General features: G+C 45.8%; 32 protein-coding genes across 32 annotated transcripts; 17 read left to right on the forward strand and 15 right to left on the reverse strand.

The window, feature by feature from the left end:
- Positions 1-24,969: 24,969 nt before the first annotated feature.
- Positions 24,970-26,723, reverse strand: LRP88_02065 (general substrate transporter; the record flags this gene model as incomplete). Its single annotated transcript, XM_083238736.1, has 4 exons — positions 24,970-25,368; positions 25,420-26,143; positions 26,194-26,569; positions 26,618-26,723. 4 exons carry the CDS (start codon positions 26,721-26,723, stop codon positions 24,970-24,972), a joined length of 1,605 nt encoding a protein of 534 aa, XP_083105331.1.
- Positions 26,724-29,732: 3,009 nt separating this feature from the next.
- LRP88_02066 (uncharacterized protein) lies at positions 29,733-30,852 on the forward strand (the record flags this gene model as incomplete). The annotated part of the gene is made up of 2 exons (XM_083238737.1): positions 29,733-30,059; positions 30,112-30,852. The coding sequence occupies 2 exons, from the start codon at positions 29,733-29,735 to the stop codon at positions 30,850-30,852; spliced, it is 1,068 nt and encodes a 355-aa protein (XP_083105332.1).
- A 2,404-nt stretch (positions 30,853-33,256) lies between these two features.
- On the reverse strand, positions 33,257-34,504 carry LRP88_02067 (uncharacterized protein; the record flags this gene model as incomplete). The annotated part of the gene is made up of 1 exon (XM_083238738.1): positions 33,257-34,504. The coding sequence occupies one exon, from the start codon at positions 34,502-34,504 to the stop codon at positions 33,257-33,259; it is 1,248 nt and encodes a 415-aa protein (XP_083105333.1).
- A 2,279-nt stretch (positions 34,505-36,783) lies between these two features.
- On the forward strand, positions 36,784-37,014 carry LRP88_02068 (uncharacterized protein; the record flags this gene model as incomplete). The annotated part of the gene is made up of 1 exon (XM_083238739.1): positions 36,784-37,014. One exon carries the CDS (start codon positions 36,784-36,786, stop codon positions 37,012-37,014), a length of 231 nt encoding a protein of 76 aa, XP_083105334.1.
- A 1,089-nt stretch (positions 37,015-38,103) lies between these two features.
- On the forward strand, positions 38,104-39,045 carry LRP88_02069 (uncharacterized protein; the record flags this gene model as incomplete). The annotated part of the gene is made up of 1 exon (XM_083238740.1): positions 38,104-39,045. The coding sequence occupies one exon, from the start codon at positions 38,104-38,106 to the stop codon at positions 39,043-39,045; it is 942 nt and encodes a 313-aa protein (XP_083105335.1).
- A 509-nt stretch (positions 39,046-39,554) lies between these two features.
- On the reverse strand, positions 39,555-41,522 carry LRP88_02070 (uncharacterized protein; the record flags this gene model as incomplete). The annotated part of the gene is made up of 4 exons (XM_083238741.1): positions 39,555-40,277; positions 40,336-40,503; positions 40,562-40,984; positions 41,052-41,522. 4 exons carry the CDS (start codon positions 41,520-41,522, stop codon positions 39,555-39,557), a joined length of 1,785 nt encoding a protein of 594 aa, XP_083105336.1.
- Positions 41,523-42,087: 565 nt separating this feature from the next.
- LRP88_02071 (uncharacterized protein) lies at positions 42,088-43,305 on the forward strand (the record flags this gene model as incomplete). The annotated part of the gene is made up of 5 exons (XM_083238742.1): positions 42,088-42,507; positions 42,626-42,817; positions 42,884-42,952; positions 43,037-43,130; positions 43,199-43,305. 5 exons carry the CDS (start codon positions 42,088-42,090, stop codon positions 43,303-43,305), a joined length of 882 nt encoding a protein of 293 aa, XP_083105337.1.
- Positions 43,306-44,425: 1,120 nt separating this feature from the next.
- LRP88_02072 (uncharacterized protein) lies at positions 44,426-45,886 on the forward strand (the record flags this gene model as incomplete). The annotated part of the gene is made up of 4 exons (XM_083238743.1): positions 44,426-44,527; positions 44,606-44,885; positions 44,940-45,649; positions 45,716-45,886. The coding sequence occupies 4 exons, from the start codon at positions 44,426-44,428 to the stop codon at positions 45,884-45,886; spliced, it is 1,263 nt and encodes a 420-aa protein (XP_083105338.1).
- Positions 45,887-48,104: 2,218 nt separating this feature from the next.
- LRP88_02073 (uncharacterized protein) lies at positions 48,105-49,052 on the forward strand (the record flags this gene model as incomplete). Its single annotated transcript, XM_083238744.1, has 1 exon — positions 48,105-49,052. The coding sequence occupies one exon, from the start codon at positions 48,105-48,107 to the stop codon at positions 49,050-49,052; it is 948 nt and encodes a 315-aa protein (XP_083105339.1).
- Positions 49,053-50,298: 1,246 nt separating this feature from the next.
- LRP88_02074 (uncharacterized protein) lies at positions 50,299-51,021 on the forward strand (the record flags this gene model as incomplete). The annotated part of the gene is made up of 2 exons (XM_083238745.1): positions 50,299-50,672; positions 50,994-51,021. The coding sequence occupies 2 exons, from the start codon at positions 50,299-50,301 to the stop codon at positions 51,019-51,021; spliced, it is 402 nt and encodes a 133-aa protein (XP_083105340.1).
- A 1,633-nt stretch (positions 51,022-52,654) lies between these two features.
- On the reverse strand, positions 52,655-53,584 carry LRP88_02075 (uncharacterized protein; the record flags this gene model as incomplete). Its single annotated transcript, XM_083238746.1, has 2 exons — positions 52,655-53,448; positions 53,518-53,584. The coding sequence occupies 2 exons, from the start codon at positions 53,582-53,584 to the stop codon at positions 52,655-52,657; spliced, it is 861 nt and encodes a 286-aa protein (XP_083105341.1).
- A 1,045-nt stretch (positions 53,585-54,629) lies between these two features.
- Positions 54,630-55,271, forward strand: LRP88_02076 (uncharacterized protein; the record flags this gene model as incomplete). The annotated part of the gene is made up of 2 exons (XM_083238747.1): positions 54,630-54,952; positions 55,025-55,271. 2 exons carry the CDS (start codon positions 54,630-54,632, stop codon positions 55,269-55,271), a joined length of 570 nt encoding a protein of 189 aa, XP_083105342.1.
- A 217-nt stretch (positions 55,272-55,488) lies between these two features.
- On the forward strand, positions 55,489-56,540 carry LRP88_02077 (glycosyl hydrolase family 61-domain-containing protein; the record flags this gene model as incomplete). Its single annotated transcript, XM_083238748.1, has 3 exons — positions 55,489-56,054; positions 56,107-56,394; positions 56,459-56,540. 3 exons carry the CDS (start codon positions 55,489-55,491, stop codon positions 56,538-56,540), a joined length of 936 nt encoding a protein of 311 aa, XP_083105343.1.
- Positions 56,541-57,899: 1,359 nt separating this feature from the next.
- Positions 57,900-58,598, reverse strand: LRP88_02078 (uncharacterized protein; the record flags this gene model as incomplete). Its single annotated transcript, XM_083238749.1, has 1 exon — positions 57,900-58,598. One exon carries the CDS (start codon positions 58,596-58,598, stop codon positions 57,900-57,902), a length of 699 nt encoding a protein of 232 aa, XP_083105344.1.
- A 935-nt stretch (positions 58,599-59,533) lies between these two features.
- On the forward strand, positions 59,534-60,919 carry LRP88_02079 (D-alanyl-D-alanine carboxypeptidase/D-alanyl-D-alanine-endopeptidase; the record flags this gene model as incomplete). The annotated part of the gene is made up of 1 exon (XM_083238750.1): positions 59,534-60,919. One exon carries the CDS (start codon positions 59,534-59,536, stop codon positions 60,917-60,919), a length of 1,386 nt encoding a protein of 461 aa, XP_083105345.1.
- Positions 60,920-62,608: 1,689 nt separating this feature from the next.
- LRP88_02080 (uncharacterized protein) lies at positions 62,609-63,599 on the forward strand (the record flags this gene model as incomplete). Its single annotated transcript, XM_083238751.1, has 2 exons — positions 62,609-63,520; positions 63,573-63,599. 2 exons carry the CDS (start codon positions 62,609-62,611, stop codon positions 63,597-63,599), a joined length of 939 nt encoding a protein of 312 aa, XP_083105346.1.
- A 254-nt stretch (positions 63,600-63,853) lies between these two features.
- Positions 63,854-67,933, reverse strand: LRP88_02081 (uncharacterized protein; the record flags this gene model as incomplete). Its single annotated transcript, XM_083238752.1, has 4 exons — positions 63,854-65,584; positions 65,639-65,864; positions 65,989-66,028; positions 66,079-67,933. 4 exons carry the CDS (start codon positions 67,931-67,933, stop codon positions 63,854-63,856), a joined length of 3,852 nt encoding a protein of 1,283 aa, XP_083105347.1.
- A 1,168-nt stretch (positions 67,934-69,101) lies between these two features.
- Positions 69,102-71,032, forward strand: LRP88_02082 (gamma-glutamyltransferase family protein; the record flags this gene model as incomplete). The annotated part of the gene is made up of 3 exons (XM_083238753.1): positions 69,102-69,392; positions 69,458-69,651; positions 69,709-71,032. 3 exons carry the CDS (start codon positions 69,102-69,104, stop codon positions 71,030-71,032), a joined length of 1,809 nt encoding a protein of 602 aa, XP_083105348.1.
- A 270-nt stretch (positions 71,033-71,302) lies between these two features.
- Positions 71,303-72,847, reverse strand: LRP88_02083 (dipeptidase; the record flags this gene model as incomplete). Its single annotated transcript, XM_083238754.1, has 3 exons — positions 71,303-72,228; positions 72,317-72,529; positions 72,589-72,847. The coding sequence occupies 3 exons, from the start codon at positions 72,845-72,847 to the stop codon at positions 71,303-71,305; spliced, it is 1,398 nt and encodes a 465-aa protein (XP_083105349.1).
- A 3,538-nt stretch (positions 72,848-76,385) lies between these two features.
- On the reverse strand, positions 76,386-77,711 carry LRP88_02084 (serine hydrolase domain-containing protein; the record flags this gene model as incomplete). Its single annotated transcript, XM_083238755.1, has 1 exon — positions 76,386-77,711. One exon carries the CDS (start codon positions 77,709-77,711, stop codon positions 76,386-76,388), a length of 1,326 nt encoding a protein of 441 aa, XP_083105350.1.
- A 435-nt stretch (positions 77,712-78,146) lies between these two features.
- LRP88_02085 (OPT family oligopeptide transporter) lies at positions 78,147-80,625 on the forward strand (the record flags this gene model as incomplete). Its single annotated transcript, XM_083238756.1, has 4 exons — positions 78,147-78,373; positions 78,450-78,769; positions 78,827-80,360; positions 80,412-80,625. 4 exons carry the CDS (start codon positions 78,147-78,149, stop codon positions 80,623-80,625), a joined length of 2,295 nt encoding a protein of 764 aa, XP_083105351.1.
- Positions 80,626-83,236: 2,611 nt separating this feature from the next.
- On the reverse strand, positions 83,237-85,016 carry LRP88_02086 (uncharacterized protein; the record flags this gene model as incomplete). The annotated part of the gene is made up of 4 exons (XM_083238757.1): positions 83,237-84,208; positions 84,259-84,630; positions 84,684-84,919; positions 84,974-85,016. 4 exons carry the CDS (start codon positions 85,014-85,016, stop codon positions 83,237-83,239), a joined length of 1,623 nt encoding a protein of 540 aa, XP_083105352.1.
- A 1,904-nt stretch (positions 85,017-86,920) lies between these two features.
- On the reverse strand, positions 86,921-87,820 carry LRP88_02087 (SDR family NAD(P)-dependent oxidoreductase; the record flags this gene model as incomplete). The annotated part of the gene is made up of 2 exons (XM_083238758.1): positions 86,921-87,154; positions 87,212-87,820. 2 exons carry the CDS (start codon positions 87,818-87,820, stop codon positions 86,921-86,923), a joined length of 843 nt encoding a protein of 280 aa, XP_083105353.1.
- A 318-nt stretch (positions 87,821-88,138) lies between these two features.
- On the forward strand, positions 88,139-89,035 carry LRP88_02088 (Alpha/Beta hydrolase protein; the record flags this gene model as incomplete). Its single annotated transcript, XM_083238759.1, has 1 exon — positions 88,139-89,035. The coding sequence occupies one exon, from the start codon at positions 88,139-88,141 to the stop codon at positions 89,033-89,035; it is 897 nt and encodes a 298-aa protein (XP_083105354.1).
- A 287-nt stretch (positions 89,036-89,322) lies between these two features.
- On the reverse strand, positions 89,323-91,086 carry LRP88_02089 (flavin-containing monooxygenase; the record flags this gene model as incomplete). The annotated part of the gene is made up of 3 exons (XM_083238760.1): positions 89,323-89,623; positions 89,681-90,850; positions 90,905-91,086. 3 exons carry the CDS (start codon positions 91,084-91,086, stop codon positions 89,323-89,325), a joined length of 1,653 nt encoding a protein of 550 aa, XP_083105355.1.
- Positions 91,087-92,174: 1,088 nt separating this feature from the next.
- Positions 92,175-92,729, reverse strand: LRP88_02090 (beta-lactamase-like protein; the record flags this gene model as incomplete). Its single annotated transcript, XM_083238761.1, has 2 exons — positions 92,175-92,319; positions 92,377-92,729. 2 exons carry the CDS (start codon positions 92,727-92,729, stop codon positions 92,175-92,177), a joined length of 498 nt encoding a protein of 165 aa, XP_083105356.1.
- A 443-nt stretch (positions 92,730-93,172) lies between these two features.
- On the forward strand, positions 93,173-94,963 carry LRP88_02091 (uncharacterized protein; the record flags this gene model as incomplete). The annotated part of the gene is made up of 5 exons (XM_083238762.1): positions 93,173-93,421; positions 93,491-93,769; positions 93,823-93,863; positions 93,912-94,624; positions 94,680-94,963. The coding sequence occupies 5 exons, from the start codon at positions 93,173-93,175 to the stop codon at positions 94,961-94,963; spliced, it is 1,566 nt and encodes a 521-aa protein (XP_083105357.1).
- Positions 94,964-95,410: 447 nt separating this feature from the next.
- Positions 95,411-97,554, forward strand: LRP88_02092 (major facilitator superfamily domain-containing protein; the record flags this gene model as incomplete). Its single annotated transcript, XM_083238763.1, has 4 exons — positions 95,411-95,515; positions 95,570-95,726; positions 95,824-96,554; positions 96,610-97,554. The coding sequence occupies 4 exons, from the start codon at positions 95,411-95,413 to the stop codon at positions 97,552-97,554; spliced, it is 1,938 nt and encodes a 645-aa protein (XP_083105358.1).
- A 383-nt stretch (positions 97,555-97,937) lies between these two features.
- On the reverse strand, positions 97,938-99,930 carry LRP88_02093 (flavin-containing monooxygenase; the record flags this gene model as incomplete). The annotated part of the gene is made up of 4 exons (XM_083238764.1): positions 97,938-98,512; positions 98,569-99,185; positions 99,241-99,482; positions 99,538-99,930. The coding sequence occupies 4 exons, from the start codon at positions 99,928-99,930 to the stop codon at positions 97,938-97,940; spliced, it is 1,827 nt and encodes a 608-aa protein (XP_083105359.1).
- Positions 99,931-100,400: 470 nt separating this feature from the next.
- LRP88_02094 (uncharacterized protein) lies at positions 100,401-101,723 on the forward strand (the record flags this gene model as incomplete). Its single annotated transcript, XM_083238765.1, has 5 exons — positions 100,401-100,779; positions 100,846-101,018; positions 101,076-101,301; positions 101,354-101,511; positions 101,676-101,723. 5 exons carry the CDS (start codon positions 100,401-100,403, stop codon positions 101,721-101,723), a joined length of 984 nt encoding a protein of 327 aa, XP_083105360.1.
- Positions 101,724-106,113: 4,390 nt separating this feature from the next.
- On the reverse strand, positions 106,114-106,930 carry LRP88_02095 (uncharacterized protein; the record flags this gene model as incomplete). The annotated part of the gene is made up of 3 exons (XM_083238766.1): positions 106,114-106,251; positions 106,302-106,582; positions 106,633-106,930. The coding sequence occupies 3 exons, from the start codon at positions 106,928-106,930 to the stop codon at positions 106,114-106,116; spliced, it is 717 nt and encodes a 238-aa protein (XP_083105361.1).
- Positions 106,931-121,263: 14,333 nt separating this feature from the next.
- On the reverse strand, positions 121,264-122,457 carry LRP88_02096 (pectin lyase fold/virulence factor; the record flags this gene model as incomplete). The annotated part of the gene is made up of 2 exons (XM_083238767.1): positions 121,264-121,683; positions 121,735-122,457. 2 exons carry the CDS (start codon positions 122,455-122,457, stop codon positions 121,264-121,266), a joined length of 1,143 nt encoding a protein of 380 aa, XP_083105362.1.
- Positions 122,458-128,950: the final 6,493 nt, after the last annotated feature.

Consider the following 128,950-nt stretch of genomic DNA (forward strand, 5'->3'; position numbering starts at 1 on the left):
TCTACCGTTATTACTCCTCTTTTCTATAGTCTAGTCCTTTTTGCCCTCTGGCGCTGGCTTAGTATCTCATTTGCCTATCGAAGGTCTTAGACCTCTGCCCTTATGAGTGCTATCTCATATATAACTGCCTTTATTCCCTTCATAAGAGACTTTAATGCTTTAAGAATTAACTCTAGAGAGCTACTTTAATGCCTTCTAATCTATCTTTTAAGGTATTTAGACTAAGATTAAGCCTTAAGTATAGTCTTTAGGGTCTTTAAAGCCCAAGGGATTAATAGTTTAGCTACTTCCTTAACCGGCGTTAGCGTCTATAGCTAAATATTAAGCTTTAAGACTATACTTTCTAGGTTAAGAGGAATAAGGCTAGCTCCTTTAAAAGCCCCCTTAATATTTCTTTCTATTATAGTGGCCTTATATGCGGCGTAGAAGGCTAGAAAGAACTTAGTCTTTGAAACGTAGGTTATAGAGCGTTTAATTAATCGCTCTATTTCTTAACTATAAGCCTTCTTAAGCGGCCCAAAGCACCTAACGTTAAGTGGCTAAAGCAGGTAAGAAGAATACGGTGGTATATAAATGTAACGGTCCAGCTGAGTATATTAATAACTAGCTAAACGACTTTAATAAGTATCCTAAAGCTAAGGAAGAAAAGAAAAGAAAGTGAAAAAGGAGAAGCGAAAAGAGCCCCTTTTAGCTGTTGAGCTTATATGGGTCTTAGTCGAGAGTGCAAGCCGAGACCCCCACGGGCTCAGCCCGTTATAATACCCCCCTCCTCTCCTCTTCTAGGGGGAGGTTTAGATCCCATCCTGCTATGCTGAGCCTCATAGCGTGCTAAAGCTACTATATTAACTATTTAATTAAGTAGTTCTTATATTAGCTTTATATAGCCTATTTATTTTACTAAGGCTTTTTATTACTTATATACCTTCTTAACTTATAAGATCTCCTTAATTTTATATTCCTTATTATTATTTATTAATATAGTAGGCGGCTAATAATTATTAAACCGCTAGGAAGGCAATAAGTTATCCGCAGCTAGCTATAAGAGGGAAATATAAAACACGTTATAAATCCCTAGGGGGGTATTAAGGTAGTAAGTATATAATCTAATAGTCTTAAGGATAATATACTTAGCTAAGAGCTAATTAAACTTCCTAGAGGGTTAATTTAAATATATATAATAGAGTTATAGCTATACCTTATCTCTTAGTTTAAACTAATTAGATAATTACTATTAGGTATTTATATTCTCCTCTTATCGCTCTTATGCTAAGGCCATTGCGGCCTATGCCTATTTAGCAGCTTCTTTTAATCTTTAGATAATAGACTTAGCCCGAGCTACCAGCGACTTCCCATCTGGTTAGAGCTGTTTATTAATCTTAATAGGTTCTAGGTTATAGCCATATGTAAGGAAGAATGGACTTAGTCCTATAGATATTACTAGACGGTTATTAATAGCCACTGCTGCTATAGGCAGGAGTTCATCCTAGTCATCCTGTGCATAGGTAGCGAAGATATAGATATATCTCTTAACCTCCTAATTAGCCCTCTTTATAGCTCTATTAGTCTCGGGGTGCTAGGCTATTAATAGCCTCCGTTAGATGCAGAGTAGCTTATATAGCCTCTTTTATATTTAGCTTATAAATTAGGTCCCTCTATTTATTATAATTCCCCTAGGGATACTATAGTATTAGACGAAGCACTATAATAAGGTCTTAGTAATAGTACTAGTTATAATCTCTTTTATAGGTTTAAGAATAATACTCTTTAAGAGATAATTTATAATAACTATAAGGTTTATAGAACTATTTAATTAAGTAGGTAAGAGGTTTATAATAAAATTAATAGATATCTCTAATTAGATTTAGTCTAGGATTAGGAGTAGCTTTAAGAGGCTATGGCGTTTCTCTCTCTAGATAATACTCTAGCTATAAGTATTATAATTTTATATAAATTACTATATATCTAAGTTAAGTCTTAGCTAATAGAACTATCTATTAATAAGAGACTTTAATATATCCCGTCTTAGATAACTAGTAAGCGCTAAATCGTATATATCTTAGATAATCCTCGTACGGAGCGGCTTACAGCTCGGGACCTATATCCGCTCACGCTAATAGAGCTGTTCTCCCTCGTTGATTAAGCATTTAGATAGCATAATAAGGAGTCCCTACTATAAAGGTAGCCGCCTTTTGCCTTATTGCATAGCCTTATAGATTAGCTAGTATTAGTTATATTGCTATATATAAAAGACTAAAAAATATAGACTATAAGGTCTGAATAAGGTATAGGGTAGGTAACTAAAATAGGAGGAGAATAGGCAGTAGATTCAGTCCTTATAAAGAGCTGATTGGCTAGATAAGGAATCATAGGCTGATAAAAGTGGGTTAAAAAATAAATAAAAGTATATGGTAGAAGGCCAGCTTCTGATTGGTAGTCTTATTACTTGTATTAATTAAGGATCTTAGGAGCTATTTCTAAGAGAGGGTTTATAGCTTATATAGCTAATAAATCGGAATCTATTAGCCCGACTCAGATAGAAGTTATACCGTCAGATAGTTCTAATTCCAGGCTTTAAAACCCTATTAGTTTCATTAGAAACGGATACCTAAAAGCCGGGCTATAGTTAGAAGAAGTTAAAACCCTTAAAGGTTTTAAACTAAGAGTTTTAAAACCGGGTGGAAAATACCCGATAGAAAGGCACGGCTTTATTAGCTTTATCGGGCTGTATAAGAGCCCTAAGTCCGAAGTCACGTGACCCTTCCTAAAAGGGTAATATGACCTAAAAGGGGCATTATTATAACTCCTTGATATCTTGCTTATCTAAGCATATATAGCTTAGGTAAGCAAATTATAAGATAGCGCATAAGCTATAACATAGGATAATAAAATCCTAGGCTTATATCTTATAAGCCTATTTTTCTAGAATTATATTTATAAAAGACCTTTATTTTAAGGACTTTTATAAACAATAAGGGGGTATAGCTAATTAAAATATGCGAAATAAAAGGTATAAAATTCCTATGCTAAATTAGGTAGTGATAGAAGTCCTAGCAATATTTACTTTGATATATTGCAATATTATAGATATAGCATCTAAAGGTAATTTAACTATATACCTTAGGCCGCTTCCTCTCCTTTTTTTCTTAATTGCTGCTAACCTCTATAAGAGGGCTTTATTCCGAGGCGTTTATTCTTAGCTACCCCTATTAATACCCTTAATAGGCTAAGTAGTCTAATTTAGCATAATAGTTAATAAAATTAATCTCCTAGTCTACGTATTTATATTATAATTTAGTATCCTATTATAAGAGTATCAGGCAGGTGCAAAACTAATCTAATAGACTAAAAGATCCGCCAGTGTCAGCACAACGTGCTGGCACTACCTGCCACATCAGTATATAAGGAGGCCCTCAGGCACTTCGCATCCTTACAATTGCCCCCCTTCTAACAGCGACACGTCCCGGGTCGTTATAGGTGCCTCTACAGGTCTTACCACTATAATATGGCGCCTCGCGCATGCTGTAGCTTCTAAACCGGGTTTCCTAAACGCCACCACGAATAAAGCCAGCCAATCACGACCTAGTATCAACTGCTGGGCCCCGCTTCAGGGCCTGGAGCACACAACCGATGCGAACCCCCAAGGCTAGCCGCAGCAGGCAACTGCACACCGCCTTGTGAGCCTAACGTAAGCCTAACGCAGTCACAAGGACCCAGCGACCCCTCGGGGTTCGAACCGGCGACCTCCCGCATAGCCAGAAGACCCACGTTGTGCTGACACAATTGTAAGAGTATCGGGCAGGTGCAAAACTAATCCAATAGACCAAAAGATCCGCCAGTGTCAGCATAACGTGCTGGCACTGCCTGCCACATCAGTATATAAGGAGGCCCTCAGGCACTTCGCATCCTTATACCTATAGATTATACTTATCTTCTACTTAGTAAAGCTACCTTGTCTAATTATTATAACTATAGGTATTAAATAATTTATTATAAATGCACTCTTGTTATTGCTTATGATTTATATATCTCTTTTACTTTAGCTGCCCGTGAAGTTAAGTAATATAGCTATTAATAAAGGCTATATTAAGGAAGAAGGTCTAGGCTAGTGCCTGCTATCGGCCCCGGCGGAGGGTATAATTATACTTATAATATAACCTTAGCTAATTACCACGGTTAATATAGTTGTCAAATGTGACAGCCTGCAACATGCCTTGAAGGGTGTCATGTGATGACACTAGGCTCAATTGGGAAGTCGCAGAAATGCGCCTTCCCCTTTGCGAGGCTTCGCCGAGAAACACATAGAGAATAATAATATAATACATCGTTATATTTAATAATAGTTTATCTTATTGTTATAAGTAGTAGCCACTATTAGTATATAAATTATTTTAATAGCTTTATTCCTAAAAAAAAATAGCATATTAGCTTAGCCTCTAACTTCTTAGATAATAGCTTCTTCCTCTATAAAATAATATGCTTATTATTAGCGCTAGTAAATATAATAAATAAGAATAATATAAGCTTAGTATCCTTTTAAGCGATTTAGTTAACCTATTATTATAGCATAAAGGCAAATTAATAAGGGATTCTTAGCTAAAAATATTTAAAGTTAATACCTAATTATTAAGGGTTAATATTACCTTAATAGTATTAAATTTATATATTTTTTTAACCTTATTATTATCATTCTTATCCCTAACTAATTCCTCGTAGATATTACTATTTACACAAGCTATGCTAGTAGCCCCATAGCCCTGCTTACAGAGGTTATAGAAAAGAGGCAGGGATAAGAAGAGGTTATCTATAAAGACGTGATATATTAATTTTAGTAGTATTTTTATCAGGCTAATAACAATGGCTTAGGTTGAATTTACTACTTTAATATTATCTTTTATATTAGGAGCTTCTTTTATGGCCTTAGCTAAGACCTTCTTTCTTTTCCTAGGCCGGGCTTATAAGAGTTATAAGAGTTATAATAATAATATCTATATTAAAATTTTAATGCTAATAGCGCTATGTTCTACATCTTGAATATGTTATAGCTAGTAAATAAAGAAGCCTAGCTAGGCTATGACCTAAATCTTAAAGCTAATGCTAGGGTCGGACCGGAGCTTATGCAGCTAAGGTGAACTGGTTGATTGAATATCTAAGACTAAGGAAGGGAGAGAAAAAGGGAAAGAACTAGCTTTGACCTCGCTGCGGATTTTTTGCAGGGCTCGCAGCGGGGCTACGGAGAAGGATTTCTCCGGTCTTAGTTTTTCCAGGGGGAAACAACCTTCCTCACGGGTTCGCCCGTAACAGCTAATAAGGTCAGGCTTACTTTTAATAGTTATAATAGCATCGCTTCTGCCTATATAGTGGATTATACACTTATTAATAGCTAGGTGGGACCCAGGCTAGAATAGCTATATAGATACGGCTTATATATACTTAGACCACTCTTTAATGCCTTAGAATACCTTTAGAAGTAATATAGTCTTATTAACTTAGGTATAATTAAAAGGGCAAAGGTGCCTATAGATAAGCTAAAAGTTATTATATAAGATAAACTTAATAAATAAGTACTTAGCGTGTTAAATACCGGGCTTAGGGCTCTTTTAATAGCTTTATATCTTCTTTTCCTTATATACTCTTATATAAATAAGTATTATAATTATTATTATTACTTCTAAAGCTATTAAACCTTCTTATTTATAGAGTTTTAAGGTTTACTTTATTTTAGTTTTTTAGCTATTAATCTAGTTATTTAATTTAAGCTACGAGACCTAGCTTCCTATATAAATAACCTATTTTTTAATAAGAGATATAAGGAGGAAAAGTTAGAATAGCTTTAGATGCATTAGAGGCAGGGTATTAATATGAAATTTATATATTTCTACTTAGAAGGGCTTAAAGCTCGTGCCTTAGTCCTCTTCGGCCGGAAAAACCGCGGCCCGGGTTGAATCATTAGGCTAAATGCAATAGCTATGCTATTTATTAAGAAAGCTCATATTATTATAGGGGGTAATAACTTATATCTTATTTAGAATTAGAGAGGAGCTTATTAATAAGATTAAAATAATTTAATAGTATTTAGTGGGTGAAATAGTATTAATTTCTTATTGCATTAAACTTTTTATACCCTTTATATACTTCTAAGGTAACCGAGATAAGTAGGGCGAGTGACTTTGTGAAGGTCCGCACGCACTTAGGAGATATTATACCGCAAAAAATAGCTTATCTTATACTTCCTAACTTTTTTTATAAAATAGCTATAAATATAAAAAAAGTATTTTTATAAACTTAATATCTTAAAGAATCTTAAAATAATTCTTTTAGATTTTTTAAAAAAATTTCTTTATAGAAAACTAGCTAAGTATATAATATAAATAAGCTTATTTTTAAACTACCTTATAAAGGATTTCCTTAGAATTTTTTAAAGAATTATATAAGATTATATAATATATAAATAGTATTTTACTAAAATCTTATTAATTTTAAGTAAGATTTTAAATTTTAAGATAATATATATAATAAGCGAGCGCTATAGACAAGCGAGCGCTACAGACAAGTAAGCGCCGCACTTTTCCCTCTTATACCTAACTTTTTATTTAATTAATTAATTATTAACCACTAAATATATTAGACCTAAATACTAAGGCTAGAACGCTTCTTACCCTTTAAGCCCTTTAAAATAACCTAAAACTAAGCATCTAAAGCGCTGCAGGGATATATAAGATTAATGAGCGGCGGCTACGTCGCCGCCAGCAGGGCATTTAATCCCGACGCGATACTATCCCAAATTCACGCTGACTATCTGATCTAGAAGAATAGATTATAGTTTAATTCATTCTCGACCTAGATGCGCGAGGTTTTCCCCCGCGACTGCGTGCTATTGAAGCAATGGCTAATCGACTGCTTGCCGACTGCGACGCGCCACCCGTCGGCAAGCGCTGGGCTTTTAACTTCGTCAGGCGATAAGAAAAGCTAAAGATATGTTTTTTTCGTAAATATGACTACTAGAGGGCTAAGTGCGAAGATCTAGAGGAAATCTAGAAGTGGTTTTAGCTCGTGGCGAATATAATCGCAAAGTATAGCATCTAATTAGATAATATCTAGAACTTTAATAAGACTAGCTTCCTTATAGGTATAATTATAAGCGGAATAGTTATTATTAGCGCAGAAAGGCATAGTTAACCAAAATCAATACAGCCTAGAAGCCAGGAATGGATTATAGTGATTTAGGCGATTAATGCGGAGGGCTAAGCGATTTAGCTATTTATTATAGGTGCGGGCTAATATCACCTCGCTAACTAGTATAGAGAAAGTAACCTCCTAGGTGATTAGACTATTATAACCTCCTAAAATAGCTAGACTAATAACAAGACCGGTCTTAAGTGGCTAAAGCACTTTAACTAGTATATAATTAAGCAATTAAATAGTCGCTATTATCTTTTAGTCCTTAATAGCTATAAAAATTACTACTTTATTAACTTTAAGAAATATTATAAAGAGAATAAGATTATTATACTTTATATACCGCCTTATTTATCTTATTTACTTTAGCCTCTTAATATTAAGTATTTTAGCTTACTTAAAAAGACTTATAATTAAGAAATAAAGCATTTAATTAAATACTTTATTACTTATATTTTTAAGACTAAGTTCTTCTTAGCCTTTTATATTACTTATTAAGCTATTATAATAAAATAAAATATTAGGTTTACTTTTAGAGGGGCTAGACTTATCCCTCTTAACCTAGAAAGTATAATCTTAAAGCTTAATATATAGCTATAGACTTTAATGCTAGTTAAAAAAGAGGCCAGGCCCTTAACCCCTTGGGCTTTAAAGACCTTAAGGATAATACTTAAGGCTAAATCTTAGTCTAAATACCTTAAAAGATAAATTAGAAGATATTAAAATAGCTTCTTAGAGTTAATTCTTAAGGCATTAAATTATCTTTCTAAGGGAATAAAGGTAATTATATATAAGATAGTATTATTAAGAGCTAAGATATAAGATCTTTAATAGGCAAATAAGATACTAAGCTAGCACTAAAGGGTAAAAAGAACCTAGCTATAAAAGAGAGGGGTAATAATAATAAAGGAAAAAAGGTAAGTAATTAATTAGATAGATATTAATATATAAGTAGTAATTAAATTATTAAGAAGTAATAGTTAAAAAAGGTTAGCGCAACTAGGAGTTTAGTATTATAGAGTATATAATAAGCCTAGTTATAATATTAAAATATATTAAGTAGTAATTAAGACCTCTAGGGAAGAATATAATAAGTAGTTTTAATTAATTAATTAATTTATTATATTTTTATTATAATCTTACTAAAGAGGGTTAAGAAAAGTATAATACTTACTTATTTATAGCGCTTATTTATTATATATATTATTTATTTTAATTATTTTTTAAGGAAATATAAAAATTAAGTATAAGAGGAAAAAGCTATTAATAAATTATATCTAGGCATAGCTAATATAGTATTTCTTTAGTAATAAGACTATTAAGCTAATTAGTATTTTTATAATTATTATTAAACCTAATCTTAAGTGAATTGCTTAATTAATTATCTCTAACTAATTCTTACCCCTCTTTTAGGCTAATACTATGTGCTATTCCTATTTAAGATATATCTTATTACGTGACTTTGCTTTAACTAGTTCTAAGGCTTATTTAATTAAAACCCATTGCGGGATCCCCTATATATTCTTATATAAATAGGACCGCTTCGGTTTAATATACCTCCCTAGAGTAAAAAGCTTTTAATACTCTAAATAATAGCCCTTATCCTTTATAATATATTTTATATTATTTAAGTCCTTTTTCTTTATAAATTTCCCCTTTTAAATCATAGGGTATTTATACTTATTATGCTATATTATATTATTCGCTATTATAAATAAAAAGAAGAAGATTTATTTAGATAAATAAAAGCTATTTTTCTTCTTTTAGTAATTATAAATTATAAATAATAAGTAATTTACTATTTTGCTATTTATAATTTATATTTAAGGCTTATAGATATAAATTACCTCTTGCCTTAAGCTTCCTTTCTTTTTTTCTTTCCTTTTAATATTATTATAATTATTTAATATATAGTTTTTAATTACCTTATATCTCTCTTCTTTAAGCTTTTTTTTTTTAGCCTTTTAAGTTACCTTTATTAATTATTATATATAAATAAACTTCTTTTTAATTTTTTATGCTCCGCCGCTATTATTAAAATATCTAAGGCATAAGTTATTTTACCCCTTGAGGTTATAAGTTAGCTAATTAAATAATAATAATAATAATATTTCTTCTTTTTTACTCTCTTTCCTACCCCTAAAGACTCTATTAGTCTTTTAAGCTTTAAATTTATAGAATATAATACTAATTTAATTATAGTAATAATACTCCTCGTTCTCTGTCTCAGGAGCCTAGTTCCCCTTGTCTACCTTCGCGATAGGCTACCCCTCGCCTTCGCCTAACGCGGGCTCGTGCTCGTCGCTAAGCGCAGGCTAGTATAGCTAATGCTCGGCGCGCTAAGCGTGCCCTATAGGTTAAGATTGCGACCCTTTCTGCTTTCCTTCTATAAGTCGCCTCTTATTCTTATGTTTTAACGCTTAATCTAACCTTTTCTATAGTTAAAATAAGAAGCGCTTTATCCCATGCCTGCCTTGCTTTAATAGTGCTCTCGCTAGTTAGAGCACCGGTGAGTATTAGGCTAAGCCGGGAGTTTACTATTATGAGCGTTATGATCCTAGCGGCTTATGCCGTTAGATATAAGTTAGCTCTTATATTGATCTCGTAGCTCGTTTTGCTAATTTAAGTCTCATAGTCCTATTACTACTCTCTCTATAGCGTTATTTTTCTTAGATTATATCTAGTAGGATTCTTCTTATATTAATATAATTATAAGTATAATCTAAAGTTTATTTTAATTATTTAAGCCTTATTGCTAACTTTTATTTTATAAGAAAAGAATAAATACTATATTATAGTTAAGGTAATATTAAAAGGTATAATAAATAGTGATTTTTTATTATTTAGTAACCCTTACTTAGCTTAGATAAGGATAGTTTCCTTATTTTAAGCCTCGTTTAGTTATTATACTTTGTATTAATATTAATAGGCCCTTAGGTATTAAATAAATTATAATTATATATGCCGCTGCTTTTTTACCTTTCTATTTTATTATAACCTTATGACTTTTTAAGCTCTAAAGGGTTAATATAAGCCTTATTTATTATAGATATAACTTATTTATAATTTCCTTAATTAATCTCTCCTTAAGTACCTTATTATAATATTTTATAATACATTCTTAGATATTAATAAGTTTATATTACTTATAGCTTTTCTTTTATTTATTACCTTATAAGGCCTTTATAAGGCTATTTATAATTAACTTTAAGCTTTCTTTATAGCTAAGAGAGATTTTTTTATTTTAAATATACTCTTATAGCTAATAATTATATATATCTATATATCTTAATTTTATCTTTAGCCTTCTAAGAGGACTCTTTAATAATTAAATTATTTATTTATTATTAAAAACGAGGTATAAATTAGTATTTTATAGCTTAAGTCCTAGGCTTTAAAGTAGCCTTTATTAAAATAACCCTTCTTTTACTACTTAAGATAATCTAAGTAGTTCTACTTCTATTATAGAGGTCATAACTATATCTTACTTATTAGCTCGCTATCTAATTAAGCTTCTAAAGAGCATTATTATGAAACCTTATAAGCTCTTTTAGTTAATTATATTATCTATGAATAATGCGTTGCTATGGATTATAAAGCCTTCTCTAGGCCTAAACTGCAAAGCGTTAAAATGCGTTGCGTATAGGTAATATAGAACTCGGTTAGCTACTTAGATATGCTTTTCTCTTAGATTATTTATAAATTAGGCTAGTTAAGAGATAGTAAAGGCGATATTTGGTCTGCTAATAATACTTATATAGAGTATTAAGCTAGTTATTTTTTTATATTAATTAATTATATATCTTATTACTTCTTTTTTATTTAAAATAAGCTTCTTTTTTATTATTAGAAAGCTATTTAGGGTATTTATAGCTTATAACTTATATATCTTCTCTAAATATATAATTTATATAACTTAGATCCGCTTTGAGGTATAATCCTAGATAATCTCTATTTTAAGGAACTATTATAACTTATATCCTTTAATTAATTTATATTTCTTCTTTAAAGACTTAATAATTTAAGATATAATATCCCTATCTCCTTTCTTAAATATAATAACTATATTATTTATATAAAAAAATATAAAGATTTTATCCTTTTAATAATAATATAGCTTATTTAATATATCTTTATAGCCTAAGCTTTAAAGTATATTTCTAAGTTTTATTTATTATAAAAGCAATATAATTTATAGTCTATATAATGCTTTATATAAAAGTAATACTTACTCTTCTTTATAGCCTCCCCTAAACCTAGGGGGTAGCTTTATAAATATATTACTCTATAGCTTTATATTAATAAATATATTTATAGTATTATATTATAATAATTTAAAATTAAATCTCGCTATAATTACTAGTATTATTTAAAATAACTTTTTAGCGAGAGTTATAGTATAAGTATCCTTAGCGCTTAACTTTTATTATTAGTCTCCCTAAATAATAAGTCTCGCCTTATACTTCTATAGGTACCTATGCTTATTAAACTTATAGATAAATACTTATATATAGTTTAGTATTTGCGAGTTATATATCTATGGATCATACCTTATAATCTCTATCTAGGATAATATCTAGTAGTAGCTCTCTAAGTAATCTCTCTACGCTTATTTAAACTTTGCCTTAAACTTATATCTAATTAGACTACTATAAGAACTTAGAGCTAGAGGCAGATTCTTCTTATAGTATGCTTATTTATTAGGTTTAAGGTGCATTTAAGTTATTTATGTCTTATACTTAGGCTTAAGCTTACCTCTAATATATTTACTTCTTATTACCTTTAAAACTAGCTTATTCTTCTTTCTTGCTATAGGTATTGCTATTATCCTTATATAAAATGCTTAGTTTAGAATAAGTAGATCTTCCTTTAATTTTCTTACTTTATCCTAACTTTAGCTTATTTATAATCCTATCTATATAAGAAAGCTTAAGAAAGGGCTTTTTAGTAGTATTAAGAGGATCTTAAATCTTACTTAAGTATACTTTAAGTTATTAACTTATATGTCTTTTATTAACTCTATCTTAGTATTTAATAAGTCTTTAATAAGACTTTTAAGGCTTAAATCTGGCATTTCTTGCTCATTAGGGCTTTGCATAGGGTCTATAACCTAATCGACCTATTAGGTACTTAGAAGAGCCTATAGTCGCTACTAAATCTCTTTTAAGGTCTATTCCCTAATAGTATCTCTTATCTATACCTTATTAGCATTAAAAAACTCTTATTTATTAAATATAATATCTCTTATAATATAAATCTTATTAATTATTAGATTTTATATTTAAAAGATATTTTAAGAGTTATATCTAACTAGGAAACCTATTTAAGCCTTTGGATTTATTTTTAAAAGAAGCCTCTTATCTTTTCGCTATACTAAATCTATAAGAATAAAAGCTTTAAAGCTAATTATTCTTATATGCCTAATTCGAGGCTGGTTTTGCTCTTGCGCATATGGAATGCCTAAAAAGAAGCTCTTATATAGCGTTTTCTAGTATAGGCCTTATTTTAGGGTTTAATTAAGTAGGTATATAGCTGTTTTTATTATCTCTAGCTAAAGTTCTGCGGGGAGGTTATTATTAATAATTAGTAGTCTTACTTTCTCTTTTATTAACCCCCTAGAATGCTCTTTAGAGCTATTTTGCTATTAAGTATAAGGTATACTCTTATCTACCTTAATTCCCTTTTTAATAAGCTATCCGCGGATTAACTTAGCCTTTTATAGCTTATTATCTATTTTAATGACTCGGAGTTTAATATTATATATCGTGTCGAGTATTTATATAAAGTGCTTTAGCATCGCAAGTAGGCTCTCTTCTTAATAGTTAACGAAGTAATAGTCCTAGCAAAGACCTAACTCTCGGTTTATAAGAATTCCGCAAGATGTATAGTTATTTATCTCTTCTAGATAGTTATAGAAGTCTAGTAAGACTCTTTTACTAGGTTTTAAGGCTTATTCCCTTAGTTCGCGGTGCTCTTAATGTTTTATCTTTGCTAGTCCGTAAATATTATATTTAATAGTAATTAGTCCCTTAATCTTAACTCTAAATATATAATTTATTAGGTATTCTAAGCTTCTTAGTCCTAGATATCCTAAGTAGCGATGCTAGACTATCGCTTAAGCTCGGTTAGGCTTTCTTATGGTCTAAGAGTTATAATATAATTACCTTATAGGAAATGCGGCTTATTTTATTATTTCAGGGATATATTTTAATATATACTAGTTATATTCTTGCCATAGCTTATATAAGGCCTAATTATTAAGGTATTTAATAATATCCTCGTTATTCTATTAGTCCTACTAGTATCTAAGTTAGCGTAGTTAATATAGAGATATAAGGTTTATTTCTATTTCTAGATAATATATAATACGCTATAGATTAAGGATTCGTAGCTTATTCTATAAGTTTTATAGTTAGATATTTATATTTTTATATCTATAGATTAATAGCTACTTTAATCTAGTAAATATACTATCTCTATATTAAGCGCTCTTTAATAAAGTAAATCTCTTAGCTTTATTAAAGATATAAATAGTTATCCCTAAGTCTAAGATTAATAAGTTATATAATAGGTATTCGCCGCTTAATACTAAGAAGGTAGCTATTTCCTTTAAGATAAAGCATCCTAGGCTAGATAGTTAGTTTAACTTCTCTAATAAGTCCTTGCTCTTATTTTAGAGCCTCTCATAGAGTTCTTAAACCTCTTTATTTTACTTAAGATATTACTCCTAAAGGTCTAGCTATCTCTATAATATATAATACTTCTTTAAGGCTTTCTCTAGGAATACTACTTAATATAATAAGGAATTTAGGTATCTATATTATTTCTTATATACCTGTTGGCTTATATGGGGCTATCGCCCTAGGCGAGCCAACCTAGCAAGCTAGGTTAGCCTAAAAACTACGGGATAGGCCGAAAACCCCGGGATAGCCCCTCACTATAATATATCTAAATTTATATAAACTTTATACCTAAAAATACTAAAAAGAGCGATATAAGATAGTATAATCTAGTATATTTGCATCTATCTTTATTATAAGTGCCATAAATAACCTTAAGGCTACTAGGGAAGTAATTATATTATATACTAGATTCGCTAATTAGCTATATCGCGTTGCTACCGGCGTTACTAAGCTAATCTCTATTAGGGCCGCTATGGCTAAGCATAAGGCTTCTTCTTTTTCTATAGTTGATCGCCTTATTAAGAAGCTTAAGAACCCTGATTCTATGAGGCCGCCGGGCCGCCTATGCCTCTTGACGAGCGAGGAAGAAGATGCTATCGTCGCCTTTATTACCTAGATAGAAAAAGCCAGCTTTCTTACCTCTAAGGCTAAGATTAAGGACGCCGCTAATACCCTTCGCCGCCATAGGGACCTAGAAGCAAAGCCTATAGGTAAGTTATAGTATATAACCTTCTGTGAGGATTATTTAGAGCTCTAGAAGACCTTCCTAAAGGCCGTCGATAAGTCTCATAAGTCTTAGGAAGCAGGCGGCATTACTAACCTAAAGGAATAGTTTAAATAACTTACTAAGGCTATTAGGAGATTTAATATCTATGCCTCTAAATGCTAGAATGCCGACTAGGCTAGGATCTGAGTTGGCTGCTTGCGTGAGTAGATATAATGCCTTGTTATCCGCATAAGGAAGAAGACATATACCTAGGTGCTTAACCTATTAAACCGCGAGACCTACTCTTTTATTAGTATAAGAAATATAATAAGTAATATAATATTACTATGGGCTATCTTTAAGATGTTCCTTATATTAAATTATACCTATATTAATGCTAATCTATAGATATACTTTGCTAAGTTAGAGACTACTTTCTTTAATAGTAAGATTACCTTTAAGTAAGCATAGGCATTTAATTAATATAGCTAAGAGAAGTTTATAAAAGTATAAAGCTATAAAAAGTCTTTTATAAAGTAATTTAATTATAATAAATTTCTTTATAATCCTATAAAGTAATATATTTAATATAATATTCTTTTTATTTCTTATAATTTAAGTAAAAAAATCTAATAATTTCTTATCCTTAATAAATTTATAAGATATAACTTTTTTCCCTTTTATAAGTATTACCTTAAATTTTAGATTCTTATAATTTCTTTACCTTTTTATTTTATATATTTTCTTTAGCTAATAAATATAAAAGTCTTTTAATTAATAAAAAATATATATTAAAAGATTTTTTATTAAGCTTTATATAAAAATAATATTACTTTCTTATACCTTAACTTTATAAAAAGACTATAAATAAGTTAATTAATATCTAATAAGAAGACTTATTAATTAAGGCATAACTTTAAGAGATAATTAATAAAGGATTTATTAGAAAGAATATTATATTAAGATTTAAGAAATCTAATATCTTTCCCTTTAACCCCGACCCCGTAGTAGCCTTCCTCCTTAAATAGTAAATAAAGGTAAAGAAAGTAATTAATCCTACCTTTGCTTCCCTTCTTTTATTAGATATATGTTTCTAATGCGCCTCTAATACCGTAAAATACATTATAGAGGAATATCTTAATATCTTTTCCTCCCTAATATATACGGGGCTATAAGAAGTCCGCAAGGTCGTCATAGAAGCTATTCTTCTCGAGGAGATAATAACTATGTATATAGATAACCGGCGAAGTTATATCGAGAAGAGATATAACTAAATAAAGAAGAGAAAGAGGGCTAAGCCTATCGGTGACTTTACTTATAGTATTAGTCTATAGGATCTCTATGACTAGCAAGTAGAAGTCATCGCCGCAGACCATAAGAAAGAGAATTAGCGGCAGATTCGCTCTATGCGCTCTATATTCCTTAGGGAGATCGAGAGGCTTAAGGAAGAGTAGCGAGATAATAAGAAAGTTATTATTAATAGCATAAAGAAGAAGCTATAGTTTAAGAAGTAGCTTAAATACATAGGGAAGAATAAGGACTATCTATCTATAGATATATAATATTCTCAGATGACTTAACTTCTTAATAAAAAGACTAATGGGTTTATAATAAATATAGAGTTGCCGCAAGAAGTCAGAGACTCGATCCGTGAAGCAATGCATGCCGCGAAGCCCCTTAGCGCGATGGACTAGACCGCCCTCCCCGGCAGCGACGATACGGTCACCTTCAACCTCGAGCCGCCACGGCAGGCCGAAGAAGATAATGAAGACGATAAAGAAGAAGAAGAAGACCTTCCCTTAATCGAGATCACTACTCTTCACGAAGAGCGAGCAACCCCCCGTTGGCAGCGATCTTCGCCGCCGATGACCCCCTCATACGAGTCATCGCCCCCGCCGGAAGAGGCTTCAACACCGTGCCCTTCACGACCTCAACCACACACTTCAGCATTGGATCAGATCCTTGAGATCATCAGGAGGGAAAGAGAGGTTCAATCAGCCAGTCTGCCGCGTTCAATTGACGTTGATACACCTTAAAATACGTGAAGAGCCGTCCCTCAAGGCGGCAGGGCCTGGGTGCCGCAACAGCGGCCTCTATAGCTCAATCTTAGTCTTCAGGAACGTCATTCCCTTCAGCATCGCAAAAGGCATCACTTCTGCTTCTCTTGGGGCTTCAAATATCACTTTGGACGCCTTGTGAACATCAAAAGATCGGAAAGGGCGCAAATCACGGCTAAAATCGGGCTTCTCCGATGTCCCGGGGTTTTCAGCCTGTCCCGCAGTTTTCGGGCCAACCTAGCTTGCTAGGTTGGCTCGCCTGGGGCGATAGCCCCACATGAGCCAACGGGTAGTATATATTACTCTAGTATTTCTAGAGATTAATAAGGATACTTTGCGGAGTCTTCTCTTAACTTACGCGTAGAGAAGCGGCTTTGCTTTATATCCTAAGAGGGCAAGGCTCGAAATATCGGTCTAAAGCTCCCTTTTGCCACTCGATTAGTCGTAGCCTTATCGCCCTTCCTCTTCCCATCTTAAATCTCTTGCCGGAATTATATAGAGAAGGTTAATAGCAAGTAGGTTCTATTCTTAATCTTCTCTTTATTTTAACCTTACTTAATCCAGAGGAAGATCTTAAACTGATATTTTAGAGCTTCTTTTAGGTTATTAAACTAGGTATTAGGGTATTATGCTTTAGCTACTTATCTAAGCTTTATAATTCATATTAACTTTTCCTAGTTAATAATCTATTCTTCCTAGTTTATTTTGCTATTTAAGGCTATTTTTAGTACCTTAAAATACCCTTTCTAAGCTTATTTCTTTCTTAGGCTATTATTAATACTATAAGCTACTTTTAGGTTAAAAAAGAAGCTTATAATATTATTATACTTAGCTAAATTATTTATAGCTAGTAAGTATATCTTAATATAATATAGATTAACCTTCTTAATTATCTAGTTAAGCATATTATAGATGCTATCTGCTTATTTATTATATCGCTTAAGATTACTTTAGTAAATAGCTAGCTTTGCCTTATATACCTCTTAGTCCTCTGGGACTATTTCGATAAATAAGGTCGCAGGGCATTCGCCTTAAATAACCCTCGCATTATATGTCTTAGTATTGATGCCTACTTTCGCTATATAATTACCTATTTCGGGTCTCCTTAGTTCCTTCTCATAAAGGGCGCTAAATTAGCTTAGGTTATTAAGTCGACCTAGCTTATATACTCGTTCCGTAGTTATCTTTATAATATAGGATTATTTAAAGGAATCCTAGTCATTTGGTCTATTTAAGAGGTAGGACTTTATGTTCGCGATAGAGGATATATTATCGCGGTTTGGATATAGGTATCGAGGTTAGTTTTATTGATTTGACATTTGTTTTTGGTAGTTATAGCTGCCTTGAAGAAGCGCAGCTCTGAGACTCTTAATTATTGAACCTGATCTTGAGTGAATTGCTTGATTGATTGTCTCTGACTAACTCTTGCCCCTCTTTTGGGCTGATGCTATGCGCTATTCCTATTTGAGATATGTCCTGTCACGTGACTTTGCTTTAACTGGTTCCGAGGCTCGTCTGGTCAAAACCCATTGCGGGATCCCCTGCATATTCTCGTATGAATAGGACCGCTTCGGTTCAACAGTTGCCGCTAAGTATAACAATGAGATAAATTATATAGATTGAGGCGACTAATGTCAGTGGCAAAGGTTGTAGAAGAGAGTGAGGAGGTCAAGCTGCTATGGAACTGCGTGCAGGTAGGTAATGAGATGTGACGGTCTTGATTCTTGCCCTACTTGCTTTGTACGCGTTTTCCCTTATAACCTCAGTAGCTCTCAGATCCTCGTAGTCCGGTCGGCTTCCGAGCAGCTAGCTAGCTGCGTTTTCCCTTCCCTTACATTGCTCTCTCAGGCCGATGCCTCAGGCTTCCGCCGGCTTCCGTCAACCTCCACAGCCCAATTAGCAGCCCAGATATTTCCTGATTGGGAGGCTCATGACAACTAATTAAGGCTATATCATAGCTATGATCACCCTGTCCGCTAGGGCACTTAGCAGGCCCTAACTTAGCACTTCCTCTTAGAAGTTATCCTTATAAATAGCTATATTCTTCAGCTTCACGGGTAGCTAAGTTAAAAGAAATATATGAGTTAGGTTAAGTGGCGTAAGCAGCTTTATAATAATATCTTTAAGGCTTTTTATTATAATAATTAATCGCAGCAAAGGTTTTAAGCTAAGGGCGAATTTACACCTATTTAATAGCATAATTATGTCTCACGAAGGAAAAAATCAGACTATATTCCTTACTAGAGTCTTTAGATTAGGGAGGTTAAGTTAAAAAGCCAAAAAAAAAAGCCCTTAGCAGGTATAAGCGGCAATAGAAGGAGGCCAAGGCAGCCGCGGCAGTCTCGGAAGGGATACAATAAATGTGATATAGCGATTTGTAACTTAAAGGATTATTGGAACTTCTACTATAGGCTAATTTAGGTAGGGAGGAGAAGTACCTTTTATTTGCGCTATTTTAATTGGGTCGACCCCTTTGTCGTGACCGCGTTAGAGGTTTATAACAGTTAATAAAATAAAGGGCTTTTTTAAAAAATATAAAAAATTTATTATAAGATTTCTTAAAAGATTAGGTTTATAAAAATACTCTTTTTAGGTTTCTAGCTATCTTATAGAAAAAGTTAAGAGGTCTAGGGTAAGTGGGATTTTAGTAATATAATATACTATTATATATGCTTATTTATCACGCAAGCTATGCATAACATATATAATAAGCGAGCGTCGCAGACAAGTAAGCGTCGCACTTTTCCTTACCTCTTTATAATAGATTAAAATAAAAATACTATAAACTATTTAATTAATTAAAACTACTAATTATACTCTTCCCTAGATATCTTAATTACTACCTAATAAGTCCTTATATTATGCCCGGGCTTACTATAGATATTATAATGCTAAATACCTAGTTACGCTAACTTTCTTTAACTACTACTCCTCGATGATTCCGCTACCACCTAAGTATCTATATCTATTTAATTAATTACCTGCCTTCCTTCCTCTATTATTATTACTCCTCTTTTCTATAATTTAGTCCTTTTTGCCCTCTAGCGCCGGCTTAGTATCTTATTTGCCTCTCAAAGGTCTTTAACCTTAGCCCTTAATAATACAATCTTATATATTTTAACTGTGGAGGAACAACAACACAACACACAGACCACCCACAGCCAATTGAGGCTGCGAGGGCTGCTTAATAAGCAGTTGAAAAAGAGGTAAATTAGAAGGTAAAGATGAAAAGGATGGCTAGCTAAGAGCTGCGGCGGAAGATGCCTCTTTTGATCAAGTGGTCACGTGTTCAAGCACGTGACTAACAGGCTCGCCCGAGCCCCAATTCAATATATTTCCCTTTATTGCCTTTATAAGAGACTTTATAGCCTGTTACATGCCCCAGTCACATAGGTCCCCCACGTGACGAATCTAGCTCTATAATGGCCAGATCTAGCAGCTTTTAGATAGAATCAACTTAGTTTTAGATTACCTCTTATGTGCCTTCTTTGCATTGCGACTTATGTTTGTTTTGACCTTCTAGCTGCTAGAAACAGCTCTCATCTCACCGCTTTCAGTAATACTTAGGCCTCTTACTCCCCTAAGAGGACTATAACATAGCCTCTATAATTAACTCTAGGGAGCTACTATGATGCCTCTTAATTTATCTTTCGAGGTATTTAGACTAAGACCTAGCCTTAAGCATAGTCTTTGGGGTTCTTGAGACCCAAGGGGTAAAGGGTTTAATCCCCTCCTCGGTAGGCATTAGAGTCCATAGCTATATATTAAGCTTTAAGACTATAGTTTCTAGGTCAAGGGGAATAAGGCCGGCTCCTTTAAAAGCCCCCTTAATATTTTTTTTTATTATAATAACCTTATATATTATATAAAAGGCTAGAAAGAACTTAGTCTTTAAAATATAGGTAATAAAGTATCTAATTAAATGCTTTATTTCTTAACTATAAGTCTTCTTTAATAGCCTAAAGCACTTAATATTAAGTAGCTAAAGTAAGTAAGAGGAATAAGATAGTATATAAAGCTAGATAATTTTTTTCTTTTTATAATATCTCTTAAATTTAATAGACTAATAATTTTTATAGCTATTAAGGATTAAGAGATAATAGCGACTATTTAATTACTTAGCTATATATCGGTTAAAGTGCTTAAGCTACTTAAGACTAGTCTTATTATTAGTCTAGCTATTTTAGGTTATTATAATAGCCTAATCGCCCGGGAGGTTATTATCTTAGTATTAATTAGCGAGGTAATATTCGCCTATATTAATAATAAATAGCTAGATCGCCTAGCCTTTTATATTAATCGCCTAGATAATTATAATCTATTTCTAGTTTCTAAGCTATACTAATTTTAGCTTTAAATGCCTTTTTAAACCTATAATAACTATTTTACTTATAATTATGCCTATAAGAAAGCTAGTCTTATTAAAGTTATAGAGATTATTTAATTAGATATTATACTTCGCGATTATATTTCTTATAAGGCGAAATTAATTATAAATAATTATTAGATCTTTATATTTAGCTCTCTAATAGTTATATTTCTAAAAGAAATATATCTTAAGCTCTAGGTATTACTTAATAAAGTTTAAAGCCTAATATATACTAATTAGTAATATATCATAATTAATAAGTAATTAATTAGTTATTTCTTTTATATTATATAGCTAGGGGGGAAATCCTTATAAATCTAGGTTAAGAATAAATTAAATAAGGATTTATTTCTCTAGATTTAATAATTTACGTAATTTAGGGATAATATTAAGTCGAGCTTAAATGCTATTTTGTCGCTAATATAGCCTATGCTTAGAGACCCGGTAGGTCCCTATAGCGCGTTAGATACTTAGCTTAGGGTTATTTTAAAGGGCCTAAAGGGTAAGAAGAGTTCTAGCCTTTATATTTAAGTCTAATATATTTAGTAGTTAGGAATTAATTAATTAAATAAAAAGTTAGATATAAGTGGGAAAAGTGCGATGCTTACTTATCTGCGACGCTTGCTTATTATATATATTATATATTAATATATATAATAAGTAAGTTAGCTATATAAGCAAGTTAGCTAAAAATCCCTTACTTAATATCTTCTTAATTTAATTAATTAATTCTTAACTACCTAGTATATTATCTATTAATTATAAGGCTAGAATACTTCTTACCCTTTAGGCTTATAAAAATTAATTAAAACTTAGCTTTTAATAAGCTATAATAATCTATAAGGTTAATTATAATACTCTTATTAATTACTATAAAGAGATTTAATCTTAATGCAATACTATCTAAAAATTATATTAGCTATCTAATCTAAAGAAATAAATTTTTATTTACTTTATTCTTAACCTAGATTTATAAGAATTTCCCCCTTAGCTTTATAGTATTAAAGAAATAACTAATTAATTACTCACCGACCGCGATATATTACTAATTAGTATATATTAGGCTTATAACTTTATTAAGCGGCACTTAGACCTTAAGATATATTTCTTTTATAAATATAACTACTAAAGAGCTAAGTATAAAGATCTAACTATTATCTATAATTAGTTTTAGCTTATAGCAAATATAATCACAAAGTATAGCATCTAATTAGATAATATCTATAACTTTAATAAGACTAGCTTTCTTATGGGTATAATTATAAGCGGAATAATTATCATAGGTATAGAAAGGCATTTAAAGCCGAAATCAGTATAGCCTAGAAACCGGGAATGGATTATAGTCATCTAGGCGATCAATGCGGAAGGCCAGGCGATCTAGCTGTTTATTATTAGTGCGGGCTAATATTACCTTGCTAACTAGTACCGGGATAGTAACCTCCCGGGCGATTAGGCTATTGCAATGACCTAAAATAGCTAGACTGATAATAAGACCGGTCTTAAGTGGCTTAAGCACTTTGACCGGTGCATAGCTAAGTAATTAAATAGTTGCTATTATCTCTTAATCCTTAATAGCTATAAAAGTTACTAGTCTATTAAATTTAAGAGATATTATAAGGAGAAAAAGATTATCTAGCTTTATATACTACCTTATTTCTCTTACTTACTTTAGCTACTTAATATTAGGTGCTTTAGGCTATTAAAGAAGGCTTATAGTCGAGAAATAAAGCATCTAATTAGATGCTCTATAACCTATGTTTTAAAGATTAAGTTCTTTTTAGCCTTTTATGCTATATATAAGGCTATTATAATAGAAAGAAATATTAAGAGGGTTTTTAAAGGAGCTAGCCTTATTCCTCTTAACCTAGAAAGTATAGTCTTAAAGCTTAATATGCAGCTATGGACTCCAATGCCTGCCGAGGAGGGATCTAAGCCCTTAATATCTTAGGTCTTAAGGACCCTAAGGACTATGCTTAAGGCTAGATCTTAATCTAAATACCTTAAAAGACGAATCAGAAGGCACCAAAGCAGCTCCCCAGAGTTAATCCTTAAAGCCCTAAGGTCTCTTAAGAAGGGGATAAAGGTAGTTATGCATCGGGTTGCCTTATTAGCTACTAAGAACAAAGACCTTCGGGAGGCAAATAAGATACTTAGTCAGCGCCAGAGGGCAAAAAGAACCCGGCTATAGAAAAGAGGGGTCATAATGGTAGAGGAAGGAAGGCAGGCAATTAATCAAATGGATGCTGATGCGTAGGTAGTGGCTGAATCATCGAGACATAGTGGTTAAGGAAGGTCGGCGCGACCGGGGGTTCGGCGTTATGGTGTTTGCGGCTAGCCCGGCCATAATGCAAGGACTTGTCAGGTAGTGATTAAGACATCTGGGGAAGAATATAGCGAGTAGTTTCAATTGATTAAATGGTTTATGGTGTTTTTATTGCGATTTTAATCTTATAGGGTAAGAAAAGTAGCCAACTTACTTGCATGGCTAACTTGCTTATTATATATGTTAATTCATTTATATAAAAAAATTCTCTTATAAAAAAAACTATTAGTAGCCTAATAAATAGTTTTTATAGGTAATAGGGTTTAGTTAAAAACTAACTAACCATACTAGGTATTTTAATATAGAAAAGGTTCATCGCTAAAATACAACTCTCCTCCCTCTCAACACTCCCTTGCGCGTGAAATGGTTTCCTCCGTCTTGGTCTATTATCTGCTGAGGGATGCTCTAAGGTCGTGATTTTCCTTGATGACCTGGTTGATAAGCGCCTCGTGTTCGCCATGTATTAAGATTTGAATCCTCTTTTCCAGTTCGGCGATGTATTCTTTTGTCTGCTTCCTTGTCAGACGCTGATTGAGCCTATCTGAACGGCGCTTTCTCTCCAGTTTCGTTGGGTTAAACCGGCGCTTCCAACTGCTCACCGAGGATCGCTCGTTTTGATCCATGTGTAGTTTGGATGGGGGAATGGTAAGAAAAGCAGACTAGGTAAAAAGTGAACAGCAGTACAATACTAGTCTCACATCTATGAATAAACGCGAGAGAAAAAATGCTGCGAGGACTCAGTAGGGTCCAGGAGATATAAAATGCGGGGCCATGATGCCGATCCCGATTACCCCGAAAGCCTATCAGACGTTCGTGACGATTTCCGTGCGTCCCGAGGACGCTGCGTGAGCTGAGCTCCTGCTAATACAGAATCTACCACTTTTGGGGGCAGTAGTTTACGAAGTTGAGGGTGTGATGCTATCTGATATACGATGAACTTTTCCCTCCTGGAGTCGTTGGAGCCCTGGGACTAATATCCTTTAGGCAACATCATATTTACAGTCTATATCGTGCCAGAAATAGACTAGTCCAGGGTAGCGGCATGTGTACCTCCCCGGGGATATGCATCAGGCAAGAAAGGCTAGTAACGTAACGTTGACATTACTTGGGTGGCTGACTTTTGGCACGGAGAGCATGGCTTTGATCTGTTCACGAGTTCAATAGACAACTCCCTTGTAGTTGACGTTCATGACTCTGTCAACATCTTCGTTCTTCTCCCGAATGATCATTGGTTCAGTAGCCGAACCGTGGCTCAATACGTAGACAATGTCTGCCGCATTGAGGCAACTGCAAATCTTCCCTGGCTTATATTTATCCCCTTTAATCCAGCTCTTCACTGATGAATGACTGCATACATCAACCTGATCTGTGAAGACCTCTGTTTGTGGGTTGAGAGCCTAGCTGTCGCGGCACCTATGGCTGACGCACCGTCCGTCATTGTAAAGATACGCCAAGCAATAGATATAGTGATTAGGTGGCTAGAAAAGGAAATTTCCAAAGAGTATGAAAGGAATGTTCAATTGTGGTAAGGATAATCTAGAATCTAGTTCTTGATGGGATTGTAAAGGGGTGTTGCGTATTGCTAAGCCTCAAGAGGTGGGATTGTAGTGTATTTCACAATCAAGCCTGGTTAAGGATAGCCCGAAATGTCGCATTCAAGCTGCATCTCGAGCTACCTTCTCGTCATACACCTCGCGAAGAGTACGCTCCTTCTTTGTAATATCTTCCACACCGCTTCTATCATTGAAAACCTCATCCATCTCTTCCAAAGTCTTACCATTGGTCTCCGGCACACAGAACCAAACCCAAACCAGAGACAATAGACAGAACACAGCGAAGAAAACATAAGCTCCAAAGCCAGTCTTTTGAACAAGCGGAGGCGTGATGAGACCGATAATGAAGTTGTTGATCCAGTTTGAACATGTCGAAATGGCCACACCCTTGGCACGTAGACTTGATGGGAAGACCTCGGCTGGCATGGCCCAAGGGACAGGTCCCCAAGAGGCACCAAAGGCAAGCATATAGAAGAGTAGGAACGTGACACTTGTCCAGCCCTCAGCAGTATAGCTTGGCCAGTCGTGTGAAAACTTGCCCACCAAGACAGCAATAATAAGATGCGGGACAAACATCAGGAAGCTGCCAGTAAGTAGGATAGTTCGACGACCAAATCGATCAAGTGTCCACAAGCTCGAGAAGACACCAACCAGCTGTGTGACATTGAGGACACCTGACATAATAAGCTGCATCTCAGAGTCGAGGCCCATGGTGCCAAAGAGCGTAGGAGAGTAATAAATCAGGGCGTTAATTCCAGAAAATTGTTGGAAGAACATAATACCCGCACCAACGAGCGTACGGCGCCAGCATCCAGGTTTAAGGCAGTCTGCCCAGCTAACAAGCTCCAGTCGAATCTTGCTAGCATGATCGGTGCGCTGAGTGAGTCGAGGGTGCCTCTCTCGGAGGATTCCAGCCTGGAATCGTGCCTCGGCGATGATATCCATCCATTCACGCTGGACTCGGGGGTCGGTTTTGGGGAGGGCTCGCAGTTTAGCAAGGCTATCTAAGGCTTCGTCTTCTCGGTCTTTGGACGCTAGCCAGCGTGGAGAATAAGGGAGGAAGATTGCGCCGAATCCAAGAAGAAGGCCAGGGAGGATTTGCAAAAGGAATGGAAGCTGCCACGACCAATGACTGGTCATATCTTTGGTTCCATAAGTGATCCAAAATGCGACAACAATTCCGATAACAATCGATAGCTCCTCGAAGACAAGGAGAGAACCTCGGATCTCTGGGGGCGAAATTTCAGAGATATATAGCGGAACAACCATGGAGAGCCTAACAAGTTAGTAGATGTTAGAGCAAAGAAGGATATACTGTGAACTCACTGTCCAATGCCTATGCCGCCAATGAACCGGCCGATGACAAGCATAGTATAATCAATAGCACCGGTCTGAATGGCCGAACCGATTACAAAGACAACAACAGCAACCATAAGAGATCGCTTGCGAGATATCCAGTCGGCGATCCATCCCTGGTTGATAGCTCCTACGAAGGCACCTAATGTGATCATGGCCGTCATAAGACCCTTCTTAAAGCCTGCGCCTGGTGCGTCGTTTCCGACTTCGGGGAATCGATCGAGGAAATGGGCCATGACAAGTGTGACGCTGATTACTCCTTGGTCATAGCCGAATAGGAGGCCACCGATGGCAGAGAAGGCAGCGCACATGGCAACATAGGGAGAGGAGAAGAGGCCACGGAAGCCTGCAACAAAATGTCAGCTCGGAAAGTTGAAGACTTCGAGTTCCCTACCTGACGGGCCATAGGGCTCCACGGTCATGTTCATGCTAACATGCTCCTCCATTGCGATGTCATAGTCATCGCGCTTCCCCTTGACTGGGTCAAGTTTGCCGACCATGATGGAGATTGGCGAGGTGAAGGAGGTAGATAATGGAAGAAGCAGGGGAGATGTGCAGGTGCAAGGCTGTAGAGATGATGCCTCAGAATGTGGCCAGAACAAGGTCTTTTATAGTTTCGATCCTTGGTCAATGCCCTCTGATCAACGGCTTTCCCCCGAGCCAGTGCACTATGTCTCAACAGCCAATCGAGACTCACGAATTAGACTACTCCTCCTTCTCCACAGTTCCATGGGGGAAAACATGGGGTCTGGGGTTCAGAATTTGGGGTTACGCGAGTCAGTTTGTGGGGTGTTGTCCTTGGTGACGTGTGAGTGGAGAATTATCGGGATTGTTGACCTTTTCACGGGGCTATGAGCTTGGATATTCCTGTGGGGCCGGGACCTTTCCCCTCTTTTGCAAAATCTGGACCTTGGAACCGATATTCGGGCCTTTGTCTCCTGACAACGCCGCCACACAGTTATGATATAGTCGGGGCCACCTGCCCTGTGTCAAGACTGACCTCAGGTTATACGTGGAGTGGTAAAACATGTCGGCAGCTTGTCTAGTGAGTCCACCGGGAACTTTGCCCGTTTCCCCCACCGACAACCTCGACCCTCCCTGGCTATGATGACTCAGTCCGGTGAATGAACGTGTGGTGGCTATGTTGGCTCCAGTCTGACAATCGCAGGCCTGCAAGACGCAGCATCTCAAGTGCGTCTGGGGAGAAGGCGAACAATCCCGGGCCTGTCGCCGGTGCGCTTCGACAGGCAAAGTCTGCTCGACAGCGCCCGCTTTTCGCTTCAAGCATTCAACCGAGTAGGACCCACTCCCCCACGTTCAGACAGGTCATGTTGAGTTGAGATTTCTTACAGGTCACCCAAAGAGGATCAGACATGGGTCCAGTGTCCGCGGCGATGTAAGTTGTCAAGGTCCTTGGAGCTATTGTTTACTAACCACCCGAAAGTACGGTTTGTGGACGAGACGCAAGATGTTGAGGCCCAGTATTTGTCCGAGAGTCCGTGGCAGATTGGCCATCAAGAGATATCTCTTGGTGACTCGCCGGCGGATCTCGATCCAAGTGCAGGCCAGTTCGAGGTTGACGTTGATGCGGAGCTCGTGAATAGTTCGAGAGAGTTACGTTTGACCCCTGCAGCCGTCTCATATAACGTTCCAGGACATGGAGTCGACTGCAGTTTCACAACGGTCCCACAGAGTTCTTTGCTGGGGCTGGCCAACGTCGAGGCTGGTGACGTCTTTCCACTTACCAAACCTCATGAAGTCTGGTTGATGGAGTATTACCGAGATTACATGTGCACCTGGGTAAGCAAGGCCGTTCATATCGAGGTACCATCTGTGCTGACTATTGGAGTTTGATCTCTGCGACTGTAGGCGCCACTTTGCTATTGTCGTTCCTTCACGCGCCGCAACTTGCCCAACTCTTCTCAACGCCATCTTTGCCCTCTCTTCTCGACATCTCAGTCTTACCGCGCAATATGATCCCTATGCCGCCGACAGGTACCACCAAGAATGCCTCAAACATCTGACGACCGTCTCGAGCGATTCTTCAGCGCTGACAAACGACGACTTGTTGGCCGCGACAATACTCTTGCGGACCCTTGAAGAACTCGATGTTCCCCTGATTGGCACAGACCACGAAGGCCACCTCCTAGGAATTCAGCTGTTCATGAACACGCCCAATACATCTACGTATCCAAGTAGTCTTCGCCAAGCTTCGTTCTGGATTGGACTTAGACAAGAGATTTACATGAGCTTTGTCGGCCAGAGACCCGTCAAGATCAAGCTCGACCACCTATTCATCGACCGATCATTCTCTCCCGCGGATGACGATACATGGGCAAATCGCATCATCATTCATTGCGCAGAGGTCATAAACTACTGTTTTGGAGTTGGTGGGCGTAATAAGAACGAGTATCAGGACTTGATCAATTACGATCAGGCTTGGTTGCGGGCTCGACCAGTGTCATGGCTGCCAATAGCTTATAGCGAACCCAATGAGAGTGTGGGCGAGGTGTTTCCATACATCGCATATCTCAACCATGCTGTCGGTATGTCAACACCGCTTCCATCAAGGAAAGACACTGACTCCACAGTAATTGGCCTTGTACACAGTATCTTTGCGAGGATTCTGCTCATGTGTCACGATGACAGAGCACCACGAATCGGGCCATCCGCTCGACAAGCTCGGAGGAGGATCGATGTAAGTGGTCCTGCTCATCACTCCCGCGTAGTCTAATATCACATGATTAGGATGACATTCGGACACAAGTCCGAGAGCTCTGTGGTACTGCTCTTTCCAACAAGGCTACCCGGCCCGCAATGTTTACCGCGTGTATGGGGATTACAGCGTGTGGGGATCGATTCACTACCGCCAAGGATCAGAGGGCGCTGTTGGACGTGTTGATCTTGGCCGAGGCTGAGCACTCGTGGCCCACTGCTGCGGCACAGGCGCACTTGAAGAAAGCCTGGGGGTGGGATGCTGCAGCGGATTCATGATGTAGTTGCCTATATGTACCAATTTTGTCTGGGGTTTGCCAAGATGTTCGACATGTACAGGTGCAATGACTTGTGGGTTAGTGAGGAAAAACAGGAATAATAAGGTGAGAGCTACAGCCAAATCAGTCTTGTGTGTTTCTCTACCCCATCTTAATGTGGGTTGTTCAGGGGCAAGGGGCTGGCCCGGCCCATGTTGAAACTCCTTGGGGCAATTTTTTTCGTAGCGTTTTACCGAGTCTCCAATCGGGGCAATTTCCCCCGAATCAGTGCCCCATAGTAATGCCCCCGCCATGAGGTTAGCTGCGGGTCGCGGTTGGGGTGACCTTGGAAACTTCACGTTGGCAATTGGACAAGCCGCTTCTTCAGTGGCGGATGTTGAATAGTCACAAACATTTGGTGAACAATGAATGGACCGACCTTCCATCGGGCCGTCTGCCATCGCAGCCATTTAAACCCATAGAATGTCCTTTGATCGAAAGCGGACTGCTCAAGTTCTTCACCTTCCAACATTCACAATGCCCCCCCGAAAGCTGCAAGTTGGAGTCGCAGGTCTCGGTCGTATGGGCAAGCGACATGCCCTCAACTTTCACCAGAACGTGCCCCGGGCCACCCTTGTGGCTGTCAGCAGTCCAGACGTGGCCGAGCGTCAATGGGCGACTGAGAACCTCGCTCCCCATGGCGTAGCTGTTTACGAGAACTATGCCGACATGATAGCTCACCAGGGTCTAGATGCTATCTGTGTTGCCTCTGCTACCGCAGTTCACGCCGAGCAAGCAAACGCTGCAATTGCTGCAGGCAAACATGTCCTCTGCGAGAAGCCTCTCGGGACTACGGTTGAAGTTGTGAGCTGAGATCTACCAACCTGATCCTCTAGATACTAACAGCCGCTTCCAGTCTCAATCTGTTGTCGACGCTGCCGCCGCCCGTCCCGATCTAAAGGTCATGTGTGGCTTTTCTCGCCGCTTCGATTCCTCCTACCGCGATGCCTACCAGAAGATGCAGTCAGGGTTGATTGGACGCCCATCTGTCCTTCGAAGCCAGACCTGCGACGTTCTAGACCCTTCAGGCTTCTTTGTTGCCTACGCGCAGTTTTCAGGCGGCATATTTGTGGATTGCAGCATCCACGACATTGATCTAGCCTTGTGGTTCTTTGGTGAGGACTCAAAGGTTAGATCAGTCCACGCCGTGGGCATCACGGCTGTTGAACCAGATCTTCGACAGTATAATGACCGGGATAATGCTGTTGGTGTGGTTGAGTTCTATGACGGCCGGATCGCGTACCTATATGCGTCCCGCATGATGGCAGCCGGCCAAGAAGACTCAACAGAGATTATTGGCACCAAAGGCAAACTGACTGTCAACATCGTTCCGACCGATAACCATGTGCGGATCTACGAGCCGGGGGGGATTCGACATGAGCTTCCGCAGAACTATTGGGGTCGTTTCCGCGCTGCCTTTACGACCGAGGCCATTGAGTTCACAGATTGTGTGTTGGATGACAAGCCAGTACCTGTTAATTTGACGACGGCAGTCACAGCAGTACGGATTGGCGCGGCGCTGCAACAGTCAATGATTACTGGACATAAGATTTCATTTGACAAGAACGGCGATCAGCTCCAAATGGCCAGACTGTGAGTAGAAGCACGCAAAAGTCCAACCATGATCGATAGGCATAGAGGTACTTGGGTAGAAATTAGATAGATTTGATCACTCGGCATTCACAGGAAAAATTCAATTTCAAAATAGGGATTCCGCATCACTTATAGCCTTTGTCTTATCAAGTTTATGCTCTGGGTTAGCGCAATTTTGGCCCTTGGCATCTTTTTTTGCAACTTGGCTTTCGTCAATCAACTTTACTGTCCTTTGACATGCGTTTATCTCTACCTCTTTCCTGGCAACGCTTGTCGGTATTATTCTGGCTATTGTGTTGGTATTCGCAACTTGACCTGTCTTTTATTCGCATTGTCACCGTGATGCCTGGGACGTTTACAATCCTCGAGTCTTCAAACTTTTCACTGAGAATCTCCTTGCCTTTCATCAAGTTCTTGATCACTGGGGCGGGGCTGCAGATCTAAGTAGCAATAACGCGAGGAAATGGGAGGATGTTTGGCATTCCTTGCAGCTTGATTTGGCATATACCACATTTTATACTTTATACTATTCTCTTAAATAGATTCTCAAACGTCGTGCTTCTTCTTGGTGAGGTGCGTTAAGTAAATTAAACCACTGGTGCTTATTAGAGAGTTAGAAACGGTTTCCATTTGATACAGGGTAGATCTGTTCCCAGTCAGTGGCGCTTATTGCCCAGCAACTACTGTTAACATAACGCTCCACAAATAGTCAATACAGTAAACACTAACACGCGACTCCATGGCGAAGGACTGGAACCTTTAGAACAGCTTTTATTATAGAGCATGTCAATGTAATAGCATGCATAGTCTTATAATTGTAGCCTAGGTCAACGATCTCGTTAAGGAGGCCGCTGGCGTATTTATAGCATAAATACTTAAGTCTAAGCTCCTAACATGAGAGCAAACCCTGACGTACCAAGTCAGAGTAACCGGCTCACCGTATCATACCCGATGTCTCATCTCTGTGCTACTAATTGGTACTGAAGACTGCCTTCGTGTATGTATGTATCTTAGGTATTGATGGTTTCGGTAGATTCTGGGGCCAGTTCTCATTGAAGCCTTTTTAGAAGAAGATATAAAAGATAATTCGAGGAAAGGGGGATAGCAAAGGTTGCCATGTATCAAAGACAGCCCCCCCGTCTTCTGGCAGAGGATTCGGTATAGTGGAGGCACTCCCCTCCGCACACATATATCACTGGGATTGTCACGTCGATCGTAAGCGTCGAATTTGATGTGCATGCCAGCGATCGCAGCCGTTTGAGATGTGCCAGGGCCTAAACGGATAGCTGCGCCTCTGCTTCCGTGTTGGAGCTCCCCGGGGTCTTGGTCTCATGTTGACAGCGATGGGTTGGTCTCGCACAGGCTCGTAGGATGTGTGGTTGATGGAGGCGGATCTGTTGGCCTTGTTGCGCTCCTTCGCTAGACTCATAGTACCGTCTTCGGCCAGAGTGAGGCAATAGTCAACCATCTTGGCCTGCATGTCAACCCCCACTTTGAGGTTTGGGGTGTAAGCCTTGTTGATGGACGCGAGTGAAGTCGTATTGCCGGATCTGGCTGGCGAAGTAGTCCAGAACGAAGTCCAGCAGTGGCTCATGCGCGCGAGAGTTCTAGGCTGCCTCTGAAAAGTTTTCCCGTTTGCATTCACTAGTGTTGGTGACCACCTTGGACAAGAATTCCAACTCCCTGTCTGCCCTCCATGGTCAGAGTGCCGCCGAGGTCGCCCATTGCTCTGCGCCATAGAAGCTTGCCTACTCCTCCGCCAGTTGTTTCGAAAAGTTGCTGCCAGGTGCGAACGAAGAGACTGCCGTTGGGTTCGCTTCGACGGACAAAGAATTCCAGTCCCTTCCCATTGAACCACGCCCTTGGCCCAATCTCATCGACGTTGGCCAGACTTTTGACAAATGTCATGACAATTTGAGGGTTTTTTAGCGATAGCTAACTTGAGTAATGTCTAACCCTAAGATAGCTTCGTAGTAAAGAGGCTCTGGGCCTTTGAATATTGGAAGCTTGGTAAATTTCCTAAAAGATTTGCCTAGTGAAGTGGAATTTTGTTATCAGGGTTGGATTTACAGGCGTCATATTCGAAGTCAAGATGTGGTTTGAACAGATCTGGTCGATTCTCAGCTCAGTACGTTAGATCTGGTCCTTCAGATATGTCACCCTCTTCAAGGGAGCTTAGTTGTTGGCAGAGAGGCATTTCGTACGATGGAAGTTTTAGCCCGACTATGACAAACTATGTCACAAATGACATGGAACGTTGCTAGCAAAGATGATTTGAATGTAGTTTAACGAGATACTTGAGTATACCTGTTGAGGACGAAAGTCCTAGGTGCTCAACGAAAGTTAGAAGAGAAGATAAGAATCCTCCACTGCCCATCCAACGGCCCAAGCACACTCGGCCTCGAACCCTACTGAACCTCACGTCCAGTGGGACCAAAGTTATGAATCTGCTTGTCCTCAACACCAACAGCAATGAACTCGTTTCCAACATTGAAAATATAGAACGCCTGGTCGATGCCTGGGACTAGGGGCTTGCGTAGTGTAACCGCCCCGACGGGCTGTTGGTACCCTCCCTTTCGGAGGATGGAAAAGGCCTGATGAATCTCCAAAGGCACAGGCCAGGAAATGACGTAGTCTCCCACAAATGGAGACTGGATGACGTCGACTGGGCCGAAAGAGCCCCAGCCGTTGGACTGGATGATTGCTGTCCTATTCCCGTCGAGACTCGCCACAATGCGGTTGTTGACAAGTCCCCACTCATTCTCAACCGGCTCGGTCGTCGCGGGCGTGGCATCAATTTCGTACAACTTGGCATCGGGGTATTGCTGCTTGATTATGTTGAAGCCAATGTTGACGAACCCATCCCACGACAGGGGAAGGCTGGCAGCGTTCTTCTTGGTAACAGAAACCTTGGAGCCGTTGGAGGAACCATTGGCAGGGGAAACGGAGAAAGAAGCAAGGGGCTTGGCCTGTGTGGCATCGTTGGGTGGCACAATGCTCACGTCGTAGACCACGCGGTACATGAAGGGGGGGTTGGACTGGCCGACGAAGACGCCTACCTCGGTGGCGCCGACCTGTTGGGAGGTGAAATTCCACTCAATGTTGCCATTATCGATTCCAGCGTTAATCAGGCTGATGTAGTTCCTATCAAAGGCAACGTTGACGGTTCCCCCCTGACCTTTGAACGAATCGGACTGCTTGAGGGTGAAGGTCTGCCCGAGCCCCGTGACGATCTCCGAATTGCCGGATACAACCTTGACCTCGGGGATGTTAGGTGGGGCCTCGCCGCCTGGAGCGGGTTTGCTCTCCTGGCGGCCATCCTTGAGGAGTGGGTGGATGGGGATGACCCAGCTCTTCTTGTTCTCGGTGTTCACGATCACGGTGTTGGATGGGAACACACGACTAGGGAGCTGGATGTTGAAGCCTTGGGTGATGGAGTAGGGCGACTCCTTGTTGATGATGGGACCGACCCAGCCTTGCAGCTGAAAGAGGAGTCCACCCGTGAACGGCAGGCGGTGGAAGGTGATGTCCCGGGTAATGTCTACGTGCTTGCCGGAGGCCTTGAGGAAGAGCGTCTCGGTGTCGTTGTCGTAGAGAGCGCTGATGCTGTCAGCTGCGATGAGCTGAAGGTGGGTGAGAGGGGCTTGGGCTGGCATGGTGGGGTGGGGTAGATGGATGTTGGGTGTTGTTGGTGAGATTGTTTGATGATTGTTGATGTGCTGATGTAGGGTGATGGAGGAGGAGAGTTATTGCCTGGGCTCGTGGCCCTTTATAGCAAGAAGAACCAGGCCTGCTGATACGAGACACACGGTAGAGCGCGTTCTGCCCTACGGTTTTGCAAGGAATGATTGAGAGCGCCAGCTATCACCTGGAATTCTGCCTTCCAAAGGCGAATACAAGGTCGTTCGCTCAATGCGCAAAGGCTTGCAAAAGTCTAAACATCTTGAGAACGAACATCGTACGACACTGGCTTTGCCATTCCAACTTATCACATTTCCTGGCCGGCAAATTGGCCACTCATACTTTGCCCTATCGTTTGCATGTGATTTCACATTTGACAGCACGGAACAGGGCTGAGTAAAGTGTGCATCATTGGTGAGGCTTTGGATCGCAATACCCGCGCCCGCTTACGAAATCGTCGCCTACATTCCACTTGATACTTGTTGCATCAGATACTCAAACGTTGGGACATTGATAATAAACCGGCTAATCTTTGGGAAGTCTTAGGCCATATTATTCTTTTAGACAAGTAATTTGTCAAGGGCTTGTGCTTCCTCAGGCTACGTCTCGTTGCCAGCGAAGGGATTCGGGCTGATGGCGTGTTTTGAGCAACCCTTGCTAGCACGGTGCCTCAGGAACTGCCAGAAAAGAAAAGAAAACAAAGTTGCGACACACACATGCACAACAGATAGCGAGCTAGTGAGCTAGAGATGCCTTTTTGTAAACAGGTTTCTTACTATCCCTTGAACTAGCAAAGAGCTACAGCCCATATACTGCCCCAGTATTAATAAGATTACTTAATTATACGGTAAATTAATCTCGTTTGTTACGATGCTATAATACATGTACTTATTCTCTTAAGGTAAGACTCAATGATGATTAAAGTATCGCTTAGAGAAGGAGATGTAATTGGCTTAGCCCCCCGAAGTGACAAGGCCGGAGCTTCTTGCCAGCTTAATGGATAGTAGTAACTATGCCCCTGATAGAACAAGATGCATTATACTTAGACAGATAAAGGCTAGACTGTGTGCATGGTTGAAAGCCTCACTGGGAAAAAGCCTCAGCTAACCATGAATGTATTATCGCAGTTTGCCATCTGAATCTCTTAAACCAAAACAAGAAGGATACTTTTCTGGCATCAGATGGTATCGGTTAGTCATTGGTTCGAAGATGGTTCGTATAACCTCTGCCCCGTTGGTATAGAAACCGTGGGAAAGGTGCCACCGGGCGTGGAGCCACTACTCATGGTAAAGACGGTTTAGAGATTGCATAGAAGAAGGATTAAAAATCTAGTCGTTGCAATGCGATCTAGGACTCTCCCCACTCGTACAATATATGTCGCAAGTTGGCATTGACACTTTGGATGATGCAAACTGATCTGGGTACTGTGACGCGGTCTATTTCTTCTAGCGTAGCGCAGGCTTCGCCCAATCCAAGGTAGTTTGGAGATGTATCTAGAGGTATTCGGAATGAAGGTCTTCGAGGTCAGGGTTGCCTGGTATACCGGGTCCTGGATTGAGACTTGCCACGGGGCGTGCTTTATAGGTGCCCAGTGATGTATGGAATGAGGTCTTTTGGCGGGCCGTTGACGAACCTGCTGAGAAAGATCCCAGGCCCTTCAAAGTCAACAGGCTTCCCTCGCACTGGCTGCTGGTGAATGGCGGCTGAAACCGAGCAGGCATAGAACCTGAACCTAAACCTGAGCCCTAAACCATTGAGACGGAGCCAAAATAATCTTAAAACAACTTACTGGTTGATATTATGGCATTGTATGTCGCAATGGACTGAGAGAAGCCTGGTTCTGGCCTAGTCCAACGGTTGATGCATCTGATGCAACAAAGCGCGCTTCAGAAAGTGAAAGCGAGCAGGAAGCTGTCAAACCACGAAAGAATTTTCCCACGCAAGCCCCGCGCGTCAGAAAAGACTGGGGGCAAACCGTAACCGATCTCTGTCACGTCCGCGTTTTGAGTCTCCCTCAGTAAATGCAAGCAATACGCGGACAAAGTGGCATAAAAGGTTGCGCAGGCAACAAGACTTTGATCAGCTACTTCTTTCTCGCACTTCAATTCGGTTTCTCAACTACTCTGGCAGTAGCATCTTTACTTTGACTTTGGATGCTCTTTGTTTGTTTCTCAATTGTTCTTCCAACCTGTGCTTTTCTTCTCATCCCTCCAAGTTGACACATTCTGTCAGGCACCACTCGACTTCCACCACAATGAAGTTATCTGCTTACACAGCCGTGTTCCTAACCGGAATGGCCATTGCGATGCCGCTACCGCAGCTCGGAAGCCTCTTGGGTATCGGCAACAGCGACACCATCTCCCAGCTGGAAGAAACCTTCGATCGGAACAACCCCAACGGCACGCCCGCGGCCCCAGGCGACCCTGCTGATCTCAATGGCGACGGCGTCATCAACTTCTTCGAGGCTGGTGCCCAGGCTGGCTAGGTGAACTAACTCCCACAAAACCATTGCCAGTGTTTTCCAGGACTAACAACTAATCGGTGCTCCAGAACCTTTAATTTCATTCAAGACATCATACCCTATCTTTCCCAGCAGCTAATGCTGATGCTCCCCCTTTGAGCCGTCATCAGCTATGAACGGAGCTAGGCTGACCTAAAGTAGCAGCAGACGTCTCTGAAAACTGCTATAGCTAAAGGGTATACGAGAGTATGTATAGACGAGAGATGGGTCTTAGAAGTCAAGAAAATAGGACGAGGTTAGAAGAATAATCTAAAACAAACTCGGCTATCACGTCCCTTTATCCTCTTAAACCTCCATCACTCTAGCATCTGAATAGGGAGTCGGGCTGCCCGAGGTTTAAAGCCACTATAGGTATAAACATGAGAGACCTGTAGCGCGCTGTCGCGCGGAAGCGGAGCCGGTCGTACTTCAGAGCCCTGGCCTGGTTTGTTGCAAGCGGCATAAGCGGCCGCAGATCAGTTACACACGGCGCCGACCCCTTTCCTGGGCCATCTGTATCAGCACTCAAGGCCATCCATACATGGTCGCGACTTTGCGATTAGTTCGTCATCAGGCAGTTCAATGGCTTACCTAGGCATTAATTAACTTTGGATGGGGTGATACATCAGGGCTTGCACGCTGCGGAAGATGCTTCCATGATCCGGAGCATTCGGGCTCATGAACTTGGACCCAGGAGGATCTAGTGCCGTGCTTAGGCCGCCCACTTCCCGAAAGACTGGAACAAGCTCTTCTATCTTAGGTGCGGAGTTTGAGGAGTCATCTGCGGTGATTCCCACGCTCGTCATGACCCTGGCCCAGTTTTTCGGACTTACCGGAATGAAGGCTCATCGACTGGGGATGGAGAGTCGTTCTTGTGGATTTCACATATATAAACAATTGCATGCAAGAGGTACTAATAACATCCCTAGCTGTCTTGACCTGCGCGAATCACCTAGCGACCTACCTTCTACATGACTCTTCTTGAATCCAAGAGTCTGCGTACGCCATACCATCCCCGAAGTCCTTGCAAATTACTGGTATCGCCCCACGGTTTCATTTCGTATACTTGTCGACATGGGTTCCTTCCTGAGCAAGAGCGTCACTTTTCATCCTGATACCGACATTCCGTCTCTGAAAGGGAAGGTCATCCTTGTGACTGGTGGCAACAGCGGCTTGGGCAAGCAGTCGATTCTTGAGCTTGCCAAGCATAATCCTCAGGAGATATGGCTTGGTGCCCGCAGCCACAAGAAGGCCGAAGAAGCGATCAACGACATTAGATCGCAGGTACCCAATGCCCCGCCAATCAAGCCTCTCCAAATGGACCTGGCCTCCTTCGAATCTATTCACGAAGCTGCCAAGTCTTTTCGCCAGCAATCTGATCGACTCGACATCCTACTTCTTAATGCCGGAATCATGTCTGTTCCTGAGGGGAAGACCAAGGATGGCTATGAGATGCAGTTCGGCACGAATCACATGGGTCACGCCCTCTTATCCAAGCTGTTGTTGCCAACCCTACTGAAAACAGCCGAACAACCTGGTTCTGATGTACGTATCGTTGTCCTGTCGTCGTCTGCCCACCAGTATGCACCAGAAAAGGACGGCATCGCATTCAGTACACTTAAAACAACGGCCAAGGATATCAGCACTATTACACGATACGGGCAGAGCAAGCTGGCCAACATTCTCTTTGCACAAGAGTTTGCCCGACGATATCCTCAGATCAAGGTGCCTTCAATCATGCCGGGGCTTGTGAATACCAACCTGGCCAACACAATGAGTGACAATAGCTTTGTCATGCGGATAGCCTGGAAGATCACTGCTGCTGTGATCGGAGTTGATGTGCAGACTGGTACCCTTAACCAGCTATGGGCTTCCACTGCTGCGAACGTCAAGTCAGGCGAATACTACACTCCTGTCGGCAAGACTGGCCAAGGAAAGAGATGGACAAATAACCCAGAGTTGGCAAAGAAGCTCTGGGACTGGACTGAAGAGGAACTCGGGAGGGAGAAGCTCTAAGTAACTGGCAGCGTGCTGAGTATTAAAGCATTTTGGATATTTGAGGATCATCCCATTTGGTCTAGTCACATTCTTTTCAAGTTATTCCTCGCTTGTTCTCACATTGAATTCTTTTCTTATGTACCATAGTTACGCGCGGAATTAAAGGGTTACAAATCTAGAATTTCCTGTTATGCAGGTCATGTAAAATTATAGATCAACAAATTAGCCTCACGATAAATATTCTAATGATAAACCTTTGATTGGGTGACATTTGTAGATACACGCATTTAAGTATTCTAATCTAGGATTCTTAAAGTCTGTCCGCAGCTGGGTATTGTCGAACACAAATTTACTCTTGATCTATCCTCCGAGCTGTGTTGTAGAATGTGCGTGCTATGTCATTTGCTCAAGAATGGCTTGGCCAAGTTACGGGCTATGTTTGGCTTTGGCTAGATATTCTGCTCCCGGTGTCTAGGTTCCCTGACACGAGACTTGTGTTCAAGCTGCCATCCATGGCGCAGCCACTACTACATGGCCATCCCAGAAGCCAGCAGACTTGTGGTGTTGTGGTACTCTTCAAGGCTCAAGTACTCTCTCGAGAGTTTCCAGCGTTCCCCTATCCAATTGAGGCATCTCTCCATATCGGCCAGGCGGGCTCGGACCAAATTGTCGCCTCCTTCCCGGCAGATCCAGTGGAACGTGACCATGACACAATACAGAATGTCCAGGGAGAAGGGGCAGAGAGTTCCAAGCTCTTCTACACTCCCACGCCTAAGCTCACTGATGATATCCATGACCTTCATCGCAACACTGTGAACCCGGTCGTTCACGATCTTGACGATATTAACAGCCCGGATCTGAAACCCGAGTTCGTCGGTAGTCTTCGCCTCTGCTGAGGGCGTGTAGCCTGGCCCTTGACGTATTTTCTGTGGACAGCAGTATGGGTCGATTAGTATAAACAAAGCTGACCAGGCCAGACAGCGAGGGACGAGATGATGAAGGTTGCTCGCAGTAACCTCGGCAATCGGTAGCTCCGCCTCAAGGGTTGTAATGAAGCCGCAGAGCTCATCGGCAAGGGCGTACACATGGGCCATGGTGGAGGCTTGGGTTGGTGCGGCGTTCTGCCTAGAGATCGTCAAGCAGCGGCTGATCAAAACCGCAGACTGGCAAACTCGGGCAAACTGCGGTTGGGAAACTGCAAGGGGCGTTGTGAGCGGGCGGCTTATTGCTCGGAGCGGATCTCCTTCGTCCTGGGCATGGTTGTCAGTGTCATGTTCCGGACAGCGTCACGTTCCGTGCGGCAGGGACCAGGTTCTCGACGTTTACCCAGGCAGTATCATCCACGGGAAGAGAGGCCGTTTCGACAGGCTCAGGGGCGGAAAACCTTCCCCTGCTTCCAAGGGCAATGACTCTGTCGAGAATGTAGATGCCCCACCGTACTCGCCTCCTCTCTTCAGCCTCCGTCCAGGTCGTCTGCTCATTTGATCGATGTAAGCGCCCGAACAGTATGCCAAAGAAGGGAAGGTTAACGTACGCATTTATCCATGAGGTCCCAGTCCTTTCTATCAGACGTGATTCCCAGCAGATCCGCATATCGAGCGCAGGCCCCGACGGTCATCCACGCAGCCGGGTAGATGGCCTGGCTGTATTCGTACAGAGCAACGAGGATCATCGCCTGAAGATAGAAAATAGACACCCCACCGCTTGATTCAAAGAGGGCCAGGAATTTCTGCGACAGGCTATATAATGGCATGACTGACGGGCAATCCCCGGGTAGTGAGGTGACCAGCCTCATAGCAAGAAACAACATGGCGAGGTCCGGGCCACTGTTCCTCAGGGGGATGCCGAGCTCAATGCGCTTCTTGGAGACGATGGGCATCCAGGCATGGACTGTTTTGAAATACAGACTTGCGATCTCCACAACGTTATTTTCCTGGGTCAGTATGCTGAGCACGTCCTGGCGCCTTGTGAGAACGGGATACTAGGCCAAGCAGGCACAGATACGGGATTCAGGGAGCAGTCACCAGGGGAATCTGAATGTGCGGCGCAGGCAGCCGCATGCCAGCGTTTTTGAAACTGTCAATGTCGAGGAACAGAGCCGAAGGAAACCCGTTCGCCGGCTCGCTGGAGTTGGCATCGGTCCGAGCGGACGGAGCGGCCGGAGCCGACGGACTCGCTATGCTGCTGCTACTGGTCGTGCCGTGATTTCTGCTCTCCGAGATGCTACCCGTGGGAACACTATCGGCAGTAGTGTTGCCGCTGGTCACGGTGCGGCTCAGCCGATCCTCCAGCTCGGATAGCCGGGCCACCAAGGCAGCAAAGTCAGATGCGGATGGGGGCGACGGCTGGGCATCCACATCGTAGTCGCAATGGCGGCCGGTGCGGGAGCAGAGGCCGCATTTGGGGAGGGTCTTGTCGCACTTCCGCTTGCCCTTACGGCAAGCCGTGCAGGCCAGCGCGGCTCGTGGCTGGTGTGACATATCCTGAGCGGACATTTGAGAAGAAAGCCTTGAACGGAGGAGGAAATCTCGGAAGCCATGAAAACGCACGGCTGATGCGGCCGCAAACGGGAGTGTTGGGGTTTTTATACTATTTCCCCCTCATTTTAGTTTTCAGTCTTGGGGGTCTATTGGTCGGCAGTTGCCGCGGTCGGGCCTTCAAGCTCTTGTTAAGCCCTGTGGCGTAGAGGGTCAGGGCGGGAAATGCGGCCGCACCCTCTTTCATGAGGTACGACATTGGCGCCTCTGAGACCTGCCCCGGTCCCTCACGGTGTTCAAAGCTGAGGTCTGAACCAATGCACCTCTTCACTAGGTAGATTGGCCACTTAAGGAGCTCTGGATTTCGCTTGTGGCAGGGCGAGAATTTTCATTAGGTACACACGTACGATCAGCTCCCCCCTCCCTCGCCGTCGATGCATTATATCTAGCATGCTTCCCACCGTTCTCAAGGGCGTCCGATGCAGCCTGCACTCTCTCCTCTAGTGCTTCGGTGGATCCGGACAACTCGACCGATTTAGTTATCAAGTACGACAGACTACCAACAGCCTCTCAACCCTTCACTATGAGTCTCAACTTAGGCATGAGGTGCAGCACGGTCTTGCCCAGCAAGGCCACGCTGACTGAGAAGAACCTGGCGGATCAGGGTGGCAAGGTTCGTCGCGAGTTTCCTCGTGCCGCTGACAAGCCGTCGATTCTAATCATGCGTATCGTCCAGATTTTCATGGTCACGGGCGGCTCCGGCGGACTCGGCAAACTGCTTGTCGAAATCCTCTATCAGCACAACGCCAAGGTCTACATCGCCGCTCGGTCTGAGTCAAAGACCAAGGGGGTTATTAACGAGATAACGGCGGCGCACCCATCTTCCAAGGGAGAGTTAATCTTCCTAAGCCTCCAACTTGATGATCTATCAACCATCAAGAAGACGTCCGAGGACTTCTTGGCCCGCGAGAGTCGACTGGACGTCTTGTGGAACAACGCGGGCGTGATGATCCCCCCCCAGGGCTCTAAGACAAAACAGTGATATGAGCTTCAGTACGGAGTGAACAACATCGCGCATTTCCTCCTCACCCATTTCCTCCGCCGCGCGCACGGCGCCAAAGGCCTCGGTTCGTGTCATCTGGGTGGCTTCCAGCGCCGCGGACGCTGCGCCTAACCCGGCTATCGACCTTACCAATATGGACTATCATCGCGAGGAGGGCGCCTGGATGAAGTACTCTCGCAGCAAGGCCGCCAGCGTGGTGCATTCAGCCGAGTTCGCTAGGAGGACAAAAGGGACGGGAATCATTAGCCTGGTAAGCTCGTTGCTGCGTACAAGCACCGATTTTTTCTGCATCATGATGACTGATAGCATGTCGCAGGCTCTAAATCCCGGGAATTTTGTGACGAATCTCCAGCAGAACATGTCCAAGATGGAGCTTGCCATGTTTGTGCGTTCTCCCAGAAAACAATAACAGCTCCGGCTATTTCTACTTGCGTGCTTCTACATAATCGTACTAATACTGCGCATCCAGAAACTCATCAGCTCGGAGCCGAAGAACGGCGCTTACACTGAGCTTTTCGCTGGCCTCGGTGACACCATCACCGAGGATAACAATGGTGGATGGGGTGAGCTGCTACTCCTCAAGTGCCTATACGGCCTACAGCGAAACTTGCTCGCTAACATGAATTGCCAGTCTCGCCATTTGGAAAGATCGAGACGGTCCGAAAGGATATGGTGGACCCAGAGCTCGGAGGCAAGTTCTGGGAATGGAGTGAGGAGCAGGTCAAGCCCTACTTGTAGGCTAATTCCCCTGGAGCAGCGTACCAACGTGATTGCATGTGGGTGCCGTAGAACATGGGGGCCTTATTCGCCTCCTCCTGTGGAATGTTTGAAGTCGATCTACCTCCCATGGCCACGCCCATGATATCGTCATGTTCAACTGCTACATTGGGTATATTACTTGGTGGCAGTGCTAAATAGCCGATGATGGTGACCAAAAAGCCATTAGGGCTTATGGAGGGCTCTTTTGATGATGGTATCTTGATTGCCGGGAGGTTCGGACGCTTCAGGTGCAGACCAAAGCCGTTGACACGCAATGATGCATCTCCTTCCCTTGGCGCCGAGTTTGTCGGGATTGCGGGTGTAACGCGGCCTTGCTATGAATTGGGCACCTTGACTCCCTTAAAAGTGGTCAAATTACCCCATCTGCGACTGTTCCTAGACGCGGCCGCATTCTCCGCCCACAACGAAGACTGAGGACGGGCATGTACCTAAAGTGGATGGCGTGGCTTTTCGACGCACTTCATAGACACAACAGGGGACTTCACTCTGCCCAAGAGTGAACTCAAAATGAACAAACTTTAATTATCGGACTTGTCCTGTCCGAGAATACGCTTCATAACATGCTCGGTAAATGTCTGCATCATGAACACGAAGTGTCGGGGTTGCCCAAGACCATCTCCTAGCGCAAAAGGCCGGGGTAACATCTTGAGTCCCTGGCTATGCACAGACCTGGCCCACCGCACCTCACCCTACGAGGTACTTCACATGGTCCAAAGATATGTACTTCGCACATTGTACCCTGCAAAGGGGCTAACTATCAACCTCGAGGGCAGCGGGGCGAGGTTCAGAAATTGAGGTTGGAACAGGGTCGTGAATCATGCAGAGACTCTACTACCACTCTGACAATAGGCTGAGGCGCGGCCGCACATATCCGCACCTGATCGTAGCCATACGGTGTTGACTGTCAGCCCGTAAAAGTGATGCCTTCTAATGGTGTGGTCGCTGATATACTTATATCTAACTTGCATCAACTTATTGCGGATGGCATCACCCCGATTTTCCAGTCAGCAGCAAACCATCCTTATCTCACTCGATCTTCTCACACTAAACTTCCTACCTACCTGTCCCCAGTACCAACATGTCAGGGGACAATCAAGCAAGTGGTACAAAGGCCGGCGAGACTGATGAATTTCCTTGGAGTGCTGAGAACATTCCGAACAAGCTATTCATAAACAATGAGGTATGACGCGATCTCCAAACACGAAATACTTCGCTGCTGGCCTCCTATGACCGAGTTTCAAGATGTTAACGCACTCAGTACGTCGACGCCAAGAGCGGCCGTAAGTTCGAAGTCGTCAACCCTAAAAACGAATCCTTGGTCTCCAACGAGGTGCTACTTGCTGGTGAAGAAGATGTCGAAAGGGCTGTGGAGGCAGCGGAGGCCGCGTTCCCCGCGTGGCGCCAGACTACAGCCACCAATCGCCGCTACTGCCTGCTGAAGCTGGCAGATCTCATGGAGAAACACCAAGCTACCTTGGCCGCCCTCACGAGGTTGACCCTGGGCATGACGGTGCAGCCCTTTGGCGGCATGGAGCTAGGTATGGCCATCAATGCATTCCGCTATTTCGCTGGATAGGCGGACAAGCTCGCAGGAGAATCTTTCCCGCAAGACGACGGTTTCCTTAAGATCATTCGGCACGAACCGCTCGGCGTCACTGCCGGAATTGTGCCTTGGAACGGTCCGATGGGCATGACGGGACAAAAAGCCGGCCCCGCCCTGGCTACTGGCAACTGCTTTATTCTCAAACCGTCTGAGAAGACGCCTTTGGCGTCTCTAGCTCTCGGAGCTCTTATCAAGGCGGCCGGATTTCCTCCTGGTGTCTTCCAAGTCCTATCTGGCGACGGCTCGACAGGCTCCCTGCTCGCCAGTCATATGAGGGTTAGAAAGGTATCCTTTACGGGCTCCACTATGACGGGCCGCAAGATCCAACAGATGGCTGCACAGAGTAACTTGAAGCGAGTGACTCTCGAGTTAGGTGGAAAGAGCCAGGCTATTGTCTTTGATGATGCGAATATTGACAACGCAGTTACGTGGTGCGTGAATTGTATCACGGCAAACTCGGGACAGGCCTGCTTCGCGGCTAGTCGCGTCTATGTGCAAGAGGGGGTCTACGATAAGTTTGTTGCCAAGTATCAAGCCGTCATGGAGGAGAAAGCAGCCACAATGGGAGACCCGGATGTGCCCGGAACGCTGGTTGGCCCTGTTGTTGATATGCTTCAGTTTGAGAGAATCAAGGGCTTTCTCGAGACCGGAAAGAAGGAGGGCAAGGTTTTGGCGGGAGGGGAGGCACCTCAGGGGCCGGTGAGTTGTCACTTAAAAGCAATGAGAAGCCTAGAGATGCGCGAGGCTGACAAACGAGCAATCTAGAGCTACTTCATCAACCCTACTATTGTCGAGGGCGTTCACAAGGACGGTGAGATCGTCCGCAAGGAGATCTTTGGACCTGTGGCGGTTTTCAATAAATTTAGCACTGGGGAGGAGATTATCAAGCTCGCCAACGATTCAAACTACGGCCTCATGGCGGGCATCTTTACTTAAGATGTTAACCGCGCTATGCGCCTAGCGAGTTTTTTGATGGACTCTAGGAACGTCGGTATTAACTGCATCAGTATGGTTTTTATCAACGCCCCGTTCGGCGGCACTAAAGAGAGCGGGATTGGTCGAGAGAACGGCAGGGACGTGCTGCTCGCGTTCACGGAGCCCAAGACAGTGTTCATTAACTTGACTTATTAGCAAGCATATGGAGCTGGAATGGCTGCGAGCTTGATAAACCTCTAATTGCCATGCTATCAGTCTCTCCCCACAACAAAGAGACTGGGAGAGGGTTGAAAACAGGATTTGGGTGTTTCCGCCGTACTGCTGCCCGTATCTAGAATCAGGTTATCACTGGTGCCCGAGGAAACCGTATTTCACCCGGCTGCAACAAACCATGGGCTGATCTCCACGAGGTCTTCGATGCTGCCGAAATGCGGAACCGTTTTGGGCAGTCGTGCTGCAAGTTCCAGCCTTGCCGCTTGCGTGCCTTGCTCGGCATGGAGTTTTCGGGCTTGGTGCAAAAGCTTGGAGACTGGGTTCCAAAGCGGATCATCTTTCGCCTCTTTAGGCACTATGGCAAGATGATTTTCCATCGCTGCCCAGGCGTGATCGAGAGTCGGCTCCCGTAGCTGGCTGAAGAGATGGGTGAGCACGATGCTGAGTGCGTGCCACTGCACAGAGCCCCGGAGCTGCCACGACTACTGATGGAACGAAGGTTCGATCAACAGGTCGGCGCGCTGGTTTAGGATGGACGACGCGCTGTCTATCAGCCACTCTACATGGGTCTTGGCTGGGGAATCCTCACTGCTGCCTCCAGAATAAACGATTCGGTAGGATAATGTGAGTTCATACTTGGCAAGAACGAGTCGTATCGAATGCTTGAGTAACAGCTGCGCAGGTGTACCGGAGTCAAATTTGTCGAAGTAATCCACTTTCAGACGCCTCGTGGTCCCCCGGCACAGCTTCAGCGCCTCCACCAGATCCATCCCACGCTTCGATTTCAATGCGGACGGCGAAGAGCTGGTACGTTGGGTCAGATGCCAAAGCTCCGACCGGATGAGAGTGGGCGTGCTGCCAGTTATCTCATCCTTGGCAACAGGTGGCACCTTCATACCGGGATCGAGGTTGGCATCGTTGACGTTGGTGGGAAGTTTTGTCTCGAACATCTCTTCGTGGAGGGAGGCCTCAGCGATTTAGTCGACTCCGGAGCATCCGTCATTAAACAAGATATTCCACCACAGTTGCCGTCGCATCTCAATGTTGAAAGGTCTCATGCCTGGGAAGTCCGACCCATCGCGGTGCAGCCCGGCTGACACCGCAACCCGAGCGAGCACACCAGTCATCGATCAGACGTATTTCGGAGACTCCATGGTTTGAACAGTATCAAGAAAGATGGAAAATTCCTGGATTACATCTAGCTCCGCGGTGTTGATCAAGTCGGCGCGGGCGAGTGCGATTTCTGTGCCGATGCGATACCGCGCGACAAGATCAGAGTTTTCTACATGCAACTTGTTCTTGACCTTGTCCTCATCAGCCCTCCATGTCATAGGGAGAGAGGGGAGGAAGGGTTCTCGGTTCGCTCAAATCTTCATTACTCATAGAGTTGATCGCGGACATAGTAATAGCAAACATCAATGCCTCCATACCCGGAGTCATCCTGCCGAAATAACCTTGGAGCCCGCGGCTACATACCTCATCACGAAACGCAGCCCAAAACTGATTCCCGATATAGACACTTCCATTCTCATCGACGACGAGACGACCGGCTTCTTCCCTAAGCCCCGCAGGATTGTCATCCAGCGTGGTGCTACGGTTGTAGGTGCTTGGGCCCTGTGGGATAGGAGTTCCTGTTCACATGGGCGCTTTCAGCTTCAGGGAAAGTGTGCCTTGATGTGGTGAACTACGCCTGGCCACGGGACACCAGGCTCGCCCTAGAGACCCACTTGAACCAGGGTGCAGCCACACCTGCTGGGATCATCCAGCGGTGGGCCTCGGTGTCGGAATGCCCCCAGGCACAGATGCTGCGGCCGCATGTTCCGCATCGCAGAATGCGGACTTTGTTTTATTCTACCGGGAAGTTGGGGCAACCAGCATGAAGCGTGGGAGACCTAGGCGCTGCCGACACTGGTAGACATTACATTTAATGACAACAGGTGCCAACTCGTCATCGGTCGCAAGCCTCAGCTTTCCCAGAGCATTTCTTCTCTCCCCTCCCGCCGATATGGCAACTTGCTCGGCACCAATCTCATTCACCCCCGCGAGAGACATCCCGCCGCTTACCAACAGAGTGATTCTAATCACAGGCGGTACCGCAGGCCTTGGCAAGCAGTCGCTTTTGGAGCTTGCGAAGCATGATCCTGGCCACCTCTGGCTGGCCGCGCGCAATGTTGCCAAAGCGCAGCATACGGTTGATGAGATCAAGAAGTTCGTTCCGAGCGTCCGCATCAGTATCTTGGAGCTAGACCTTGGCTCTTTGAAGTCAGTTCAGCGTGCCGCATCTCGATTTCTCGAATCATCATCTCGTCTCGACGTACTTTTGAACAACGCAGGCATCATGGCCCATCCAGAGGGTCTCACCGCGGACGGGTACGAACTGCAATTGGGCACGAACTTCCTTAGCCACGCCCTCCTTATCCGGCTACTCTTACCTATCTTGCAGCAAACCGCGCTGCAGACGCGGCTCGGGGAAGTCCGCATCGTGTGCCTGACATCAGGGTCGCATGCTCGGGCGCCGGCAGCGGGTATTATATTCGACACGCTCAAGACCGACGGCAGCTCCATCTCAGCAGTGGAAAGGTATGGCCAGAGCAAGCTAGCCAATATCTTATACGCCAAGGAGCTGGCTCACAAGTACCCTGATATTCGGGTAGCATCTGTAAATCCAGGAATGGTGAGAACAGGTTTGACAGAGGTGATGGGCAGGAACAACTTGACTTATCGTGTGATCCTGTCTGTCTTGTCTCCCATCATGGGGGTCTCGGTTGAGGAGGGAGTCAAGGCACAACTGTGGGCTTGCACAGCCGAGGATGTCAAGAGCGGAGAGTATTACTCTGGCATCGGAAAGACTGGCAAGAGAAGTCCTCACACCAAGAACCACATGCTTGCTGAAGATTTGTGGGACTGGACTCAGAAGGAGCTCGATTCATTCTTGGTCAGGGACCAGTCATGATTGTCGATTGAAACCTGGGCACACAGTATTCTGGACAGGAGCATTCTGCAAACGAGAATAATTCCCGGCAGTTCTGGTGTATACTAGGCCTCCGCCAGGCTTGTTGCATCGAGCACAAATCCGTAGGCCCCAATGAGAGCGCTCTCGACTAGCTCCAGCTGCAACACCATGATGTCTGAAACTAAAGAAGACAGAAAACAGCTAACGATTCTGACGTTGGCTTCTGACGCACTGAGAATCGGAATAGGGCCACATTGGCTTGCTTTGACTCTGATCCCACCCCCACATAACGCATGCTGGGAAAGCACAATGCAGAACTTTTGATCTTCGGGCGTCAGCGGCGCCAGGTGCTGATTAACGCGCTTGCCGTGCTGACCGGGTAGTTAACTGCCACCTGGCTACTTCGTGCTCCCTTCCCTCCACGCCAAGAGATGCTGTCACTCAAGGTCGTTCGAGTTTTAGCCACATATTAGCAATTGTAGGGTACCATATTGCACCCTCTGCCTTGGTATCATATGGGTCCCTGCACTCCAGACCGTTTCTAAAGAAGTCGTGACGGATTAAAATAACTCCAGGTCAGTCCAAGGTCATTCTCCAGAACCATTTCTAGATAACAGTCAGTCAGGGCGTATTCCACCAGATGTATCTTTAGTCTCCCTACCCTCCCGTTTCATATGCATTTGAGAGGCAGCGTACTCCACGCAGCGCCTGTTGACCTGGGCGGCTTCCTTGCTGATATCCGTGTTGTACTGCAACTAGGAGCCTGCCGTCTGCGGCCGACCCAGGCGCTAAGATTTGCCTTAGGTCCGGAGTATTGGATGCGTGGTGCTGACTTTCAATAACTCTGCCATCATCAGCATCGCTTGTAACATTCGCTTTTCATAATACCCGGCGATTTGTCTGTAAAAGGAAATTATTAAATTAGAGTCTTAGTGCACATACTCTTTTCTTAGTCTAGCGCAGCGGAGCTCGACCCCCGCTGACCACCATGTCAGAGTAATGGTGTTTCTAGCTCTGCTTCGGCAGACTTCGCATTTCCAATGTCCTGATTGAAGGCAGGTCGGGCTGGGCGTGGGTCACAACTTTAATTTTGTTCCGAGATACTTACTTGGTAGCAAATATTTGGTGCTCATCTCTATGCTGGTTTCCATGAGCTTCGAATGCCATCTTAGAGGGAGCCACCTTTCCTGACTTGTCCATTGCAGTTGGTCGCGCATACCTCGTTAGCCCCTGAGCTCCAGCAATCATGGCTCTCTCATCCGAAGGAACATCTCAGGAGATTTTGGGTCTGTTACAATACTCGCAGGCTCCTACCCTAACCCCAGAGAGTGACTCCGGCACCCCCCGAGACCCATCTTTCCACAGCGAGGTGAAGGGGGAGGAGGGAAGTGATAAGAAGAGCAGCAAAGCCAAGCAGGATGGCGCGGCATCATGGCTCGAGGAGGAATATCCGACGGGGCCTCGTCTGGCGTTTGTTTTCCTTGCTTTGGCCCTCAGTATCTTCCTCGTCCCCCTGGATATGGTAGCATACTCACCGTACGCTAAGCATAGCCAGACCATCATTACCACAGCCATCCCCAAAATCACGGATGAATTCCACAGTCTGGACGACGTATCGTGGTACGGTTCCGCATTCTTCATTTGTGTTCGCGGCTTCCAATTGGCATATAAGTCTGTCTCCGATGATGGGCCGCTCCACTTCTCATCTCCAAACGACATCCATTCTAAGCTGTGCGCACACACACAGGGGGGAAAGCCTACGAGTTCTTCCCACTTAAACCTTCCTATTTATTTCCCATACTCATCTTCGAAATCGGGTCCTTGATCTGCGGAGTGGCACCAAGTTCAGCAGCCTCAATCATGGGCCGTGCTGTCGCTGGTGTTGGCGCAGCAGGGATCGGTTCTGGTTCATACACTCTGATTGCGTTCTCCGTGCCGCAGTCTCGCCGGCCCATATTTACTGGAATAATTGGTGCATCTTACGGTATCGCCTCGGTCGTGGGGCCTTTAGCTGGCGGTGCCTTTGCAGCTAAGGTCAGCTGGCGGTGGTGCTTCTACATCAACCTTCCGATCGGTGGCCTCTCTGCGCTCATTATCATATTCTTCTTCCGAAACCCTCCACAGGTTAAGCCATCTGTTGCCTCGTTGACCGAAAAGCTACTACAGATGGACTTTGTCGGTGTGGGCATGGTCATGGGCGTTATCATTACCCATATTCTGGCGCTACAATATGGCGGCCAGACCCCCCCCTTGGGACTCTGGCATCGTGATCGGTTTGCTTGTTGGCTTTGTATTCATCACCATCGCCTTCGCCGCGTGGGGGTACTCTCGGGGCAATCGGGCCATGCTCGCCCCTGGGTTGATGCGGGACCGTCATGTCTGGACCAGCTCGGCCTTGGCCCTCCTGTTGGCCGGCCCCTATTTTCTGGCCATTTATTATCTGCCCATCTACTTCCAGAGCATCGACGGCACCAGCCCTACCGCCTCAGGGATCCGCAACCCGCCGCCGATTCTCGCTATCATTCTACATAAATCTCTCCTCTGCAGAACCGGAACTACTCGTTGAATATCCACCGCCAACGGGCATGCGCCGCTAGCCTTCCAGACCATTGGGGGGCCCCTTTGTTTCGGCCGGCCAGTCCGCACTTGTCAACATCATGCTGGATGTATTGGCCACCGACGCCCCCGGTGTGAACCCACTCCAATTGCTTGCCACCGGCGCCAGGGGGGTCCGCGCGACCTTTCCGGGCGATCAGCTTAATGGCATCCTCAGCGTTTACATGTCAGGCATCAAGGGGGCCTTTGCGGTCGGTATCGGACGCGTCGGCCTTGCTTTCGTGGTAAGCCTCTTGCGAAGGTGGGACAGGCCCAGTCGCGAAGCATTAAAGGAGAGTGGTGGTGCAGCCCACGAAGGTAATATAAGTGGTAACTAGTAGCCGTTGAGCAGGCTTGACTCGAATGAACCGGGCACAGAATTATACCCGGTGCGGTCGTTTTGGGATGCAGTGGCCCTAGTACTATTCGCAGATTGCTGATTTCTTTTGTCTTGATTGGAGCACAACGGTCATTTACAACAACAGTTAGAATTACCTCGCTTGGGCAGCTTGCAGTTAATTGACAAGGAAGCGGGGGAGCACTACATAGAACAAAGACTGACGGAATAACTTCACTTAATTTAAACATGTGCTATTCACTGGTAACTTGGTGGACTTGATTGCATTATGTAATCTTACCTGCACAGAGGACAACTACGCTTCTCCTGATGAAAAACATCAGTCTCGGGCATGTGTTTCCCCTCCGCCGGAAATCCGAGCCTATAAGGCGACGTGAAGATACAATCTGCTATTTTCCTCTTCACTAAACCCCTTCAGTTACTCCATAACGCGAGGTGAGAATACAATCTACTATTCGCCTAATCAAACCTCTTCAATTCCGTCATACGGAACGGGTAGGCTCTAAGGGTGCATAGAACAACCTCCTATCCATCTCGACTCAACTCCCCAAAATGATTAGCCTTCATTTACCCACGCTCAAACCTCAACACTCTGTGCCTCAGTCACATTAACCATCTAGCTATGGAATGAAAGACTAAATAAAGCCATTTAACCAAGGTTGGAACCTCGTGTGGTATTGTGAGGGAAAGAAATAAAGACCTTGAGCTCCTCAGTGCGATTGAATCGCCCATAGTACTCGGGGCCGTCCTCGATATTGATCACAGCCGACGTGATGAAGGTCGTGTTGACCCTCCCGCTGGCGATCAGGTTGACAAGGTCGGGAGCGATGCGGTATGGCTGCACGATACCGGCCTGATACTTGAGCGCCTTGATCCAGAAATCACTGATGGGGAAATCCATGGAAGGGTTGATATTGGGATGTTCCTGGAGGATGGGGGCGCCAGGAACATAATTATAGACGCCAACCTGGCCGATGCCACCCTCAAAATTGGTCACATTGATCATCTGCTGGGTGACAATAGGCGGCTCGAACTGCAGCTGGGCGTTAAGTGCCTCCATGCCGACGCAATCGACGGCCCTGCGGACACCCAGGCGCTCATGTGCGAGGATCTGGGTCACAGGGTCCGACTTGACAAAGTTGATAGGGATGGCACCGATGGAGCGGGCGACCTGAAGGCGGTGGTCGACGTGGTCGACCGAGAAAACGCGGGAGGCGCCGCGGAGAATGGCGCTGTAGGCAGCCATCAGGCCGACGGGACCGGCGCCGAACACGGCGACGCTGTCTCCGGGCTGGAAACCCGACCAGCTGAGTGCCGTCCAGCCGGTGGCCAGAATGTCACCGACGGTGATAAAGCTCTGCTCCAGGGTAGGGTTGGTCTCGTTCAGTGGAATGGGCAGGGGTATCAGGTTGGCGTCCGCGGCGGGGACACGGGCGTACTCAGCTGCTAGTTGTTTCAGTCATGTTCCCTTACACTGTAATCGTCTTGGGGGGGGAGGGGGCATGGGCGTACCCTGAAGACCGGACATATTGGGGGAGGCAAGGCCGGAACCGTAGGATGTGGGAAAAGACTGGTGCATTTGGAGCTGGCCGTGGTGAAGGTTGTCTGGGATGACGACATAGTCTCCCACAGAGAGCGCGGTGACAGAAGTTGAGGGACAGGGACATCTTGGACTGTAATGTTGTACACGCCAGTTAACAAGAGCGCTCGCATGGTGGCGGGGAGAGTGAGGTTAGCGGCAACCATTTTTTGACTCTTGTGTGAGGATCAGATATACAGAGCGCGAAAGTAGTTGTAAGAGAGTGAAAACATGAACAGTTAAGGAACTGCCCAAATGGGGTGAAGATAAGTAGTTTAAACAAGAGGCCTCAAGCAAATAAATATCATGATCAACTCTCTCTCTCGTCTTAAATTTGGGACGGGGTTCTCTGGCCGGGTGATATTAACGCGCCAGGTACTGGCTATGCTAGACAGGGCTCCAGATTCACAACTTCACGGTTGGACAATATCATGCTCCTGTTACGGGCCAGAGAATGGGTGCATCTTTCCCGATAAGTCCGAAGCGAGTGGCCAAAAATTACAACAATGATGAAACGGAGAAAACGTCGCCAAACCCGAACCAACTCACGGCGCGGGCAGGGCGGCCGCGTTTCACAGTGGGTAGGTTTTAGCCCTTGTCTCGGAGCCGGAACCCGCACAATGAGCCCTTCGATGCAATGCCCGAGTTCGCGGACCGGTGGACACTGGGTGGACACAGCGGGTCGAGCGGGCTTTGCCTCTTCCTTCACGGGAAACGTTTGCGCCCCTGCTCCACGGCACACATCAAGCCCAAGTGAGCATGTGCATGTAGCAGGCGAAGAGAGCATCGGCCGAGTGATCCGCTGCTGGCGTACCACTGCCTGGTTGATGTAGTATCTACGGGATGGAGAGAAGTGAGGTCTATGGCCATCCATTTTCTCCCTCCTCCTTCTATAGAACTACACATTGCCTACCATCATAACTCACAGCCATTTCCTTATGTATCACTGCACATAGTTTCTTCTCATAGCTGACGACGACGTCTCTCCGCCCACCCAATCCCCGGTGAATGCCCTATTCTTGCGCCAAAACAAGCGTCAGCAAAAATGGTCTGCGTTGCTGTTGCTGGAGCTTCCTCCGGTGTAGGCAAAATTATTGCAGAGACTGTTGCCGCCGGGAACAAATATGAGTACATTATTCTAAGCCGCAACCCGCCGGGGGAGCCGAAGACGGTGCAAGTTGATTACAACGATATCGATGGTCTAGCTGCAGTGCTAGACAAGTATCAGGTCAACACGGTCATCTCTGCTCTCTCCCTCGCCACCGATGAGGCGGGCCAGAACCAGGTCAATTTGATCGAAGCCGCCAAGCGGACTTCCTTCACGAAGCGCTTTATCCCCAGCGAGTACGGCTCCAGGTGGAACCGAGAGTAAGTCCTTAATATTTTGGTCGCTCCGCGCAGTATCTTTCTGGAACCTGACCAAGTGCTGACATGCAACAGGAGTCCCCCACCTATGCCTAATTACAGGGGCAAGCTAAAGGCAATCAGGGCCTTGGAAGACTCAGCCTTGGAGTACACTGCAGTCTGCAACTCCTTCTTCCTGGACTACCTCGGCGTCCCCCACATCCCAACCGCCATGGCTTATGCTCCCAGCGTCTTCATCGACCTGGACAACAAATTTGTTGCTATTCCAGGAGATGGGACGGTATCCTTCGTCGCCACGCACACCCGTGATGTTCTCCTCTGAAAATTCCGTGGCGAGCGGGAAAAAGCTTAAAAGGAAGCAAACCGCCGTCTACTTTGTCCTGTCATCGAGTCATTCACCCATTCGTTTTTATTCGTTCGCTCTATCGTTCTTCTGTATACACTCTTTCTTTCATTCATTCGCTAGTCGAACCCATACAATTTCAGTCCTCTTTCGCTCTGTTTTCAGGAGCAAACCCCGAGTCCACCAAGTAAACACAATGAAGTTGACTGTCGCTACCGCCCTCGCCGCCCTGGCCCCCTCGGTCTATGGCCACTACTTCTTCGACAAGCTCGTCATCGACGGCCGTGAGACTGGCAGCAACCAGTACATCCGTGCGAGTACCCGGCCGACCAAGTATAACCCCATCAAGTGGGAGAACGTCCGCGACAACTCGACGCCTAATCTAGACGACATCATCTGCAACCAGGGCGCCTTTACCAACGCCGGCAACACCGAGACTGCCGAGATTCAGGCTGGCACCAAGGTTGGCTTCAAGCTTGCCGTTGGTGCTACGATGCAGCACCCTGGTCCCGGCCTGGCATACCTCTCCAAGGCGCCCACTACTGCGCAGACCTACAAGGGTGACGGTGAATGGTTCAAGGTTTACGAGACGGGTGTCTGTGACACCGGCCTCGATTTCACGTCCACTGCTTGGTGCACTTGGGATAAGAACCTGATCGAGTTCAACATCCCCGAGGATACCCCCAACGGCGAATACCTACTCCGTGTTGAGCACATTGGTGTCCACGGCGCCCACGTGGGCCAGGCTGAGTTCTACCCTGCGTAAGCTGATATTTCTCCCCAATCTCGTCGGCAAACTCCTTACTTTAGATAGATGTGCCCAGGTCAAGATCATCGGTGGCGGGAGCGGTAGCAGCCCGCCGGGTCCTACTGTCAAGTTTCCTGGCGCCTACAAGAAGACCGATCCCTCATTCAATTTCAGCATCTATGGTGGCTACAAGACCTACCCCATGCCTGGACCCGCTGTCTGGAATGGAGGTAGCTCTAATTCCAGCTCTGACTCTACTGGCTCCGGCTCCGGCTCTACTGGCTCTGGCTCTGGCTCTACTGGATCTGGCTCTGGCTCTAAAACCTGCGCTGCCAAGTATGCCCAGTGCGGTGGGTAAGTAATCAATTGGCCCTTGCGCTTTGGAACAACCAAATATCTGACATTTCGACTCGTACAGCCAGAACTTTAGTGGTGCGAAGTGCTGCAAGTCCGGTAGTATCTGCAAGAGCTACAACTCGTACTTTTCTATGTGCGTCTAAGACGGACGAGGTCTTAAGACATAGGAGGTTGAAGAAACTTTCAAGGGGTAGTGAAAGAGGGTTTCAGAAATCGGGGTTTTTTTAACTAGGCTGAAAAGTTACTCAGATGTTTCTCTTCTATTAACATTCTTCCATAGCTATTTTAAGCATCTGGTATGCTAGAAGTAAAGTATATAGTCCCGTCATCAAGCACGTTGACTAATAACCTAACCAAAGCTATTATCTCAAAATGTGACAACAAACCTGAGCTAGAGAATTTGGTTTTTGGTAGATTTGGTAACGTAGGATGTTGTTGATACAAGATCTTGGGACGTTCAAAGAATGTTTCAGCAGACACGCACCGCTTTTGAGCTTGTCAAGCAGTTCGGCTTATGTGTCTCCTATGAGTTTTAATATTGGCGGCTTCGGCTGTAACAGAACCGGGTGGCATGCCGATTGAGCCAATAGGCCTCTTTTGCAAAAGATCAACCAGTTGCGGCACAACGTGCCCAACTGTGCCACACCTTTATCTATCTCATGAGTGCCCACAAGCCTGCACCGAGGTATTTGCAGGGGGGTGGGGCCAATTAAAATGCGCCAAAGAAGAGATACATTAGCTTCCACCTATTTCTCTATGGTGATAAATGTACCAACACTTCTGATTGTTACAAAGTGCGACTTTGCACACACTACACCAAAATCTCGTCTGTGACCTCGTGATGTTGCTGTTGACCGTCCCAAGAGGCTTCCTTTTGCCCTTTGAACTTATTTCGCTTTGCCGATATCCTTGACAAGCGAGGCAATCTGAATTTGTCTTCCGGCGGATAAGATTATGTTCTTTTTGCTGTATTTCAGGGTCAGATTCGTCGCCAGCTCGATACCTCTGCCTTGACTGGCTTTCTCCATGATATTCATTAAATAAGGCGTTGAAAATGCACTCTCGCCACTCTCTGTGATTCGTACATCTCTCCCAATTTGGCTATGGCCCGTGAAGCTGAGCAAGATAGCTGTTGATAAGCACTACATCAAGAAGGAAGGTCCAACAGAGAGCCTGCCAAGGGCCCCGGCGTAAGGGATGATCGTATGCATAATATGACTTTAACTGGTCACCCCGATCAACGTGATTCATCTCGTCGTTATAAGCAGCAGCGACTATCGGGATCAGGATGACTTTGACAGCTTCGTCACCAAAAAAGCGGCGTATTGGCTTGGCCTCGGGCTTCTGTGAGGACGGCTTCTTCCTCTTCCGGTAGACACGCTCCTCGCCTGTGAAAACGATTGTAAGGAATAATATAAGGCGATTGTCTTTCCAAGCGATCTGATTGACCTAATTAGATGGCGCAAGGACATATTAGTAAGGAATTCACATAGAAAAGTGTCTTAGATCAATACCTTATTGTCAGGGGTTGGGATTATCTTGACTTGGTTGAAGTCATAGCTGGTCTTAGCCCCCCCATCAGCCTTCTTGTCCTGTTGAAGTTCCTTGTGTATGCCACAGTTAGGCCGGGCTGTGCCTGTGGCCCCGTGGCCATGTGTGCGGAGGCTGCGGAAGAGGTCTGCCGACGAGAAGAGGTTATCCACAAAGACGTGATATGTCGCTTCTGGCAGTGTATTTGCTAGGGCAGCAACGACGCCTTGGGTCGAGTTTAAGGCGATAGGCTTGTCTTCTTCTTTAGGCTCCTTCTTTGGTGCTTGTGATGCCCTCTTGCCGCGACCTCGTGAGGATGACTCCGGCTTTGGAAGCTCAACACCAACGGCACCGTATTTTTCACCCTTGATGTGCCACAGCCAGTGAATAAAGAAGCCCTGTTGTGCTATGACCCAGATCTTGAACCCTAGGGGGATAGGCTTGCCCTTGACGACTGTTGTCTCGTTTGATCTACCTGTATAGCGGATCATACACTCATCCACAGCCAGATGAGAGCCCGGGAAGAAGATCTCCGCAGACGCGGCCTGTATATGATCAGACCACTCATCACAAGTTTGGAATACCTTCGGAAGAGGCCCGGTCTCATCGATCTTGGTGTGGTCAAAGGGGCGAAGGTGACGATGAAGGATCTGAAACTTCCAATACGGCATGAATTTGATGATTGAGTGTTCAGGGCGTTGCTGCCCCGGCTTCGGGGTACTCCAGTGGCTCTTAATCGTCTTTTCCTTATGTATACCCATATAAATTAGCATCCCAAGCCAGACATATACTTCTGCAATAGAGGTCCCTTGCCAAACTCGTAGCCTTGCGTTCTTCGTCATCGGGTGCTTCCAGCTATCAACAACGTCATTTTCCTTTAGCCACGAGATCCAGCTTTTGGTGTATTGGACCCATTTCTCAACGAGGGAAATAGGAAGGAAAAGCTGGAATAGCTGCAGAGGTGTTGGCGGCAGTGTGCTGATGCGAAAGTTGCGTGTTTCTACGTGGAAAGGCTCGAAGTTGGTGCCGCGGTCAGTTTCGGCCGGAAAAACAGCTATCCGGGTAGGGTCATTTGGGTGCAGCTGATGACTATGATCCTCCTTGATAAAGCTCTTGTCATCATAGGCATTGAATGCCTGACTCTCTTCTAGTATTGATTGGGAATTTATTGTTGACTTTAACATAATTTGTATGGTGTTTTGGCGGGAATTGCTTCATTGAACTAACTTTCCGTACCCCGCTTGTACCCTCGTGATGTCAGGGGTGGCGTGGGGCGAGGTACGCGGTGCAGGCTTGTGGGCACTCATGAGATAGGGTAGTAATATACTAAATTGCAAACAATAGTTACTCCGACACATCGGAGTGATAGGCGTAATCTGCTGCTCGGAGCTGGAATGGCCGAGACCCGAGGATTTGATTTTACCGCGAATTAAGTCTCATCTCCGAATGCTTAAAGCCGGACCTTTATCGCAGAGACATTACGACGTCTAGAACTTTCCCACACCCTCAAACGAGAGACTTCGGTCCATCAACAGCATCGAATCCAAGCTCTTGTTTTTCCCATCATCAGAAATCTCGTCCCTCGCTTCAAACAACATAAGTACACATGATGGATACCCTTGACAGAGAGATCTCTTCGGTTCTGTCACGAAAGACTTTCCAAAACGCTACCGTCGGCATTCAAATCTGTGATGCCGTATCAAGCAGGGCGCTCTACAGCTACAATTCGCATTTGTCAATTACCCCAGCTTCGAATCAAAAGCTCGTCACGGCTGCAGTGGCCTTGAAGAATCTGGATCCAGATTTTACATATCAGACGGTTGTGCAAGCTGCTTCGGGCCCTGACTCTGAAGGAATCATCCACGGTGATGTTTGGTTGAAGGGATCTGGAGACCCATCCCTGACGTCTGACAGACTGGATGAGTTGGCCCAGGACCTTGTGGAATGCGGCATCAAGATGATTACCGGGACTATAGTTGGTGACGGTACCATCTTTGATGATCAACTGCTCGGGATGGGCTGGTCTTGGGATGATGAACCACATTATTATTCGGCCCAGGTAGCCGGGCTGAACTGCAACGGCAATGTCGTGACTTTGAGTGTCTCCCCTGGCACAGCCGAGGGACAAGTGCCCAAGATTCTCATTAATGGATTAGAATCACATGAGGAATCTTACGTCTCGATTGCGTGCACGGCCAAGACCGTTGCCGAGAAACAAGGCCACACGTTGGCCTTCCACCGGCGTCGCGGTCACAATTCCATCACTGTTGAAGGCACTATTGCCTTGGACCACGAGTCGATTCTCGAGAGGATTACTGTTGAAGAGCCGGCTTCATTTGCAGCCTCGCGGTTCGCCCTCGCCCTCAAAAAGGTGGGCATACGATGTGCCGGTGCCTTCGGAAAAGCCACCAAACCACCTTCACACGTCATTGATCTGGCTGTGTCGACGTCACACTCTCTGCCCTGCATCCTCAAGACCTTCATGAAACAAAGCAACAATCTGTATGGAGAGGCAATCTTGAAGACTTGTGGTCATCATGCCAGTGTTCAGAGTCCCGGGAGCGCAACGTCAGGCGTGGCGGCCATTAAAGAGTTCTTGACATGTTCAGATATCAGCACCAGTGGCATCGTCATGGTTGATGGATCAGGACTATCCCAGTCCAACTCCCTCACAGCTGGTTTTGTATGTGATTTGCTCACTCATATCTTCCACAACTTCCCTAGAGACAGGTGGGAATTGTTCCTGCAGGCCCTGCCAGTTGGAGGTGTCGATGGGACATTGGCGAACCGGTTCACCCACTTGCCGCTCAAGGGAAGAGTCAATGCCAAGACAGGTTCATTGGATCGAGTGAGCTCATTATCAGGTTTCATCTCCGATGACACGGGGCGCCCCAAGTACATATTTTCAATCCTGATGTCGGGTGTTGCTAACACGGGTGATGCCAGACAAGGCCAGGATGATATTCTCAGGGCAATCATGAAATGCTCTTGACAAGTGCCTTGATGGTCCAAGCAGAATATCAAGACGAACAGGCGTTGATCGAGCGTTTCATTCATTAACTAGTCAATACATAAGTTAGTAACGTGATATACGGGCATCAAGTTTATGAGACTTGGTTGGATAGGGCCCTCTTGAGTTCGCACATCTCCGCCCTCCCCACATACCAACTTGGACCCCAGGTTAGTAATAGTTTATTATAATAATATCAAGACTTCTTATGGTAGTAGTCTAGTGTGTATCTACCTATAGAGCTTTATGTATCTATAGAGGAAGTTAAAAGAAAGAATGGGCAGTCAGCTATGGCTCAGTTTGAACTAGAGGGTCAGGAGATATCTCCTTCCAATACTCTTATTGTGTTACCATCTTCCAATATCCTAGGACCTTCAAACATGCATGGTCGGGGGTAGACGAGGACCGTATGAGGGGCCGACATGTCTGCATCGTAATATATAAGTACTTAATACATCTTAGACAAGGACTTGGGGTTACTTGGTCTTAGTATGATCAAAGACAATCTTATTTCTTTGAGTATATTGCTTCTCTTCAAATATTCCATCTCAATGATTGTGAGAGACTAGAGATCTGTTCCATTGGTAGAATATTTTACCCATCTCTCCTACAAACACAGTGGCCAACTCTACCGCAGTCATTCCACGTTGACTGGCCACCACCATTGTGCGATTTCCGTCGGAAGCCATGCTCTGGACCCACGATAAAGTCGAGCTGCAAAGAGCTAGACTCTACCACAACATGGACACCCAGGTCCCAGTTCGGGGTTAATTCCAGCCAGATTGGTCAAGCAGATTGATGACCTTTCTGCTGCCCTCTAGTTGGCTGTACTGAGACTGGATCAGCATATTTAAATCAACTTTGACTAGGATTTCTTCGAATTTGGTCCATTTCCTCCCGCAGAACGTCCGTCTTAAACAGGGCAACATAATCGTCACTATCATCATCACCTTAACGACCGTTGTCGTATTTCCAGGTCAGCTAACCTAGCACGATTATCTTCATCCCCCAGGCATCGAGCTGTCTTAAAAAAGACGCCATCGTGCATTTATTCTAGTGATGTAACGACCCTTTATCTTGCAATGTAACGGTTCGGGATAGAATATAAGACTCCGCAGGCAACCTTGGTCGTACGGCAATCTCACGAAGACAATCGATCGGCACCGAAGAGGAATTACTCCGTAAGGATTTGAGATTGGTGTGTCTAGCCGCTATCAAGACAGGCGAATGATAAGCAACGGAGAAAAGTCTGATTGCTGGCATCGGAGTCGGAGTCGGAGTCGGAGTCGGAGTGTCGGAAAAATGAGGGAGAAATACGTTCGATGAGTAGACCAAATCAGCACTAACTTGGATTTAGTTAGTGGATAACTTCTACGGATATTCTGCTCTACCTCAGCACGGGTAATTAATGTTACATATCGAAACCACTATCTCGGCGTGAGATTATCATCTGGCACAAGTTGGTTTATCATCGCACCGCGCCGAATGACTCGAGATCCAGTATCCCTGTATATGTTGCATGCAAATAGGACAAACATGTGTCGCTGCCAGGTAGAAAGATCATAGATAAAACAGCGCTCAGTCTCGTTCTCAACCACGAAAAGGCCCAGATCGCAGTCGGAAGCTTGTCATGTTTGTTTCCCTTGAGTCCTTGACATATCCTTCACGAAAATGGTTTATAGTATAGCAGCTCTTCGGGCACTCCTGGTCGGGGCGGCCGCCTTCGCCACGAGTATCGCCGCCACTCGCAATGGCCACTGGCCCCCCACAGACGAGGACTTGTCCGTACTTGCAGGACAGCATGTCATCTACAGTTATCCTGGATTGACACCGCCGGACGAGCTGGAACAGCTCGTCCGCGAGGGCAAGGTCGGCGGGCTCATTCTGTTCCGCGACAACATCGACCAGAACAATACAGCCAACACGGCCGCTGTCATGTCAAGGATGCAGCAAGCCAATGCCGAGTCGCCCGCTTACAACGGTCTTCCCCTTCTGGTCATGACGGACCAAGAAGGCGGCTACGTGAAGCGCATAACGGACGGCGGCCCATTTCAATCAGCCAAGGAGATGGGTGCCTCGGCAGACCCCGCAACAGCATCGGCCCAAGGAGGCCAAGATGTGGCAAAGGCGCTTATCGGAGCGGGCGTCAACATGGACCTTGCACCAGTTCTGGATGTGTATCGGGAGGATGGAGACTTGATGGATCAGTGGGAGCGGTCCTTTGGCAACACGTCGGCCCTGGTCAGCAAGTGCATCGCACCGTTCATCAAGAACATGCAAGAAAAGGGAGTCCTCGCCACGGCCAAGCATTTCCCGGGTCTCGGTGCCGCCTCTGCCGATAGCAACACGGATGTTGAACCCGTTGTTGTCGGCACACCGATCCATGAAATTCGCATGGTCGATGAGGTCCCGTACTATGCCGCCTTCGAAGTCGGCCTTGGTATAGTCATGATGTCGTGGGCCACCTATTCAGCCATGGATGACCTGCCAGCAGGTCTGAGCTCGAGATGGACGCAGGGCGAATTACGTGGTAGAATGGGCTTCAAGGGCATGATTATGACAGATGCGCTCGAGGCTGGAGCGGTAGAACCTTACGGTAACTGGTCAACAGTGGCGCTTTTGTCTCAAAAAGCAGGTGTTGATATGGTTCTTTGTTCTGTAAAGAATGTGACGCAGGGTGTATTGGCGACAGAGGGGATTGTAGCAGGTTTAAAGAACGGTGAATTGTCGTGGCAGGTATTTGAAGCATCGATCGCCCGCATTAAGAAAGTTAAGCAAAGCCTCCTAGTTGTAAGATAAGAAAGAAGTACTATATATAAATAAAGAGGTTTTCTTTTATTCATTTACAGACAATATATACATATCTTCAAGAGGCAATGTATTATTTTTTTAATATATATAGTTGGCCATGCCTCGTTAAAATTGGGAAATTAGCTCCTGAAGCTTGACTCGATCAACGCTGATTTCTATCATGGACCTAAACACACCATTATCAATATTAATAAGTTTGTGTGCAGGCCCGGACTCAACAACCCTTCCGGAATCAAAGACGATAATCTTGTCAAAATCAATGACTGTACTCAATCGGTGAGCAACCACAAGTAATGTTGTGCCAAAACGGGTGGCCTGCTGACGAATAAATGTCTGAATCAAGGCATCTGTCGCCATGTCGAGGCAAGACGTGGCTTCATCAAAGACCAACAACTTGGGGCGAGAAAGAAAAGCACGGCAAAGGCTGAGGAGCTGACGTTGTCCAAAAGAAAGGCCCTCTCCGTTTGCTGAAACAGTGTTCGATAGATCAGCAAAGTAGCTCTTTTCCTTGGCAATGATGTTTGCCGATTGTGCGTCCAAGTCGAATAACTGAAGACCCTGCAGGCATTCGTATATCTCTTCATCCGAATATTGGTTTTGCGGATCCAGATTTGACCGAATGGTTCCGGAGAAGAATATAGGGTCTTGCGGGATGATGTGGATCCGGCTGCGTAGTTCTTTTAGTCTCAGCTTGGAAATGTCCACCCCATCAATGAGGATAGACCCTTTGCGAGCCTCCAGAACTCGGAACAGGGCGTAGGTGAGCGATGACTTCCCGGCTCCAGTCTTTCCCACCACTGCAACTTTTTCTGCTGGCCCAACTTTGAAGCTGACACCCTTGAGAACGGATGGAAGGTTGCAATATCCAACAGACAGGTCCTGAACCTCCAACACGCCCGCATCCGGCCACGCCGCGGGTGGCTCAACGCCCCCTTGATCCTCAATGGCAACATTTTCGTACTCCATCACCCGTTCGGTCGAGCTCATACTCAACTCGACGTTGATGTATTGACGCACTGACCAGAGAACCGCATTCGGGTACTGGATGGTAAAGCTCAGTACAAATCCAGCAATGGAAGCGTTGATGCCCGGGAGTAGAACCACCAAGGTGGCAGTGAGAGCACAGTAGATTGCGCCGGTAAGGTTCATGCGGAGGTTGAACCAACGATTGAAAAGCCAAAGATGCCAAGATGCCTGACCGTGCCGATCCAGTAGCATTTGCATACGAGAGATGCACCATGGGATGTTTCCAAAGGCACGTATCGTCATGAGCCCAGATACACTTGTTCCAAAATGCTCCAATACAGGGCTCACGGTGGAGCTCTCGAGCCTCTTGATGTCTCTCGCGGCTGCTAGGTATCTTGGTGCATAGTAAACCCCTCCAACGATGGGGATTAGTGAGAAGATGGCGGTAAGAGGCGTTGCGAACAAGCCGGAAATGGCGATTCCGATGACTTCGAGGAACCGATGAATCATGGCTCCGATGTCATAACCCAGCTTTGAATCGATGAGGTTGATGTCGGTGGAGAAGCGATTGAGGATACGGCCAACAGGTACATGGTCAAACCATTCAACAGGGGCATTGAGCACCGAGAATAGCAGTTGGTCGAAGAGCTCTCGTGAAGCCCGGAGTGAAGCGGAGAAGATGAAGAAGAATCGAACAGAACCAGCAATGCAGGACAAGACCGAGATCAAGATATAGATGGATAAGTAATACCCGAGATCCCCGGTGAGGTGCGACTGCTCTCTGCCGAGCACCACCATACTCTGGTTGACTGGCGAGCGTAAGTTGTCGGTACTGCTGATAGCCCGGGTCCAGAGATTAATCCACCAAGGCTGGCGGGGTGCATTAGTTACATGGCGCCTTTCAATGATGATAGGTCAACTCACCCTGCTCAATATGAGAATCATATATGAGATGTATGCCAGTAAGATGAACGACCACAATCTTCCGTTACCCCCGGCCTTGAGGTATCTCTTGTAAACTTTCATCTCGACCCATCCAGTCGCCTTTCTCTCCATCTCGGACTCGTCAATCTTGAGACCAGTGGGTGGATCAAATTTGTTCACATGCTGGCTTGCTGCCAACACCCCCGCCTTGGGCATGCCGTCGTCACTGTGAGTCTTGGTATTGGTCGAACTTGAAGATGAACTTTGCCCCGAGCTCGACAACTGGCTGTGGCACGCCAGCTCACTCCCACTGTTTCCGAGCTCGATTACAAAATCTGCTCGAGACCTACACAGGTCCAGGTGATGGGTGACGAGAATCCTGGTACGACCCTGCGCTAGGGGCCCCGTCAATGCTCTGTCGCATATGACCAGCGCTGTACGAACATCGACGGCACTGAAGATGTCTTCCAGGAGTAGGATGCCAGCTCTCGAATAGAGTGCCCTGGCCAAGGACAGTCTCCATTTTTGTCCCCCGCTGAGATGGATACCATGAGCTCCAACCTTGGTAAGATGGTTCTGGGGGAATGATTTTATGTCTTCGATCAAGCTGCAGTCTGAAATGACTTGCTGATAACGGGATTGGTGGTACGGGAGGCCGAAGAGGATATTGTCTTGCACGGTTGCGTTGTCCATCCATGGAGTCTGTGGCACGAATGCAATGGCCGTGTCCATTATCCAGGGCTCCTCTCCTGACTGCTCAGTTGACGGGTTGCGCTGACGATGCTCTGGGACTTGGACTGCACCGCGGATGACTTCACATTGTCCCATGATTGCTGAGAGAATCAGACTCTTCCCACTACCCGTCTTTCCCGAGATGATGCTCAAGGCTCGTGGGGGAAAGGAGAAATCGAGATTGTTCAGCACGAATCTCTCTTGGAGTGGCATGTCCACATCGGCTGCATAGGCAATGGCGGCGCCCTTGAATGAGATGGACCCTGTTGTTGATGGTGAAACTGGGCTTTGAAAGTCCGGCGAGGTCAGATAGTTCCCTATGCGACGTAGACTGACCAAAGCTTCGATGAGGGAGGCGACAAGTTCGGGTAAATTCGCAATGGACGCCTCGAGAGATGCAAATGCCCCCATGGCACTGAAGGCCACAGACGGCGTCAATGGACCATCCACTACAGCATAGATCCCCAAGGAAACAGCTGAGAGCAAAATGGGTCCGAGTGCGCAGACCGTCATCAATCCAAGATCATAGAGGAAGCACATCCACCGTGCTTGCAACTCTGACCTGCGAAGTTTTGATATCCTGGCCTCCCACCAGTTCTCATGAGCCCTGAGTTTGACTTCGCGGATGCCCCTCAACACCTCTCCCAGAACCGCGACTCTCTGGTCACGATGGCCCATCATGGCAGTCTGAGATCTTCCAAGCCTTTTACTGAGCCAGAAGTTCAATGGAGTAATCGCCATGACCAGACCCAGACCTGACAGTGTGCTGACCCAACCAAGTAGCAAGATGAGAAAGACGCATGCCACAGCAAACTTGAGAAATGTCGAAGTAATCGTGTAATTGTTGGCAGCCTGGTCACTGACACGCTTGGAATCCACGGCGACAAGGTTGATTGTGTTCTCGTCCAAAACAGGCGCTTCCTCAGTTTCGCAGTCTGATGCGTCTGCTTTCGATTGTGGTAAACCCCCCCTTGAAGAGCTGCTCAGTACCGGGGACCTCATGGCCTTGGCGTAGATGACTGATGATAACTGCTCTCGAAGCGGAATCGAGATTCGATAAACCACCAACCAGTAGAGCCACGAGTCCACTACTGAGCTGACAACCATGCAACTACTGAGTGCCATCGCTCCGGCCAGAGCCGGAACCCTGGACGAATCGTTCGACTGAAGACCCTCTAGACACCTGAGAATGTACAAGAGGATGACTTGCGGGGCAAAGTTCAAACAGACGACCGCCACTGTCAGGATTTGCTGGAGAAGGATCGCCTGCCAGTGTACAAGGACGATCTTCGTTAGAAGAGAGCGAGATGGGTGGACGCCATCAAGTCTCGGCTGCAAGTATGCGGACCGGGTGACTCTTGGCAGTTTCGGAAGATCCTCGACGTTAATACTTTGCTTCGTCAGGGCAAGTTGCAACAGGTCATTGGCCCAGGAAAAGGTGATGGCGCTCCAAGCGGAGCTACAATTTTGGCGGTCGACAAGCATCCCATCAAGATACACATCCGGACGACGAGGGAGGGAAATGTAGCAGGCCGAGCTCAGAAGACTGCCAGCAAGCTGCATTATGACAGCAGTATAGGTCATGGCACTGACTGGACGGGCTCTTCCTGGGATGAAGGGCTCTGTCGCCAAGATCGTGGTGATACCCAGGGACAAAACATTGATACAGAGCCCGTAGGCAATGTTCCACGTTCTTGAGCGCGGTGAAGAACAAAATCGAGAGAATAAAGAGTGGCCTAGCCCGAGCGTCTGCGAGATGTGTGAGCTGAACCGTCGTAACGGATAGCGGAATTCAGGGGTCGTGGGGGGACATGGCACTAACAGCAAAGGCAATTTGCAACGCTTGAAACGAAACCAAGTTGGGCTCTGCTTTGAAGCTAAACAACAGTAGTAGTGCGGAGGAGCAGACTTGCGCGGCCCCAGACCCAACAATCAACCAACAAACGGTGCCCCTGTTGAAGCGACGAATTGACTCGGCAGTTGCCCTGCCGTTGTCGTCTTGGTATAGATCATCGTCCAGCTGGCACTGCTTGCTGCGATACTGCGGGTGGATCAACGGCCACGAAAGCACGAGCAAAACAAAGGCTGCCGCGAGCCACAAGAATGCTGGGCTCATCGGCGGCGTGAACGGGGGGTTGGGGCTTCCCAAGGGTGTTGCTAACATGATACCAGATGGGTTGACAATGTGTTCTTTGTTATAGTTGAAGCCCGGCCCTTGATGGGTTAACTGAGCCACAAGATCGATACCAGATAGGAGTCGAGGAGAGGGAAAGATGAAAGAGTGCTCTCTTTACAAAGCAGCCAAGACACCTAAAGAAGTTGCAGAGCTAGCTAGCTTGTCATAGGTAATTACAATCAGCTCCCTTGGACTCAAGGCGAGCGTCGGATCGGCCTAGCATCGGAGTTCACTAATGAATGATTAAGATCCCCAGCTCTCTTGACTAATGAAAGAATACGAAAGAAAAAAAACAAAACAAGAAACTCTCTCTCCGATTACTCCGACCAGAAACCATCACTCCGACACGAAGCCAGCCCCACAAACAAGTCCCACCTGAGGGGGGCTCCGGGTCCCCCTTGAATCTCCCATAACAAAGATAATGGTGTGCATTTTATTAGGGGCAGATCGATCTATTCTTCTTCTTCTTCGGCTTGTTCATAGATGCACGGATGCCCTAGACGTTGACTGATACGCTCTCCTTCCGGACACGGCCTTGGACGGTTAGCTACAATCATGTATATAATCAAGGCAATCCAGCCCACCAGCCTTGGCTTTGAGAAAGCACAGCCGATAACGATAACGCCCATCAAATCGCGGAAGAAGACGGCCTGGCACGAGTACGGCATCTTCTCGATATTACTTGTCTTGTCATTCTTCGGCTTGAGCCAGCGTCTCCGTTCTTCTTGTTCGAAAACCACGCCTGATGTTGACTTGGGACGGCTTGGGGCCGTCTCTACTGAGATCTCCCGATGTAGTCGTATTGGCGTTGACATTATGAAAAAGGGAGGAAATGCCGCAGACGCTGTAAGCACGACCGAATACACGACAAGACTGACCCCTGGTGTTGGTTTTGCTGATAGCGAGTCTAGGCCATTGCCAGCACGTTGTGTGTGGGAACCGTAGGGATGTACCACAGTGGCATCGGTGGCGGGGGCTTTGCTGTGATTCGGTCTTCTAACGGCTCGTATGAGACCATTGACTTTCGGGAAACTGCTCCTCGTGGCGCGTACGAGGACATGTTCGAGGGCAGGGTCGAGGCCAGTATCAAAGGGGAACTCGCCGTGTAAGCGCCAGACGATTCAAACGCAATCTCAACCACGCAATTAACACGTTGTGCCAGTGGTGTCCCGGGGGAGCTAAGAGGCCTGCAGTACATTCATCAGCAATATGGCTCCCTCCCATGGAATGTCTTGGTTAGCCCCGCCGTTGACGTTGCCCGGCACGGGTTCACGGTCGGGGCTGACCTGGAGAGGTGTATCAATAGTACCCTCTTGGAAGACCCTGACGACCCCGACTTCTTCGTCTCGGATCCCAGCTGGGCCCTTGACTTTGCCCCAGATGGAAAGAAAGTGAGGATGGGCGATGTCATGTTTCGCAAGCGTTACGCCGACACGCTGGAGCATATCGCGCAGCATGGTGCTGACGCTTTTTATGGCGGTCCGATTGCTGACGGCATTGTCCGGGCTACGAATGGCAGTATCACGCTAGAAGACTTGGCCGAGTACTCCATGAGGCGCCTGGAAACTTCCAATATCACTTATCGAGGACATCGGCTTTTCAGCACAACAGCACCCAGCAGCGGCGCCATTGCGCTGTCGGCGCTGAAAGTTGTCGACGGCTTCGATGACTTTTTCGCTCCCGGTGCGGTCAACTTGAGCACACACCATCTGGTCGAGGCCATGAAGTTTGCCTTTGCACAGAGAGCAAAGCTGGGAGACCCATCCTTTGTGCCTGGATTGGATACATTCCAGGCTGAGATCCTAAGCGACGCAGTTGCCGAGAGGAACCGAAACAAGATTCTGGATAACAGCACATTGGATATGGCCGATTATAATCCCGATTTCCGTCAAGTTTCAAAGAGCCATGGGACGTCTCATATCTCGACGGTAGACCATACGGGGTTAGGCATCAGTCTTACGACCACCATCAACCTCTATTTCGGGTCTCACGTAATGGTTAGCGAAACAGGGATCATCCTCAACGACGTGATGAACGACTTTTCCATCCCTGGCATGCCCAACGAATACGGCTATGCTCCCTCCCCGGAAAACTACGTCAAGCCGCTAAAACGTCCCCTGTCTTCAACAACACCAATTTTCTGCGAGGATCTGGACGGGGACTTGCGACTTGTCATTGGCGCCGCCGGAGGGTCGCGAATCATTTCATCGACGATACAGACCCTCCTCCACGTCATAGATCAGAAAATGACAATGGCCCAGGCTCTCCGCCACCCGAGGCTACATGACCAGCTCATCCCCGTCCAGACCGGGTTTGAGTCCGACTACGACTCTGGGGTTGTGTCATTTCTGGCCGAGTTGGGCCATAATGTGACGGTGATGCCATCCACCCTCAGCGCTGTTCAGGGAATTATCCGACGACCGGATGGATCATTTGACGCAGCAAGCGAACCTCGACAAAAGGACAGCGGGGCTTTTTCCATCTGATGGGAAAGAATAATAGGGAGAGGGACAATGGTCATAGCATAGGATCCGTAGCAAACTTCGAATGGCATGCTTCTTGGTGGTTTAGTGCCATATCATCAAGCAGAGAGAGGGGGGGTGCAAAAGGCTGTGCCATTGTTCTCATTGTAATAAAAAAGAATCTCACCAAGACTTGATCTTATCCCAAGGGTTCCCATTTACAATTCCACGTCCAGAGTCTGTATTTGTTTGCTCAATGTATTCTACAGCCGTTTCTCTCCCGCTCCTTGACACTTATAGCAGATTCTCGTCGTCTTCTACTGGCTCGGCACCATTGCTCTGCATTTCCAGTGCCACTTGATCTGCCTGTTTCCATGCACGTAACAAGCTCCCTCCAGCAACCAAAGAGGCGTCCTCGTCGCTGACCCCTCGTCTGAGAAGCTCCTCGATGAGAGCCGGAAAAGAAGACACATCATCCAGGCCGTCTGGTGTCTCTGGAATCCCGTTGAAATCGCTACCCAGGCCTACATGCTGGTAACCAATCAACTCCCCGATGTAGGTGATGTGGTCAGCGACCCTTGAGAGCGTCGAATGCGTCGGATCAAAGGTTGGTATTCCGTGGTCCTCTTCGGGAGGGGTACACGAAATGAAGTAAGGGACAAAGGCGACCATGACCACAGAGCCCGTTTTCTCGACAAGCTCTAGGACGTCGTCTGGAACATTCCGAGGATGTTGGCAAAGCGCATAGGCTGAACTGTGGCTGAAGATGACGGGCGCCTTTGAACCACTCCAAGAATCCTTGCCCCCACCGAGCACATCTCGCATTGTATCGTGGCTTACGTGGGCAAGATCGACGAGCATGCCGAGACGGTTCATCTCATAGACTACCTTCTTCCCGAGGTCGCTGACACCGTGCCACAGAGGCTCCGGGGCGTCCAGTCCACCCGAAGGTGCGTTTACCAAGGCTGCATCGGCGAATAGATTATGGCAATAGTGTGCCAGAGTACCATACCTCACGCCGAGATGATAGAATGCCCGAAGTTGCGCAAAGGAGTTCCCGATTGAGTGCAGCCCTTCCATTCCAAGCGGGGAAATGATCTTTCCCGTGCGGAAAGCCTCAAGGGCTGCGGTGGCATTGAGTGGTGATTCGGAGAATGTGTCGGGATACTTTTGCTGGAGGCGCTTGACGAGGTCAATCTGTTGGTGGGTTTCGCGAACGCCTGATATGCATAGACATGAATCAATATTCATATTCTCAATATGGGATCTGCATTCCCGGAGGAAAATCGATATGCGACAACTACTTACTCTGCGCGTAGTTCTCGGTGGAATAGTCGGATATGTTGGCCGGGCAGTCTACGTAGACGCTCCAGAAAGTACCGCCAACCTTTCCTTTGGCAAGGCGCGGCATGTCAGCATGACCGTCGAGACCGCCCTTGGAGAAGGGATCAGCAAATGATGGAGAGTAAATGTGATTGCCATAGTTTTTCCTGATGAGGTCGGCTAGATCGTTGTGTCCATCTGCGCTTTCGTCAACACTACTGCCTGCAGACGGGCTTGTCGGGGAGCGGGTGTCTCACCGATCAGCGGCGTTGTCTCAAGAATGGAGGAGACGCGCTCCTCTATTGACAACGGGGTGGGCTTGGTTTCAAGCCAAGGGCAGAAAGGGGACCGGGTCCATAGGGTAGACCAGATGAGAAGAGAAAGTGCCAAAGAGCCCAGCCATAGAGCCGCATGCGAGAACTTGTTGGTTTGACCACAAGTTGAATCACCATGTTTTGCCGAGCTCTCCACCGCTCCCAACAACGGTCCGTTCTCCTCGCCCATGGTTCGAGTCATGGTTAACCAAGGTGGCAATGTTTTCCTCTCTCTGTCTAGAAGCAGGCATTCTCTTATTTCTCAGCTGAAATAAAGCTCTCAAGGTGCCCTCTAAACAGTTTCGATCAGAGTTGACGTCATTATTCCGAGGGGCTATGGCAGGTCCCGTGTCCTCCGATGACTACTCCGACACTCCACTCCGACATGGCATGGGATGATCGGCCAACTTGGGTGAAAATTCCGACAATTATTACATCTATCTGTCTTGAGCACTAGTGGCATTCTCCATTCTCCCATCTTGCTGAATCTTGACTCGTAACCTACCCGTTACGCTCTTAGGAGCAGCTTATTAAGACCTAACAATAAGGGTTTTAGAATGAAACAGTGCTTGTGTTGAATAAGAGGAGCAATTGCGATCGTGCCAAAAAAAACTAGTGGCGCGCCCTGTTTTTTGGCGCAGTTGAATTGTTCAACAGCTTGGTTATAGGGGGTGATCAGCTATAGCCTGTCCATTTCTTTTTTAGTTCTAGCTTTGTCTTGCGGCATTTTTTGCCTTTATCTCACATTGAATACTGAAGATAAGAATTATACGAGCGCCCCCCACTATTTCTATCCGATGGCTTCTTTTCTCCGATAAAAGAGTCCGAAGTCAGGCCAGTCTTGGCCGACAACAGCATCGCACCTTCACATGCTTTACTCCGGGATTTGCTATGCCCCCCATGCCGCCACTCAACGACTCCAACACCAGCGTGCCCATGAGGCTACCATCGTGCGACCCATGTCGCCAGTCCAAACTCGCTTGCGACCACAAGCGACCCCGTTGCACTCGTTGCCTCAGACGAGGCAAGTCGGATGATTGTGTCTATCGATCCAGCCCTTTCAAGCGCACACGTAACGCCACGTCCAGGACGACTCTGCAGCCAAGGTTGGTTTCTCCTCTCGCATCAAACAAAATTCACAGCGGTGTTTCAAGGCCTGAACTCGCAAGGACTGGGCGAAACTGGTCTGTAGGCGGCCCAGTCGTCTTGCAGAATTTCGTCTCCCAACCTCCGCCATGCACGACATTTCCAAACCCCGGGTTCCAGGGCTTATCGTCCTCGGCAATGATTTTGCGCGCAGTCGACAAGGACGCGCAGGGCTGGACAGACCCGGACCCGCATCAGCACCCAAATAGGCCTTCTCCCATGATGCTGGAGGGCGAACTTTCCAACCAGCACAAAGCCGGGGGGGCAGGGTCAACCATCAGAGAGGAGGGCGCACATATACTCGACATGTTTTCTCAATTTATTACCAGTGGGATTTTCAAAGCCCTGTTTGACAACTGGTCGCACCACGACTTGGACGGCCGCTTGGGAGCTTTCCTGGTTCCACGCTTCCTTGAGACCATGACCAGCGATCTGGGCCACCTCGGACCCTCTGCGGACCGACATTCGGAACTTCTGCGCATGTCTCAACGTCTCATCGCAGCAAGCAGAGTTCCCTTGGAATTTCACGACGCAATGACCTTGCGTGAGTTTGTAGACTGTCATGTTGGCCAGAATTTGCGTTGGGAAGCCGTTGGGGCAATGCTATCACTTGCAGGGTAGGACCACTCACTCACTGCCCATGCTGGTGCCTCGGTACTCACCATGACTATAGGATTGCAATGTACGATATCCGCGCACCTCATCCAGCCTGTGCCACCGAGGACGAGAGACAATCACTGAAGAAGTGTCTGTTTCATGCTAGCACACTGTGTGCTCAATTCTGCGAGTCACTGGAAACCCTGAACGATGTCCTCGTTATATTCCTCTATGAGAACTTCCTGCTATACTCTCTCCATCTTGGTGATCAGAGTAAGTTGCCATGTCATGCATCGCCCAGCAATCCTCAAAAACTCACCATCGTCAAGGTTTTCAGACCTGGCGTCGACTGAATGATGCAATCAATGCCATGTTCGCTCATGGACTTCATCAGAAACTCGATAGTGATCTGCACACACCATTTTTCTTGGTAGAGCTTCGCAAACACATATTTGCCCGTGTTTATGCCTCCGACATCAGCTTCGCCGTCTTCCTTGGACGGCCTCCGCGCGTGAGTCAACGCTATTGCATCATTCACAGGCCTCTAGATCTCAAGGCCGATGCGTATGAGATGACGGGGGAGGCTCTAGAGGGGGAACTGGCTCATCTGGACCAGCGCGAGTGGAATACCAGTTCGGAAGTCCGCTTGCATGCGGTACTCAGGTGGTCGGTGACTATGTGCAAAATCCGAGAGGAGATGTTGGAAGCAATTCTTGGCTTACAAGTCACGGACCGTCAGCAACTAATCAGGTAAGCCGGCGCTACTTGTCAACAAAGCTTCTTGGAGACTGATGGAACCAAAGAACTCTGCGGATCAAGGTCGAGAATGCTTGGAACGAATTGCCGGAGTATCTGACCATAACCGCTTCAGATATTTGGGCCAGGAACAGGCCGGGGACGGTTGTCGACAGCCTGTACCTGATCCGTCTCTTTTATCTCCAAGCAGTCTTCTTCATTGAATGGACAGCGTCGATACATGGCAATGTAGACAACGATACCCTCTATATTATCTCTAGCGACCTGCTTTCTTGGGTCAATGAGGCCATGTTGAGGCGCGAGCGTCTCAGCAAGCTCGGGCTAAGTTCACTTGCCTGGAGAGTAAGCCCTATATGCCAAACCGCTTCCCCGAACTCCCCGTCTCTAATTCCCTGTAGGCCGTCACGTGTGGTTTGCCTGCAGCGGCCACCCTGGCCAAGTACATGATTCCCGGGTCTCCTCAACCATCGCGGAAATGGAGAGACGCGAACGCGTTTGCTAAAGTTATCCAAGACCTGTCCGTATTCATACGCCATATGGATTATCTGCATGAACCTGGCGATGCAAACTACGAAATATTCCGCCAGGCCAAGGCGGTGCTGCAGAGAGTTATTGCCACTCGACTTGATTCCCATACTCTCCTAGAAGAACGAGAATTACAAACTTGTCCCACCCCAATATTCCCACCTGACATGCTCAGCATTGATCAATGGGTACTCCGGCCGGAGTTCTGGTAAGTACTTTGTTGCCCCTGGGGGTATGATGTATTAATTTCAGCAGGATGGAGTTTGAACATCCGGTTATGTTCGACACAATTTCTCATTCTGACACTCAACACATTGATTGATAAGGTGATTAAACATAGCTGCGCCTCGGGGGCTACGCAGGGATGCTGAGTGTGCACATTTCTCTCTGCTGGCATCACTTGGAGAGACCCTTTCGTTTGCAACTTGACGGAGTGTCCTTCGAGGTCGTGTGACTTTCATCTCACTGGGACTTTGAGCCCGATCTCAATTCTGGTAGGACATGACGGCAATTCTAGTTTCTTCCAACAAAGAGCATGAACCAAATTCTCGGCTAGATGGACCCAGGCAGATACAAGTTGATCTTATAGTACGATATTTCTACGTTGTCGAGAAGCCCTCTCCAGTGGATGAATCCCCGCCCTCCCCCTCTCCCATGTCCCTTCTCACCCTCGTCGGAGAATAGGTGTGATGTTCCTCTCACCTCTGCCGCCCTGCTTAGGGAAATTGAAGATTCAACCCCAAGCTGGTGCCGACCCAGTATCCGATGGCTTTGCGAACAATATTGTTGCTGCTCCAGGTACGCGTAGGATGAATCCTGTTAGAAAATTGAATGTAGAACAAGTCTCGACCTCGGTCGACAACCAAACTTGTTCCGGTGAAGCCAGTATGCGAGGCAACCAGAGTGGTGTTGAGTGGTCCAGCCGTATAGTATTGGTCAAGCTCGAAACCAGCGCCGTGGTAAGAGTCAATGTCGTTGAAGTGGGCGTTGAAGTTAGTGAAGATGAGATCAACGGCCTTCTTGGAGAGAATGCGACGACCTCCGTAAGTGCCATTGTTCAGGATCATTTGACAGAACCGTGCCGTATCCCTGACGGTAGAAAAGAGACCGGCATGCCCAGACACTCCGCCGAGAGCCCAGGCATTCTCGTCATGGACGGTGCCACGAACCGGTTGAGGCCGAGCAGGCTCTCCCGATCCCAGAACTTCAATCTGGAATTCCTGTACCGCGGCTCGCCGATAGTATGGGTTTTTTGAGCCCTCGACGTTGTTCTTGTTAAAGAAGGTCGAGTGCATATCCAGTGAGGTGGTAATCTCGCGAATCAAGACATCCAGTTTCCGGCCAGTCACTGTCTCGAGGACAATCATCAGGGTCATAAAATTCAGGTCGGAGTAAAGGAAGGTGCTCCCGGGACTGTTCAGGAGATGCTGGCCAAGGATAGCATCGATTCGCTCGGCATGGGTCTTGTACGCATCCGAGTACAATGATGGGACTGGATCAGCGTCGAAGCCGCTTGTATGAGTAAGGAGCATGAGAATCGTGATGTTCTTTTTGCCATTAACTCGGAAAGAGGGCACATATTTTGACACTCTTTCTTTCAACCCGATCTTGCCGGCGTCGATTTGCTTAAGGACCGCAACGGTTGTGAAGAGCTTGGTGAGACTGGCAATGTCATAGATGGTGTCGACTGTGGCATCTTCTTGTAAACGGTGGGGCAAAAGAGTCCCATTGGCGTCTGCGTAAAGACTTTGTTTTCCGAAGGCGAATTCGCTCACAATGGTACCCGCACGTCCGACGATGACCACACCACCAGGCTCGATAGGGTGTATCTGATAGTGTGAGGCTGCACTATAGTTGCCCGCGTGGGTATAAGCCGTGAGGTTGGACACCATTTGGCGGAGGGGCTTGGGGTTCATCCCCATGGACTGTGGTGTGCCATAGCGAAGGACGTCCCGTGGGTTGCCCTTGCCTAAGACAAGGGGGAGGGCGGCCAAGAAACAGAAGGGGAGTGAAGGCAAGGCTGTGCCGTGAGTGAACCACATGGCGACGACGGATCAAGGGTGAAATGAAGTTGACTTGTCGTCCTTGCTGATCAGGACCGTAACCACCAAGAGACGGCTGAGAAGGTTATTGAAGCAGCAGCAAGCGCGCGAAACAGGATCAAATCAATACAGACTAGTGTGGGGAGAGCCGGGGTCCCTTGGCAAGTGGTGGATCGAACTAGATACCACTACCCCGTACGGAGCGGACAATGACAAGGGCACAGGGACACTCGCTATCTCCTATCACGGAGTGAAGAGTCGTAGTCTCCGATCTGTCCGTGCCAGATAAAAGATAAGCTTCCTGTACTCCGTACCCCGAAAACATTCTCCGAGATTGGTTGGCACTGACTTTAACTATTTGAAATCAGCACAGGCAATCTTTTTTCATGGCAACTCGCTCTCTCTCCACCCACGCTGACTTTGTTTTCAAGCAAGATGAGCATTGAACTTGGTCAACAGGCCTCAAAGGATGCGCCCGAGAAGATGGCGAATGTCGTCGAGAAGGGTGAAAAAAGCGGCTCGAGTGATTCCCAGCCACCGTCTCTCGCTCCTGGAACCATTTACGTGCCCGACGATGATCATGACGAGTTTGTCGATCCCCGGCTCAAGGACTATCCCGTCCCTGTCGTGGCCAAGACCGTCAGCCTCTACAATGACCCAACGTAAGTAATAGACGACCACTTCCAAGAAAAAAGGAGAGAAAAAAGAAAACGACTGTACGCTGACTCGGGACAAAAGAGAACCTATCCTGACCTTTCGGTTCTGGATCTTGGCTGGGTTCTGGGTTAGTGTTGGCTGCATTATTTCCTCCTTCTATTACTTCAAGCCTTACAACACAACCCTCTCTACCGTGACTGTCCAGCTTCTGTCATGGTGGACTGGTAATATTATGGCAAAGTTTCTGCCAACCCGCAAGTTCAAGACACTGGGATACGAATGGAGCCTCAACCCTGGGCCTTGGAACTCCAAGGAGCACGCTCTGATCGTTGTGGCAGTCTGGGGTAGCCAGCACACGGCGTATGGCCTTGGACCCTTGTCTGCTCTCGAGCTGTACTATGGTAAGCATGTCTACGGAATCAGCAGCATCCCTTGACACGATTTAACCCCGCCCATAGGACACAAGATCAACGCGGGATGGGCCATTTTGTTCCTGCTCTCGACGCAGCTGCTCGGTTATGGCTTCGTCGGCCTGTTCCGCGACATTGTCGTGCGTCCTCCCAAGATATTCTATCCCGTGGTCTTGCCAAACGTGGCACTTCTGAACGCGATGCACAAGAACCCGTCCATGACAGCAAAGTCGTTGAGATATTTTGCCATTGTGGCAATCGCCACCTTCTGCTACCAATGGTTTCCATCCTTGATCTGGCCCATGCTGGGGTCTTTGCCCTTGCTCTGCTACATGGGTCATGGAAACTGGATAGCGTACATCCTTGGATCTGGAAGTAACGGTTTCGGGCTGCTGAACATTTCCCTGGACTGGAACTATGCATCCTTCTATGCGCCCCTCTACACGCCGCTCTGGTCCACCATGTCACAGGTTGCTGGTGCTGTCTTCACATGCTGGTTCTTGTATCCGATCCTGTACTTTGGCAACGTCAATGACAGCAAGAACCTTCCGGCCATGTCTTCAAGCACCTTTGACTTCTCGGGATCGTCGTACAACATTTCGCGGGTTCTCACGGCCAATGGCCATGGAAACCATACGGCAATGGCCGAGTATTCTTTGCCTTTCTGGTCTACCTCTTACGCCATGAACTTCTTTTGGGGGTTTGCGTCATCTGCTGGAGCCATCGTATTTTCGATCCTTTGGTATGGAAAGGAGGGCGTGCAGACTGTCCGAGAGACTCTTGCCAAGGGCAGAGTCTCGTACAAAGATGACCCTTACCTTCAGGCTATGTCAGGCTTTCCCCGTGTGCCACACTGGTGGTATCTCACCATCTTAGTTCTCGCCGGTGGATTTTCCATCGGCTCACTCTATGGCGGTGACTGGGGTTTGCCATGGTGGGGCTTCATCGTCATCAGCGTCGTGTCGCTCTTGTTCACGTTCCCCAGCGGCATCCTTTTCGGTATAGCCAATGTTCAGGTTGGCATGGCATATTTCAGTGAACTCATTGCTGGTGCGTTGTTCAACGGCCAGCCCAAGGCTGTATTGGCGGCCTTGGTCTTTGGTCGCCAAGTCCTGGACCAGACGCTCAACCTCTGCTCCGATTACAAATTTGGCTTCTACATGAAGATTCCGGAGAGGGAGCTTTTCATCGCGCAGGTCTATGGCACTGTCCTGGGTCCATTTATCAACTACGGCATGATGCGCGTCATCATCGACAACATTGGCGCCGACGTCCTCACCGGAGTCAAGGACTCATCGGCGTGGCTGGCTCTCAAGAGTCGGAACTTTTACTCCATCTCTGTCATCTGGGGGGTACTGGGCCCAAGTGCATTCTTTGGAAAGGAATCGTCATACTCCTACATCTACTACGGGTTCTTGCTCGGACCTCTGCTGGTGTTGGTGGCATACCTGCTACACCGTTGGAAGCCTCACTGGAACATCGAAGAGAACTTCAACCCTGTTGTTGCCATGTTTGGCGCCACATGGTTCCCGGTTTATGAGACCACCAATCTCATGACATCCGCCATCGTCGCCCTCGTCTTGTAAGTAATGCCGAGGCCTTGAATCTGCTCCGTTGCTAACCTCTCTGTCAGCATGGGCTATATCTACCGCTACAAGCCCGTTTGGTTCCGCAAGTACAATTACTTGACCAGCGTTGGTCTCGACTGCGGAACACAGATCATGTCGACCATCATGGTCTTCACCATCAGCCTTACCAATTCAGAGTTTCCTACCTGGTGGGGCAATAGCGAGGTCGTTGACCGTTGCTATCCCCCATCAACTCTGCCTCCCGCCATGCAAGGCTAATTATTCAGCATCGACTGGCCGCGTTGGTAGCACTCTCTCTATCAGGGTTCCGGGGTTGGAAATGTATCTCTTAGACCCTGGGATCCAAACAGGGCATGCATATGTGGTAGCCGGAAAGCAAATAATAGGTATTATAAAGGAGTAGCTAGATCTAGTCTAATGTCTTTATATATATGGAATTTAATCTCTAGGTATAATAGTTTTAATAACTCCGTGGATTTAAATCTTAGATATATCTCTAGTAAGATACTAGAGATCCTAGGATATTATTAGCCTCGCGTAGTAACTAACCGCTTAAGTAACCCGCGCCCAAAACCTAAGATATCGCGAGAAACGCCGAAAGTGCGGGGTATATCAGCTGGGCGGTAAGAGGTAGTTAGAGGGCGTGCCAGCATCTTATTATACTAAACGAGCCGCCTTCTCGCATGTTTTATTATCCCCGAGCACTAGAGATAAACCGGAACCACTTGTTATAAAACTGACCTTAGTATTTTTGCCATTAGGCGATTGCATATTATTACATACTATCTTATTATTACCCTATTATGCCTTAAGTTAGTATTTTTTCTTCTTCTCATCTTCTGTCTTTCTATCTTTAATCACCTTATTATTCCTTACTAGTTATCTGCTGGAATAGATATTGTATTCAATTCTGTCAAGCCTATGTATATTTCCACTAGTTGCTCTTGTCTCTCTGCCCATTTACTACTAACTAATCTCTAGAACTCGCTCCCGTTCACCTGCTGTGCTTGTTCCACTCGTCTTATTCGCCTTCCTCTTCCGTCCGTACTCGAAGGCCTCATAAGTGAGGTGTGTGAGGTGTGTGAGGAGTTAAGCCGCGCGATGCCTATTTCCCAAGGGTCAAGTTAGAAACTTATTTCAGTTAGTATATGGGAGCAGAAATGCCAACATACCCAGCTAATAGAGTTTCATACCCTGAGCGTACTTCACAGGCGAATGGCCGTTGATATTGTAGCATTGCTTAGAGTGGAAGTAATCTCCATCACGAGAGTACGTGTCATATATGAACGACTCTTGAGAGCAACTAGGTTGAGAATAGAACGCAATTCTCTGCCCGTTGCCCGGTCCCTATCCGTCTTCTTTGTAAGACTGGAATCGTTGGGTGTCAGGATTGCAGGCTGAATTATTATCGACCTTGAGAGTTTGTTCCACGCCGGTGCAGTCACGACCGCTATAGGTCTTGACGCCAACTGCGAAGTTGCCTTGAACGAAGACGGCAGCGGCGGTGATAAGGAGCTTGGAAAAATGCATTTTCAAAGGTGTTCAAAGTACCAAGAATGATTTTCTTGAATGTAAGATCGAAAGAATGGTTTTAATGATGTTGGGAACTGTTTGGCTTTGGTGAATGAAGGAATACTCTTAGCTGATATGAACCTGAGTTTATATATCTACAGTCGTGGCACTTTCATCTACAAGCCTCTAGATATTGAATCATCAGAGCTTATTCAATCCCCAAAGCGTATTCATTCTCCAGGGCGTATTCATTCTTCACAGCGTATTCAACCTTCCGAGCGTATGCGGGTAACTAACCTCAGATTGTCTCATGTAATGTAAGCGCCCCGTAACGCTTACAACAGAATGCAGAGTCCCGGCTTTTACTTCACTTTGATGTTGCAGTAGCAGTGCAGATAACTTGCATTGCAAAGCAATAGCACCTACGCGGCTAGTTCGGCAAGGAAGGTCAACGAATCGCTGGTATTTTAGGCCGAGTAACGCCGATGACGTGAGCGGCACGGTAGGCAGATACAGTAGCGACACCAACGTACCACCACAGAGCTCAAGCTCAGAGCTCAGGGTAAAGTTCTTAGGATCTTTGCGACTCCCCAGGTGTATGAGGGAAATTGGTACACATTCTCTGACTTCCACCTTCAAGTCAACTTAAAATCATCTTGCCCAGCCAAAATGTCTACAATGCTGCTGCAGAAGCGGACCTTATCTAAGCTCTCCGTCATTTTCATCATTCTATTTGTGGTAAGCTTTCTCCTCTGTGAAGGGCTGGAGCCGTCGAACCTTGAATGCGTCAAGAACGTGTCGTCATGGTCTAAGAGTATACAACTGTGCTGGATGGAGGTAGCTGTTAACTGACCGACGACGATTGTTCCCAGCCCCTGCTTTCGAAGCGGTTCAGCACTGTTGGCAAACACTCTAAAACTACTTCTCCCGGAAATCCATCTCCAGAGGGCAGCCAACGCCAGAGATCGAAGACGCATGGAATGATACATTCGAAAGTAGGGACACAAAATTCTCTAACCTTTCTTTTTATCTGCTAAATGAGCCAAGCCTACCGTCGAGCCGTGCTCCGTCACCTACCTTACAGGCTCCAATGAGGCAGATAAAGTCCTTCGCTATATCTTGCTTCGGCGTTTCTCCCTATCCCTCAAGACCCGTCTGAGAATCTTTCCGCTTGGACTCTTTGGAATAGAGTCTAGAAACTCAACACCACCTTTCAGATGTTTATACGGGGCTTTATGAGCCGCCACATAGTTGCTAATATCCCGCACAAGCTCCTCTTGAACAATTGCCTTTGCAACAGGGCTTTGTACAATAAAAGCCTTGGGCACTTCTCCAGAGCGCCCGTCGGGTACTTGTATCACTGCGCAGTCTGAGACAGCAGGATGCGAGAGGATATGCGCTTCGAGCTCCGCAGGGGCAACTTGGTGACCCTGTAGCTTGTTAGTATGTATTTCCAAGACATGCTGATCTGGCTGACCTTGACTTTGATGAGTTCCTTGATCCGATCGACGATGACGAGTTGCTCGTTACCAGACGGGGCTAGAGTAAAGAGAGCCTCGTCTCCTGTCCGTATCCAACGACCATCAGTATCAAAAACAAATGTCTCAGCTGTTGCTTTCTCGTTGTTAAGATAGCCCAGCACAACTGAAGGCGCCTGGACTAGAAGCTCTCCTGAGCAATCATAGCTAGTGATCTCGTTGCCCGCCGTGTCTACGATTTTGGCTTTGGTTCCTGGAAGTAAGGACCCAGATGCCTTCATAAAGATGTCGTGCTCACTCGGCGATGAAACCACCGTTGCTGTTTCCGTCATGCCTTGAGTTCTCAAGTCAGTAACCTTCAACGAGATGTCACCATCAAACTGACCATATGCTTGGCCAACTGTCCATCCAGGATAGATGCTTTTCAGCTCTTGCATAGTTTCCTCGGCTAAAGGTGCTGCTCCGCTGTAAAGAAACTTGACACTGCTCAAGTCGTACTTTGCGCAAGTATCCTTCAACTGCAGCATCCTGATGATGATGGGCGGGACCTGACTTATTAGTAGACTGGATGGCTTGATGGAGCCGTAGCTTACCAGTAGAAGCTGACGAATCTTGAATCGTTGAATTGATTCGAGAAAAGCTTTTAGCTCAAACTTGGGGAGAACGATGACCTGATCGCCCCTCCAAGTACTAGTATGACATGCAATCACCAAACCGTAGATATGGCTGAAGGGCAGAAAGCCTGATACTGCTTGAGTTTCGACACCTTTCCTGGCTCGGCCAACCGAGTCGTAGGTAGCATGCTGCAACACGTTTGCAATGACGTTGGCGTGGGAGATCATGACCGCTTTCTGCCCGTACCGTGAGCCGTAGCTTCTCCGTGATGAGGTAGAGCACTTACTGGTAGCCCTGAAGTTCCGCTCGAATAGCAAAGAAAGGCGGGCTGCCGAGCTCCTTGTCCCGGGACCCATCTGAGAGGATCAAGTTCGGGAAGGTTAGAACCTTGCTTGACGAGGCTCTCAATCGTCCTGTGAGTGAGTTGCGAAGATTTTTTCATGCCTGGAATGTCGAACAAGAAGATGTTCTCATCGGGTATGCATGCACTCCGGGCAGCCGTGAAAGCAGTCCCTGCCAAAGGTGCGCAAGTGACCAAAGCCCTGGCCCCTGATGATTTCAACTGATGTGCCAATTCAGCAGCCGAGCTTGCAGCGTTGACTGGAGTAACAATTCCAGATAACCTATGAACGCCATATATCGCCGTTACGAAATCGACCTTGGCGAGTCAGCAGTGAGCTCCTCCTATCAAGTCGTCATCTTGTCACGTACCGTATTGAGCGAGAAGATGGCCATCACCTTATCCCACGCCGTGCCTTGATTCGCTTCCCAGCCAAGTCTCTTAGCTAGCGGCCTAGCCACATACTCGGAACGTTGAAACAGTTCAGTGGCCGAGTATGTGCGACCAGTGATACCACAGGTGAAAGGGTGCCTGCTCTCAGAAAGTGGACGGCGGCCATATGCTTCGTTGCTCATGAACTCTACAATGGGAATCGAATCCGGAGGCGCTAGAAGTGCGTCAGCAGAAATGTCATGTCACAGATTGACCTTAGGGCCCTGACCAACCGGGAGTTCTGGAACCCAGCTGGGAGGATGGAACACCATGATGTTGACAAGGGCGCTGGCCTAGGTCGTCTTGAAGGGGATTGAGAGGGCTTGAGACAGGCAGGGTGAATACCAACGAAGCAAAAAATATGATCACGAGAAATCATACTTGATAAAGCGTCATGAGTCTTGCCGCCAGTCAGATGAAGATGGAAGCGCTAGGACGGTTAGGGATAGCCGAGCATGAAGCCGGTCGAGAGCAACCCCGCCGGCATCCCGGAAATAGGCGCCCGAGAGCTAACCTCCTGGGTAGGTTAATATCTGAGTCATGCGCTGTAGGGAGAGGAAAGCGCACCAGCCCTCAAGTGATAGTCTGTTGAACAGTGATAGGTAACATACGCAGCAAGCCATGGCCACTACGCAGTTGCCCGCAACCATGTTGGCTTGGAGGAAGCATAGAGGAAGTAGTAAACCAGTACGAAGCGGTCCAAGAGCAGTGACGAAGTCATACGCTGACAATCAACGAGGTCTTTGAAGAGGTTCTCGTGCCTAAAGTCTCACCTACGGGTGTTCTCTGCAAGATGTTAGCATCCGGGGGTAAGACGAGACACCAGACACAAGATACTAGCTCTGACTGGGCCACAGTATGCAGAAGCGACCATTCACTACTTACCATCGACAAACAGGCATCTTGGTTTGAGGAGAAGTACACTTTGGTGAGAAACTTGACAAGAAACACAAATTCATCCGGCATTTAACTAATCACGAAATATCAGGGCCATGAAGGGTGTGGGCAGATTGTTCAGCTTGGCTCAGCCGTTCGTCACGACAAGTTCCAAGTGGTAAAGCAATCTCCATCTACGGCTTCCACAAAAGCAGGCTGACTTCCATGTAGGGAGATATTGTTGCTCTCCACGCTGTGCCTGGCTGCGGACGCCAAGATTGCCCTGAATGCTCCCGTGACTTGAGCCAGCTATGCGAGAAGGGTCATCACTCTGGGATAGGACAGGATGGATTCTATGCACCGTACGCCGCAGTTGATATTCGAGGCGTAGTCAAGGTACCCTCAGGTGTGTAACGTCAAGAATTGGCCAGGAAATGGAACAAATTGAGCCGTGCTAACCCATGCTCTGCCAGGCGTCACGTCAGCGCAAGCAGCGGTTGCTACGGACGCTGTCAACACTGCATACCACGCCATAAGGAGAAGGGCAGAGGTCAATGCCCACGAGACGATTTTCCTCTTTGGCCTTGGCGGGTTAGGTTTCAATGCCTTGCAAATCCTCCTCCACATAGGACCCAGGATCATCGTATCGGATATCAGACAGGAGCGTCTGGACGAGGCCCAGAAACTCGGGATACCGCCTTGTGACATTGTCCCGATAGGGGCATCACCACAAGAGTTCGTCGCCGGAGCTAAACTTGATGGGAAGATTGATACGGTGTTGGACTTTGTCGGCACTCATCAAACTTTTGAAGATGCTCAACACATCGGTAAGAGAGAGTACGAGACACGCTGAAGCGAGAACCCTAAACTAACTTGAGGGCATGTATCAGTTCGACGGGGCGGGAAGCTGATCTGCATTGGAAGTCTCGACACAGAGAACACGATTCATATGAAGATTGGCACAAGAAAGAGGCTGTCCTACATATTTTCTTATGGAGGACAGGTGAGGGATCTTGAAGAGGTCTTACAGTTGATTGCCGATGGGTCTATCACACCCCAAGTCGAAACGTCGAAACTGGCCGACTTTCCTCGAGTCCTCGAATCTCTTGTAAGGGGGGAAGTGCGAGCGCGTGTAGCATTGACCCATGATTAGCTAGTGTTAAAAGAGCTTCATGACGCATTTGGTTCGGCTCAATAAAGGCCGACCAAGGGAATCAGAGCAGTATAGCATGAGTGGCTCAATACGCAACTTTCAACATGTCTTTGCTATTAAAGATTCATATTTAACATTGGTCAAGAGTCATCCGTTGACACTGGCGCTTGCCGGCATGCCTATCCCAACTGCAGCGGTAGCTCCAGCATCCACCGGCAATATCGCTCCTGTGATCCACCTGGCGTGGTTACTCGCGAGGAAAACAACGGCACAGGCAGCATCCCATCCTGTTCCCTCAGTACCCAGTAAGCTCCGAGCTTTCCTAGCTTCCCTAGCCTCCTCGGACATGCCCTTGGCGTACATCATTGGCGTGTACAGCATCTGGGCGCAGTCAGCAGAGCTCGCTAAAGATTACAGGCTACTTACCCCAGGACAAACGCAGTTGACTCGGATGCCGTCTTTGGCGTGGTGAGCTGCCATTGACCTCGTCATGTTGACGACGGCGCCTTTGGCGGTGGGATACAACAGGTGTGGTGTCCCACCCTTGAGCCCAGCCACGCTGCCCATGTTGATGATGGCACCCTTGGCCTCTCCCTTGTTCTCCATCATTGCCGGGATTGCATGCTTGGCCATCAACACCATGCTCGACACGTTGACGTTCAGACCTGCCGACCAATCGTCCATGTCGACTTCGGTTGCTGTTCCTCGAGCACCCGCTATCCCGACATTGTTGACGAGAATATCCAGACGTCCAAACGTGTCCAAGGCCAGAGATACAGCCTTCTCACAGTCGCTAGAGTTGGTGACGTCTCCTTGTACGGGGACAGCCGAGACTCCTTTGCGCCCGAGGACAGCCATCTCGGCCGTTTTTGATGCCCATTCTAGGTTCATGTCCAGACACACCACATTGCAGCCCTCGTCAGCTAGCATGATTGAGATGGCTCGGCCGTTGCCAATTCCATCTCCGAAGCAGCCAGCGCCTGTAACTATGGCGACTTTTCCAGCCAAAGATCGCGATGGCGGTTCTGCAGGGATATCAGGCGGCATTGTTGGGAGGTTTGTTACCTGAACCAATAAACTGAGTAACTTTTTGACAAAATACCATAACTACACTTAGATGAGCAGCAACACCGTGATTATTAGTTCGTCCAATGATGGTAGCCTTCTGGTTAACCTAATCAGGTATACCGACGTGGCGATCGGACATGCCTGCGGGGTAAGCAAATGAGCCGAGGCAGTTCAGTAGCAATGGCCGACCTCAGTCACGTCTCCTAGGTATGGGTTGCAGAGTTGAGGGTTGGCCTTTTTGACTGTCCTTGTTACTCGAAACCCCAACGATACTCTTCAGTTGATGCTTCAACAAGAATGTGCGACTTTTCCGAGTACGGCGGCAAGTCTCCCGAATGGTTGGCGTTGGAGGCAACCCTTCCACCTCCTCCCACCTTTGGAAGCCTCGCGGAGCGGAAGAGGGTGGTCAACGAAGGACGAGAAGAAATCTCAGCAAAAGCCATGGAATCATTGTCACACCTTGTTCACATCAAGGACTACCGCATTAACACACGAGACGGCGCTACGGTTGAAGCTCGAGGCTACAGACCAACGTCAGCAGACCACGCCGCGCGTCTTCCCATCTACATCCATTTGCATGGCGGTGGATATCTGTTTGGATCGCTGTCTTCAGAAGATGCCACCTGTACTCGCATCGCCAGCGGTGCCATGGTAGTCGTCATCAACGTCAACTACCGCCACACGCCTGAGGCCACCTATCCAATGGCTTGGGACGATGCGGAAGATGCCTTTCACTGGGTGCACGACCATATTGATGAGCTCGTCGGAGATAGCAGCCAGGTTGTAGCTGGTGGCGTCTCGGCTGGGGCTCAGCTTGCGGCAGCGTTGACCCTTGCGCAAAACCTTTCACCCAATGATCTGTTGAGGCCCAAACTTGCTGGCCAAGTTCTAATGATTCCATGTCTTGTCCATATGGACTGCTATGAGTCACAGCTCGAGCAGTTGAGAGATCCTTCGGTCTCATCGTATCTGGAGAATGAACATGCGCCAATTCTTCCCATCAAGACAGCCAAATTCTTCACGGAGCTGCTCAAGATCACCAAACCAAACCCACAAGACCTTCGACTAAATCCTGGAAATGCCTCGAAACAGCAGGTGGGAGGGTTGCCACCGACAGTCCTGGGCATAGCAGGCCTTGATCCGCTACGAGACGAGGGACTGTTGTATGGGAAGAAACTTGCCGAGGCAGGGTGAGCTATCTTGTTCAAGGGTTCAACCATTTGCTAACTGTCACTTGGGACAGAGTTCCCACAGATGTCCACGTCTTTAAGGGGCTACCTCACGGCTTTCGTCGATTCGGTGAGCAGTTGACCGAGTCTGAAAGATGGGACAAGGTTATGGAGGAAGGAATCAGTTGGGCGTTGTCAAAGCCTGATCCGTCTTGGAAGGTCAGGATTCAAAGTTGATGTATAGATTTTGTCCCATCCTGCCTGGAAATTGCCTGAATCTTGAGCTTATCCACAATTCAATATATTTCTACCCTATTGGTGTTTTATCACAAAGTCTGAATACCCCCTCGCCTTGACCTCATCACACCTCTTGCGGTACCCAGGCGCTGGCCCATTGTATCTCGTCATCGATCTCTTCTGCTTGTGGGCCAGATTCTTATTCACTCCAGTCATCCACGAATCGACCTCGTTTGCCAGCAGTCCCTTGCCACAGTCATGGACATGCTCCGTCCACTCGTCCATACCCTTCTCTGTGGCTTCCACGTAGGTGATGTTGGTGTCTCGGGCGTGTCGCATAAACTCGGCTACCCAGTCCACGGCGTACTCAATCGAGCTTTGAGAGTCAGTAGGTCAGAGTTGATAGCTACAAAGGTGCGGAAGGTGAGCATACCGTGGAATGTTGCCAAACATTTGGTGAGGTCCCATTATCATGAACATGTTGGGGAAATCCTGGACGGTAAGGCCCAGGAAGGTTCTGATACCATTGCTCCAGACATCCTTGAGCTTGGTCCCATTCCGGCCTTCAAAGTCCACGGCGTTGAAAGACCCAGTGACGGCGTCGAAGCCAGTGGCATAGATCAGGATATCCAACTCGTGAGTCGATTCGCCAGTTTCAACACCCGTTTCAGTGATCTGAGAGATGGGGTTCTCCCTTATGTCAACCAGCTTAACGTTGGGTTGGTTATAAACCTCGAAGTAGCCGCTCTCAAGAGGCACTCTCCGGGTTCCAAACCCATGATTCTTTGGAATCAGCTTTTCTGCGACCTCTGGATCATTGACGCGGGCTCGAATCTTGTCGGCGTGAAACTTGCTGTATAGCTCATTTGCTTTGCGGTCCGTGGCGACGTCAGAGGAGATGCTCAGAACCTTGGCAAACCCTGGAAGAGAATACAGTTCCTCCCAGTGTGCTTGCCGCTCCTCCTCTGTCATTGAGAAGACGCTCCTGGTGTCGCTCACGTGGATGAAGCATGAATATGATTCGAGACATTTGCGGAATATCTCAGGGTAGCTCTTGCGGATCTCCTCCATCTCCTCGAGGCTGATCTTGGAGTTCCGAAGAGGCACGGTCCAGTTTGGCGTCCTCTGGAAGACGGTCAGATGCCCGACCTTGTCTGAGATGGCCTGAATAGTTTGGATGGCAGTTGCGCCAGTACCAATGATGCCGACCCGCTTCCCTTGGAGGCTGGAGGCATCGTCGGGCCATCGCGCTGTATGCCAGGACTCTCCCTTGAACTTCTGGACGCCCGGAATGTTGGGAAGCGTCGGCTTGTTCAAGATGCCCATGGCTGTGATGAGATATCGGCTGGTATAAGAGTTGCCCTCTTCGTCTTTCAACAGCCACGAGGAGCTCTCTTCCTGAAAGTGGGCTGACTTGATCTGCGTGTCGAATTGCATGTCGCGCTTCAGGTCAAACTTGTTGGTGAGGAACTGGATGTAACGGAGGGTTTCTGGCTGAGGGGCAAAATGCTCTGTCCAGTTCCACTCATCAAGAACCTCCTGAGAGAAGGAGAAGATGTACGAGTAGCTTTCCGAGTCAAACCGAGCTCCGGGATATCGATTCCTGGGTCAGCGTAAGCAGCTGCTTCGGTACACCTAGACCTGCCGCTATCCTTACCAGAACCAGGTACCACCTTCAGCTGGGCCAGCCTCAAGCACTCGTGCTCTCAGGCCAAGTTCACGCATGCGGTATAAGCTCAAGATGCCGCTGAGTCCAGCGCCAACGATGAGGATATCATAGTCGAGACTAGAGTTATTGAATGTGGATGCTTCTCCATTGATACTCAACGCCGAAGGCATGGTGAGGCTGTTTCAGTTGCGAAAGCTTGACAAGGCGTAGGTGTGAAAACTGAGAGGTAGAGAAGGCTGCCCACAGATGAGTTAGACTTAATGGCAAAGTGCTGTTTCAATGGAGCATCAAGATCGATTCAAAGGCTTGTTAATTAACCTGCTCTACTTGTCGATCCTCCCCGGAAACCTTGTCCTCAAGACTGTCAGCCAAGGCTACCTCTCCGCATTCGCTTATCCCGAAAGAGGATAACCATTTTATTGCCGAGCATCCAAACCCCGCCCGGAGGCTGAACGGCACTCGTCAGGCGACCTCAGGTCGGTTCGGCGGTTAGCTGCTTTGGGACTGGGCAGATGAGCTAGCTGACGCACGTTCGGGGGACAGCGAGACCAGGACATGAGTCAGAGTTGATGCTACAAGAACAGATGTATGGATTTTGGGTAATGTAGTCAACGTCAAGGATAACTAGTAAAGTCCTTCCGATCTCCAATAATTCTCAAGATCACGTAGGAACGTCCACTTCAGACCCTTTCCCAAGCCCCTTGCCTTCCAGTCGTTCAGGCTCCTCGGAAAATGGGGCACCCCATCCCTAATGGTCGAGTCATGAGCTATGATGACAAAGATGTCTTGATCGCAGTCAAGCTCCTGCAGCTGGCCAGTCGTCCTCCTTGCAAGTTCGATATCTTGGCCAAATGTCAAGTCGAACAGGCTATCGGTCGATGTTCTTCCGCGTGACTTTTGCAGCCTGTCGAAAGCTTCTCCGGGGCACAAGACAGTATCCTTGGCTGCATGACATGGATGAGGGGTGATACGATCAGGGACAGGGAGATAGCTGGATGGTCTGAAAATGCCCGCGTAGTGGCAAATATCCCCGCCCAAGAGCACAAACGTGGGTGGATTGTCAGTTGTTCTGGCAAGGCCGCAAAGATGGCCTACAGCATGCCCTGGGCTATCGAGAAGGTAAAAAGAGCCGTCGCCGAAGTAGTCAAAGGCGGGAAACTGGCCGATTATCGGTGAATCATGATCAAAGGTAATCTCACGAAGATTTCGGCCCCTGATGAGTGTTAAAGTCTTTTCGGCATCTACGAGTCAAGGGTAGCTACTCATAGTCGCTCTCCAGGATGGGTGACTCTGGGTTTGAGGGAGAACCCGGAAGCATCGCCCTCTTGAAGCCAGGCCCGACTACCAAGTCTGTAGTGGCTGGAAATGTTGAAGGGTCACCGATGTGATCCCAATGCCAATGGCTGGATAGGATGAGCAAAATTGACCTTGGTCTCGAGCATCATGATGTCCATGCTTACCTCCAGATTACGGCTTCAATATCTCCGAGGGACACGCCATTGGCTTGCAGTATGTCTGCCACGTTTCCCGCCACCTCAATCTCGTAATTGGTCGTAGGAATGTACTTGGCGATTGTGGGAGAGTAGTTCTCGTAGTCTTTGCGGATGCCAAGATCAAAGACCAGCTTTCTTCCCGAGTGATGTTCGAGGAGAAAAGAGAGAGAAGGGCTCGATCTGAATGTCTCAAGACCCGGGACGGAAGGTTTCATGAATCGCTTGATGACTGCAGGCCCGAAATTGACGGGGTTTATGAGCCTGACTGCTTGTAGTGCTTCTCCTTGAGGGATGGAGATGATAGGCGGGATTTTCGACATGGCGTCAAGAACTGCTGGCGTCGATTTGTTCAGGCGATTGAGTCCAATCAAAGTCTCTAAATCTTATCGCGTACGAATGACGGCTTAAGCTGATGTACAGACACAGGTGCGAGGTGTTTCTATGTAGTAAACAAGCTACAAACGACCAACCAACCAACGTTGGTTCAAGATCAGATGACCTCCAGTTGGTGCGGAGTGCAGGCCCCAGAGTCCTAACCCCTCACTCAAGTATCGGTTACTCTTTCGGCAATCCTAGTTTGGTATGGTCGCCCAACCGCCGGGATGCTCGGTGTGCCCTGCAATTTGCAGCTTCCTGTACCCCAGACTACCCCAGATTGTTCCCCATGGGGACGAGTTTTCATGTACATAAGTAACAACAACCGCTCCGGGGGAGCTCTTATCAACCATCAGAAAGCCATCGCAAACAAGCATCAGCAGCAGCAATGTCGGACAAAGAAGCTCCTGTCAAGCACCAAGAGAGCGTCGACGATGGCTCTATACAGGGTACCCACACCGTTGACACCGTCCACCGAGACGAAGCCCTCCGCGTCCTGCAGGCGTATCAGGGAGACGAAAACTGGAGCGACGAGGAAGAAAAGAAGTTGCGCAGGAAGATTGACTGGAAACTCATGCCCGTCCTGTGTGTAACTTACGGGCTTCAATACTATGACAAGGCCATGCTGGGTCAAGCGGTGAGTTGCGATTTTGATTCTTGATCGTCCCAGTGACGTGACCCGTTTGCTAATCTTACCATGCTTCAGGCCCTCTTTGGTCTGAGGGAAGATCTTGATCTCCTCAGGGGCAGCAGGTATTCCTTCTCGGCTTCCATCTTCTATCTTGGGTTCATTGTCGGTGCCTATCCAGCCATGGTGCTCGCCCAGCGCTATCCTATCGAACGAGTCGCCTCGGGCATCGTCACTCTCTGGGGGATATGCCTCATCCTCACGGTCGTCTGTACTGGTTACAAGACTCTGTACGTTCAGCGGTTCTTCCTTGGGCTCCTAGAAAGTGGAATCAGTCCCATGTTCATGCTCATCGTTGTAAGTACACGTGAACCCCAGTCGTCAAGTGTTGGGTTCCTGATCGGACGTAGGGAAGCTTCTACAAGAAGAATGAGCAAGCCATGCGCATGGGGTAAGCGTCGTCTGTACCTTGTCCATTTTACACGCTGACACGTCGCAGCATCTGGTATTCCTGCACCGGATACGTCTCTGTTTTCTCTCCCCTCGTCAACTATGGCCTCGGTCTCATCAATGGAGGCAAATCGTCCTGGAGATACATGTACTACTTTTCCGGCGCTATAACCATCGCCTGGGGTATACTTCTAGTCCTTGTTCTCCCCCCAGACCCCGTCCGCGCGAGAGGCTTCAACGAGAGAGAGCGGTACATCCTCGTGGCTAGACTGAGGAGCAATAACTCTGGCGTCCGCAACACTCATCTCAAGGTTTCTCAGATCTGGGAGCTCCTGCTTGACTGTAAATTCTGGGTCGTGTTTGCCATTGCGTTTCTTTCCATGATTGCCAACGGACCCATCTCGACCTTTGTTCCCATCATCATCAACGGCTTCGGCTTCAGCACTGTCAACTCCCTGCTCATCTCGATGCCCGCTGGCGCCTATGCCGGCACTCTCATGCTCGTCATGCCTTACCTGGCTTACCGGTTCATGAACATCAGATCATACCTAGTCTTTGTGGCACAGCTGGGCACGACCTTTGCAGCTCTTTTGCTGTGGAAGCTGCCACAGTCGGCAACAGGCGGTTTGCTCTTTGCATGCTACATCCTGCCGTCTGTCGGCGGTGGTTATGCGGTGCTCATGGGACAGCAGATTGCCAACACTGCCGGCTACACCAAGCGCTCTGTCGCTTCTTCTGGTCTCTACATTGGATATTGCCTGGGTGAGTTGCTTCTCTTTCAAGCTAAGACGGATGGGACGCTCATGTACGGTTGCAGGCAATTTCGTTGGTCCTCTGGTCTTCAAGAAAGAAGATGCCCCCCGTTACACCTCGGGGTTTATTGTTGTAGTTGTTACTGCTCTTGCCGCTGCCATTCTCGCCATTGTCTACCGGTTTCTATGCGTGTGGTCGAACCGCAAGCGTGATGCCGCTGGGGTCATGGAAGGATTCGACCATGCCTACGACGACGATCTTACTGATAAGAAGGCAAGTCTTGAAGTATTCATCCCATACAGAAGCAGGCTAACAAGTCAGAACATGCAATTCCGATACATTCTCTAAATAGTGGGCGACGACTTGGTGGATGAAATTTGGAATCATGTCTGTGGTGGTCTGGGTTGCCTGGCTCAACCGGGAAATCAGTAGATAGTTTCGCATGCATTAATCAACCTTTACGCTTCCGTGACAGTTCGTATCGTGTGATTTCAACGAGAAATACGTTAATATAAGCCACGTAACCGAGGTTAATGCACAAGTCCGGCCAGCACTTATGCCAAGGGTTAACACCGCCTCCTCATTCAATTCCCGTAACTAGTTAGTTGCCGAGACCTGGTCTAGGCAGGTAGCGCTGTGTAGGTAGGCTACGTACCTCGATGCGGTTATGTTTTTCCCCCGTTATGGTTTCCCCGCATTCTTCTCGGCAATCTACCTTGGATGCAACCGCCCATTCCGGCAACACATCATCCATCAATCCTCCACCAAAGACCGACTCTTTCACCGTGCTCGGCAATGTCAGACAAGTGGCTCCGCTTTGCAGCTCATCAGCCGAAGCGGAAGCGTGCTGAGGTCGTCTGCTTCTTCTGCCACTCTAAGAAGATCAAGTGCGACTTGCAGGTGAGTTCAGTGGCCTCTTCTGGCACGGCCGAGTGTGCTGATTTGCTGCTTCAGGGCCGAAGGACCCAGGGTGAAGCAAGATGTACCAACTGTGAGGGTCAGGACCAGGACTGCCATCTCAGGCCCTCGAGGAGAGGGAAGACGCGCCAGAGGGTGACGGCTCGGAACCAAGATGAGAGTGAGGCTCAGCTTGACCATTTGGCGACTATTGGTGAGCCCGATTTGTTCATGATGGTCACGTTGCGCTATTGCTGACAGTCAACATCAAGACGATGGCCAAGTTGATGCACAGGAGCCCATGGTCGCAGCCCCTGGCAACGATCTAAGCAACCAGGCCATGGTCCCAACTCCATCCTCTGCTAGAGCCTCTCAGCCAGGGATACCGTACACGGTGATAGCGATTGAGGACCCCCCTGGACCAAGCTCGTACCAAGGAACCCAGCCAAGCGCGTCGCCCACTGAGGGTGGTGGGCGAAGCCATGGTGGTGATGTCGACACCGGATTTCTACAAGTCTATGGGCCCGAGAATCAGCTCGACGCGGAGCAACAAGAGCTTCTGGCCAGTCTAGACATGGACAACCCGTCATCGGACCCTCGGCAGCAAGAACTCCAACAGAGCTTTTCAGAGACCTACTTCAAGTACTGCTATCCATGGTGTCCCGTGCTCGACCGGGACACCTTGGAAGCGGATCTAGAGAGGTCACCTATGCTAGTCAATGCACTTGCACTCGCCGCAAGTCATGTTCAGCCACCTTTGGTCAAGCATGAGGGACCAGCTGAGTATTATCAGAAAGCTCGCATGATATTCTACAACGACGAGGAGGCAGATATGCTCACTGCACTCAAGGCCATCTCACTATTTTACTGGTGGGCTCCCCGGCCGCCCTCGATAGCACATCGTCATTCTTCTTGGTGGTGGACGTCAGTCATCATCAGACACGCTCAACAGATGAACATACATCGTGAGCCTACAGAGGAGGCGGCACAGGCGGCGGGAATAGACCTGGGCCTTCGGCGGCGGCTGTGGTGGACGGTATTCGTAAGGACCTCCCAAAGCTGGGCAGTACTGCACACTCTAACTCATCACCTCACAGGCACGAGAACGTCTCACCTCGCTCTGCCAAAGCAAGCCCTGCATCATCTGCCCAGAAGATATGAACATCAGAGAGCCACAGCCGGAAGACTTCCCGAGTGATGCTACCTCTCAAAAGAAGGGGCGCATCTTCCTTTATTGGGTTCGACTGTGTGCCATCATCGGCAGGGTCTCCAAGGTCTTGTCTCAGTCCTCCAGCGCACCTTTCCCTGCGGACCTTAGACAAGAACTCGTGAACTGGGTGCAGACTCTACCACCAGACCTCCAGCTCTCGATTGGCTCCAGCCGAACAGTATCCTTCGATCGAGATGTCCATCAGCTCCATCTGCCATACCTCACTACTGTTATCATCATCCACCTACAAAGGACGGCGCCAGACTTGCCCCAAGCTCTCCCACCCGCGATACTAGCCGCGTCGTGTATTGCGAGGATCCTCAGGGATATCCTATCACGTGGTAATGCCCGGTTTCTCATGGCCATCACCTGTTGGTACTGCGGCACTGCCTTCATTGCGCTGCTTCAAGCCAGTCGCATCAAGCAGTTCTCGCAAGAGGCAGAAGAGGGCCTAGACATTTTGGAACAAGCGGTTGGCCAGCTACAAAAGATGTGGGCTTCTGCAAACGTCATCCGGCAAGGCTTTGAACGATTACGCAGTCTGCCACGAACAATGATACAATCTGGTAGACCAAAGCCTGCGGCAGCTCACGGGGATGGCCTGCCTGACGAATTCAACTGGATTCTGCTTTTCCCTTTTGTAACCAGGTCAACGAGCAGGATCGCTGATCACTTGATTGCTGATAAAGAGCTTGGTACTACAGTAACGGCACTTCCATCACCTGAGAATGGTGTTTTTCATCATGATCTTCTCGAAGGGTATCAGGATCTGCTGGAGCCATTTGTCGACTACACATTTGACTTTTCCACCCTGGGATTTGAGACTTCGTAAGACTTATCAACAATAGCAATGCAATGACAATCTACTTGCAGGGTGCTGCAATCTTCCGCTACTGAGTCTTATTGAATCTGACGGGTACTGTGGTAGCAGCCTCCCTTGGCTTTGTCGTGATTCTACGGCCTCCTCCAGACCATTAGTGTTGTTACTAGGTAATTCACTAACCTTGTCCACCGCCGAAGAGAAAAGGATGTCGGGCCGTCACTTGTGTCTCAGAATTCAAGCCAATCACTCCAAGTCGCATATATGCCACGTTCTTTCGAAACACAGTCCTTGTTTCCATTCATGACTACTCAAAAACAAATCTTTGTATGGTGACCTACTTCTAGCTATCTCGTTCCTCATTCAATATGTTTCTCAGCGTCCAACTTCCAAGTCTAGGTTGAAAGAGTTTCCGCCTTCTCTACGTACCACGACAGATCGCTCTCCGGGTCCATCTCAAAAGCCGTGAAGCCATTTCCCATGAACCGGAAAGAGTTTACCGTGTTATACGTGATGTCAAAGTCTTCTGCCCGAATGTCCTGGAGTAAGCGGTTGAACAGATGAGCACTACCGCCGAACAAGGACGTGACTCGCCCGTCGACTGTGCCTCTCTTGTACCAGCTGCGACATCCTCCGCTCCAGACAAGCGTCTTGTGTATCTCATCACAGTACTTGATGAAGTCATCCACCTTGTCTTGCTTGGGGACAACATGCTTGATGTCTTCAGTGGCAATCTTCTTGATCCACTTGACAAAGTAATCGCCCGTCCAGTTCAGTGACTCAACGAGGGAGCCATGTCCACCGAGACAGTTTGGTCCCATCATCATGAAGTAGTTGGGCATCTCGGGGACTGCCACCGACATGTACGACTCTGGATCTTCCTTCCACTTCTCCCTGAGATCGGCGCCCTTGAGGCCGATGATGGGATGGCGAGGCCTGAAGGAAACGTCGAAGCCGGTTGCACACACAACTGGGATAATAGTCAGCTTGCTAGTCTTACGTCAAACAGGTTACAACTTCACTTACTGACGTCACATTCATACTCCTCGCCATCGGCCGTGCACACACTGTTCTCCGTCACCTTTGTGATAGGGCTATCTGTCAAACGGCAGTGTGGCTTCAGGAATGACTCCAGGTACCCTGGCCCTGGCGTAATGCGCCTGCATCCCAGCTCCCACTTTGGAATCAGCTTACTACATAGCACAGGGTCGTGGTTGAGCTTTTCAGCCATCTGTGCAGCGGCCATCTTCATGCCTGCGTCATTATTCTCGCCCTTTCGGAAGATGTAAAACGACTTGTTTGTCCGGGAGATGATGCCCTTTCGATGCTCAAGATGAAGCTCAGGGTCCTGGAACCGAGTCTTGTCTTCTTCCGAGTATCGTGGGTTTGGATCGTCGTCTTCTCGGCCGAGATGTTTCGACGGCGGTGCTCGATAATAAACCCAAGCCGGACCACGGACAAAGTTGACAACATCTGTGCCGGGGAGCTTGGCCATTTGAGGAACAATCTGGATTCCAGAAGAGCCGTTGCCGATGACTGCTATCCTCTTGTTTGAGTAGTCATAGTTGTGATTCCAGTCGGCCGAGTGAGTTATGTGGCCTTTGAAATCCTGGAGTCCAGGAATCTTGGGCCACGATTCATGGCTGCCAGCGACATTAGGCCTTGCCAAGAATGAATAAGAAGGGGCTTTAGACTTACACGAGGACTCCTTTGGCGGAAATAAGAACATGACAGTACTCATCCCTCTGAGAACCCGCATGTTCGACAGTCACCTTCCACTGCGCCAAATCATCCTGCCACTGGGCCCCGATGACACGCGTGTTGAGCTGCAAATCTCGATCGAGATTCCACTTCTTGACTGTGGCTTTGATATAGGCCAAGATATCACCTCCGCTGGCGTAGAATCTCTCCCAGCTAGGGTTAGGATCGAAAGGAAATGCCTGGTCACTGCTATTAGAACGGACCTTTTATGGGGATTTCCCCGGGGAAACATACGTAGATGTGAGCGGGAACGTCACATTGCACGCCAGGGTAGTGGTTTGCCAACCACGTACCACCCACATCGCTCCGAGCTTCAAAGATGGTGTGGTCGACGATATCTTGCATCTCGGGAAAGCGGTGCTGGAACTTGTGCGCCATGAGCAGGCCAGAGAAGCCAGCGCCGATGGTGATGACCTTGATCCTACGCGGCGTGTAGGCAAACTTGGGGCTTAGCTTGAAGGGGTCTTCTGTGTGGCCATTAGTTGAGGCTGCCGCGTTGGCACTGTGCCTAAACTTGTCTCTATTTCCAGCCACCTCTGGAGGTTCCGTCGATGGGGTTTGCAAAAGATCGGCCGTCTTGGGCACCGCGCGTGCCGTTGTTATTGGTGTCTCAGTAAGGGCAGGCATCGTAGATTCGTAGCTAGGATATGAAGTAGGGCGAGGAGCTTCTTGACGACTTTTCTTCAAGGTTCAAGGCGTTGATGTCCAAGAGCATCTGGATGTAATGTGTCCTTCACCTGACGTCTTGTGCAGTTGTATATCAAAGATGAGAATGAATTACCCTGTCAGAGGAAAAGGTAGAACGCGTTCAGGGTAGCCGGCAATTGCTTCGGGTGGCATCTCTGATTGGCTCGGCATCCCCAAACTCTCTGTGATCGACCGGTTATCCCAAATAGGCATTACCGGCCGTGACGGAACCGAACTCCAAAGCCGAGCGCCGGCTTGTCACCTCAACCCTGGCTTCAAAGGCGGGGACCAAAGGAGATGCCGCACTTGATCAAGAAAAAGCGTGCCATTCTCGTCCTCTCTTCTTCCACTCGTGTATTTAGAAGTGACACCAGGAGTCCGACAGCTGACACACCCGCACATCAACCAAGATGAGTCTCGATCGCTATACCTACAATGGCCCCGTAGACCATACAACTCCTCCGTGGCTGGACGCCATCCGAGGCAAATCAGTCATCATTACAGGGGGTGCAAATGGCATGGGTGAGACCTGTGTGCGGGAATTCGTCGCTGCTGGTGCCTACGTCACCTTTGCCGACGTCAACGAGCAACGAGGTCGATCTATCGAAGCAGACCTTAACGTTGATGGCAGAAAATGCTTGTTTGTCAAATGTGATATCCGAGACTGGGACCAGCAAAAGACTGTCTTTGAAGAGGCAAAGCGCAACAGTCCAAGTCGCAGTGTTGACGTTGTTCTTGCCAACGCTGGCATCAGCAGAAGCTCTGGAGACAGTCTCTGGAACTTGGACGGTGAGTCAGAGGGGCCTTTCAACCACACGAAGGAGATTGACTCTGACTATCATTCGATACCTGCAGACCCAGATGGCGAGCCAACCAAGCCAGACCTCAACATTGTCCGAGTCAACATTGATGGTACCTTTTATACTTGGAGGCTTGCCGTACACTACTTCCGCAAGCAACCAGTTGACGATGACCGGGATCGCTGCTTCATCATCACCGGGAGCATGGTTGCGTACATTGACTCACCAGTATGTTCCTCTATTGCTCATGACGACTCATGCTCTGACCATAATCTACCTTTGTAGGCCAATTGGGAGTATACAGCAACAAAGTACGGCTTACGCGGGTTCATGAAAACGGTAAGACGCTCCAGCCATGAGCAGAACATACGTATCAATTATGTTGCCCCCTGCTGGATCAAGAGCGCCATCCGCACGGCAGAGTACGAGAAATGGCTACTTGACAACGGCATCGAGTTTGGCGAACAAGAAGACGTAGCAAGCTGCATGCTACGAATTGCCACCGATAAAAGCATCAACGGTAAGTCTGCCTATCCTATTCTAGGGAGTCACTAATAGGTCAGGTCGTTCTCTCATGATCACTCCACGATCGATTGCTAAACAAGGGTTTATGGATGTTGATCGGGAGGACTATAAAGATATTCCTGGGGATGAGTATTTCAAGAAGGTGCAGGCTAGCCAACTATTTATTATTAAGGATAAATGGCTAGATGACTACAAGGTACCGATATATAAGGCATAGTAGGTGAATGATGGTAGGATGGACTCTCTGCTTAAGCTCCCCTATAGTTGTAGTTGGAATCTGGTATTATGGCTGCCTAGGCTTATAATGCCAAATTGTATCTGATGACCTGCCTGAAGTGTCTGACTCTTAAACTAATAAAGGCGAAAGATTTGGCAAACCAAGACCAAAACTTGCAGAAATTTGAATAGTGTTCTTCTGGTATCGCTTCAGTTGACGTCTTGTATCAGTCCATTGCCAGGGCATGACACTAGGCGCTTAGGCTCTTTGGAAAAGGCAACGCCCTAGAATCCAACTTTTGCTTGACAACACCCGTCCCGGCACCCCGGAGGGAAATGTACACCCAACGAGCACCAGCCATAGTTCACCCATCAGGTGAGATGGCGATTAGTGGCCTTGAAACCTGCCTCAAAAAGACCAATAAAAGCCTCTCTTGACACCAGCTTGTGACTTGCAATGGCACGGCAAACAAAGAAAAGGTTGACATACTCCACATGGCGAGGAATGTTCTTAGCCATCGTTTTTGAAGGGAGGAGTGTGTGTCACTCCCTGAGCAGAGTGGCTGAATAACCTATGAAAGATACCAATGGGGGATTCCTCCTTTATTGGGACGCCGAAATGAGTCAAGATTTCGCAATCAGTGAGCAACCTTGTGTTCATCAATGTCAAGCAACCCTGCCGATGCTATCTGCTAGCTCAGTTATAACATTGAGGGCTGGGCTCCAACTATAACAAAGAACACAGTATTGTGATACCACCTACAGCGGAGTGATCGGTAATGGAGTTGATACGGTAGTCGGCGGAAATGTCCGTAGGGTCTTGGTCCAAATATGAAGTGCCACTAAAGCAGCCAGAGTCATCAGCAGAGACTAGGGCACCCAAAGAGAACAAGTAGTTGTCCCAACGTCGGTGTCGCAAGGATATGTTTTGAATAAGGTGGTAAATTTATGGATAGCTACTTCTACCCCCAAATCAAACAGACTTGCAGTAGCCTGTGTAACAGTATCCACAATCCTCCCGGCCAAGCCCCTTTCTCACATCCAGTCCATATTCACGTGTCTTTTCTAGAGCACAACAGTGACCACCAGCAGATTGGCTGCGACGGCGAGTTAGAGACCATTCTTTAACAGGCTTCCCAGTCGGACTCCAGCTTACCAGTTGTGGAACGAGTTGAATGCCCTGATCCTATTGCCCTGACATTCATCTGTGTTCAGCCGGTTGCCACTACAGCCCTTTCTCTTCTCCAGCTTCAAAAAGCCCTCCTGCTTGGCGCTGGGGTCAAGCCCCTCGGCAATTGATATGCCGGGGAAAAGGAGTAGCAAACATTTGCTGAATTGCATGATAAGAAGTCTGCGTAGCTGGCAGGTGGTGACCGAGGGGCATCGGCGGGCGCGTGGGTAAATATTTATGATCCGCGCACTGGGGTTTGGCATGGCAGTATGCTATGCAGCTATGCTACCTAGCATTGCCCTCTATATCCTGGGAGGCGTCAGAGACTTGGTTCTGGATACGTAATGCTAAACTTGATTTGAAACAAACCTACCGTGTTTCAAGCATCTTACAGAAAATCTTGTGTAATACGGCCGGTCTCAAAGCCCGAACCAGCCTATCAGGTGTATCAGAAAGCAGCTGAACAGCCTTCAGTGGATCATTTCAGTTCTACCGTCGGGCGATCGACCGGAACTGACGTCGGATGGCCGAGCTGAGAATAGAAAACCCTTGAATCCTGATGGATTGACGGGCGCGAAGGATTCGAAGGGAAACTCCAAGCCTGGAATAACTGGCAATGACATGATGAGGTGGAATCGTTTCGCATTGATCGCTTGAGGGATTTGTCTCATTCTCCGGTGTCAGACGGAGCAACCCAAGCTCGATCGTCACAAGAATAGGTCTCAAAGGTCGACCTGGCGGACGACTATTGGCTGATGTGAGCGGGAAGACATACCATGGGAAGCGTCCCGCAGCATGTACCTAGTTAAAAGTATAACTACCACGCGCTGATCAGGCCGGCATTTAAAAATTGGGGGCCAGAATTTGGAAGCTTGGGCTCAGCCCCACGACGATCCCAACTCACTTTCTCAACATCGGCTCGTATTCATCGCGAAACCTCGCATGAAGGGATACTGACCCATCAATGCGTGTTTCATGGCAGACTTCAGACTGGTAGACTGATATAGCCATGTTCTTGTATATTGATTCACACAAAGTAATACACCTGGGTGGCAAAGCTCTAGTCTCGCGAGTATAAGTAGCTCAGTGCTGCATGTTTTCATTGTCCACGATAGCACTCGTTAGACAAACAAACATCCTTGCTTCTCTATCTTCTTTCATAACATTTTCCCCAGAAACATCACCTTCGAAAAGCCAACATGAAGTTCTCCGTCGGCGCTTTCATCTCCGCCCTGGTTGCTGGGGCTCTCGCCACCCCTTTCCCTCACGGCACCAACCTTGTTTCACCTCGCGAGGTCTGCAATCACCCAGGCGAGTGCGGTTGGTTTGAATCCGGTCAATGCGAGTACCACTGTGATGGCTACGGTGGATTCCAATACATGCAGAGTTGTGGTTGGGGTAGAAAGAGGTGCTGCTGTGTTGAGGGCACTGAATAGGTTGGTGGTTTTACCTTTTATTCACCGCTATTGCTTCGGACTAACCATGACGTATTTATGTTTTCAGTCATCTGTCCGATCCACGTGATAGATAGGACGAACCCTTTCGGAAAGGATTGCTTGTCATAGTCTTAAGACGTCATGGTGAAAGTACCTCACCGTTAGGTTTTAATGCCATCATTATTATGTTCATGATTCTGTTTCTTTTCGCTGCGCCTAAAACTTCTTCTCTTTGGGGGGCAACTGAAACGGAAAACCAGCGGAACTATCAAGAACAACAATGGCAGTATTAACGCGGTCTCTCGCTACAATTCTCTATTGAGGCAATGTTCTTGCATCAGGCTTGGATACTGCACTTGAAACAAGTTTCTTGTGCCTGCTTTTGAGATTGCTAGGCAGCGTTATGAGAATTTTGGTTATTGTATCCACTAAAGAGTGGAACCAACCCGAGCCTAAGATGAGTGAAGCCTATTCTAAGCATGTCACCTCTTGGCTACAAACGTGATTGATACGCCTCCCGTCCTGTTCTCATATAATAGTACCAATGATAACAGGTGGCTTACCGCTGCCATCACAGGGTTGGAGGAGAAGAGGTGACGAGGTCTCAGAAACAACGTAATAGGCTCTGCGGGCATGACAGGGAAGTCCTCGGGAGATGGAAAGTGCGTGATGCCAAAAGTATGCCAAAGAACAATATCAGTGTTCTCAATAGACTCAGTGCCATTGCCAATTCACTCAGAAAGGCCTCTGGAGGGTTCGCCTGAACTTTGAGCCACATGGTTTCCCGCAGGCCACAGCTGGTCATCAGCATCTGTATCACTATATCAGCGTAGTACATGATTTCGAGGCGGGCCACTTACACTTGGTCACATGAATAGCGTGACGAGCAAAGGCAGCTCGCTTCCAGACAAGGGAGCCCTCCTTGGGCACCAGGCGGGGGACGTCCCTGCTGACCAGCTTGTACGACACCGGTTTCCCACTGTGCTCGTTCAGGCAGTTCTCGTTGACGATGTCTCAAGTTCGGGACGTGTCACCATTGTAGTCAGTTGCGGCCTGGCCAGTGGTGGTGAACCATCTGGATCCATCACAGTGGCGAAGTCCTTGGATGCGACATCGGCCAGCCTATGTTGAAACTTGTAACCTTCATTCTCCAAGCGCTGGCAAGCTGCTTCTAGAGATTCCACACTGAGACAGATGTAAGAGAACTTATTGTGGAGTTTTATATTGCTATTGTTAACTTTGTATTTAGGATTGTTTTCGGTGCCGTAAATATGCGTCAGTTCGATCAATCCTTGGCGATCAAAGGTGCTCTTCCCGTGGGAAGCTGCTCCTGAAGCATCGAAGTCGAGGAAGTAAAGGTCGAACTTGTTACCAGGAAATCGAGTTTCTTGACTAGTTTCATGTTCAAGAATTCGTAGAATTTGACTAAACGTGGTCAGGCTGGCGGGGAAAAGGGAGAATCGCGGAAACCTGCTTACTCGAAGCCCTTGGATCTTTGACTCGGATCCTATGCTGTCAGCATGTTCGGCTTTTCACATGTCTCTCAGACTCTGGCTTACATCGAGTCTACTATTATATAACCTCTATATAACTCAAGTCCACTGTGATCCTCGCGTAGTCTGACTTAGGTTAGCTAAAGCCCCCCCCCCCCGCTATCATGTCCCTGGTCTCCCGGCCGCCTTGGAGCTCTATCGAACTGGTCTGTCTCAATAGTCGATAATGAGTTGTTCCGCACTTCGATCTGCTGCGAAGTCTTCGAATTTAAGCCCGTTCTGCTATGGAACCCGTAGTTATTGGATCCTAATTGTATCTCCTCAATCTCCTCATCTGGTTTGTGGAATATTAAATTGCGCCAGTGAGCTAGAGATGACTCGTTGACGCCGTAAATGACAGAATCGATGAAACCCTGAAGGACGATGCATGCCTATGTGGTGAATGTTAACAATCACAAGCACTTTAGGTGATGTCAAGAGCCTTAGTGTCTCACCTTATCGACTGTCTGTAGAGCAAAGGGAGCAGCAACACCACGCGTCGACTGGTAAATTCGAATAGCTGTTGGCAATGACCAAACAAGCATGTACGCCAGAGGATATAGGAGCATACGCCGGGCAAGCTGGCATCAAATTAGTAACATCTTGAAAATGGGTCATAACCATCACGTACATTTTTCATCTTGCTGCTCATATCTTCCGACTCGGCAAGATTCGACAACGGCTGTCGATTCGCGGAAGGCCCAGGCCGTTCTTGAGGTTGTTGAGTCCCTTCTGTATTTCGTTGCCTTAATGCACCATCTGATGAGAAGTATCTCAACGACAGCATGCGCCTGTGTGCCTGATGAAGCATGTAGTAAAGGCTGCCATACATGAACAGTATGGCAACGATGATGGCCCACCGCGGAATAAAGTTGACTAGCAGGCGAATCTCGTCGGATGTGAACCAGCACCCTACTTGATGATCAGTAAGTGTTGATGGAAATATCGGAGCGAGTGCGTACAGGCACCAATGTTCCCATAGCCCACTGTTCCCAGCCCTATGCCCGCCCAGGTGACAGACAAGACCCATGGCAGAGCTGCGAGTATCAGGCGGTTATCCTGTACCCAGAACGAGGGTGTCTTGTAGCCTGCTAGAATGAAGTAGGTGCAGAGGGATATTAACAATACCCAGTAGTCGGTCTGGATGACGAACACCTGGGTCATGAACCCATTGAAGGAGCATAGGGCGGCCTGCTCTGGCGCAGCAATATCTCGCCCAGCAATGTTTGAAGCGGTGGACAAGACAAAGTTGGCAGCCATCAGAAAGTCGCTAAGCGCTAATCCACTACCTATTGTTACAATCTCATCGTGCAGAGGCGGGCAGCCAACTCACAGGATAAGCTGGTGACGAAATGATCTTAGACTTTTGAAGCACTGAGGATGAGGACCGGGTTAGCATGACGTGCGTAAGCGTGATGGGCCATCGTACGAAGAAACTGAGTATCATCCACCCTGCGCCAAGCAAAGACAGTAACGACACGGCGAGTATCGCAACACTCTGAGTCCATGCTTGGCTCCTGTCCGTTGGCACAGCCAGCGCTGTACGCCGATCAACATTGGCGAATACTGGTATGGTCATGGTCAACGAGAGGCATTTGATAGCTTTCGCCAAACCCTCTAACGCAACAGGACATTACCTAGATATTTGAACTCTAGCAAAACGCCACATTTTCATTGCCCATACCTCGTTATCAATCGAGCTTGACGTCTCCTGGCTGTTGGACCAGTCGCGAAGCGGCTCAAGGGAACGCGTCCGAGTTATCGATTTACGAGCGCAGCTCCAAAACACCTGCGGGATGGGAAGGGGGCACCATGGGTACAGGATTACAAGGCCGGTCGTCACATATGATAGAAAATTGTGTGTGAAGACAAGCCCTGTTTTCTATCACCCGCTTGGCGGCGGTGATTGTCATCCAGCTTACGCCCGCTTCTTATCTCATGGGCATTGAGCCAGGAGAATGTTAATCTTGAAACTAGCCTCAACCAGCAAAGTCGGCCGACAGGGACATGCTGATTCCGAGACTTGGCACCCCCACCTTCAAACTCAGACTTCCGCGGGAAACGTCTAGAAAGAAGAAAAAAAAGGCAAGGTTCACGATAACGTGATTTTTTGCTGCCGCAGGACAGGGGCAGGATGGCGCGTCGTGGCTCCCACGACACGGAGATAACTTTGCCATGCGGCTGACCAAAAGATCAGAGTCCAGGCCCTGTCCTGTAACAATCGATGGCACAGTAGGCTACTGGAAACCCCTGCCAAGCTAGATGAGGCGGCCAAGAAACCGGAGAAGAGAAAACGAGTTGTGGGGAAATCGGATCTAACTAACAGGCTACTCCCTGTCATCCCAGCGATAAACCTCCAGCTCCGCCATCATCGCCCCTGCCGGGAGGGTGACGCTGATAGGGAAACCGCCGTAGTCCGGATCGCTGTTCAGCATCACAACGCATGCGCCACTCCTCGTCTCGTCGCCATTGAGCCGTCCTCAACATGCGCAGCTCTCCTTTACTGTGCTCCTCCGGTGTCTTTTCGAACCACAGTAGTCACAGTACAGTTGGTTTACTTATCTGCTCTCTGTCGAACCATTATTACACAATTCTAAACTCCCGAAGTGAATTAATAGTCATCGCTTGGATGACCTCTCCATCCATAATCCCGTGAACGTAACTAAGATGTCAGAGCCAATCCGATAAATTCAAGTGCTAGACTTACCATTCACCAATATAACACCAAAAATCTCCACTTTCCCTGAGAGCATAGCAACACCCCACCAAGAAGAATACAAATAGCGTCGTCAGGCTCGAGTTCAGTCGGTCCCAGGCCAAAGTAGCCAGTCTTAGTGATAAAAAATCGCCTGTTAAATTGCTCAATAAGACGCAGCTGCCGATATTCAATCTGAATGCAAGCGACCCAAGTGTTCAGAAGATTTTCGAGCCCTTCGGACGTGTCGAGCCGACTTAACTCCTGTTTGTCTAGATCATCGAGTCTTTGCGGCCCGATGGCACTTGACGGGTTCGGGTGCTCACCCTGCTTGAGGTCTACCAGGACCGTCCTCCAAAAAGATTGATGATATTCCTCGCCAGTGGGATAATAACCAGCGCCAGATAAGAGAGAACGCCATCTGCCTAGCACGGAGCGCATGGTGTCTGCCCACTTGCTGCTATCTTGACCCTTCCAACCTGGCGCTTTCTCGCCAACTTTCTGAACTGAATCAACAACTAGTCCCTTCAAGACCAGAGTCGAATCATCGTTTTCTGTTCTGATGGAGGGCGAGAAGTTGTCTCGAAGAGACGCGTCATATGGTCGTGGTGAAAAGATGGGTTTCGTTAACGAGGTTATGTAGTCGGAGAATGGTTCATTGTGAGCCTCAAAATCCGGGACCCAAGAGTTGAGCTTCTCATTCCTCGATTCTCTGTCTTCTGATATTAATCCAAGACAGTCAAGGTTTCCATCTTCGACCAACGCCGCTCGCATGGCCACTCTATAGACCTTTTCAACAGGCCAGGAATAATCAGGCTCGAGGTCAGGGCGACGACCTATCAAACCCAAAAGTCCAATGACCTTATCTTTTGGATCCGATGCGGCTCGATTCCAAGTGGAATCGAGAGCCAAAGCCACTCGAATGCCTTTTCTGGTCTTCAGGCGCTGACTGAGATCTGCGGCTCTCCAAACTGCTCTCAGTGAAACTTCAGGGTCAATCGCAGACCCTTTCCAGCAATTGAAGTTGACGGAGAAGTAGATAAAGTATGATAGGTCATAAAGATAATGAATCGGAAATGTTTCTGTACCACACCAGCATAGCACTCTTGGACAGAGGACGCTCTCTTGCAAGGTCCACATCCTTTTCCACCAGAGTCTGGATAGAAGAGCAACTGCGTGGTCTAAACCGGAGACAAGACAGTTATGGGATAGGATGGGTCCGTAAACTTCGCTGTATGACTCGATGGAGCGAGGATAGGCTGAAGACTTGATTCCAGGCTCGACTGTGGACCCAACAACTGGCATACGTTCTTTTGGGTTTTGATGCATGAGCGAATGAAACTTTCTCAGGAAGTCGATCCCGACATCTGAGCTTTCTGTTGACTCGCCAAGCCAGACGTTGACAACCTCGGCCTTGGAGTAAATGTCGTTCATCTGCCGGACTTGGTTGTTTCTTTCCGAGATATCGCCTTGGTTGATGCAAATGGCATCAACCCAAATGGTGCGTGGGGTGTTCGCATTACGCATGGCTTGAAAAGCTGAGAATAGATTTGGCCGGAGATAGAACCGTTTGCCATTGACGAGCATGGATTTTGTAGACTTCTCGTCGCCCCAAGTATATGATATGGCTTCATACGAGACAGAGCTGTCTATTTCATAGTGTTCAAGCCTGCATGAAATGGCCTGCGAGTGCGAGGCCTCTGCTGGCTCGATAGTGAGCAGCCGGAACCATCCTTGCCTAGGCAGGGACGTGTAGTGATATTGGCCTTGCGGGGTGTCCATCGCAGGTAGTGAATGAAGGACTGGTAGGGCGGGTTGGTGTCGGCGTTGGACCAGAGAACAACCAATACTGTGCAACTGGCGCCAGCGTCATTGGCTTGGGGAAATTAAACGGAATCGTGAGGCCTCGCTCGGGTTTTTCTTTACCCGGAAAATAGTTACTTCGCCGCCTACGTTGCTGCCTAATTTCTTACTAGAGGTCATGCAGGTCATTATCAACTGCTAGCCCCGGCGCTATTTATTATCTAATTAGACTATAGCTAGATAGTACTTATTTATAAAGTTTCTTATATTAGAAAAAGCAGATTATAGATAATATAATTTATTTTTTACCTTAATATATATAATAAGCGAGCATCACAGATAAATAAGTATTATACTTAGATTTTAACCTATAAAGTATATTTTAAAAAATTCTTAAAAAACTAATTTAGTCTTAAAATAGCTATAATTTAAATATTTAATTAATAATATAATTAACGTACATGTATAGCGAGCCGGACAGCAAGCGAACCGGATAGCAATACTGTGCACTTAAAAATAGCTAACCTTAAATTTCTAAAAACTGTTATAAAATAGCTAAGAGCTTAAAAAGAGTATTTTCTTAAATCTAATTAAAAGAGTTATAAGTTTATAATTTTTTTATATTTTTAAAAAATTCCTTTAATTTAAAAAAAATAAAAAACTAATATAAATAGTGCGAATAAGAAATTCTTAAATAACTTACTTATTAATTTTTTTAAAAATCTAAAAAAAATTACTAATAAATTTTAGATTTTTTTTAAATTTTATCTAAGCTTGCTAGCTTATAAAGCCTAAAATGGGATTTTTAAGCATTTTTTTAATTATTTTTATAATTAGGTGAGATTTATACTATAAAGTAAAAGTGTCCGGTTCGCTTGCTGTCCGGCTCGCTATACATGTATGTTAGCTATTATTTAAAATTTTCTTATATTTTTTAAAATATTCTTAATAAATTAGTTTTTAAAAACTTATTTATATTATATAATTAGTAATTTATATATAAAAGAATTTTATTAAAATTTTATAAAAAATATAATATAGTTTTCTTATTAATTAAATAATAATAAATATTTTTTTAAATTTTTATATATTTTATAATATATTTTAAAAAATAAAAATTAGTTATTTATTATTATATAATATAATATAATACTTATTTAATTATAATACTTACTTATTATATATATTATAAATTATTTTAATTATAATAAAAAACCTTTTATTTTATATTAAATATAAATATTTATAATATATATAATAAATAAGCGCCGCAAATAAGTAAGCGCTATACTTTTCTTAACTCTCTTTAATAAGATTATAATAAAAATATAATAAATTAATTAATTAATTAAAATTACTTACTATACTCTTCCCCAGAGGTCTTAATTACTACTTAATATATTCTAATATTATAACTAGGCTTATTATATACTCTATAATGCCAAACTCTTAGTCGCGCTAACCTTCCTTAATTATTACTTCTCGATGATTTAGCTACTACCTATATATTAATATTTATCTAATTAATTACTTACTTTCCTTCCTCTACCATTATTACCCCTCTCTTTTATAGCTAGGTTCTTTTTACCCTCTAGCGCTAGCTTAATATCTTATTTGCCTATTAAAGATCCTATACCTTAGCCCTTAATAATATTATCTTATATATAATTGCCTTTATTCCCTTAGAAAGATACTTTAATGCTTTAAGAATTAACTCTAGGGAGCTACTTTAATATCTTCTAATTTATCTTTTAAGGTATTTAGACTAAGATTTAGCCTTAAGTATTATCCTTAGGGTCTTTAAAGCCTAAGGGGTTAAGGGCCTGGCCTCCTCCTTAACTGGCATTAGAGTCTATAGCTATATATTAAGCTTTAAGACTATACTTTCTGGGTTAAGAGGGATAAGTCTAGCCCCTCTAAAAATAAACCTAATATTTTATTCTATTATAATAGCTTAATAAGCGGCATAGAAGGCTAGGAAGAACTTAGTCTTAGAAATATAGGTAATAAAGCATCTAATTAGATGCTTTATTTCTTAACTATAAGCCTTTTTAAGTAGGCTAAAGTACTTAATATTAAGAGGCTAAAGTAGATAAGATAAATAAGGTAGTATATAAAGCATAATAATTTTATTTTCCTTATAATATCTCTTAAAGTTAATAGAGTAGTAACTTTTATAGCTATTAAGGACTAGAAGATAATAGCGACTATTTAATTGCTTAATTATATACCGGTTAAAGTGCTTTAGCTACTTAAGACTAGTCTTGTTATTAGTCTAGCTATTTTAGGAGGTTATAATAGTCCAATCGCCCAGGAGGTTGCTTTCTTTATACTAGTTAGCGAGGTAATATTAGCCCGTACTTATAATAAATAGCTAAATCGCTTAGCCCTCTGTATTAATTGCCTAAATTATTATAATCCATTCCTAGCTTCTAGGCTATATTAATTTTAGTTAACTATGCCTTTCTACGCTAATAATAATTATTCTACTTATAATTATACCTATAAGAAAGCTAATCTTATTAAAGTTCTAGATATTATTTAATTAGATGCTATACTTTGTAATTATATTTACTATAAGCTAAAACCACTTCTAGATTTCCTCTAGATCTTTATACTTAGCCCTCTAATAATTATATTTATAAAAAAAACACATCTTTAGCTTTTCTTATTACTTAATAAAGTTAGAAGCCTAGCGCTTACTAATAAATAGCGCGTCGCGGTTAGTAAGTAGTTAATTAGCTATTACTTTAATAGCACATAGTTATAGGGGAAAACCTCGCGTATCTAGGTTAAAAATGAATTAAACTATGATTTATTCCTCTAGATTAAATAGTTAGCGTGAATTTAAGATAGTATCGCGTTGGGATTAAATGCCTTGCTGGCGGCGATGTAGCCGCCGCTTATTAATCTTATATATCCCTATAGCGCTTTAGATACTTAGTTTTAAGTTATTTTAAAAGGCTTAAAGGGTAAGAAGTATTTTAGCCTTAGTATTTAAGTCTAATATATTTAATAATTAATAATTAATTAATTAAATAAAAAGTTAAGTATAAAAGGGAAAAGTATAGCGCTTACTTATTTATAGCGCTTACTTATTATATATATTATAAGTAATATATATAATAAGCTTATATCCTAGATAAGTATATATCTTAAAAATCTTTATTTTTTATATTAAAAATTACTATAAAAATACTATAAATTATTTAATTAATTAAAATTACTTATTATACTTTTTCTTAAATATCTTAATTATTACCTAATAGGTTCTTATATTATAACTAGGCTTATTATAGATATTATAATATTAAACCCTTAGTCGCGCTAACCTCTCTTAACTACTACTCCGCGATGATTTAGCTACTACCTACGCATTAATATCTATTTAATTAATTACTTACCTTCCTTCCTCTATTATTATTACCCCTCTTTTCTATAATCTAGTCCTTTTTGCCCTCTAGCGCTAGCTTAGTATCTTATTTACCTATTTAAGATCTTTAATCCTAGCCTTAAGTAAGGCAACCTTATATATAATTATCTTTATTCCCTTAGAAGAAGACTATATAGCTTTTAGAATTAACTCTAGGGAGTTACTTTTATACCTTTTAACTTATATCTCAAGGTATTTTAACTAAGATTAAGCCTTAAGTATAATCTTTAGGGTCTTTAAGACCTAAGGGGTTAAGGGTTTAGCTACCTCCTTAGCAGGCATTAAAGTCTATAGCTATATATTAAGCTTTGAGACTATACTTTCTGGGTTAAGAGGAATAAGCCTAGCTCCTCTAAAGGCTAATTTAATATTTTTTTTTATTATAGTGGCCTAAAATATAGCATAGAAGGCTAGAAAGAACTTAGTCTTTAAAACATAGGTTATAGAGTATTTAATTAGATATTTTATTTCTTAATTATAAGCGCTCTTAAGTATACTAAAGTACCTAATATTAAGGGGCTAAAGTAAATAAGATAAATAAGGCGGTATATAAAGCATAATAATATTATTATCTTAGTAATATCTCTTAAAATTAATAAAATAATAACTTTTATAGCTATTAAGGATTAAGAGATAATAAGAATTAATTAATTAATTAGTTATATATTAGTTAAAGTACTTTAGCTATTTTAGACTAGTCTTATTATTTATCTAGCTATTTTAAGTTATTATAATAGCTTAATTGCCCGGGAGGTTACTTTCTTAATACTAGTTAGCGAGGTAATATTAGCCTATATTAATAATAAACGGCGGGATTACTTAGCCTTTTATATTAATTACTTAGATAATTATAATTTATTCCTAGTTTTTAGGCTATATTAATTTTAGCTTTCTATACCTATCTATGCCTATAATAACTATTTTACTTTGAATTATACCTATTATAAAGCTAATCTTATTAAAGTTATAGATATTTTTTAATTAGATATTATACTTCGCGATTATATTTACTATAAGCATAAACTAGTTATAAATAATAATTAGATCTTTATACTTAGCTTTTTAGTAATTATATTTCTAAAAAAAACGCGTCTTAAGGTCTAAGTGCTACTTAATAAAGTTAAAAGCTTAGCGCTTACTAATAGGTAGCGCGTCATAGTCAGCGAGTAATTAGTTAGTTATTTCTTTAATATTATATAGTCACGGGGGAAATTCTTATAAATTTAAGTTAAGAATAAACTAAATAATAATCTATTCCTCTAGATTAGATAATTTATATAATTTAGGAATTTAATTATATTAAAATTATATGCCTTTTTAGCGGCGACTTAGCTTTTTAGGGTAAATATTATAGATTAATATAGCGCATTAAATAACGTACATAATAAGCATGTGCACCAAACAAGTATATGCACTACTTTTCCTATACCTATAAGATAGAAGCCGTAATAAAAATATCACAAACCATTTAATCAATTAAAACTACTTACTATACTCTTCCCTAGACGTCTTAATTACTACCTGATAGGTCCTTGCATTATGGCCGGGCTTGCCGCAGATACCATAACGCCGAATACCTAGTCGCGCTGACCTTCCTTGACTACTACTTCTCGACGATTCCGCCACTACCTACGCATCAACATCCATTTGATCAATTACTTGCCGTCCTTCCTCTACTGTCATTACCCCTCTTTTCTGTAGTCGGGTCCTTTTTGCCCTCCGGCGCTGGCTTAGTATCTCATTCGCCTGTTTAAGGTCTTTAACCCGAGCCTCGAGTAAGGCAACCTTATGCATAACTATCTTTGTTCCCTTAGAAGAAGACCGTATAGCTTCTAGAATTGACTCTAGGGAGCTACTTTTATGCGTTCTAACTCGTCTCTCGAGGTAATCTGACTGAGATTAAGCCTCAAGCACGGTCTTTGGGGTCTTTGAAACCCAAGGGGTCAATGGTTCAGCCACCTCCTCAGGCGGTGTTGGAGTCCGTAGCTGCATATCAAGCTTCGAGACCACACTTTCCGGGTCAAGAGGAACAAGCCCGGCCCCTCTGAAGGCTAATCTGATATTTTTTTATATTATGGTGGCCTAAAATGCGGCGTGGAAGGCTAGAAAGAACTTAGTCTTTAAAACGTGGGTTATAGAGCATCTGATCAGATGCTTAATTTCTTAACCGTAAGCGTTCTTAAGCACGCTAAAGTACCCGACGTCAAGGGGCTAAAGCAGATAAGATAAATAAGGTGGCATACAAAGCGTGATAATATTATTATCCTAGCAAAACCTCTTAAAATCGATAGAATAATAACTTTCATAGCCATTAAGGATCAAGAGACGATAAGAACTAATTGATCGATTGGTTATACACCGGTCAAAGTGCTTTAGCTACTCTAGACTAGTCTCGTTATTAGTCTAGCCATTTTAGGTCATCGTAATAGCCCAATCGCCCGGGAGGTTGCTTTCTCGGTACCAGTTGGCGAGGTGATATTGGCCCGCGCCGATAATAAACGGCGGGATCGCCCAGCCTTCCGCATTGATCGCTTAAATGACTATAATCCATTCCCGGTTTCTAGGCTGCACTGATTTTAGCTTTCCACGCCTATCTATGCCTATGACGACCATTCCGCTTTGAATTATACCTATCATAAAGCTAGTCTCATCAAAGTTATAAATATCTTCTAATTAGATACTATACTTCGCGATTATATTCGCTATAACCATAAACTAGTTATAAATAATAATTAGATCTTTGCACTTAGCTCTCTAGTAGTTATATTTCCGAAAAAAACGCGTCTTAAGCTCTAGGTATCGTCTAACGAAGTTATAAGCCCAGCGCTTGCCGATGGGTAGCGCGTCGCGGTCGGCGAGCAATCAATTGGCCATTTCTTTAATACTACGCAGTCGCAGGGGAAATCCTCGCGAATCTAGGTTAAGAATAAACTAAATAATAATCTATTCCTCTAGATTAGATAGTTTACGTGATTTAGGAATCCAATCGCATCGAGATTAAATGCCATTATGCCGGCGACGTAAGGCCTAATAGTTAACTTAGTATAGCCTAGTAGCGCCTCGGAGACTTAAATTTAGGTTATTTTAGAGAGCTTAAAGCGCAAGAAGGACTTAACGTTTAGAATAGAGTTAAGGTATGATTTTTAGTTAATAATTAATTAATCAAATGGCATTAGTGATAATTAAGGGATTTTTAGTGCATATACTTGTTTAGTATATATGCTTATTATATATGTTATATAATTTTAGGTTATTTTAAAGCGCTTAAAGGGTAAGAAATATATTACCCTTATTATTAAATTTAGATATATTTAGTAGTTAAGAATTAATTAATTAAATAAAAGAGAGAGAAATTAAGGGATTTTTAAGATATATACTTATCTAGGATATAAGCTTATTATATATATTAATACTAAGAATTAATAAGTAATTAAATAAATTTTATAAATAATATAATAAAATAAAATTAATATAATATATATAATAAATAATATATATAATAAGCTTATATCCTAGACAAGTATATATCTTAAAAATCCTTTAATCTTTTTCTTTTTTTATTTAATTAATTAATTCTTAATTACTAAATATATTTAAATTTAATAATAAGGGTAATATATTTCTTACCTTTTAAGCGCTTTAAAATAACTTAAAATTATATATTTAACGCGCTATATTAATTTATAATATTTGCCTTAAAAAGCTAAGTCGCCGCTAAAAAAGGCATATAATCTTAATGCGATTAGATTCCTAAATTATATAAATTATCTAATCTAGAGGAATAGATTATTATTTAGTTTATTCTTAACTTAGATTTACGAGGATTTCCCCTGCGACTATGTAGTATTAAAGAAATAGCTAACTAATTACTTACTAATTATAATACGCTACTTATTAGTAAGCGCTAAGCTTTTAACTTTATTAAGCGGCACTTAGACCTTAAGATATATTTTTTTTAGAAATATAATTACTAGAGAGCTAAGTGCAAAGATCTAGCTATTATTTATAACTAGTTTATACTTATAGCGAATATAATCGCGAAGTATAGCATTTAATTAGAAGATATTTATAACTTTAATAAGACTAGCTTTATAATAAGCATAATTTAAAGCAAAATAGTTATTATAGGTATAGATAGGCATAGAAAGCTAAAATTAGTATAGCTTAGAAACCGGGAATAGATTATAGTTATCTAAGCGATTAATATAAAAGGCTAAGCGATCCCATTATTTATTATCAGTGCAGGCTAATATTACCTCGCTAACTAGTACTAAGAAAGCAACCTCCTAGGCAATTAAGCTATTATGATAACCTAAAATAACTAGATAGATAATAAGACTGGTCTAGAGTAGCTAAAGCACTTTAATTAATATATAACTAATTAATTAATTAGTTCTTATTATCTCTTAATCCTTAATAGCTATAAAAGTTATTATTCTATTAATTTTAAGAGATATTACTAAGATAATAATATTATTACGCTCTATATACCGCCTTATTTATCTTATTTACTTTAGCCCCTTAACGTTAGGTACTTTAGCGTGCTTAAGAGCGCTTATAGTTAAGAAATAAAGTATCTAATTAGATACTCTATAACCCACGTTTTAAAGACTAAGTTCTTTCTAGCCTTCTACGCCGCATTTTAGGCCATTATAATAGAAAAAAATATCAAGTTAGCCTTCAGAGGAGCTAGGCTTATTCCTCTTGACCCGGAAAGTATGGTCTCGAAGCTTAATATGTAGCTATAGACTCTAATGCCTGCCGAGGAGGTAGCTAAACCTTTGACCCCTTAGGTCTTAAAGACCCTAAAGACTATGCTTAAGGCTTAATCTTAGTTAGAATACCTCGAGATATAAGTTAAAAGGCATAAAAGTAGCTCCCTAGAGTTAATTCTAGAAGCTATATGGTCTTCTTCTAAGGGAATAAAGATAGTTATGTATAAGGTTGCCTTACTCGAGGCCAGGGTTAAAGATCTTGAACAGGCAAATGAGATACTAAGCCGGCGCCGGAGGGCAAAAAGGACTAGACTATAGAAAAGAGGGGTAATGACAGTAGAGGAAGGAAGGCAGGCAATTGATCAAATGGATGTTGATGCGTAGGTAGTGGCCGAATCGTCGCGGAGTGGTGGTTAAGGGAGGTCGGCGCGACCGGGGGTTCGGCATTGTGGTGTCTGCGGCAAGCCTGGTTATAATATAAGAACCTATTAGGTAGTGATTGAGACGTCTGGGGAAGAGTATAGTGAGTAGTTTTAATTGATTGAATGGTTTATGGTGTTTTTATAGCGATTTCTAATATGAAGGGTAAAGATTTTTGGGACATATACTTGTCTGGGACATAAGCTTATTATATATATTATATATATTAGCACTAATATAAGAGTAAATAAGAGCGCATTTCTAGGGTTTTAGATCTTAACTTTATATTTTCTACCTTTTAAACTTTAGTTCCCTTAGTATCTAGCTGAGTATTTTGTTAGAGGAACAGAACACACTAACCACAGCCAGTTTGTATGGTTATGTAACTTTTCTCAAAGACTTCTAAAGAAGGATCCCACACACTTCTCGGTGAGGCAAACACAATATAAAATAGTCAGGGCAATTGATCAATTGATAGCAACGGAGATTTGGTCAGAGAAAGAGCCCAAAAGCTGCTCCTTTCTCATTGACCATGATGACAGTGATGATGATGCTGATGGCTGAAGGCAACTGGTCTCTGACCTTTTTCTACGTACAGGAAATTGCTCAATGGCCCAAAATGGCTTAGCACCTTTTTCCCCCAACTCAGTATAATTATAGGTTAGCCCTATATGACCTAGGGCCTTGGTTAATTCTATTAATGTTACATGTCAGAAGGCAGTTACAGAAGGCTCTTAGGCATTGATTTAACTATGATCTTATAACTGAGGTCATAGCTGACCTTTTGACCTAGCGGCCAATGCGCTAGGTTAACCTCACTCTTTCTGTAACAATTAAGTTGCGATCCATTATCTGTCGCCATGGTCCACGATACTAGTAGAATTGTTATAAATAGCGCGTATAGGTTATGTCACGTGTTACGCGGCTTTGTTCAAGCCCGCGCATCAACAAGCTCAGGTGCCCCGAGTCTTTCGGAGGGGCATCTCAAAGGAATCCTTTGTCTTTCGCCACGGCTACCATCATCTTAATTCTAGCAAGCTTCAGTAAAATACAACCATTTTGCCTACCTAGCTTTGTGTGACCTAAGAAGTCATAACTGTAACATCACGACCATGACATAACACGGGCGGGAAAGCCTGGCAGAATGATGGCTAAGGCAGGACCGAAGACAAGAACACTCGGTCCCCACGGTCCTACCCTGGACCGACTAATTTGAGGCTCGGTCCCAAAGGAAAGCATCAGGTATAGAACACAGTCACTTGCATTTTCCTATGTACCAGCTACCTCAGCTATCAATATAACTTGGTTACACTTAACACCTTTGAGCACATTACCAGACGTGACTTACACCCTCTGCCTCAGAGTACGCAACCTGATCCTCCGCCAACATAAGCCACGTACGACCAGTTCATTCCTTGGGAAATACACGATCGTCACAGGTTAATACTTCGATATATATAATCATAGAAATGAACGAGAATAACTATTTAAACCCCTAGTTATGTACTATAATTCGTACCACCCTGTAGAGCCTGGGCAGACCACACCATCAAGCATCTTTCACAGACCGCCGCCTAGTTGATTGAGATTGTAGTTTTTACATGCCGACTCCGTTATGCTGCCGCATTCGGGATTCCCGAAGGATGGACAGGACTTGGGAAATCTACCAAGTGCGCCGTCCAGGGCGCCTACCAACCGAGCCGCGTCTTGACATATCAGGGCCATTTTGAGTTTGACCGCTTGATCAACACCGAGACTGTCAAAGCTTTCAGAGACGAGTGGGACTCGGTGGTTGTGCAACAGTTCAGCACTGGCCGGGATCTGGCGAAGATTCTCGAATGCACGGATGAGAGAGCTTTCCAGGGCCTCTCTCATAGGTCCGCCCAGACGCAGTGGCTGACTTGGACATGTGAGAAGATAGAGATATGTGGCTTCCTTGAATTGGTAGCCGCAGAGAACGGTATCGTCGCTCAGAAAGGGCGACATTGGCTCAAATGACTGGATTTGGGCATGGAGCAATGCGAAGGAAAGCAAATGATCCGCAGACAGAAAGCCAGAGTCACAATCCACGCCTCTAGGTCGTTCTCACAGCTTACGGATGTGCACTATGATAAGTAGCAGATGGAGCCAGCAACCACAGAGTTGTCCAACGTGCTCTGACATTCATCCGTGTTCAGCCGGTTGCCACTACGGCCCTTTCTCTTCTCCAGCTTCAAAAAGCCCTCCTGCTTGGTGCTGGCGTCAAGCCCCTCGGCAATGGATATGCCAGGGAAAAGGAGTAGCAAACATATTTCACCAGCTCAACCCACATACTTTAAGGGGTTATTATTCTTATAATATTTAGCTTAAAGTTGTTCTAAAGGACACGGGTAGATTTCGAGATCAAATAATATGTATTTCTATGACTTGTATTAATAGCCGTGATATACTAGCCTGTCTAACAGTCGGTTCCTATTTGTATATGAAATATGTACAGAAGAGAAATCCCATCTAGGGATCAAGTGATAGTTTGGCTGAGATGTAAGAATTAAATAGTGCCAAATCCAGCGCTAGTCGAAAGACCAGTGACAGTCGAGTAAGCAGCAGCAGAAGCGACGTTCTTGCCCTTGAAGTTGGCCAAGAAGTCGGTGTCGCTGCCAGAAAGGGTGCCAGAGCTTCCGAAGCCGTTGACCTGGCAAGTGTGGCCGAGGTAAGAAGAGCAGACGGCGTTAGCAGAGGTGCTAGGGCTGGAGAAGAGCTTGCCGGCGAAGCTGGAGGTCTCGATAGGAGCAACGACGTTCTGGAAGACATTGCCCTCGGCGACGACCTGGCCACCGGAACCAATCTCGAAAGCGTGGCCGGCGTTGTCGTACCAGTAGTTGTTGACGACGTGGAGGAGGGTGTTTCCACCGACCTTGGGAGCACGGCCGGAGGTCTTGTAGATGTAGTTGTTCTTGAAGGTGACGGTCTAGTCGAGGAGTTAGCATCAGGTAGGCAAGAGATATGTAAGTACACATACATCAGCAGAGCCAGTGAAGTAAAGGCCCCAGTAGTGGTAACCGTTGCAAGTAGCAGACCAAGAGGTAGCACCGTCGATCTTGTTGTTGGAGATGGTCACTCGGTTGCTGGGACCGTTGCCGAGAACAATGTGCTGACGGCCAATCAGGGAGGTAGTGACGTGGTCGATCCAGACGAGGTCGGTGTTATCCAGGGCAATAGCATCGCCACCCCAGACGTACTGAGGGTTGAGGGTAGTGATGTGAATGTTCTGAATGATGACGTTCTTGGCACCCTTGGCAATGTAAAGGCCCTTGCCCTTGATAACACCCTTACTGCCGACACCAACAAGACTCTTGTTGGATCCAACGACAATAGGGTTCAACGCAGCCTTGTCATACTTGACGCTGACCTTGGGGGCGTTGGGCTGGTAGTTGTTGCACCAGCTGTCCTTGTTGATAGCGACCTGGCAGGCGGAAGCAGTACCGTAAGGAGCGCAACCAGTCTCGGTGGAGGTGCCCTCAGTGCCGGTGAAGTCAAAGGTTCGGTCCAAGATGATGACTCGGGCAGACGAGTCGGTAAGGTAGGAGACCAGCTGTGCAGTTGTCGTGGGGTAGACGGGGCTGGCTGAGCCACCCCCGGTAACGCCCTTGGCAAAGCCCTCGGCGGCACCAGTGACGCCAACGGCCGAAGCAGTTTGAACAAAAGCCGCAAGTGCGGAAGTGAAAACGATTTCGAATCTCATTGTGGAACGTAATAAAGGAATGAAGTTGCTAGGAAACCGTAGACTGATAGTGAACCTCTTGGCAGCTTGATGGTGGCTCGTTCGTTGGCTTTTGTATTAACTGTGCTGCATGGATCACGGAACACGGCATTGGGGCCCACAACCATGATCGGACAATTGGTACCAAGATAGCTTGGCGTGTAGATAGTTTCAGGGTCGCGCTCCAGACCCTGCACCACTAGCTTCGGGTTAGCATTTTGAGAAAGGCTAGATCGCAACGTGCCAGCTCGGCATTTCCCTTCTCGAAGATTTCCATCCATGGGAGTAATACCGAGGTTGACATGATAAATTAACAAGGACTGGGCCACGGAGTAGATGACGAGTTAAGACATGGGTGCAGGTGTTATCTAATTGATGCATAATTCATCGGATATTTCTTAGTACCTACGCACGGATGATTTTAATTCAGCTGATACTTAACGTGATTTACTAGGACATCGCTTACCCCTGAATCAGCCCACCTAGCTAAGAGGCTAGTAGCGATTGCATGGTCGGGCGAGTTGATGTCAGCCTTGGACCAGAGAACAATGGATACTGGCGCCAGCGTCGTTGGCTTGGGAAAATGAAAGGGAATAGTGAGGCCTCGCTTGGGTGTTTCTTAACCCGGAAAAAGGTCATGTAGGTCGTCACTATTTATTATCTAATCAGACCGCAGCCAAATGCTACTCACTCGCAAAGTTCCCCGTAGCAGAAGGGGCAGATTAAAGATGATATGATTTGCTTTTTGCCCAGTAGGTTGTTTTAACTATGATAAGGATAACCTTTTATTTCATATTCGCAGCATCAAAAGTCGATGCTGGCACAGCTGACGTGACCAGGGCAGCTGCAGGCAATGCCAAGGATTAATAAGTAACTAGACAAATTCCATAAATAATACAATAGAGCAAAGTCGATACGGCTCTAACGCAAGGGCAAATAAGTATCAACCAGAACAACGGGAAAGAGAAAGCACAGCAGGTCAAGCTCATGCCACACATATTCCGGGAAGCCACCTGTGTCATGGTCAGCCAGGATCTGGTACCCATTTTGACGATGCTATCAAGATGCTATGGAGGGTTGACACATCGTAAATCGGCCCTGTTGCAAGCCGCCGCCATATACTACGAAATAGCGCGTGTGGGGTAATGCTTCAATATATGCAATCATAGAAACGAACGAGAATAACTATTTAACCCCCAGTTATGTAACGTACTCAATACCACCCTGTCAGGCATTGCCACATCATGCAACCCGACCAACAGCCCATAGCAAAGACGATATGCATCTATGATATGTCCTCGACAGGGGTCCTACTGTGGAGACCCCCTCATCAAAGAGACATTAAGGAGGCATTTCCTTTCTCTCTCTCCACTCAGTTCTACCCCTCGGGCCGTAACATTTCAAGAAACTTCCCTACTTCATCTCCTATTACACGCTACGAGAAGCAGCCTGAGGAATCATGCCCTCTCCAAAGTCACGGCAGTCCAACTCGCCGACCTCACGGTCCCCGCCGAGCCATCAGTCGCCTGCCGCGTTGGCTGAGGTAACTGAGGCCCAGGCAGCGGGTGGCCGTATTGAAGTTGTAGGGTCAACCCACGATCGTTCTATAGCTTACCCTTGCTCACCACGGTGTTACCGGGCAATAGGATGAAGACTCTGACTCTTCTTACTCTCTGTCGTAAGCTGAATCTCGAAAATCAAGATACACGAGGAATGATGACTCAACTGTTGAAGGACTAGAATCACTGATACTGAGTCGCTGAGGTCTTCCATTCTTGAATATAAGTGGGAGAATGGGCGACGGTATCACTCGTATCAGGACGGGTCTTATTGGTGAGCACTCTTGAGATTCTATGGTTGGTTCTTCACGGTGTTATGGCCGGATTACTCACATAAACACCTAGGGCTCCGAATGATGATCGCCAACAGGAAGCCGAAGACCTCATGTGAGTTAGACTCGTCTACTTCTTCTAACTTGCTAATGTGTTTGTTTGGTTAGGCACGAGGTTTACAGAATCATCCTGAATAACGAGCTCTATGAGGCTCCCATTGGCGACAATCCACAAGTGAGTCTTTCATCCCAAAATCACATGAACCCATCATCTAAATACTAGCCTAGAGGGTCTTGGACTTGGGTTGCGGTACTGGCATTTGGGCCATGTGAGTATTCAAAATGTCACTTTGATATTGGTTGAGATTCTAATGACGGCAGTGAATTTGCCGATTTGCACCCATCTGCAGACGTTCGTGGTGTTGATCTTTCACCTATCCAGCCCACCTTTGTGCCACCGAATTGCAGGTTCGAGGTCGATGATATCAATCAAGAGTGGACTCACCCGGATAACCACTTTGATTTTGTTCATATCCGCGCCATGATGGGCTGCATCCCCGACTGGACGTAGCTATTCGAAAGGGCATTCAAGTTTGTCAACTCCTGAAATAATTTCGGTGAAGACTTTTAACCCTTGATAGGCATACTCTACCTGGCGGATGGATAGAGAGTGTCGAACTTTGGGGTGCCGCCAAGTGCGATGATGATACCTTGAAGTCTGACTCGCCCCTATACACGTGGATAGATATATTCAAAAGGATAGGGAGTCTAACTGGCAAGCCCTTCTTCTGGGATGATAATATGGCCGAATCTATCACAAAAGCAGGTTTCATTAATCTAACGGGCCGGGTAATCAAGGTTCCTATTGGGACCTGGCCTAAAGACAAAACGCTCAAGCAGTGGGGTGCCTGGAACCGCCAGTTTCTGTTACAGGGTCTTGAAGGGTTTTCTATCCGCGGTCTTACCGAGATGCTAGGGGTAAGTTTCTATTTCGCGTAGTGCAATAGTGAGATATGGAACCTGATAAGTGGTGATATAGTGGAAGTACGAGGATGCACAGCTGTTTCTGGCAAACATGCGCAAGGAACTAACCGACCCAGCGATCCATGCCTACCTCAATGTGTAAGCTCTCCCTGGTTATCCTTAACTTCTTCTTTATCAAGGTATATTGTATTAACAGGAGATGTAACGCAGAACCGTCTTTCATGGCCAGAAACCAGAATCTGCACAGGCGGGGGCCTGATCTATCATATTACTGCTAAAACACCACAGGGATATCTGATAGATAATGAAATAGTATATCTCATTGTTATGTATCTTTGATCATTCTTAATGGCCCGCCTGAAGGGGCCCAGGGGGCCATCTATGGTCGCCAGGGAGGTTTTCCTTGTCCTATACCCTGACCCTCTTGTGGAGTAATAGTGCCAACGATCGGAGCGATTTTGCCTGTTCACCACTGTATTGTGTTAAGAAATTTTTAAACAGAGTGCGTTTCACAGTAGCAAACGTTGAAAATGGGGTTAAAAGAGCCTGATTATTTTGCAAAGGAAAGAGGTCAGAATACCTCAGATTCCTCCTCTCGCGCACGAGTTCACAACGATCAAGTTCCAGGATAGTATTGCTTCTTCAACAAATGAGGACCCACAGTTTGGGTCACACCCTGGCCAATCATGTCTAAGCGGAGGAGTTAATCAGCAGCGCTCAGATCTGCATGGGGCCTATCAAATCGCTTCTGCCCCATAGAAAAGATACAGTATGCGACGTTATCGCCATGTCCTGGCAGGTTCCTTTATCTTATCAATGCCTTATCGATAGGCTCATCACTAACCCTGGCTCCCTCCCAAGTAGCGGTTTGACTTTCAGTCACCAATTCTTCTATTCCCCAATTTATGACTTGAAGCTAGATCTAATGTTATTAATAGATCGCGCCGCTATAATACTAGCTAGCATCTAATCCGCCTAGATACTTCTTGTGGAGCAAACTGTAGGCTGCGCCTACTCGGGTGTGTAATGATATAGCCTATCTCCTCTGCTGTGCTAAGACTACAGCGGGGTCACGACCAGGGTGTCAGCCCAATTAAAATGCGCAAAATGAAAGGTACTTATTAGCCCACCTAATTTATATGATGATAAAAGTCCTAGCAATCTGCGTTGTTATAAAGTGCGATATTACATTGCTTGCAGCCACTTCGTGACTGCGGCACCCTGGCCCGCGGCCTCACATTGCCGTTGATGCTCACTAACGGCGGCCTCTTGCTTCGTGACCTGATTTCTCCTAGCTATTGATGCTAATAAGCGAGGCAGGCTGACGGGCTTCCTCGTGAGACGCGTTTATGTAGGGAAATAGGCGTAATTTCGTCTCCAGATCGGTATCTTCGCCTTAACTGACTTCGTGAGTGAAACCTAGCAATTAAACCATCAATTACGAGCTCTCGCCACTTCCGTTACACCTTGATCTTATCCCAAGCAGGCTGCCCATAAAGCTGCAGACTGTAGCTGTTGCCGATCATGATCTCGAGCAAGAAGGACCACGCGAGAGCCTGCCAAGCGCCGCGCCGATACGGGTGTTTATAACCCTGTGATGCCCTCAACTGGTCGCTCCGATCTACACCGTTCATCCAGTCATTATAGTCGGCGGCAATAGAGGGGATTTCGAACTCCTTGATCTTCTCATTGCCAAAGAACCGCTGGATCGGCCGGGCACGGGTGTGTATGGTATTAGGCCTCTTCCTCTTCCGTAAAATGCGCTCTTGACCGGTGTATAAGGTCATTATAAAGAGCACGAGGGCGTTATCTTTCCAAGCGATTTAATTGACCTAGAAGATAACTAATTAGTAGGAGAAACGCAGCTAAAATACGTCTCCAAAGCATATAAGGTTATCCTCTGTGGGGACTGCAACCACCTCGTTGAATCTAAGAAGCCGGGCACCGTTTGTATTGTCTTTCTTAAGCTGCCATATAGGGCAATAAATGCCACTATTTATACGTGCCGTACCTATGCCGGCGTGGCCTAAGATGCAGAGGACTCATAGGAGGTTTAGTGAGTTAAAAAGGTTATTAAAAAAGACGTGATAGTAATGATCTTAGGGAAGGAGGTTAATAAGAGCCGGCATAACGCTCTATGTGGGGTTAAGGGTTATTTTCTTTTACTTCTTTATTATCTCGCTCTTTCCCTTTTTCTTTTATAGCTTTTAATAATATTCTTAGCTATAGCCATAAGCTATAATACTTCTATTAAAGTATATAATTCATAATAGGCCGATAAGACTATATTTCTTCCCTAGACTATGCTAAAGCTACCATAAGAGGATTCCCTGCTAACTAATACCCTAGGCTTTAAGCCCTAGCTTTATTGGCTTATTCTTTATCTTAGTTTTCTACTTAGACTAGCCTATATATTAGATTATTCCCTCGTCAATAGAAATATAACTCCCTAGCTTAATAAAAGATAAAGTAACGCTCTAGAGAATATTAGACTACTCGGCCATAGCTTAGAAGACTCTAGGAATATTATTATAGTGATCGAGAAGTGGGAAAATATAAAGATGCCAGAAGAGGAGCCACTAGCGGTCAAAAGTTATATATTTAATAATAGAGTGATTTAGCCGTTAGTGGCTAGAGTCAGCGATCTTCCAAATATCCTTAACCTTGCTTTCTTTAAAGCTTCTTATATAGAGGAGTATCACTAACCAGATATAAAGCTCAGGAACCGTTATTGGCCTCCACTTACGAAGGCGGGCCTGCGGACGAAGTAGTCGCTCATGGAAGAGGCCGGCGATCTAGATATTGGTATATTAAACCCATCTCTCAACGAGGGAATAAGGGATAAAGTGTAAGAAGAAGTCTAGAGGCTCGTTAGGCAGCTCTTTGACCTGTAAGGCGCGATAAGTGATGTGTTGTGGTTGAAAGTTGTAACCTCTCTGTGTGGTTGCGGGGAGATTGGGTCTGCACGTGATATCGTCGGGCTGCAGCCGGCTGTAATTACGGTCTTTAATAAAGCTATTATTATTATAGGCATTGGTAATTGGTGCTTCCTTAGGTACCGACGGCATAGTTGATGTTTCAATTTGATAGGAAATTGATGATATCCCTTAGTAAAATCTATGGTGTTGCGTCGAGGGGTAACTTGCAGGTAGCGGAAGGTACCTTGTCAATGACGCGGCCAAGTGGGGCTCGTGACCTGCTGTAGTCTTAGCACAGCAGAGGAGATAGGAATTATGGAAGTTTGGATAATCCGACTGTGAGGTGGGCTTAGGCTGCTGTGGGTATTGGTGCCTCAGGCGCCCATAACGCAAACATCGAAGTCCAAAGATGACGCTAAGCCGAAATGGGCCCTGGAGTTGCTCTTCATTTACGATGCGCTTTTGAGACAGATATACCCAGATAATTTACCCTACAAGAAAGTCAGACGAGAATGTGCATAGCGTGCATTACTAGGTAGTGAACGTCTTCTCATGCACTGACGGCCCTTTATGTGATGCAGTCTTTTAAGTGCCGGTGTTGATTCGGTTCGTAGCTGCCTAAGACGAATAATAGGAGACCTATATTCACCATGACGATTAACTAGGAAGAAATTGTAGTGATTGGATCAAGCCCTGCGATTGGAATAGGTGCAATACTGGGCGCTAGGTACACGCTATACAG

This window comes from Fusarium phalaenopsidis (genome assembly GCF_050370095.1).
Source record: "Fusarium phalaenopsidis strain FUZ10S chromosome Unknown contig_32284, whole genome shotgun sequence".
NCBI classification, from domain to species: Eukaryota; Fungi; Ascomycota; class Sordariomycetes; order Hypocreales; family Nectriaceae; genus Fusarium; species Fusarium phalaenopsidis.